General features: G+C 47.8%; 3 protein-coding genes across 3 annotated transcripts; 2 read left to right on the plus strand and 1 right to left on the minus strand.

Moving 5' to 3' along the window:
* Positions 1 to 35681: 35681 nt before the first annotated feature.
* Positions 35682 to 93475, plus strand: LOC125519045 (uncharacterized). Its single transcript, XM_087536847.1, has 6 exons — positions 35682 to 35810; positions 37127 to 37210; positions 38035 to 38148; positions 92668 to 92838; positions 92920 to 92999; positions 93427 to 93475. The coding sequence occupies exons 1-6, from the start codon at positions 35682 to 35684 to the stop codon at positions 93473 to 93475; spliced, it is 627 nt and encodes a 208-aa protein (XP_087392973.1).
* A 1889-nt stretch (positions 93476 to 95364) lies between these two features.
* On the minus strand, positions 95365 to 102371 carry SOS2 (Protein kinase superfamily protein). The gene is made up of 14 exons (XM_048685043.2): positions 101990 to 102371; positions 101555 to 101617; positions 101355 to 101426; positions 99403 to 99510; positions 99233 to 99307; positions 99101 to 99148; positions 98494 to 98619; positions 98276 to 98365; positions 97853 to 97975; positions 97632 to 97751; positions 96719 to 96835; positions 96562 to 96618; positions 96400 to 96474; positions 95365 to 95958 (listed from the first exon to the last, which is right to left on the minus strand). Exons 1-14 carry the CDS (start codon positions 102158 to 102160, stop codon positions 95863 to 95865), a joined length of 1341 nt encoding a protein of 446 aa, XP_048541000.1. The 5' UTR covers positions 102161 to 102371; the 3' UTR covers positions 95365 to 95862.
* LOC147960458 (uncharacterized) lies at positions 99519 to 101172 on the plus strand. The gene has a single exon (XM_087537991.1). It carries the CDS (start codon positions 99843 to 99845, stop codon positions 100764 to 100766), a length of 924 nt encoding a protein of 307 aa, XP_087394117.1. The 5' UTR covers positions 99519 to 99842; the 3' UTR covers positions 100767 to 101172.
* Positions 102372 to 144179: the final 41808 nt, after the last annotated feature.

The following is a 144179-nucleotide window of genomic DNA, read 5'->3' on the forward strand; positions in this document are numbered from 1 at the left end:
TCTTTTCCTATTCCATATGGGAGGTGGAATCCTACTAGGACTAGGAAGTCCTAGTAGGACTCCACACCTGGCGCGCCCCCTCCTAGGGCCGGCCTCCTCCTCCCTTGCTCCTTTATATACGGGGGCAGGGGGCTCCTCTAGACACAAGTTGATCCACGTGATCATATTCTTAGCCGTGTGCGATGCCCCTTCCACCATAATCCTCGATAATATTGTAGCGGTGCTTAGGCGAAGCCCTGCGACGGTAGTACATCAAGATCGTCACCACGCCATCGTGCTAACGGAACTCTTCCCCGACACTTTGCTGGATCGGAGTCCGGGGATCGTCATCGAGCTGAACGTGTGCTAGAACTCGGAGGTGCCGTAGTTTCGGTGCTTAATCGGTCGGGCCGTGAAGACGTACGACTACATCAACCGCGTTGTGCTAACGCTTCCGCTGTCGGTCTACAAGGGTACGTAGATCACACTCTCCCTTCTCGTTGCTATGCATCACCATGATCTTGCGTGTGCGTAGGAATTTTTTTTAAATTACTACGTTCCCCAACAGTGGCATCCGAGCCTAGGTTTTATGTGTTGATGTTATATGCACGAGTAGAACACAAGTGAGTTGTGGGCGATATAAGTCATACTGCTTACCAGCATGTCATACTTTGGTTCGGCGGTATTGTTGTACAAAGCGGCCCGGACCGACATTACGCGTACGCTTACGCGAGACCGGTTCTCCCGACGTGCTTTGCACAAAGGTGGCTAGCGGGTGACAGTTTCTCCAACTTTAGTTGAACCGAGTGTGGCTACGCCCGGTCCTTGCGAAGGTTAAAACAGCACCAACTTGACAAACTATCGTTGTGGTTTTGATGCGCAGCTAAGATTGGTTCTTGCTTAAGCCCGTAGCAGCCACGTAAAACTTGCAACAACAAAGTAGAGGACGTCTAACTTATTTTTGCAGGGCATGTTGTGATGTGATATGGTCAAGACATGATGCTAAATTTTATTGTATGAGATGATCATGTTTTGTAACCGAGTTATCAGCAACTGGCAGGAGCCATATGGTTGTCGCTTTATTGTATGCAATGCAATCGCGCTGTAATGCTTTACTTTATCACTAAGCGGTAGCGATAGTCGTGGAAGCATAAGATTGGCGAGACGACAACGATGCTACGATGGAGATCAAGGTGTCGCGCCGGTGACGATGGTGATCATGACGGTGCTTCGAAGATGGAGATCACAAGCACAAGATGATGGTGGCCATATCATATCACTTATATTGATTGCATGTGATGTTTATCTATTATGCATCTTATCTTGCTTTGATTGACGGTAGCATTATAAGATGATCTCTCACTAATTATCAAGAAGTGTTCTCCCTGAGTATGCACCATTGCGAAAGTTCTTTGTGCTGAGACACCACGTGATGATCGGGTGTGATAGGCTCTACGTTCAAATACAACGGGTGCAAAATAGTTGCACATGTAGAATACTCAGGTTATACTTGACGAGCCAAGCATATACAGATATGGCCTCGGAACACGGAGACCGAAAGGTCGAGCGTGAATCAAATAGCAGATATGATCAGCATAGCGATGTTCACCAATGAAACTACTCCATCTCACGTGATGATCGGACATGGTTTAGTTGATTTGGATCACGTAATCACTTAGAGGATTAGAGGGATGTCTATCTAAGTGGGAGTTCTTAAGTAATATGATTAATTGAACTTAAATTTATCATGAACTTAGTCCTGGTAGTATTTTGCGAATTATGTTGTAGATCAATAGCTCGCGTTGTTGCTTCCCTGTGTTTATTTTGATATGTTCCTAGAGAAAATTGTGTTGAAAGATGTTAGTAGCAATGATGCGGATTGGATCCGTGATCTGAGGTTTATCCTCATTGCTGCACAGAAGAATTATGTCCTTGATGCACCGCTAGGTGACGGACCTATTGCAGGAGCAGATGCAGACGTTATGAACGTTTGGCTAGCTCAATATGATGACTACTTGATAGTTTAGTGCACCATGCTTAATGGCTTAGAATCGGGACTTCAAAGACGTTTTGAACGTCATGGAGCATATGAGATGTTCCAGGAGTTGAAGTTAATATTTCAAGCAAATACCCGAGTTGAGAGATATGAAGTCTCCAACAAGTTCTATAGCTAAAAGATGGAGGAGAATCTCTCAACTAGTGAGCATGTGCTCAGATTGTCTGAGTACTACAATCGCTTGAATCAAGTGGGAGTTAATCTTCCAGATAAGATAGTGATTGACAGAATTCTCTAGTCACCATCACCAAGTTAGTAGAACTTCGTGATGAACTATGATATGCAAGGGATAACGGAAACGATTCCCAAGCTCTTCGTAATGCGGAAATTGACGAAGGTAGAAATCGAGAAAAACATCAAGTGTTGATGGTAGACAAGACCACTAGTTTCAAGAAAAGGGTAGAGGGAAGAAGGGGAACTTCAAGAAGAACAGCAAGCAAGTTGTTGCTCAAGTGAAGAAGCCCAAGTCTGGTCCTAAGCCTGAGACTAAGTGTTTCTACTGCAAAGGGACTGGTCACTGGAAGCGGAACTACCCCAAGTGATTGGCAGATAAGAAGGATGGCAAAGTGAACATAAGTATATTTGATATACATGTTATTGATGTGTACTTTACTAGTGTTTATAGCAACCCCTCAGTATTTGATACTAGTTCAGTTGCTAAGATTAGTAACTCGAAACGGGAGTTGCAGAATAAACAGAGACTAGTTAAGGGTGAAGTGACGATGTGTGTTGGAAGTGGTTCCAAGATTGATATGATCATCATCGCACACTCCCTATACTTTCGGGATTAGTGTTGAACCTGAATAAGTGTTATTTGGTGTTTGCGTTGAGCATGAATATGACTGGATCATGTTTATTGTAATACGGTTATTCATTTAAGTAAGAGAATAAATTGTTGTTCTGTTTACATGAATAAAACCTTATATGGTTACACACCCAATGAAAATAGTTCGTTGGATCTCGATCGTAGTGATACACATAATCATAATATTGAAACCAAAAGATGCAAAGTTAATAATGATAGTGCAACTTATTTGTGGCACTGCCGTTTAGGTCATATTGGTGTAAAGTGCATGAAGAAACTCCATGCTAATGGGTTTTTGGAATCACTTGATTATGAATCAGTTGATGCTTGCGAACCATGCCTCATGGGCAAGATGACTAAAACGCCGTTCTCCGGAACTATGGAGCGAGCAACTGACTTATTGGAAATAATACATACTGATGTATGAGATCCGATGAGTGTTAAGGCTCGTGGCGGGTATCATTATTTTCTGACCTTCACAGATGATTTGAGCAGATATGGGTATATCTACTTAATGAAACACAAGTCTGAAATATTTGAAAAGTTCAAAGAATTTCAGAGTGAAGTGGAGAATCATCGTAACAAGAAAATAAAAGTTTCTACGATATGATTGCAGAGGTAAAATATTTGAGTTACGAGTCTGGCCTTCAGTTAAAACAATGTGAAATAGTTTCACTACTCACGCCACCTGGAACACCACAGCATAATGGTGTGTCCGAACATCATAACCGTACTTTATTAGATATGGTGCGATCTATGATGTCTCTTACCGATCTACCACTATCATTTTGGGGTTATGCATTAAAGACAGCTGCATTCACGTTTAAAAGGGCACCATCTAAGTCCGTTGAGACGACACAATCTGAACTGTGGTTTGGCAAGAAACCAAAGTTGTCATTTCTTAAAGTTTGGGATTGTGATGCTTATATGAAAAAGTTTCATCCTGATAAGCTCAAACCCAAATCGGAGAAATATGTCTTCATAGGATACCCAAAGGAGACTATTGGGTACACCTTCTATCACAGATCCGAAGGCAAGACATTCGTTGCTAAGAATGGATCCTTTCTAGAGAAGGAGTTTCTCTTGAAAGAACTGAGTGGGAGGAAAGTAGAACTTGATAAGGTAATTGTACCTTCTCCCTTATTGAAAAGTAGTTCATCACAAGAAATCTGTTCCTGTGACTACTACACCAATTAGTGAGGAAGTCTAATGATGATGATCATGTAACTTCAGATCAAGTTAATACCGAATCTCGTAGGTAAACCAGAGTGAGATCCGCACCAAAGTGGTATGGTAATCCTGTTCTGGAAGTCATGTTACTAGACCATGACGAACTTGCGAACTATGAGGAAGCAATGATGAGCCTTGATTCCGCGAAATGGCTTGAGGCCATGAAATCTGAGATGAGATCCATGTATGAGAACAAAGTATGGACTTTGATTGACTTGCCCAATGATCGGCGAGCCATTGAGATTAAATGGATCTTCAAGAGGAAGACGGACGCTGATAGTAGTATTACTATCTACAAAGCTAGAATTGTCGCAAAAAGGTTTTCGACAAGTTCAAGGTGTTGACTATGATGAGAGTTTCTCACTCGTATCTATGCTTAAGTCTGTCCGAATCATGTTAGCAATTGCCGCATTTTATGAAATCCAGCAAATGGATGTCAAAACTGCATTCCTGAATGGATTTCTGGAAGAAGAGTTGTATATGATGCAGCCGGAAGGTTTTGTCGATCCAAAAGGAGCTAACAAAGTGTGCAAGCTCCAGCGATCCATTTATGGACTGGTGCAAGCCTCTCGGAGTTGGAATAAACGCTTTGATAGTATGATCAAAGCATATAGTTTTATACGGACTTGTGGTGAAGCCTGTATTTACAAGAAAGTGAGTGGGAGCACTACAGCATTTCTGATAAGTATATGTGAATGACATATTGTTGATCGGAAATAATGTAGAATTATTCTGCAAAGCATAAAGGAGTGTTTTTAAAGAAGTTTTTCAAAGAAAGACCTCGGTGAAGCTGCTTACATATTAAGCATCAAAATCTATAGAGATAGATCAAGACGCTTGATAAGTTTTTTCAATGAGTACATACCATGACAATATTTTGAAGTAGTTCAAAAATGGAACAGTCAAAGAAAGAGTTCTTGGCTGTGTTACAAGGTATGAAATTGAGTAAGACTCAAAGCCCGACCACGGCAGAAGATAGAAAGAGAATGAAAGTCATTCCCTATGCCTCAGCCATAGGTTCTATAAAGTATGCCATGATATGTACCAGATCTATTGTATACCCTACACTGTGTTAAGCAAGGGAGTACAATAGTGATCTAAGAGTAGATCACTGGACATTGGTCAAAATTATCCTTAGTGGAATAAGGAAATATTTCTCGATTATGGAGGTGACAAAAGGTTCGTCGTAAAAAGTTACGTTGATGCAAGTTTTGACACAGATCTGGATGACTCTAAGTCTCGATCTAGACACATATTGAAAGTGGGAGCAATTAGCTAGAGTAGCTCCGTGCAGAGCATTGTAGACATAGAATTCGCAAAATACTTATGGATCTGTATGTGACAGACCCGTTGACTAAAATTATCTCACAAGCAAAACATGATCACACCTTAGTACTCTTTGGGTGTTAATCACATAAATGATGTGAACTAGATTATTGACTCTAGTAGACCCTTTGGGTATAGGTCACATGATGATGTGAACTATGGGTGTTAATCACATGGTGATGTGAACTCTTAGTGTTGAATCACATGGCGATGTGAACTAGATTATTGACTCTAGTGCAAGTGGGAGACTGAAGGAAATATGCCCTAGAGGCAATAATAAAGTTATTATTTATTTCCTTATATCATGATAAATGTTTATTATTCATGCTAGAATTGTATTAACCGGAAACATAATACATGTGTGAATACATAGACAAACAGAGTGTCACTAGTATGCCTCTACTTGACTAGCTCGTTAATCGAAGATGGTTATGTTTCCTAACCATAAACAAAAGAGTTGTTATTTGATTAACGGGATCACATCATTAGGAGAATGATGTGATTGACATGACCCATTCCATTAGCTTAGCACCCGATCATTTAGTATGTTGCTATTGCTTTCTTCATGACTTATACATGTTCCTATGACTATGAGATTATGCAACTCCCGTTTGCCAGAGGAACACTTTGTGTGCTACCAAATGTCACAACGTAACTGGGTGATTATAAAGGAGCTCTACAGGTGTCTCCAAAGGTACATGTTGGGTTGGCGTATTTCGAGATTAGGATTTGTCACTCCGATTGTCGGAGAGGTATCTCTGGGCCCTCTCGGTAATGCACATCACATAAGCCTTGCAAGCATTGCAACTAATGAGTTACTTGTGAGATGATGTATTACAGAACGAGTAAAGAGACTTGCCGGTAACGAGATTGAACTAGGTATTAAGATACCGACGATCGAATCTCGGGCAAGTAACATACCGATGACAAAGGGAATAACGTATGTTGTTATGCGGTCTGACCGATAAAGATCTTCATAGAATATGTGGGAGGAAATATGAGCATCCAGGTTCCACTATTGGTTATTGACTTGAGACGTGTCTCGGTCATGTCTACATTGTTCTCGAACCCGTAGGGTCCGCACGCTTAAGGTTTCAATGACAGTTATATTATGAGTTTACGAGTTTTGATGTACCGAAGGAGTTCGGAGTCCCGGATGAGATCGGGGACATGATGAGGAGTCTCGAAATGGTCGAGACGTAAAGATCGATATATTGGACGACTATATTCGGACATCGGAAAGGTTCCGAGTGATTCGGGTATTTTTCGGAGTACCGGAGAGTTACGGAATACGTATTGGGCCTTATTGGGCCATACAGGAAAGAAGAAAAAGGGCCTCAAGGGTGGCCGCACCCCTCCCCTTGGTCTGGTCCGAATTGGACAAGGGAAGGGGGTGCCCCCTTCCTTCCTTCTCCTTTTCCCTTCCTCTTTTCCTATTCCATATGGGAGGTGGAATCCTACTAGGACTAGGGAGTCCTAGTAGGACTCCACACTTGGCGCACACCCTCCTAGGGCCGGCCTCCTCCTCCCTTGCTCCTTTATATACGGGGGCAGGGGGGCACCTCTAGACACAAGTTGATCCACGTGATCATATTCTTAGCCGTGTGCGGTGCCCCCTACCACCATAATCCTCGATAATATTGTAGCGGTGCTTAGGCGAAGCCCTGCGACGGTAGTACATCAAGATCATCACCACGCCGTCGTGCTAACGGAATTCTTCCCCGACACTTTGCTGGATCGGAATCCGGGGATCGTCATCAAGCTAAACGTGTGCTAGAACTCGGAGGTGCCGTAGTTTCGGTGCTTGATCGGTCGGGTCGTGAAGACGTACGACTACATCAACCGCGTTGTGCTAACGCTTCCTCTGTCGGTCTACAAGGGTATGTAGATCACACTCTCCCTTCTCGTTGCTATGAATCACCATGATCTTGCGTGTGCGTAGGAATTTTTTTTAAAATTACTACGTTCCCCAACATAAAGTTGCTACAGTGCACATACTTATCCCTGACGTCTTAGGACAAACGCATTTAATGCGCCATTTATGTGTCCCTAACTTCCTTGGGGACGGAAATAGGGATCGTCCCATCCGTCGCCGCCTCACCCCATCTCGACACGCATCCAGGATGACGAGGTTCGTGGGGCCAGGCTGGCAAGCTAGTCACTGCGCTGGAGCGGTGGTAGGGCGGTGGGATCTTTGTCGTGGCCTCGCAAATGTCCCCGGCAAGAATTTTGCCAGGGGCCTCGCAAACGTTCCCGACAAGAATCTAGCTGGGAACTTTGCCTTTTGGTCTTCACAAAGATCTACATGCCACCACGTAGACGCCCCTGGATCTTGGTCTTGACATTGTCAATGGTGTCATAGCTCTCAACCTCAAGGGGGATGGTCTTGCCGGGGCTTCGCTTCGCAAACCATCCCGGCAAGAATCTTGCCGGGAGCCCAGCTTGTGGTCTTCTTTGGTCGTTGAAAGTGCAACTATCCCTGGGTGGTTTTGGTAATTCCTAACAACATATAGCTCATTGAACTAATTTTATTTCAAGATGATCGTTTCAGAAAGTTCAATGATTGGCATGGCATGGATTAGGAATGTGAACCCCTCAAAATGCTAAGGAAACATATTGGCTCAAGCTCAAGACTCTACATTTTCATTTTAGTGATCCAAGATCACATTGAGTCCATAGGAAAAGCCAATACTATTAAAAGGGGATGAGGTGTTGCTTAATGGCTTGCTTGCTCAAAATGCTTAGTGATATGCTCCAAAAGCCCTCAACCACTTTTTCATATCCACATATGTCCCAAACCAAAATTCAAACTCGGCCCTACCGATTTGATCTATCCGGCACCGCCGAGTTTAGTTGACATAGCCATTGCCAGAAACCCTAGTCACTTTTGTCTCACCGATAGGGATCTCGGTCTCACCGAGATGGGATTGCAAACTCTCGGTTCCCCTTCGTAACGTTTCGGTCCAACCGAGATGAGCGATCGGTCCACCGAGTTCGTAATGCAAACTCTCTGTTTCCCTTTCATAACATTTCGGTCTCACCAAAATGAGAGAATCGGTCCCACTGAGTTTGCCTGACCAACTCTCTGTTTGGATATTACAGAAATCAGTCCTACCGAGTTTATGTGATCGGTCTCACCGAGATTACGTTATGCCCTGACCCTAATAAAATCGGTCCCACCGAGTTGACATGTCGGTCCCACCGAAAATCCTAACGTTCACATTTCGAACTAAATCGGTCTGAACGAGTTTCATGATTCGGTCCCACTGAGTTTGGCGATTTGTGTGTAACGGTTAGATTTTGTGTTGAGGCTATATATACCCCTCCACCCTTCCTTCATTAGTAAGGAGAGCCATCAGAATGTGCCTACACTTGCAACATACATTTTCTGAGAGAGAACCAACTACTCATGTGTTGACACCAAGATATTCCATTCCAACGACAAGAATCTTGATCTCTATCCTTCCCCAAATTGCTTTCCACTCAAATCATCTTTCCACCAAATCCAAATCTGTGCGAGAGAGTTGAGTGTTGGGGAGACTATCATTTGAAGCACAAGAGCAAGGAGTTCATCATCAACACACCATCTATTACCTTTTGGAGAGTGGTGTCTCCTAGACTGGTTAGGTGTCACTTGGGAGCCTCCGACAAGATGGTAGAATTGAACCAAGGAGTTTGTAAGGGCAAGGAGATCGCCTACTTCGTGAAGACCTACCCTAGTGAGGCAAGTACTTCATGGGCGATGGCCATGGTGGAATAGACAAGGTTGCTTCTTCGTGGACCCTTCGTGGGTGGAGCCCTCTATGGACTCGCGCGAGCCCTCTTTGGACTCGCGCAACCGTTACCTTTCGTGGGTTGAAGTCTCCATCAACGTGGATGTACGATAGCACCACCTATCGGAACCACGCCAAAAATCTCCGTGTCTACATTGCGTTTGCTCCCTCCAATCTCCTCCCTTTACCTTCATATGCAACATTTCACATTCCGCTGCTATACTCTTAGACTTGCATGTGTAGGTTGATTGCTTGACTTGTGCTAAGTTGTTAAAATCTGCCAAAACATAAAATTGGGAAAAGGCTAGACTTTTATTTGGTCAAGTAGTCTAATCACCCCCCCCTCTAGACATACTTTCGATCCTACAAGTGGTATCAGAGCTTTGGTCTCCATTTGCCTTGATTGCCATAGCTTTTGGTGATCATAGCCTTGGTTTCACAACCTAGGAGAGTATGGCGTCTAGCGAGGGAAATTACCACCGTAGAGGTCCTTACTTTGATGGTACTAATTTTGCTAGTTGGAAACATAAGATGAAAATGCATATTCTTGGACATAACCCCGATGTTTGGGCTATTATGTGTATTGGATTGCAAGGTGAATTCTTTGATGGGAGAGAACTGAACCATGAAGCTACCGCGGAAGAATTGAAGATGCTGCAATATAATGCTCAAGCTTGCGATATCCTCTTCAATGGATTGTGCCCCGAAGAATTCAACAAAATCAGACGTCTTGAGAATGCAAAGGAAATTTGGGATACTTTGATTGATATGCATGAGGGTACCAACTCCATCAAGGAATCCAAATTGGATGTGCTTCAAAGTCAACTTGACAAGTTCAAAATGAAGGATAGTAAAGGTGTCACTGAAATGTACTCTAGTCTTGCTCTCGTCACAAATGAGATTGCTGGCTTAGGAAGTGAGGAGATGACCGATAGATTCATCATCAAGAAGATCCTAAGAGCCTTCGATGGAAAATATGATACCGTGTGCACATTGATCCAAATGATGCCCAATTACAAAGATCTCAAGCCAACGGAAGTAATTGGAAGAATTGTTGCTTATGAGATGTCACTCAAGGATACGGAAGAGCTTCACAACAAGTCAAGTGATGCTTACAAAGCCTCGTGTGATTCTCCTACATCATCAAGTGAGAAACAAACCTTCAATGAGGAATTGAGCCTAATGGTGAAGAACTTCAACAAGTTCTACATGAGTAGAAGCAAGGAAAGAAGTTCCAAGTCAAGGTCCTACAATGACAAAAGATCTTCAAGTAGTGAGCATAATTGCTACAATTGTGGAAGACCCGGACACTACTCCAATGAGTGTACGGCCCCCTACAAAAGAAGAGAAGATTCGCCCAAAAGGAGAAGTAGAAGAGAAGAATCACCACCTAGAGAGAGGAGGAGTAGAGATGATCGTTATGAATGAAGAACCTCTCGGAGAAGCAAGGATTCTGAAAGGAAGGACAAGTCATCAAGGAGATACATAAAACGAAGACATCAAGCTCATGTTGGTGAATGGGTATCCGGCTCTGACTCCGCCCATCACTCTGAAAGAAGTTATCACTCCGACTCCGAATATACTCAAGATGAAGGTGTTGCCGGTCCAGCACTTGTGTCAACCAACTCCTACGACATATTTGACTCACCAAATGAAGGAATTGGGAGATGCTTTGTGGCTAAAGGCCCAAAGTTATCACACCCCGAGTATGTTGATTTCAATAGTGATGAAGATGACTTGCTAGGTGATGATGATTTACTTGTTGACAATTCTAGTGATGAAAATTATGATGAACTTGCTATTAATCATGCTAATCAAGATAAAACGAATGATGATGATAAGAAGGAGATTGAGCGTCTAACTAAAGAACTAAACACTCTTAAGTTAGCACATGAAACTACCTTGGAAGATCATCGAGAACTTTTAAAGACTCATGAGAAGTTACGCTTTGAAAAGATCAACCTTGAGCAAGAGCATGGGTTCTTAAAAGCAATCAATGATGATCTTCGCAAGAAAAGTTCTTCTTACATTGCCAAGCATTTACTCTTGTCTACTTATATGTCACAAGTTAAATCTAGCAACAAGAGTAAGAAAGATTCTTCTTCTAGTAGTAACAACAACAATCATGATAAATCCAATATTGTTACTTCTTGTAGTTCTCTTGATTCCACTAACGATTCTCTTAGCCAAGTTACACTTGAGCAAAAAAATAGCTTATTGAAGGGAATTATAGAGAAAAGTGTTTGCAAGAGCCTTGCCGGGAATAAGCAATTTGAGGAAATTGTACGCAAGCAAGGAAGGCACCGGAAGAATCAAGGTATTGGTTTTGAACGGAAGTTCAATGCCAATGGAGTCGAGTGGGATGAATATCAATACTCCAAGACGAAGTTTGTTCCTCAACAAGAGAAGTATGATCCAACTTCTTTCCAAGGGACACAAGCTCAAGATGATCTTCCACCACAAGACCACAAGCAAAAGGGCAAGGAGAAGCTTCAAGAGGAGATTGCTACATTTGAAGAAGCTCCTAAGGCCTTGGTCAAGTGGGTTCCCAAGACTACATCAAGTACGACTACAACTCCAAGGATTCCCATCAAGATTATGTGGATCCCGAAGAAGAAGGACTAGAGAGTTCTTGAGGGTGACTCCGCCAACATACTTCACTCATATTATTTTGGCGAGGACAAGTGCAAACAACTTCCACAACTTGCACTAGTTCAATGAGTCACAAACCCTCTTGTTGGTAAGACAAGGGACAAGGCAACCTAATGCTTTCATGGACATCATCTTGTGTGTACGTCACTCTATGTCTATGGATATCGTTGTTTGTTCCTTGTGGGACTAACTTGTGTAGGTATTGAAAGTGCAACTCACTCCAATGGATTGCTCCAAATGATCTACATCAACATTGAGCATCCACATCTTCAACATCTACATGAAGTCATCATCGACAAAACCCAAGGTTAGTTCATCCCTCATAGGGGAGATATCACATCTAGGGGGAGCTTTACTCTAATCAATTGAGCTAAAGCAACTCTAATGGTGTGAACACAACAATGCTTTATGTAAAAGTGGTAACCCCACTTGTGCTTAAACGATGAGTAGACCTATGATCAAGTGTTCTCATTTGACTCCTAAGTCAATATACTCATATATAGATGACCTAGTCATCGCCAATTGCTTGATAGATGCTAGAGTGTTTATGCATGCTTTGTCACATATTTCATTTGCCATTTTATTGTGTGAGCATGTTGATTGCATATTTTACTCATTCGAGGACATCCATTTGTTGCTTTGATTGTTTGGCTTTTTATCTTTTTCCAAATGGATGGACAAGAATGCCTAAGAACTTCTTCTAGCTATCTATGCTTTTCTCGTCTCAAACTCTATTCATGCTACATCACAAAGTTTGATCAAGTCAGATTCGAACCACTCTGTGTGAGGAGCACTCGGAGTCCCCGATTCGTCATAGACTTAAACTTCCAAAACCTCTCTATGCATTTCGGTCTGACCGATCCATCCACTTCGGTCACATCGAGCTCACTGAGTTGATCTAGGTTTTCAATCTCGGTGAAACCGATTTGAACTTTTCGGTCACACCGAGTTGCAGTAACCGATTGCGATTCTGCATCTCGATGCCACCGGGTTGTTCCACTCGGTCACACCGACAGGGTCGGGATATATAAACCTACGGGTGAGATTTTGGAAATTTCTTCAAAACTCCTCAGCCCGCGCGTGTCCTGCTCTGCCGTATCGGGTCTCCGGATTGTCTTCTCATCGTCAGCAACCTCCCGCCGCTGGTTTCCATCGCCTTCAACGGGGTTCGACCCCTCCGTTGCCGCCGTAGCAAACTCACCGCCGAACTAGGGTATGAGTTTGATATTTTGTGCTAATTCCTTACTCCCATTCTTAGCACAACGCAATGCCATGTTCTTTACCACGTATGAAATCAATCTATCCATAGAAAACATTCCTTGGATTAGGTTTGATTCGAAAATTTAGGGTTAGGTTTCCGCCGAACTCATCTCGGACCAACCGAGTTGTAGAAATCGGTCTCACCGATTTGGCTTAGGCCATTGCACTTGCACTTTTCGGTCTGAACGAAAGTTGCAAATCGGTGCGACCGAGTTCGACTCTCTGTGAAACCCTAGCAATCTCGGAGCCACCAAACTATGACTCGGTCTGACCGAGTTCACTAGTTTAGACTCCAAAAGTTTCTTCGGTGTCACCGAGTTTAACAAATCGGTTGCTCCAAAATGCTTTCTATGGAGAACTAAAACTAAGTTTTTGACTCATCTGTTTTGCAAAAACTTTGCACTTTGTGATGCTCATACACTCTACCTCATCTATATCTATTCACGCGGTCTGCTGTCAGTTTGCTTGCCAGAATGTCTGACCAGAGTGATAGCCAGAACAAATTAGAAGAGCAAGTGCACATGAGTGAGGGCACTAGTCCCTCAAGCAGCTATGATGAGGGCAGCAGGAGCACTCCAAGCAATCTGCCCAAGGCAGCCACCAGATCAAGCAAGAAGAGAACCTCAAACTCTGAGGATGAGGACTATGTGGCTGTTGAGGAAGAAGTGAGCTCCAAAAAGAAAGTGCTGAAGAAAGAATATAGTACTACTGCTACAACAAAGCCTCGATCACATAAGAAGGCCCCTGTCAAGAGGGTGCCAACCTTAAAGGCCAAGGTCTCAACCGTTGAAACGTCTAAGCCAACTAAAGAGGCTGCTGGAGAGAGTAAGAAAAGGAAAGAGAGGGTCAAGAAGACCACTGCCAGAGTCATTGGTAGATCCTCTATAATGAGAGATCAAGCTGAAGAAGATTAAGAGGAAGAGGATGCTGCACCAGCACCCAAGTCCCAAAAGCTTATGGAGGATGCTATTAAGTCAGGGGCTGCTACTTCAAAGCCCAAGACTGCCCCCAAAGCTGCTGCTCAAGCTCAAAAGACTTCTAAGCCCAAGAGAAGCACTAGGAACATTCCAGCTGAAGAGAAGAACAAGGCCCCAGTGCCTGAAATGGAAGAAGAAGATGTTGAAGTCCAAGTGCTCAGGAAACTTAAACCAAAGATTCTAGATCATAATGACAGTCATCCAGTGGCAGAGGATATGAGCATCAGGAAGGATGCAGGTCTGAGACTTTGGAGACAGTCTGATCCATATGTTGTGAGGAGGAAGACTGCTTTGGACTACAGGTTCCACACCAAAGAACAATAAGATTTCTATGAAACCATTCTGCTGGACAAGAAGCCTATAGTTTGTGACATGAAGTGGGCTAACTAGGAGTACATTGATGAGAATGAAGATCATTTTCCAGGTGTACATGAGAGCTTGAGATCATGTGGTGTTGACGAGTTTGTGGGTCAAGAACTGACAAAATGGAATGATGAACTCATCATGCAATTCTACTCCACTGCTCATTTTTATCCAGATGGTAGGATTGTATGGATGTCTGAGGGTACAAGGTACCAGTCAACTGTTGATGAGTGGGCCAAGTTGATAAATGCCCCTGAAGAGCATGAAGATGACGTGGATGTCTATGCCAAGAAGAAGAAAGACCACAACTCTATGGCCAACATGTACAAAGAGATCCCAGACAAAGCTTTGGAAACACATAAGCTTGGATTTGTACATTACTTGTTGTCTGGTCTAGTTACAATCAACACTATATTGAGGCATACATTGTTTCCCAAATCTAAAGATCACAAGATGATCAGAGGCCATTCAATCAACTTGCTGCAGATATTTGATGTTCCTCAAAAATTCAAGGTCATGAGTCTGATTGTTGTGACAATCAAGAGGACAGCTGCTGATCAAAAGAGATCTTGTGGGTATGCTCCACACATTCAGGTGCTCATCAACTCCAAGATGGGCACATGCACTTATTTGTTGGACAAGGAGCATTTACCTTTGAGACCAGAATTTGAACATAACACAGTTGTGATGAATGAGGATGATCCCACATCTATGCAAGCACACGAGAAGAGAGCAAAGGCAAAGGCTGAGAAGGCTGCAAAGATGCCAAGTGTTGAGGAGGTATCTCAAGTTTTTCTGAAGTCAAAACAAGATCAGCTTGCATATCTAATTCAAGCAACTTTGAGGATTGAGAAGGGCTTGGACAACTTTGAGGATTGAGAAGGGCTCGGCCACCCTTAACAAGAATTAGGAGAGCTTGGAGAGGATCATAGAGACCAAATTTTATGATCTTGATCTTAAAGTAACTGAGATGCAGACAACTGTTGAGCAGCTCCAAGAGGAAGCAGAGGAGAAGAAAGGGAAGGCTACTACCGATGCTTTTCAGAGAGTGCCCAAAGGTCAGAGATCTGCTACAGTGCCAGCGCCTGACACTAGAGCAACTAATTCAGCACCAGCAGCAATAGCTTCAGTGCCATCTCCAATTGCCACTCCACCAGCTCCAACAACATCTACTGATGCCTTTGTCCTTGGAGTCCTTTCTACACCACCTCCCGAAGATCAAGCCTAGAGAGACACATAGAACTATGCATTTTCAAACTTTTTGGTAACTTGTTGCCAAAGGGGGGAAAATGTATAGATCTTAGGCTTCGAGAGAGAGTGCTTTGCTTCTTTGTCTTTCTTGCTATTTGCTTGATACTTTTGTGTGTGCTCGTCTGTTACTTTATGTCTGTGTGTGAGATACTTGTATGATCATGTGTTTGATCATATCCTACCTTAATTCTTATGCTTGGATGATATTATCTTTTATATCTCATATATGATCATTCACTTTGCTTGGTGATGAGTGCATGTTTTAATTCCTATCATTTTGAGTGCTCCACCAAGATGTATGTGACATGGAAGAGTGGCCCATGATACTAATCGATTGTGCATTTGCATTCAAAAGAAAATCTTAAATAATGCACAAATTTAGGGGAAGCTCTTGCTTATCACATACTTCGCAAAGCGACGATGTACTTTAAATCTTATTATCATTTGTTGAAGGTTTGATCTATATGTTGTCATCAATTACCAAAAAGGGGGAGATTGAAAGTGCAACTATCCCTGGGTGGTTTTGGTAATTCCTAACAACATATAGCTCATTAAACTAATGCTATTTTAAGATGATCATTTCAGAAAGTTCAACGTTTGGCATGGCATGGATTAGGAATGTGGACCCCTCAAAATGCTAAGGACACATATTGGCTCAAGCTCAAGACTCTACATTTTCATTTTAGTGATCCAAGATCACATTGAGTCCATAGGAAAAGCCAATACTATTAAAAGAGGATGAGGTGTTGTTTAATGGCTTGCTTGCTCAAAATGCTTAGTGATATGCTCCAAAAGCCCTCAACCACTTTCTCATATCCACATATGTCCCAAACCAAAAGTCAAACTCGGTCCTACCGATTTGATCTATCCGGCGTCGCCGAGTTCACTTGACATAGCCACTGCCAGAAACCCTAGTCACTTCGATCTCACCGATAGGGATCGCGGTCTCACCAAGATGGGATTGCAAACTCTCTGTTTCCCTTCGTAACGTTTCAGTCCAACCGAGATGAGCGATTGGTCCCACCGAGTTCGCAATGCAAACTCTCTGTTTCCCTTTCGTAACATTTCGGTCTCACCGAAATGAGCGAATCGGTCCCACCGAGTTTGCCTAACCAACTCTCTGTTTGCCTATTACAGAAATCAGTCCTACTGAGTTTATGTGACTGGTCTCACCGAGATTACGTTATGCCCTAACCCTAATCAAATCGGTCCCACCGAGTTGACATATCGGTCCCACCGAAAATCCTAACATTAACATTTTGAACTAAATCGGTCTGACCGAGTTTCATGATTCGGTCCCACCGAGTTTGGCGATTTGTGTGTAACGATTAGATTTTGTGTGGAGGCTATATATACCCCTCTACCCTTCCTTCATTAGTAAGGAGAGCCATCAGAACGTGCCTACACTTCCAACATACATTTTCTAAGAGAGAACCACCTACTCATGTGTTGAGACCAAGAAATTCCATTCCAACCACAAGAATCTTGATCTCTAGCCTTCCCCAAATTGCTTTCCACTCAAATCATCTTTCCACCAAATCCAAATCTGTGAGAGAGAGTTGAGTGTTGAGGGACTATCATTTGAAGCACAAGAGCAAGGAGTTCATCATCAACACACCATCTATTACCTTTTGGAGAGTGGTGTCTCCTAGATTGGTTAGGTGTCACCTGGGAGCCTCCGACAAGATTGTGGAGTTGAACCAAGGAGTTTGTAAGGGCAAGGAGATCGCCTACTTTGTGAAGATCTACCCTAGTGAGGCAAGTCCTTCGTGGGCGATGGCCATGGTGGGATAGACAAGGTTGCTTCTTCGTGGACCCTTCGTGGGTGGAGCCCTCCGTGGACTCGCGCAACTGTTACCCTTCGTGGGTTGAAGTGTCCATCAACGTGGATGTACGATAGCACCACCTATCGGAACCACGCCAAAAATCTCCGTGTCTACATTGCGTTTGCTCCCTCCAATCTCCTCCCTTTACCTTCATATGCAACGTTTTACATTCCGCTGCTATACTCTTAGACTTGCATGTGTAGGTTGATTGCTTGACTTGTGCTAAGTTGTTAAAATCTGCCAAAACTTAAAATTGGGAAAAGGCTAGATTTTTATTTGGTCAAGTAGTCTAATTACCCACCCCCCCTCTAGACATACTTTCGATCCTAGAGTCGTCTCGCTTTTGCTTCTAATTGTCCCCGTCAGGCCTTGCCGCTGGTACGGCCGCAACTGCCCATGCACAAGTATGGGGTACTAGAGGGCCCAAACTTTAGTACACCTACAGCCGGAGTCAGCTTGAATGGCCCAGCGAAGTATGTCGACTGACATAGCGCCCTTCGCTGGGTTGGGAATCAGTGTCTTCAACTCCTCCGGTGTGGCCTTCTTCACCACAGCGTCTACCTCGTAGTATAGATCTTCCATGCCGCTGAAGTTTGAGCACACTTCCATGGTGTTCCCAGACTTGGTGTGGTCACCCAGTGAGCACCCTAGAATGAAAGCCCTCCATCCGATGCTCCAAGGGAAGGGGTTGGGGTTGGGGTTGCGGTTTGACTTGTTGTTGGGGTTCGTGGCGTTGGGTTGGAGGAAGAGTGGGAGATAGAGAGCTGGTGGGTAAGTGGTGACCTTCATGATGGGTAAATAAAGGGGAGCGCGAGCATAGGTTTTAATGGCGATGTTGCAAGGTTCATAATGCACTTCTTGACCCAGCCTCTGAACCTCTCCATAATGCAGACCGACACAGAGAACAAGGCAAAGGAGGCGGTGCCATCGAAGGAGCAGGACAAGGGCAAGGACGCGGTGCCGCCCTCAGAGGTGTCGCCCGTCCAAAGCCCAGCCATGGATGACAACATGCGGGAGGAGCTTCCGAGCGGCAAGGGTCGCAACTACAGCCACTACCATGATGTGGGAGGCCAACCACCTTCTGCAAGGTGATCATGGCCCCCCAGCTCGAGGCCATACCTATGTCGTGGCCTTCACGAAGTAGTTCCCGTTCGTGCCACAGGAGTTCATACTGAAGACAAACACTGGCTGCTCCTGAAGGGTCACTATCCGACTGTTGGACGACATGGTCACCCTCGATCAGGGTTGGTCCACCTTTGCTGCCGTCCATCAGATCAAGATAGGCTTCATGGTGACCTTCAAGCTGCCGACTGACATGCTGAAGGCCATCATCTTCAATGACGATGGAATTGAAGTGGTGACCAGATGCGGCAGGCGCGACAACGCCTTCGCCGTGAACGCCTAGGACAGGCTATCATATGCTCAAGCTGCTTTAGTTTAATATCGAATTTCTTAGTACTATGTTTGAACTTATGTGCTTATGTGTGGCACAATATTTATGCTTGCTACTATGTTTTGTTGTGTGTGTTCTTCCTGACACCACTGTGTGCTGGTAATCTCACCATAGTGCTGAAGAGGTTATCAGACAACAATGATTGCATGCAACCAAATAGTGTGCTTATGTGTGAGTTCAGACAATGCGGGGCAACCAAACGTGTGCGCCTATCTATCCCCTAATATAATACTCCCTCTGTCTCATAATGTAGGACATTTTTTGACAATATTGTAGTGTCAAAAAACGTCTTACATTATGAGATGGAGGGAGTACATGAGAAGTAATTTTTTTGAGACAAATACATGAGAAGTAAATGTGGGCAACCGATTGCAGATGATGCCTCATGTGAGCCAGGCTTAGCTAGCCGGGCCGGCTGCCACGGCCCGCCAAACACGCCCTATTTCAGTGGTTGAAATGGGAGTGGGTGAAACAACACTGTTGTGACGAGGGCGCCTCGCCCATTCCAGGCGGCCTCCAACGACAACCTCCCCCACTTCAAGGGTATGCTGCCCACTCCCCCGTCCCGCATTCCGACCCTGACCCAGTTTGGTTGCTCGATTGCTAACATTTTGGAGGCCCAATCCACTGCAGCTCTGGTCATGATGCTGGATATGGGCAGGGGCCGTCCCAAGGAGGCGATTGAGGAGTTGAGGGTGGAAGATGATGTGAAGCTTGAAGCTAGGTTTCAGCGCGCTGCACATCGCGGCTAGTAGATGTAGTCTGCAGGTGTGCAAGTACCTCGTCGAGGAGCTGCTGATAGATGTGGATCTGGTCGACAAGGAAGGTCCATCTATCTTCCAAACCCTATTCTTTTGGTTTGGGACCCTGCACGCACATTCAATGTAGGTTTTGTCGAATTGTATGAAGTGTTATTTCACATGCTAGATTTGTTCTTCACAAGGGTTGCTTGATCTGTAGGTTAGGTGTCATGATATCTGATTGTTTTGTGCTTTCTCTGGGTTTGGCATAGAGGTGCATTATGATAATCCAGCTTTTAGAACCAGATTTTGCCATGGCTCCAAGCTCAGCACAACACAGTCCAGCAACCATAAACAAAGCCTAAGATTATTTACGCCAGTATGAACCAATGTACCATAAGCACCAATATTTATCTTGCAAAATAAAATTATGATTTATCATATTCTGTTGTGCTAACTCATGATCATGCAGCATTATATGAAATAAGATGGTCTTTTCAAGGGAAGAAATTGTCGGCGTTCTGGGAAGGGGGGTCCCCATACTTGCCTGCCTGCGGCGTGGCTCAAGTGGGGGCCCAGCGCGGCCCATCTTCATCAGCTCAAGCTCAAGACCGTCGTGAGGGGCCAAGCCTCGCGGGGCGGACGACAGGAAACTTCCTTAGAGGCAGCCTCATCAGGCAGGCTCGCGAGGAGGCGGAGAGATCAAGGTAGGGGTACCTCACAAGGAACCTGTGACGCAAGCCATGACGATCGAGACCAGGTGGGCGCCAGGCGGGCGCCGGCCTGTGTAGTGTCCTTGTTTCCCCTTTGGTGCAAAGAGGGCAAGCACAGGCCAAGGCATCAGGCAAAGGTTGCCATTCCGGTGCAACGAGACCAAGACCAGCAGAGCGGCAGGATGGAGGTCACCGTGGAGCCCAAGACGGCGTCATCACCAGTACTTTTGGCAGCCGAAGACCACCTTTGGCCAGGATAACTTATACTACCTGTTCCCCTTCAAAATGGCCAATTGTTGGCGCCCTTCCCGCTCATTATTTGGGGAGAGGCCCAGGGCCTCTATAAATAGAGCTAGCCACCACAGAGTAGGGGGACAGCGGGAAATCTGGTAGAACCCTAGCAGAGAGAAAGTGAGGCAACTGAACCCACCCCAGCAGTTCATCGCCCCAGCTCAAGAACACCTCTCGCAAGGTTGTTCTTCCTTTGTACTGATCCTCATCAGCCCCTAAGGCAATCCACCACACCACACACTGGAGTAGGGTATTACACCACAACGGTGGCCCGAACCAGTATAAACCTTGTGTCCCTTGTGTTGTTCGTTGTTTCCAGCTCAAATCACGCGAGGAGATTGGACGCAGATCGGTAGGGGAGAGATCTCCGCGCGCACCCCACTGTTTGAACCTCAAGGGTCTGCCGGAACCCGAAATCCGACATTTGGCGCGCTAGGTAGGGGTGCGCCGGAATCCTTCTTCATCCGCATCGTGTTCCGTCGCTTCGCCGTTCAGATGTCAACCGACCCGGCAGCCAACACCGACCGCTGGGCAGCGTGGCCCGCCCACGCCGTAGCACCAGCCCAGGGCGACCTCAACCTTGCGCCTCAGGCAGCTCTGCAAGGCACTGCGGGGCACGGGCGACGCGGCCAGACGCCGCCTGCCCTCACACCACGGCAGGTGCGGGCCGCAGCAAGGGCCTCAGACCACGCCGCGGCCATGGCGCCGTACACCCGGCGGGAGCAAGCGAATTCCAAGGCCGCGCTCATGGTGGCCCGAGAGCTGCTACAGTGCCGACTGCTGGAGGGCAGCCGCGACGTGTTGTTGGAGCGAGTAGCTGAGCTCCTGGACGCCGCCGTTTCAGGAACACCTCCTTTCTGCGTCCAGCTGCCACCCCAGACCCAAGGCGGGCCGCATGGCGGTACCGTGCGCACGCACGTGACTTCTAGTGGACTCCAGGACCCGTCCGGCGCCAACACCTCCGCCGGCACCAGGCGACAAGTCACCCCAGCCCCCTCTCAGGCTGGCGAGGGGGTGCATGCCGCGGCCTTCGGCCTCGGCGGACCGCCGCGCCATCACCCTCAAGACGACGCTCCAAGCCAGGCTGCATGGCATGCGGGGCGCTACGGCGGGCGCACGGGGCGGTGACCCCGGAAGTTTATGTGCCCCGCATGGTGAATCAGGGGTGCACACTGGAGGAAGATCATGGCTCGTTCCTCGGGCCAAGCTAGGATGAGGAGACACCAGAAGCTGAGCTCTTTCGGGAACCTCAAGAGGGCCTCGACAACCGCACCGGCGGCGGCAATTATCGGGTACCACTCATCCCTCAGGAGCAAGCTTATGCTAACCATGGGTCGCAGGAGATACAGGTCACTGCAGTAGGTGGTTGCCCCAATCCTGCAGCCTCATACCCCTCAGGAGGAGGGCGCAGGGGGCTACAGGAGAGGGGCCAAGATTCGGGTTCGTCACTGCGGCGGTTGGAGCAAGGCGTTCTCAGGAGGTAGGCCCCTATCGGGGAGGTGCCCCAAGGCCTGCCCCCGGCAGGGGACCCATGGTCGTCGGGGGAACCGCTGGCGACCGCTCTGCCTCATTGGCGTTGTCCTGGTTTCCGGTCGCCGTCGATGGCGGCAGAGTGTGGTGCAAGGTGGGGCCCTCGTCTGGCGATATGAAGCAAGGACAATACCTGTGAAGAAGGCCTAGTGCCTGTGAAGCTCGCTGCCCCGTGACACTCTCACGTAATAATGAGTGGGGTTGTACATGCCCCGGAGTCTCCGGAGAGCCGCCCTCGGGCCTCAGGGGCTCCTGCCCACGCCCAGTGGCAGCACTTAGCTCCGCGCTGGTGAGAAAACGTCGAAGAGTAGACTAGGTGCCGGACGCGGCCTTTTTCTTTTGCCTTTTCTTGTTGACGAAGTTCTTCGATTTGGATTTAAGCTGGATTTGAGCTCGGTGCTTGCGTGTGTTTGGGGGAAGGGGTGTTTAGTCTCGTTCATGCAATCTCTCGCGTTCTAGTTTTGGCTTTGCATCCAAGGTTAACATCAGCTGCCCCCCCCTCGCGAGCCTCTCGCGAGCCGGGCCGGGCCAGCGGCTAATTTCACACACAACATTATGCTTACCAGAGTACTAATTGCAAACCTTTACATGAGGGGCTTCCCCTCCCAAAATGCTCTTACATCCTTCAGGGCCAAGCCCGAACTTTCTTCGTGCAGGCTAAACGGCAGTAACACGCAGTCAGTCGGACATATCACTCACCGCGTCTTGGGCATCCTCGGAGGCATCACTAGCATCGTCAGCATTGTCACCACCGCCGCCAGCATCTCCATCAGCGCCAGGCTCGTCCATAACGTCGCCTTTATTGGCGCCCACGACCACGCCATCGTCATCAGACACAAAGGCTCTGACGAGGGCGTCCACGTTGTCCTCCACCCACCGTGCCAGGTCGCCCCGGACGGAAATGGGCACGGGTGCGATGGCAGCGTCGAAGTCGAAGTGGGGGTCCCTGTCCTGCAGATGGCTGAAGACGCGGGAGAAGGCATGCCCAAGCAAGGCTCGGCTCCTCTCTTCAACAAGCCAACGGGACCTCTCGGACCAGTTCTCCAGAAGCATCACCACATCGGTGAAAAATTGGAGGTTTCCGGCGTAGTTGACCTCGTACGGCTCCCTAGTGGCAGCCTCGCAGACATAGCCCAAAGCTGTGTTGCCCCTCTCTCGGAGAGTTTGAAGCATGGGGGCATGCACATGCTCCAGAACCCGCCGCCGACAGAGCTCGTCTTCACTCCGCTGCATGACGGCCTCGGCGTCATCGACCCTCTGCTGAAGAAGAAGCTGCTCGGCCCGGGAAGAGGACAGCTCCGCCTGCGCCGTGCTAAGGGCGGCTGCGGAGGAGTCCGCACTCCGCGTCACTTTGGTCAGTTTGGCCCTGAGGGCTGCGGTCCTGCCCTCGGCCTCGACCTTGATCAGCCCCAACCTCGTCTCGTATTCGCGCTCGAAGGCCGAGCGAGCTTCCGCCACGCGGCGATCGACTTCTTCCTGGGCTCGGGCTTCGTGCTCGGCAACGTCATCCTCCGCCCGGGCCACCAGGCGCTCCCTCGTCTCCAACCGCTCAAGGCCAAGGTTGCGCTCGGTGGCCTCCAGCGTCAGCACCTCCTCGCTCTTCAGAAGTTCCGCCCGGTCAACAGAGGCCACCCCCATCGACTCAAGGGCCGCCTAGCGCAATTCCACTTGCTGCTCCAGGGAGTTGCTCCAGGCTTGGAGCTCTCGTGCGCGCTCCTCCGCATCCTTGCGCCGTCGGTCTGCCTCCCGAGCCTCCTGAACAGCCAGGGAGCAGACCTCCCGCGAAGCTGCCAGCGACGCTTCAGCCTTCGCATTGTCAAGATCACGTTGATGACACGCGAGGGCGACGGCTACCTTTAGTTTGCGCCTCTCCTCAGCAAGGCGCAAACCTTCGGCCTCGAGGCGCACGTCCTTGTCAGCAAGATCTACCCTGATCCGGCTCACCGCATCCGCCGCCCCCTGGAGGAACTCTTCGCGAAGGGCGCGCCGCTCCCGAGCGCGCCTGAGCACGTCTTCTACATCACCCTCTTCCACCGGAGCATGCGGAGGGCCCCAGGGCGGCTGGCCTCCTCTCGACGCGGGGCTGGGGGCTGGCGCCCTAGCCATCGCCGAACTGACCTCTTTGGGAATCCGGCCCGGCGTCGGCCCGCCCACGGAGGAGGAGCCGAAGACGGACTTCAACCATTCACCATCAATGATCAGAGGAGGAACACGGGGCAAGCCAGATGTGCCCCAGGAGGATTCATGAAGAAAGGACAGCGGGCGCGCAGGCTCGAGGTGCCCTATGGAACGGACCACTCCACCAACTGGTCCGGTGGTAGGGATGCCGCTCGAGCTCGGCGAGCCCAGGGCCAGTGGAGAAGGCGAAGCTTGGGGTGGCTCCCGGGCTGGCTCGGCAGGTTTCACAGGGCAGGACCTGAAATGGCCACAATCAGTCGCAGGGATAGCAAAGCGAACAGGCAAGGGAAGAAGAAGACTTACTCGTCCATGGCAAAGTACTTCCTGCGCTTCAACAAGCGGCAAGGGCGATCGTTGCTACCCAAGGCCTCCTTCCCCTTGCGGAGGGCCTCGAAGTCTACGCGGAACCGACCCAAGCGCTCGGCGCACGGGTCGGCCCCTGGTGCGGAAGAAGCGTCGAGGTGATCAGCGCTGGAGGAGTCAGCCTGGGGGGCGCCGTCAGGCGTCGCCTCCCGAGGAACGGCTGGGGGCTCGGGAGCCCCGGCCTCAGGAACCACAGGCCGCAATTCCGCACCTGCCGCCGCTCCAGGGCGGGCCTCGGGAGACGCCGCCTTCAAGACTTCTTGCGGCGTCGGCGCCTCGACATCGGACGCCTCAACTCTCGCCAGTTCTCGTCTCCCCGCCCTGTCGCCCAAGGAAGGACCGCTGTGGGCGGCAGGAGAAGCAACCACGGCGGCTGGGTTCTCGCGGGGCCCCATGAAGCCAGCATGGCGCAGTCCCCACTCGTCGAAGCTGGGAATCTACCTCACAAAATCGGCCCTGCCGGAGCAAAGATACAAGAGGATGCCATTACTCCAAAGGCTGCCTGGGGAAGGATCGCCAGTCAAGACCTTGAGCATCATCTGCAGCACTTCAGGCGCCAAGTGCTCCTCCTGAAGCCGCATGCGGTCTCTATGCCCCGCGAAGTCCCACATCCGGCGAGAGTGGCGCTGGAGAGGAGCAATGCGACATTGGAGGAACTCCTTCACTACCTTGGGCGTTGTCACATTGAGCGCCCTCAAACTCTGGAGGCGACGCCAGACGAAGGCGAGCCGGGGGCTCGCGAGCACCTCGTGGTCCCAACCCGCGTGAGGAACAGCAGGCGAGGTCGGGTGCGAGAGCAGAGGGTTGGGCACTCCAACGTCCACGTATAGCCACCGCTCTCTGAACCCGGCCTCATGAGGAGGAAGGGCGAGGTCGATCTCTGAAGCGGCCGTCTCTGGCACGGCGAAGAAGCTCACGCACCCTGAGCACAGAGTGGGGTCGCTCATGCGCAAGGAAAAGAAGTGGCGCAGCAGGGCAACGGAAGGAGGTATGCCTATCATCGCCTCGCAAACAAAAGCAAAGATAGCCAGAAGGGTAATGGACTCCTGCCCGAGGTGCATCATATGGATCTGATAATGGGAGAGCACGGCATTGTAGAAGGCGGAAAAGGGGGGAACCAGACCCGCCCATAGAGCATCGGCGAAGAATCGGACCTCCGTGAAGATCCTATCAAGGGAGAGCATGGGACGCGGGCCAGGCCGTGGTCCTGCCGCACTCATTGAAGATAGTTGCAAGGGCGGAGCGGACCTTGTCCAAAGCTTCTGGATTGAGTATGATCGACCGGGCGACGGCGGGGGTCGAGGCTGGAGGTGTGAGGGGCGAAGGCGCGGGCTTCTTTCCCCTTCCCTTCTTCGTCGGCGCCATGGCGGTGAAGGGGAGGAAGAACTTAGGCCGGATTGGCGGCGGAGGCTGGAGCTCAAAGAAGAAGGAAATATAGGAGGCGGGCGAGCAGCGGAAAGGAGGAACGACTGTGGGCAACTGCGGGTCCGCTTAGCCGGGCGCGCAACAAGGCGTCGTGGGGAAGCGCAGACGCCCATGTCCAATCAATCGCCATGCGGCGCCCAAGGCCGCAGGCTTTTGGGGCCCACGGCGCTTCGCGCTCGCCCCTTTGCTTTCCTACCAGGCCAAGCCGGGCGCGCCATGGGCCCGGGGAATACTGTCGGCGTTCTGAGAACGGGGGTCCCCATACTTGCCTGCCTGTGGCCTGCGGCGTGGCTCAAGTGGGGGCCCAGCGCGGCCCATCTTCATCAGCTCAAGCTCAAGACCCTCGCGAGGGGCCAAGCCTCGCGGGGTGGACGACAGGAAGCTTCCTCAGAGGCAGCCTCATCAGGCAGGCTCGCGAGGAGGCGGAGAGATCAAGGCAGGGGTACCTCGCGAGGAACCCGTGACGCAAGCCATGACGATCGAGACCATGCGGGTACCAGGCGGGCGCCGGCCTGCGCAGTGTCCTTGTGTCCCCTTTGGTGCAAAGGGGGCAAGCACAGGCCAAGGTATCAGGCAAAGGTTGCCATTCTGGTGCAACGAGACCAAGACCAGCAGAGCGGCAGGACGGAGGTCACCGTGGAGCCCAAGACGGCGTCATCACCAGTACTTTTGGTAGCCGAAGACCACCTTTGGTCAGGATAACTTGTACTACCTGTTCCCCTTTAAAATGGCCAATTGTTGGCGCCCTTCCCGCTCATTATTTGGGGAGAGGCCCAGGGCCTCTATAAATAGAGCTAGCCACCACAGAGTAGGGGGGCGGCGGGAAATCTAGTACAACCCTAGCAGAGAGAAAGAGAGGCGACTGAACCCACCCTAGCATTTCATCACCCCAGCTCAAGAACACCTCTCGCGAGGCTATTCTTCCTTTGTACTGATCCTCATCAGCCCCTGAGGCAATCCACCACACCACACACTGGAGTAGGGTATTACACCACAACGGTGGCCCGAACCAGTATAAACCTTGTGTCCCTTGTGTTGTTCGTTGTTTCCAGCTCAAATCACGCGAGGAGATTGGACGCAGATCGGTAGGGGAGAGATCTCCGCACGCACCCCAGTGTTCGAACCTCAAGGGTCTGCCGGAACCCGAAATCCGACAGAAATAAGTCGGGCATAATTATGATACCGAATGTGAATACCCTACATAAGCACTGTTCATATACATAATTAAATAGGCTACTCTTTGAGTGCAAATTAACCTTTATTTTAGGATAGTTTGGTTGTTTAGTTATTGCACATATGTGTGCACTCCAACTCTGAGGATGCATTTGATTCTTCTATTCAGGTAGTCTAATGTCTAATGTTTATGTGTCAGTTCCATTTAACCAATACTCTCTCGAGCATTATGAAAATCCTGCTTCATATCATACCTAATTTGATGGGTCTACTATGTGTGTCTTGGGGATCCATATCTAAATTCTATACTCCCAGAGAAGACAGAGCGGTGTTAGGAAACTTCTGTGGCGGTATGCTTTTGGAGACAAGACATGCTTTGATACAAAAAAGATCTCATTTCTTGCTATGTCGAGAAGTGCTTTGATATAATTTCATTTTTGCGTGTTTGTCTGCTTTGTAGGTAGAACACCTCCGTTGTTTGCCAAATACCACAATGGGGGTACTGCCGAGTATCTTCTTGATCATGGTGCTAATCCAGACAAAGCAAATAACGACGGGGCTTTCCTGTTACATTATGCCGCTGAATTAGGTCCACCTCTATATCTCTGTTTTGCATCTCTAAGTTGCAAATTGTTTTGTGTTATCTTATTCAGAGCTATTTGCCTTTGTTTCATACAGTAATTTACCAATATTGTTCTTTGCTAATAAATTATCTTAAAACACGATGGTTAAGTTCTTCTAATGGGTCTCTCTGTTTGGAAGTACTGTTAGGATGATCTCCATCGTGTGGGCCCAACGGCCCACCGGGCCCTTAGATCCGCTCCCTGATCGGGGGCGCTCAACCCACTATGGTTGATGGGCCCCTGTCACCTGCACTATATAAAGAGGTGGGGGCCGGCGGCTCGGATAACGAGGTTCGTCGTGATGCCGTACAGCCCACCTACATCCCCTACCGATCTAGGGTTAGTGCAGTACTGACGGGAAGCACCGCCACCACCCCGCTACTCTCTGCCATCACCGGCACCATGCCCGGCACCGGGAGCTCCTCGAGCCACAAGGAAAAGGTAATACCTATCACCACTACCGGAATCCCATGCCCACTGGATCAATAGATTCTATCAATGGTATCAGCCCAGGTTGGCGTTTGGATTTTCGGTAGCAAAAAAAATTCCCCCCTCCCCAAAGAACCCTAGAACAGGGCAGAGTAAAGAAAACAAAAGTACATCGGAGAAGGCCTTGGGCCGCCGGCAAAGAGCGCCGCCGTCATGGTTGCGCCTGTTCCTCTTGATCCCGTCGCGCATCGACAAGCCGAGGCGACAGGGACGAAGAACCACCCCACACGGGGCAAAGAGCACCGCAGCCAAACCGCTCGACGGCGGCGCGCTCACCACAAAGGGAACGCGCAACCGGCGAGGGGGATGGCAACGGCGCCGCTGCAGGACAGCACCACAACTCTGCCGTAGGCGCAGCTGGGATCTAGGGGCGCGGCGAGCTCGTGTTCTCTCCCTCTAGCTCGGGCGGTTGTTGGAGGAAAGGCAGGGGAAAGAGTGGCGCGGCGCGGTCGCGTCTCGACGCCGTCGCCGGCGACCGGCGTGGCCGGACTCGCTGTTGCGCCATCTGTGGAGAGCACAGAGGAGGGCTCGACCTCGCGTCTCTGCCACTGGAAACGGAGAAAGAGGGAGGAAACGAGGTGAAAGGGAAGGAGAAGGAGGGGGGAGGGGAACAGCCACGCGCGCCGCGGCGGTTCATCGCCGTCGCCGGCGACCGCCGAGCCCCGACACCCCATGAGGGACAGAGGCGAGCGGCGCGTGCGGGAGGGGGGGAATGAGCGCTAGGGTTTTTTTCCCCGATGCCTGGAGCCTTGTTTGGTTCGGCCGATCCGCGCGCCGGACCGTCGGATGAAATCCGACGGCCAGGCCACAAACCCTAACCCGGCTGGGCCTTTGGGCCGAAAGGGGGCGCCGCCTGGGCCCAAGCCACCAGCAGCCGCGCGCGTTGGACGAGGCCGTAGCCGCGTGCTGAGCCGAGGCCGCAGCAACGCGCGCTGGGCTCTGCTGCAGCTATTTTCTCCTCTCTTTTTTTTCAGAAAATAGAGAAGTTACTGTTGTTAACAAAAAATTTATACAGTTTTAGTTCTTTTTTCTATTCCGATTTGTCTAACGAAAAATCTGTTTAGAGAATAGAAAAGTAAAAGAAATGAATCTGAAAAGTAAAAAAATCATGAATTTTTATTTGTTCAAAGAAAAGTTTCTGTAAAGAATAAAAAGTTCATGAATTTTTTATTCATGTTTTTTCGTTACAAATAAAAATAAAAGTGCTCTTTTAAAAGTGAATAGAACTAAAGTAAAAAAAATTTGTTGCTTCTCAAATGCATTTTTGAACCAACCGATTAAAATTGCTTAGAGAGTAAAAGAGTACAGGATTGTTTCTGAATTGAATATTGTAAAATTTTCGCTGCAAAGTAAAAGTTTTATCCTCCAATTAAATTGGAACCAACGGGAAAATTTAATTGGAAGAACTATTCTTAGCAATGTTTTTCCCCTGTGGGCGAAATAAGATGCAGATAGTTTTCACTATGACAAAAGAAAGATATTTGTTTTAAAGTTAACATACGGTATTGTTATTTTCTGACCAACGTTGATGATAACAGTACTATAATTCTATGAGCCTTATGTTCAAAGATTAAATCTCTGATAAATTTTGTATCAAAGTGATCAATTTTCAGAGAACAGATAAAGTTCAAAAAATGCTCTTGAGCTAGAGAAATGTATATTTCTTGTTTCCGCTGCAATAAAGTTGATGATGATGATTATTTCTTAGAAAAGTTGTTTAATAGACATACACATTGTTTATGAGCTATATGCATTATTTCCATTTCCGCCAACCGGTGATATGGAATTAATGTAGAAGGATGATGTTTTATTCTAATTCTGCCCAACGGTGATTTAGAATATAAAAGAAATTTTTTAAAAGTTTAATGTGCATATTTTTTAACCAGACCGACATGGGGTTATTTTTTATGCTCGTTATTGTTGATTATTGGCTAAGTTTTCTCAGATTAAAAGTTTTCCATGCTTTCATTCGTGAAAGTGAATGTCTTGGTACTTGTGACCCGAAAGATGACCAAGAAAGGTCATAACGTGAGAGAGTATGTTCTCTCTAAAGAATGGCTTCAAAAGAAAAGAGATAGATCATTGAGAGTCTTGGTTGATGAATGTCTTTCATGTACTCTCTATGAAGAAGGTTTTTCAGTCAACATGATTTGAAATGAAACAAGCAACATGCGTGTTTAATTTGACCAACGTCGGATCAAGCATGTGTGTCAAAGAGCATTTGGGTTTATTTCTGAATTTGATGATTGAATATGCAGTCAAAAGAGCCAATTCTGGCATTTATGTCCCTTACAGGGAATTACCCGCATAGCGGGAAAAGATGATTATGATAAAACCCGCATGGCTGGAAAAGTCTGGGAAAATACCTGTGTAACTGGGTAAAGTTGACATAGTATTATGTCAAAAATCCTGTATGGCGGGAGAAATGTAGGCAAAGGACTTATCATGTATGGCAGAAGAAAGATATGATGACTCATGTGTGTTTAATGTATCCCACTCTCAGAGAAAAGTATGAAGTAGCTATTATGCTTTCCTAGTATCGACCGTACACCTTATGTGTAACGGTCATTAAGCACTCAATAAATCCAAAAAGAATAAAAGTTACAGACGAACCTAAAGATAAGAATGATATGCAAGTGTGACTTGCAAAAGTACTAATGATAAAGAACTATTTTGAGTTTCCAAAATGGAATGAGGAATAAGGAAAAAGTACTCCCATACCAGTTAACAGATAACTTCATTACATATGAAGTAATCAGATAAATGAGGTAGATACTCAAAGTTTCCTCAATTCACAAGAGTTGTGAATGGTTTTTCGAAATTGTGGCAGAAAAGTTCTTACCACATTTCAAGGGGGAGAAAGAAATATGAGATATCCATTAATGAAGAATGTGATCGTCTGGGGGAGTACGACGATCATAATAATACCCCTAAAGAAAAGAAATAGTTGTATTCCTGAATCTTTTACAGTTCCAAAAACAGACTAAGGAATACTAAGACGGTGCTTAAAGTGCCATAAAGAAGAAAGTTTTACCAGAATAAACACAAACAATAAAGTTTAAAGATACGCCATTTTTAGTGAAGATGGAGTAATCTGGGGGAGCATGTTGTATGATCTATACAACACCTAATGTTAACTCTATAAAGGATGAATGAGTACACATGGATCTTGTGACACAGGTCCCTGTAAAACCTATTGCCTCTTGGAAATAAAAGACTAGAATTAATTTGCCTCTTGGCAATGACAGAGCAACAACAGCCCCATATGAAAGATGTGCCAGTACCTGAGACACAGATGGTCTCAAGGAATGAGAAAATCAGATACTTCTGATTACTATAAAGTCTATGTTAGTGAAATTCAAATCGAGGTTGATCCCACCTCATTTAAAGCGCTCAATCGAGCTTAGAGAAGTGTCGGTTTGTCTAAATGATAAGAGACTATGTGAGATGAAATAAAATTGGTGAATCCCGACAATGTTTGGGACTCATAAGTAATTTCCAATGGATCATAAACAGTAGGCTGTAAAAGGTCTACAAGGTTAATGTGACTCCAAAGGAAATATGTAAAGGTGTAAAGCGTGACTTGAATTGAAATTTTTTTTTGCAAAGAGAATGAACAAATTACAATGAGTGTTAGTGGTACATCATGTCCGACATCATGATCTGAGTTACATCAGATGAATGTAAAGAACACAAGGGATACTTCTTCAAGAAGTTTTTTATGGACTAGAGCAAGTCTGTAGACAGTTGCATTTAAAGTTTAAAGAATCAGATGATATTTTGGGTTAAAGAAAATGGAAGGACAATTGTATTCATGGAAAGTTATAGAATGGGAAATTCATTTCCCAATCTTGTGCATGTGGATGACGTCCTACTTGCTAGTGGTGATGTCAATCTACTTCAGGAGGAGAAAAGAAGTTCTTGTCCTCAAAGTTCAAAATTGCATTTCTCGGAGCGTCTCTCGTTATAAATATCGAGATTCACCAAGAAAATAATAAAATGGGGTATTAGGAATGTCGCATGGACATGCTAACACAGATCTCTAAAGTATGCATGCGAGAAAACCTACGCATGTTCTTATAGTTAAGGGTAATGGAACTGGAAACTATGGTGTTCCAAAAGTTGATGAGAAAAGATTGAAAACGGATATGGTACCATATGCTTCAGCTGTTGGAAGCTCAATATATTACCCTGACACAATTCATGGAACCGGGTTGTTTTGGCAATATCCAGTTCATATATAGATCACTGGAATGGAGTCAAAGATATCGGCCTCATGCTGAAAGAAATAAGTTCTCTCAAAAGATTGTGAGTACAAAGACAGGACTTGTGAAATGTATAGCGAAATCCACAATTGTCGCTAACTTTTATACTTGGAGGTTTTATGTGGAAAAGCTCCAAAGAATGAAACAATTATCATCAATGTGATGCAAAGATATTTTATAGCTTGATATGAGGCTGAGGGACAGGCAAAATGGTTAAGGAGACCTGTACCCGGAGTTACTAATGATTGACAACAGCGATAACCATTTTAAGTTGTTCGCTCATATGACAACGAGTCAAGTGTTGATGCCAAACACACTGACACAGAGTTATGCGTTGTAAAGGAGAAAGTCCGGAATTATGTAGAAATGCTTGAAGCATAAGAGCAACAGACAAGTGTTTGCAGATCTGCTTATTAAAGGCTTACCGCTCAGTGTGTTCGGAGAACACACGGTCGACATGGGTTTTATGGTATAGTCTAAGATTTCCGGACAATAAAGGGCCCAAGGTTAAAGAATTTGTTTCAAAACAGAGAGGTACGTTGTGCCTGTCTGATTCTATCGGCAATTGAGCTGTGACGATGAAACATGTTCTATGTATTGATCTGTTATGAAACGAGTAAAGTAAAAGTATAAGGTCAAAAGTAAAAGGTGAGATCAAGGGGGAGAATGTTAGGATGATCTCCACCGTGTGGGCCCAACGGCCCACCGGGCCCTTAGATCCGCGCCATGATCGGGGGCGCTCAACCTACTATGGTTGACGGGCCCCTGTCACCTGCACTACATAAAGAGGTGGGGGCCGGCGGCTCGGATAACGAGGTTCATCGCGATGCCGTACACCCCACCTACATCCCCTACCGATCTAGGGTTAGTGCAGTGCTGACGGGAAGCACCGCCACCACCCCGCTACTCTCTGCCATCACCGGCACGATGCCCGGCACCGGGAGCTCCTCGAGCCACAAGGAAAAGGTAATACCTATCACCACTACCGGAATCCCATGCCCACTGGATCAACAGATTCTATCAAGTACATGTTGTTTTAGACTCATTAGGCTGTTTGAGAATGCGCGGCATATTAGGTTTCTAAGTAGAGGTTTGGTGGTATTTCCTGATATACTCTTAGCTGTACTAAATAATAATCTTGCACACGCTTCTAGTCAAAGTCATCTATATATTTATGTTTAGCCATTAGCCGAAGTTCTACCGTGTGCATGCATGTATTGCATCAAATCAGGGCTCTTTGTGTAGCATAATTACTACTATTTTAAATACTTCAACATGGATATAGTGGCTTAGCTGTTGTGCATGTGCAATATCCTAAAATGTCACCTCATTGGGAAGTCAAATAACCTAATACATGTCACTATCATTCCAGTCTTACATGGTTGTGGAGTGGCAATAATCTGGTAGCTGACTTAATAACCTGGTTACCAAGTGGCTCTAACCTGGCAATTACTAACGAAAAGAAGTTATCGAAACATATGTACGTGAGATCTAGTTTCGACGGTATCATCACAGCAAAGCCAACAATGAGCAGAGAACGTCAATCAGACACACGATTTCGGAGATAGAAGTTCTTGAAAATTCAAAAAAAATGTGTCTTTCTGGTTTCATCTTTGCATGCATTGGTCTTTTGGTATTGTGCATGTGGCAGCGAGTAACCATGCTGTACATCATGGTCTTATCTTATTGAATATCCCCTTTGATGGGAATTAGGCCCCATCCCTAAATACTCCTATTAAAAGTTTGGGTTTTTATCATTTATGCCACCGGTTGTGTTTCGCTACTCAGTTTAACTATGAAAATTTTGGCTTTGATTCCTTCCAATCCGAACAAATCCTCATTGGGCTTTTTTGTAGCACCTGATCAAGGCAAACACAGGTACAGGATACATCAGAAAAAAAAAATTGTCACGAAAAAATACCTATCATCTTACTTGGTTTCTCATCTTACATTCTTACATAGAGATAAAAATACGTTGCATACTAACTAGATCCATAAAACCAGAATTGTTGTGTTTGTGAACCCATCTCCTGTTACTAAATTGGAGAGGTCCATGCTGCACTTTGGGAAGTAGGACGTAGCGAACTGTGAACCTGATGAATCATGAATCGAGTAGCCATGCTGTAGATCATGGTTTATCTTACTGAATACCCCCCTTGATGGGAATTAGGCCCCATCCCTTAATACTCCTATTAAAGGTTAACTTAACTATGAAAATTTTGGCTTTGATTCCTTCCAATTCAAACAAGTCCTCATTGGGCTTTTTTGTAGCACATGATCAAGGCAAACACAGGCCCAGGATACTTTTTTTTTCTTTCGAGAAAACGCAAAAGCTTTGCGTTTCTTTGCATTGAAAAGTGAGAAGTTCAGTTACAGACGTCTGTGGACGCGTGAGTTACAGCGTGATTAGTGTACATCCCATGTTTGTGGCAGTACAAGCCGGAGGCCGGGTGCCCCAGCAGCCGCCCAAGGGGAGGCCTCGTCCTTGATCCTATCGAGTAGCGTGTTCATGGATGGTGTTGCGTTGTCGAAGACGCAGCTGTTCCTGTGTTTCCAAACCATCCAAGGCACGAGCAGCGCAACGGACTACACCAGAAACGAAAGAAATTGTCACAAAAAAATACCTACCATCATACCTTATAAGCTCATGGATTCTTTTTAGAAGAGATTACCGGAAAACCAAAGAGATCTGTAAAGACTAGAATATCACCAAAGAACTAGCCATGGACAGGGGTGCGTGGAAGCTAGCTATCCATGTGCCAGAACCATGAGTTGGTTGCGAGATCTTATGGGTTTCAGCTCTAGCCTACCCCAACTTGTTTGGGACTAAAGGCTTTGTTGTTGTTGTTGTTGTTGTTGTTGTTGTTGTTGTTGTTGTATTGCCAGAAAACACCTCTCCTGTTTGTAATAAGTTCCGTGTTTCTCCCAGGCATTTGTGAAATGATAGAGCTTTTGCTTGCAAAAGGAGCTTATGTTGACCCAGTATCTGCTCGTGGAACACCACTTCATGTTGCTGCTGCTGAAGGGCATTATGATGCTATGAAGATTTTATTGGACCACAATGCAGATGTAAGTTTAAGTACATACCATTTCTGCCTCAAGTTAACCTACATGTTTTGAACTTTAATTACTTGTGTTTTGCAATTTTTCCCTCGGCTGTCTTGTCATGTTCTGTTTAATTGATTGTGTATGGTTGCTTGATGCTGCTATGGTGTTTGTGCTGCATAGTTAACACCTTGAAATCCTCAGTACATCTTTCTTCTCTTCTGCATGCCCCTCGTTGTGTAGTAGTTGTAATGCTACATCTCATCATAGTGTCTTGGTAATAAGTATGCTTCATCCACTTCCCTTTCAAATTTATAGCACTATACTATCAAATGTACAGTGCATTTCGAATATAATTGTATTTTTGGAATGCGAGCACATAATACTGAACATCTTCTCATTTTTGGTCCCTCCAATGCCAATTTCCATGCATAAAACTACTTAATATGATTGCTTTCTTTGTACATATTGGCCACAATAGATTAGTCTCTAACTCTCTATCATGTATTGCCATTTGTTTTTGAGTGCTACCTGGAATTTTATGAAGTTTACTTGACCAATATGATAGTAAGCTACAAGGTTCCACAACATATTCACACCGTTGTTGACTTCTTGTGTATTTTGTTAATTCCATGGGAGCTGTTTAATTTCCACTGAAGAGGCTTGCTTCGGTTCACGCACCCAATTCTACCTGCATCTGCAAATTCTTCTGCGTGGCTATCCCTCACATAATCTTTCCCTGTCGGCTCATCCATCTTCCCATATAAGCTATGGGTGTGACCGTGTGAGGGTGATGTTGCCTCCCAAATCGTTCTCACTGCTGGCCTGATGCATCATCTTCTTCGTTTTCTAGTTGTGGTTCCATATTCAGGTTTTAGTACCTTCTCTTCTTGATGGCTGCATTGCTTTTGTTGGGGTTTGAGATCCTAATGACTGGCCGGTGATGATTAAAAGATCGAATCTTTCTTTAAACAAAACAGTCTGGATCTGTAAACTAGATTGGCTTATGCTCCATTAATACCGTGTGGCTGTGAAATTCACATCAGATTGATATGAGCGGAAAGGCAGTATACCATGCAATTCTGCTTGCAGATTCCATGTAAACAATCATAAATAAATGATATGCGGTGGTAATCATGGCATTATCTTTGTACTATATATAGGAGCACGTACGTCGGTTCAATGGCATTAGGGCCTGATTACCAATATAATCTTGACAAAATAACCTTCTCACTGATTTTACTGTGGGCGTACGAATCAATTTTCTTTGCTGAAAGCTTGCCTCATCAATTTAGTTCTATTTATTGACCATTGGAGCTGATATCTTAATATTTCTCCAGTACAACAAGATGGTAAATGGTGTGACACCTCTTATGGCTGCTACAGATGCCAACTCAACGGAATGTATCAAGCTCCTAGTTAAGGTGTTGTACATTCATCTGAGCTTTGTCAAGTCCATGAATTTAATTTTGTTGGGTACCCATTTTCTATGTTTATTTTCCATACTGAATTTGTTCTTTTTTACTTCCTTTTCTGGCATTTGTTTTTCGTACTGGCTGCAGTTGTGCATGCTGCAATTTGTGACCCCTTGTACCGGACACTTCCGTAACCATTTTTTTGCTGAAAAAACTAGTGGCGCGTTGAGGCTGGGGAGGACATCTGCATATGTGCCATGTTGATATTAATAGTTACCTAAACATGGTACCAGTTTATGACAATTTTGGTGGTAATTTTTATACTCCCTCCATTTTTATATACAAGGTCACTATGGGATACATATTTTGCATCTATACAAGGCCATCAACAGTAATCGAGGCAAAGTGAATGATATTTTCTGGTACTAACAACCTGTTTAATACTTGCATGCATGAAGTCATAATGACAATCAGCTACTTCCTCCACTCAGTTTCTTTGCATGCATGCGGAGTATTAATGATCCCAGTAAACAAGAAGAAAAGTTAACTTGTAAAGTAGGCATTAAATTTTACATTGGTACCTGTAATCCGAATTTGTGGCCTTGTATACAAAAATGGAGGGAGTACTTACAATACTGAGCATGGACGTTAGGAGATTATCATGAGTAGTCGAAATATTATGCTTGTGCAGTCATAGAAATTTGAGAAAAGATACGCTTATGTAATCAAATCCTTTTTCCTCCTTATATTTGCAGCAAAAATTCAGGTAGTTCGTTAAGATATCATGTATCACATGCATCCTGCATAGAATTGATTTAATTGATGTCCTGTAGGTTCAGGAGGAGCCTATGCTTAAACGGGAAATCACGGCATCAGAGCTTATATCACTAGGGAGTATCTCTTTAAAGAAAAAAGATTATGTTGTCGCAGCAAAATTGTACAGTCAGGTATATTAAAGCACCATATATTTCTTGCTTTTTTTAGCTTTCCAGCATTTCAGTTTACATTGCATGCATTATAATTTATAGTTTCTTGCATAGCTCTCAGTCTGAAAATATTTAAGGTTCCTGGTTTCGCATTAATTGTTGAATGCATAGTCTGAAGTAATATTTTTGGGCAAAAATATACCAGAATACCTGGAGCTCCACATGGACCTGGGTGTCGTTTATCAAAAACTTTAGTCATGGAAAGGTTCCTACTAAAAGGGTCCGGGGCGTAGACTCCAACTGGCTTTGTTATTTCTAATAACTTGGGATTTGTTCAGAAAAGGGTTCAGCTGACAGGTGACACTATGCTGTGTCTTTCTTTTCGTTGCTTTGGTCATGTATCCTCTAAATTTCGTGGTGCAAAGTACTCATTTTGTGATAATGGATATGGACCATGAGATATTGTTGGTACTTCTGCTCAGGTATAAACAGGAAAAAAATAGTGTTACCTTGAGACTAATGCAATATGTTTGAGGATGTGATTAGGATTTCTGTGTCTTGACCACTTTTTTGACAGGGATGACTAGAATGACCGAGTGGGCTAATGAAAAAGCAAGCTGTTTAGAGCCTGTTTGGATCCCCTCCACTCCCTTAAATTCTTTACTCCGCTCCCTGCTCCTATACTGTTGGCTCCACGTGCAAAAGCAGGAGTAGATTTCATGTTTGGCTGTTGACTGTAGAAATTATGAGATGATTGAATATTTGTGTTGTATTGATCTGACCCTCGTAGGGGTATATATAGAGTATAATATAGGATGAGACTTGGAGTACAAGACAAGTTGTAGTTTGCTTGAACTATCATATCTCTCTATGTATCTCTACACAATTATACTTCTAACATTCTCCCTCAGTCGTAGCAAGAGTGGAGCGGATAATTACGACTGAATTTGAAGTCTTGTGCTTCCGTCGTCTTCTCCGCTGCGCCATCATCACCGCATCTTTGATGGGTCGACACCTAGGCGGTGACTGCGTCCCCTTCTGGTGCCTCCCTTGTCTCTCCTCTATTCCCTCCCGCAGTCACTGCGGGAGTGGCGTGCACGCTGGTGACAACACGGACACTATTGACTAGAGTTGTTGCCGATGAGTTGTTGTAGACGTAGCCATTAATGTCAATGTCGAGGTAGCCGATCATGGACAGGTAGCCATGGTCGATGGTGTAGTCGTCGTGGATGATGAAGCCGCACAAAGCCGGAGGCGCAAAAAAATGCGCTATGTTGTAGATGACGAAGCTGCAGTCATGGACGATCCATCTTGCCAATGTCAAAGGGTGTCGTCGGTGATGAGTCCATCGGTTTTGCCGGAACCGGAGGAAACCCATCGAGCACACATCGGTTTTGCCAGAACCGTGTAGCCATGTAGGGGTAGTCACTGGAGTGACGCCGTGTCGATGCAGTCGTGTTGTCATGGATGACGCGGTCGATGCCGTCGTCGTGACATGGTCTCTGCCATCGTCGAGGTCGCGTTTTGCAGAAAAGTCTGTCAAACAACGCTAGATGTCCATTTTGTGGACGAGGTGCCGGCGATGTGTTGACGATGATGATGATGAAGACCTTGACGATGAAATGTCGGCGATACGTTGCAGCGGCGTGTTGATGATGATGAGTTGCTTGAAGACGTCCCTCCGGGCAACGAAGTATCGATGCCGTGTCTTGCTGGAGAAGTCAAGAAGGACACCGGCCTGGCGTGTCGATGGTGCAAATCGTGGTCGCTTCTTGTAGATGTGCTCGACGAAGAATTTTTTTTGTTGGACGCGATGTACCCGTAGATGTATAGCTAGCTTGGTGTCGCGGCATGAGGTTTAGTGTAGATCGCTTGACGGAGATAGCTTGGTGCAGCGGTTCATGGACGTGGCTCGAAGATTGCGTGGGCGACAGTACGGTCGGTGCAGGTCAGCCGGCTCGATGCAGAAGTAGCAGGTCAATGTCGATGTAGACGAGTTCGGCCGGTGCGTCCTAGTCACGTACGCGTACACCGTAGTCGCGTAGACGGAAAACTGACTGGAGCTGCACCATCAATCGTGGAGTCCGTGACGAGGCTGGTGAACCTGCATGGAGACTTGAACATGGATGATCGTTAATTGTATTTGCACTTGGCTCGTCTTTGCTCACGTACTGCCAACACGCATGGACGGCAGGTTCCTCTTGCTTGGGTGGATCGGGAAGCGGCCGCCCTCCCGGTGTCGGTGCATGGTCCCTCCTGATGCCCGGAGACAGCCCCTGAAGTAGCTCGGGCGTCGTCGGCGTGCAGATCGCCTGCATGCGCAAGACGCTGATCGGATCGTACGTGTGGCTGGGCAGTTTAACGATGTAGAGCCCTGAGCCTGCCCCGCCGCATGAGTGTGCCACCTCCTGGTTTATTGGCGACGGCTTCAGATCGGATAAAGAAGTCGATGAAGATGCAGCTGCCGGGAGATCCGGTATGCGAACAGGGATGGATCGCCTACGCCGGACGTACGCACACGGATTTCCTTTTCACCAAATTGCATCTAAGGATCGTCGGATTCTTTTGGTGGCTAATGAAAAAACTAATCTAATGAGAATTTCTAAAACTGAAATTGATCTAATGATGGGGAATTCGAAAATTGAATCTAAACTACGACACCGATCTAATCTTTGATTGATCGGGTGCCGCGTCCCTGGGAGAGGAGATTGATCTCCCTGGGGGCGGCGTGCTGCGGAAGTGGTGGAAGGTATCTAGGATCGGCGTCGTGAGACTAACCGCTCTAATACCATGTAGAAATTATGAGATGATTGAATATTTGTGGGGAGTGCTACACGTCCGCCGACGGATCTTTTTAAAAAATCCGCCGCCTCGCAAGCCGTCCGATATAAGTTACTCAACATACCATCCCACTTCGCAAAAAAAAAATATCCCACTTTACAACAAGAGTGTTGTTTTATAAACAACGGTGACTATTCCAACAAAGAGCTTTGTTTCATAAACATTAGTGGCTATTGAAAAAAAAGGGCTTTGTTTCAGAAACATTGATGACGTTGCTAAAAGTATCTCTGCGTATGGTATCTCTTTGCAACAAGAGTATTGTTTCAGAAACACAACTTACTATCGCAACAAGAGCTTCCTTCAGAAAACATGCTCCGTTGAAGGAGCACCGTGCGCCGCAGGAGCACCGTGAGCCGCTGCCGTCGCAGGTCCTTGCTATGATGCTCGCCGAGACGAGCCCCCGCCGCTCCCGGATGTCTCCACCTCCTGCCCCCGCGGGTATTCCTCGTCGAATCTGGCGAGATCCGGCTGGAATCCTCACCGTTGTCGCCCTCCTAATTGCACGAGTAGCCGTCCCTCATGGCTCCTGGACGTCCCCGCCTCCTGCCCGTGCCCCATCCTCGTCGGATCTGGTGAGATTCCTCGCCTCCATGGCTCCATTGCCCTCCAGCTGTAAGAGTCACTGCCGCTGCAAAAAAGGGCCAGGAAGTTGCAAATTTTCCCTTCCGAAACAATTGCTCGGTTGCAGAACGGTGTGTACACAGAGGTGGGGGTGGGGTTGCTCTCGTCCATCTGATCAGCTGACGATCTGACGGACATGGAGCCGACGGATGGACTGTGCGATCGGCCGGTTGAAGATAAGCTTTCCCCATATTTGTGTTGTATGTTGTGTTGTATTGGTCTGACCCTCGTAGGGGTATATATAGAGTACAATATAGGATGAGACTTGGAGTACAAGACAAGTGGTAGTTTGCTTGAACTATCCTATCACTCTCTCTTTATCTCTACACAATTATACTTCTAACACCACTCCATATGGTCGCGGGAGGGGTTTGCTATTCACGGGAGAAGAATTATTTTATCAGCCAACCTATCAACTGCGGGAGTCGCACGCGGAGCTCAGCTTTTGGCACTTCGCCAGATTGCACTACGACCGGCTCCGCTCCACTCCTCTGACTCCACGGAGCTGTGGCGTTCGGCGCTGCTCCGGCAGCTCCGGGAGCGGAGTTGCGGAGTGGAGCAGGTCCGAACAGGCCATTAGTATAAGTTATTTAGTTCAAAAGTTACTCTGCAGCTATGTGCAGATTTCTTGTTAGGACTAGAATAGGATGAACGAGTGTACTTTAACATTGTGCTATATATATTTAGTAAATGTATGTTAGGCTGGCTTTTGTAGACTTGCTAATTTGTATTTTATGTAGGCTAGTATGAATTTCTCTGCAGCTATGTGTAGATTTCTCTGCAGCCTAACGATCCGAGTTCAATTCTTAGAATTGACAAGTGATGCATATGGGTTTTCCCCCATTTATTGAGGATCAAGTTTGATGCGTGGTGAAACCACTCATCAAAAAATATCTTGATACTCAATTAAAAAATTCTGAAGACCATGTTTATCTTGGTACTCATACTAAAATGGTCATATGCATCCCATTTTTCATCTAGATTTCGGGGGAGAATTCCAACCGACATTGCATAAACTCTTCCAAAGCGATGGCGCGTGAGGGGGAAGGAGAGGGGGTGCCGGCCGAGCCACCGCCGCTGGAACCACCTCCGCTAATCAAGCAGGCGCGTGGGGGTGAGGTTGTGGCTGCCTTGCCATCGTCACCGGCGCCGCTGCGGCCGTCGGATTGTGCTGATTCCGAGTCAGACTCAGATCTGGATCAGAATCCGTCCGCCAGACCATTGGATTCAGTGCGTTGGAGTATCCGTTTCAAAGATGACCGGATGGTTGAGATCTGGCGGGATGGTTTCGTGTACGAGCACCCGTTGTCAAGATGGACGACGGTGAGGGATGAGGAGCACAACATTCTGGCTGGACAGTACCTGCGAGATGGCGAAAGGATTCAAACAGGTGCGCGTTTGCATATTGATTTCTTCGAAATTCTTGTGTTGGATCACTTGCAGGTTTCTTCTAGCGGGAAGGAGCAGATCAAGATCGTTGATCTAACCACTTCAAAGCATCAAATCACGAGACCGGATCCAGGGGTTGGAGGAAGGTTCTGGGTGCTTGTTGATGACGAAGAAGAGGAGTCTGACGATCGTCACTCGGCTGCAGCCAAAGAGCCAATGAAGAATGGGTTTTTGTCGTCGTTGGCGGCAGATGCTGTTGCGCCTTCACTCAAGATCCTGTCGGGAGAGAGGTTCAAGGACAAGAGGAGCTCCGCGCCAAGACCGGCGGCGGGCTGCAAACCTGCGGCGCTAGCAATCAAGCCGTGGATAGGACCCCTCCCCAAGGTAAGTTTGCCACATGCCACCTTATAGGAATTCTTTCCGGCAGATGGGTGGACGAAGGTCACCCGAAAAAAGAAAAAGAAAGTGATTCCGGCGAAGGTTCACACGCCGCCGCCGGCCATCGGTCCAGGCGAGATCCGGGCGGCGCGCTGCGTGTTGGGGAACGTAGTAATTTCAAAATTTTCCTACGCACACGCAAGATCATGGTGATGCATAGCAACAAGAGGGGAGAGTGTTGTCTACGTACCCTCGTAGACTATAAGCGGAAGCGTTATGACAACGCGGTTGATGTAGTCGTACGTCTTCATGATCGACCGATCCTAGTACCGAAAGTACGGCACCTCCGCGATCTGCACATGTTTAGCTCAGTGACGTCCCATGAACTCTCGATCCAGCTGAGTGTCGAGGGAGAGCTTCGTCAACACGACGGCGTGATGATGGTGATGCTGATGCTACCATCGCAGGGCTTCGCCTAAGCACTACGATGATATGACCGAGGTGGATTATGGTGGAGGGGGGCACCGCACATGGCTAAGGGATCAATGATCAACTTGTGTGTCTATGGGTGCCCCTGGCCACGTATATAAAGGATGGAGGAAGGAGGAGGCCGGTCCTCATAGGGCGCGCCCAAAGTGTGGAGTCCTACTAGGACTCCCTAGTCCTAGTAGGATTCCACCTCACATATCGAATAGGAAAAAAGGAAGGGGGAAGGAGAAGGGAGGAAGGGGGCGCCCCCTTTCCCTAGTCCAATTCGGACCAGTCCATGGGGAAGGGGCGCGGCCACCCTTGAGGCCTTTCTCTCCTTTCCCGTATGGCTCATTAAGGCCCAATACGAATTCATGTAACTCTCGGTACTCCGAAAAATACCTGAATCACTCAGAACCTTTCCGATGTCCGAATATAGCCTTCCAATATATCGATCTTTATGCCTCGACCATTTCAAGACTCCTCGTCATGTCCCCGATCTCATCCGGGACTCCGAACTACCTTCGGTACATCAAAACACATAAACTCATAATACCGATCATCACTGAACGTTAAGCGTGCAGACCCTACGGGTTCGAGAACTATGTATACAAAACCGAGACACGTCTCCGATCAATAACCAATAGCAGAACCTGGATGACCATATTGGCTCCCACATATTCTATGAAGATCTTTATCGGTCAAACCGCATAACGATATACGTTGTTCCCTTTGTCATCGATATGTTACTTGCCCGAGATTCGATCGTCGGTATCTCAATACCTAGTTCAATCTCGTTACCGGCAAGTCTCTTTACTCATTCCGTAATGCATCATCCTGCAACTAATTCATTAGTCACATTGCTTGCAAGGCTTATATTGATGTGCATTACCGAGAGGGCCCAGAGATACCTCTCCGACAATCGGAGTGACAAATCCTAATCTCGATCTATGCCAATTCAACAAACACCATCGGAGACACCTGTAGAGCACCTTTATAATCACCCAATTACGTTGTGATGTTTGGTAGCACACAAAGTGTTCCTCTGGTATTCGGGAGTTGCATAATCTCATAGTCTGAGGAACATGTATAAGTCATGAAGAAAGCAGTAGCAATGAAACTGTAACGATCATAATGCTAAGCTAATGAATGGGTCTTGTCCATCACATCATTCTTCTAATGTTGTGATCCCGTTCCTCAAATGACAACACATGTCTATGGTTATGAAACATAACCATCTTTGATAAACGAACTAGTCAAGTAGAGGCATACTAGGGACACTTTATTTGTCTATGTATTCACACATGTACTGAGTTTCTGGTTAATACAATTCTAGCATGAATAATAAATATTTATCATGATATAAGGAAATACAAATAACAACTTTATTATTGCCTCTAGGGCATATTTCCTTCAGTCTCCCACTTGCACTAGAGTCAATAATCTAGTTCACATATTCATGTGATTTAACACCAAGAGTTCACATCTTTATTTGATTAGTTCACATCTCCATGTGACTAACACCCAAAGGGTTTACTAGAGTCAATAATCTAGTTCACATCACTATGTGATTAACACCCAAAGAGTGATCATGTTTTGCTTGTGAGAGAAAATTTAGTCAACAGCTCTGCCACATTCAGAGCCGTATGTATTTTGCAAATTTTCTATGCCTACAATGCTTTGCACGGAGCTACTCTAGGTAATTGCTCGCACTTTCAATATGTATTTAGATCGAGACTTAGAGTCATCCAGATTGGTGTCAAAGCTTGCATCGACGTAACTCTTTACGACGAACTCTTTGTCACCTCCATAACCGAGAAACGTTTCCTTATTCCACTAAGGATATTTTTGACTGTTGTCCAGTGATCCACTCCTGGATCACTATTGTATCCTATTGCCAAACTTATGGTGAGGTACACAATAGGTCTGGTACACAGCATAGCATACTTTATAAAACCTATGACTGAGGCATAGGGAATGACTTTTCATTCTTTCTATTTTCTGTCGTGACCGGGTTTTGAGTCTTTACTCAACTTCACACCTTGCAACACAGGCAAGAACTCCTTATTTGACTATTCCATTTTGAACTACTTCAAAATCTTGTCAAGGTATGCACTCATTGAAAATATATCAAGCGTCTTGATCTATCTCTATAGATCTTGATGCTCAATATGTAAGTAGCTTCACCGAGGTCTTTCTTTGAAAAACTCCTTTCAAACACTCCTTTATACTTTTCAGAAAATTCTATATTATTTTCGATCAACAATATGTCATTCACATATACTCATTAGAAATTTTGTAGTGATCCCACTCACTTTCTTGTAAATATAGGCTTCACCGCAAGTCTGTATAAAACCATGTGCTTTGATCACTTTATCAAAGCATATATTCTAACTCTGAGATGCTTGCACCAGTCCATAGATGGTTCGATGGAGCTTGCTCACTTTGTTAGCATCTTTAGGATCGACAAAACCTTCTCGTTGCATCATATACAACTCTTCTTTAAGAAATCTATTAAGGAATGCAGTTTTGACATCCATTTACCATATTTCATAAAATGCGGCAACTGCTAACATGATTCGGACAGACTTTTAAGCATATATGAGTGAGAAAATCTCATCGTAGTCAACACCTTAAACTTGTCGAAAACATTTTGCGACAATTCAAGCTTTGTAGATAGTAACACTACTATCAGTGTCCGTCTTCCTCTTGAAGATCCATTTATTCTCAATGACTCACCAATCATCGGGCAAGTCAATCAAAGTCCATACTTTGTTCTCATACATGGATCCTATCTCAGATTTCATGGCCTCAAGCCATTTTGCGGAATCTGGGCTCATCATCGCTTCCTCATAGTTTGTAGGTTCGTCATGGTCTAGTAACATGACTTCCAGAACAGGATTATGTTGGGTTTCGTAGTAATTTCAAAAAAAATTCCTATGCACACGCAAGATCATGGTGATGCATAGCAACGAGAGGGGGGAGAGTGTGATCTACGTACCCTTGTAGATCGACAACGGAAGCGTTTGGTTGATGTAGTCGTACGTCTCCACGGCTCGACCGATCAAGCACCGAAACTACGGCACCTCCGAGTTCTAGCACACGTTCAGCTCGATGACGATCCCCGGACTCCGATCCAGCAAAGTGTCGGGGAAGAGTTCCGTCAGCGCGACGGCGTGGTGACAATCTTGATGTACTACCGTCGCAGGGCTTCGCCTGAGCACCGCTACAATATTATCGAGGACTATGGTGGAAGGGGGCACCGCACACGGCTAAGAATATGATCACGTGGATCAACTTGTGTCTCTAGGGTGCCCCCCTACCCCCATATATAAAGGAGCAAGGGAGGAGGAGGCCGGCCATAGGAGGAGGGCGCGCCAAGGGGAGTCCTACTCCCACCGGGAGTAGGACTCCTTCTTTCCTAGTCCAACTAGGAGAAGGGGGAAAGGAGGGAAGTGGAGAAGGAAGGGAGAGGGGGCCGTGCCTCAAACCCCTTGTCTAATTCGGACTGGGCTTGGGAGGGGCGCGCGCCACCTCCTGGCTCCTTCCCACTAAAGCCCAATAATGCCCAATACTCTTCCCCGTATTCCCGTAATTCCCCGGTACTCCGAAAAATACCCGAATCACTCGGAACCTTTCCGATGTCCGAATATAGTCGTCCAATATATCGATCTTTACGTCTCGACCATTTCGAGACTCCTCATCATGTCCCCGATCTCATCCGGGACTCCGAACTCCTTCGGTACATCAAAAATCATAAACTCATAATATAACTGTCATCAAAACCTTAAGCGTGCGGACCCTACGGGTTCGAGAACAATGTAGACATGACCGAGACACGTCTCTGGTCAATAACCAATAGCGGGACCTGGATGCCCATATTGGCTCCTACATATTCTACGAAGATCTTTATCGGTCAGACCGCATAACAACATACGTTGTTCCCTTTGTCATCGGTATGTTACTTGCCCGAGATTCGATCGTCGGTATCTCAATACCTAGTTCAATCTCGTTACCGGCAAGTCTCTTTACTCGTTTCGTAATACATCATCTCACAACTAACTCATTAGTTGCAATGCTTGCAAGGCTTATGTGATGTGTATTACCGAGAGGGCCCAGAGATACCTCTCCGACAATCGGAGTGACAAACCCTAATCTCGAAATACGCCAACCCAACATGTACCTTTGGAGACACCTGCAGAGCTCCTTTATAATCACCCATTTACATTGTGACGTTTGGTAGCACACAAAGTGTTCCTCCGGCAAATGGGAGTTGCATAATCTCATAGTCATAGGAACATGTATAAGTCATGAAGAAAGCAATAGCAACATACTAAACGATCGGGTGCTAAGCTAATGGAATGGGTCATGTCAATCACATCATTCTCCTAATGATGTGATCCCATTAATCAAATAACAACTCTTTTGTTTATGGTTAGGAAACATAACCATCTTCGATTAACGAGCTAGTCAAGTAGAGGCATACTAGTGACACTTTGTTTGTCTATGTATTCACACAAGTATTATGTTTCCGGTTAATACAATTCTAGCATGAATAATAAACATTTATCATGATGTAAGGAAATAAATAATAACTTTATTATTGCCTCTAGGGCATATTTCCTTCAGTCTCCCACTTGCACTAGAGTCAATAATCTCGTTCACATCGTCATGTGATTTAACAGCAATAGTTCACATCACCATGTGATTAACACCCATAGTTCACATCGATATGTGATCAACACCCAAAGGGTTTACTAGAGTCAGTAATCTAGTTCACATCGCTATGTGATTAACACCCAAAGAGTACTAAGGTGTGATCATGTTTTGCTTGTGAGATAATTTTAGTCAACGGGTCTGTCATATTCAGATCCGTAAGTATTTTGTGAATTTCTATGTCAACAATGCTCTCCACGGAGCTACTCCAGCTTATTGCTCCCACTTTCAATATGTATGTAGATCGAGACTTAGAGTCATCCAGATCTGTGTCAAAACTTGCATCGACGTAACTTTTTACAACGAACCTTTTTGTCACCTCCATAATTGAGAAATATTTCCTTATTCCACTAAGGATAATTTTGACCGTTGACTAGTGATCTACTCGTAGATCACTATTGTACTCCCTTGCTGAACACAGTGTAGGGTATACAATAGATCTGGTACACAGCATGGCATACTTTATAGAACATATGGCTGAGGCATAGGGAATGACTTTCATTCTATTTCTATCTTCTGCCGTGGTCGGGCTTTGAGTCTTACTCAATTTCACACCTTGCAACACAGGCAAGAACTCTTTCTTTGACTATTCCATTTTGAACTACTTCAAAATCTTGTCAAGATATGTACTCATTGAAAAAACTTATCAAGCGTCTTAATCTATCTCTATAGATCTTGATGCTCAATATGTAAGCAGCTTTACCGAGGTCTTTCTTTGAAAAACTCCTTTCAATTATTCCTTTATGCTTTCCAGAAAATTATACATTATTTCCGATCAACAATATGTTGTTCACATATACTTATCAGAAATGTTGTAGTGCTCCCACTCACTTTCTTGTAAATACAGACTTCACCGTAAGTCTGTATAAAACTATATGCTTTGATCAACTTATCAAAGCGTATATTCCAACTCCGAGATGCTTGCACCAGTCCATAGATGGATCGTTGGAGCTTGCATATTTTGTTAACACCTTTAGGATTGACAAAACCTTCTGGTTGCATAATATACAACTCTTCTTTAAGAAATCCATTAAGGAATGCAGTTTTGTTATCCATTTGCCTGATTTCATAAAATGTGGCAATTGCTAACATGATTCGGACAGACTTAAGCATATATACGAGTGAGAAAATCTCATCATAGTCAACACCTTGAACTTGTCGAAAACCTTTTTCACAATTCTAGCTTTGTAGATAGTAACACTACTATCAGCGTCCGTCTTCCTCTTGAAGATCCATTTATTTTCTATGGCTTGCCGATCATCGGGCAAATCCATCAAAGTCCATACTTTGTTCTCATACATAGATCATATCTCAGATTTTATGGCCTCAAACCATTTCGCGGAATCTGGGCTCATCATTGCTTCCTCATAGTTCGCAAGTTCGTCATGGTCTAGTAACATGACTTCCAGAACAGGATTTCCGTACCACTCTGGTGCGGATCTCACTCTGGTTTACCTACGAGATTCGGTAGTAACTTGATCTGAAGTTACATGATCATCATCATTAGCTTCCTCACTAATTGGTGTAGTAGTCACAGGAACAGATTTCTGTAATGAACTACTTTCCAATAAGGGAGCAGGTACAGTTACCTCATCAAGTTCTACTTTCCTCCCACTCACTTCTTTCGAGAGAAACTCCTTCTGTAGAAAAACCCCGAATTTAGCAACAAAAGTCTTGCCTTCGGATTTGTGATAGAAGGTGTACCCAACAGTCTCCTTTGGGTATCCTATGAAGACATACTTCTCCGATTTGGGTTTGAGCTTATCAGGATGAAACTTTTTCATATAAGCATCACAATCCCAAACTTTAAGAAACGACAACTTTGGTTTCTTGCCAAACCATAGTTCAGATTGTGTCGTCTCAACGGACTTAGATGGTGCCCTTTTAAACGTGAATGCAGCTATCTTTAATGCATAACCCCAAAACGATAGTGGTAGATCGGTAAGAGACATCATAGGTCGCACCATATCTAATAAAGTACGGTTATGACGTTCGGACACACCATTATGCTGTGGTGTTCCAGGTGGCGTGAGTAGTGAAACTATTTCACATTGTTTTAACTGAAGACCAAACTCATAACTCAAATACTCTTCTCCACGATCAGATCGTAGAAACTTTATTTTCTTGTTATGATGATTTTCCACTTCACTCTGAAATTCTTTGGACTTTTCAAATGTTTCAGACTTATGTTTCATCAAGTAGATATACTCATATCTGCTCAAATCATCTGTGAAGATCAGAAAATAATGATACCTGTCGCGAGTCTCAATATTCATCGGACCACATACATCAGTATGTATGATTTCCAACAAATTTGTTGCTCGCTCCATTGTTCCGATGAACGGAGTCTTAGTCATCTTGCTCATGAGGCATGGTTCGCAAGCATCAACTGATTCATAATCAAGTGATTCCAAAAGCCCATCAGCATGGAGTTTCTTCATGCGCTTTACACCAATATAACCTAAACAGCAGTGCCACAAATAAGTTGCACTATCATTATTAACTTTGCATCTTTTGGTTTCAATATTATGATTATGTGTATTACTACGATCGAGATCCAACGAACTATTTTCATTGGGTGTGTAACCATATAATGTTTTATTCATGTAAACAGAACAACAATTTATTCTCTTACTTAAATGAATAATCGTATTACAATAAACATGATCAAATCATATTCATGCTTAACGCAAACACCAAATAACACTTATTTAGGTTCAACACTAATCCCAAAAGTATAGGGAGTGTGCGATGATGATCATATCAATCTTGGAACCACTTCCAACACACATCGTCACTTCACCCTTAACTAGTCGTTGTTTATTCTGCAACTCCCGTTTCGAGTTACTAATCTTAGCAACTGAACTAGTATCTATTACTGAGGGGTTGCTATAAACACTAGTAAAGTACACATCAATAACATGTATATGAAATATACTTATGTTCACTTTGCCATCCTTCTTATCCGCCAATCACTTGGGGTAGTTCTGCTTCCAGTGACCAGTCCTTTTGCAGTAGAAGCACTTAGTCTCAGGCTTAGGATCAGACTTGGGCTTCTTCACTTGAGCAGCAACTTGCTTGCCGTTCTTCTTGAAGTTCCCCTTCTACCCTTTGCCCTTTTCTTGAAACTAGTGGTCTTGTCAACCATCAACACTTGATGTTTTTCTTGATTTCTAACTTCGTTGATTTCAGCATCACGAAGAGCTTGGGAGTTGTTTCTGTTATCCCTTGCATATTATAGTTCATCACGAAGTTCTACTAACTTGGTGATGGTGACTAGAGAATTCTGTCAATCACTATCTTATCTGGAAGATTAACTCCCACTTGATTCAAGCGATTATAGTACCCAGACAATCTGAGCACATGCTCACTAGTTGAGCGATTCTCCTCCATCTTTTAGCTATAGAACTTGTTGGAGACTTCATATCTCTCAACTCGGGTATTTGCTTGAAATATTAACTTCAACTCCTGGAACATCTCATATGGTCCATGATGTTCAAAACGACTTTGAAGTCCCGATTCTAAGCCATTTAAGTATGGTGCACTAAACTATCAAGTAGTCATCATATTGAGCTAGCCAAACGTTCATAACGTCTGCATCTGCTCCTGCAATAGGTCTGTCACCTAGTGGTGCATCAAGGACATAATTCTTCTATGCAGCAATGAGGATAAACCTCAGATCACGGATCCAATCCGCATCATTGCTACTAACATCTTTCAACACAATTTTCTCTAGGAACATATCAAAATAAACACAGGGAAGCAACAACGCGAGCTATTGATCTATAACATAATTTGCAAAATACTACCAGGACTAAGTTCATGATAAATTTAAGTTCAATTTAATCATATTACTTAAGAACTCCCACTTAGATAGACATCCCTCTAATCCTCTAAGTGATTACGTGATCCAAATCAACTAAACCATGTTCGATCACGTGAGATGGAGTAGTTTCATTGCTGAACATCGCTATGTTGATCATATCTATTATATGATTCACGCTCGACCTTTCGGTCTCCGTGTTCCGAGGCCATATCTGTATATGCTTGGCTCGTCAAGTATAACCTGAGTATTCCGCGTGTGCAACTGTTTTGCACCCATTGTATTTGAACGTAGAGCCTATCACACCCAATCACGTGGTGTCTCAGCACGAAGAACTTTCGCAACGGTGCATACTCAGGGAGAACACTTCTTGATAATTAGTGAGAGATCATCTTAAAATGCTACCGTCAATCAAAGCAAGATAAGATGCATAAAAGATAAACATCACATGCAATCAATATAAGTGATATGATATGGCCATCATCATCTTGTGCTTGTGATCTCCATCTTCGAAGCACCGTTGTGATCACCATCGTCACCGGTGCGACACCTTGATCTCCATCGTAGCATCGTTGTCGTCTCGCCAATCTTATGCTTCCACGACTATCACTACCGCTTAGTGATAAAGTAAAGCATTACAGCATGATTGCATTGCATACAATAAAGCGACAACCATATGGCTCCTGCCAGTTGCCGATAACTCGGTTACAAAACATGATCATCTCATACAATAAAATTTAGCATCATGTCTTGACCATATCACATCACAACATGCCCTGCAAAAACAAGTTAGACATCCTCTACTTTGTTGTTGCAAGTTTTATGTGGCTGCTACGGGCTTAAGCAAGAACCAATCTTACCTACGCATCAAAACCACAACGATAGTTTGTCAAGTTGGTGCTGTTTTAACCTTCGCAAGGACCGCGCGTAGCCACACTCGGTTCAACTAAAGTTGGAGAAACTGTCACCCGCTAGCCACCTTTGTGCAAAGCACGTCGGGAGAACCGGTCTCGCGTAAGCGTACGCGTAATGTCGGTCTGGGCCGCTTCGTCCAACAATACCGCCGAACCAAAGTATGACATGCTGGTAAGCAGTATGACTTATATCGCCCACAACTCACTTGTGTTCTACTCGTGCATATAACATCAACACATAAAACCTAGGCTCGGACGCCACTGTTGGGTTTCGTAGTAATTTCAAAAAAATTCCTACGCACACGCAAGATCATGGTGATGCATAGCAACGAGAGGGGGGAGAGTGTGATCTACGTACCCTTGTAGATCGACAACGGAAGCGTTTGGTTGATGTAGTCGTACGTCTCCACGGCTCGACCGATCAAGCACTGAAACTACGACACCTCTGAGTTCTAGAACACGTTCAGCTCGATGACGATCCCCGGACTCCGATCCAGCAAAGTGTCGGGGAAGAGTTCCGTCAGCACGACGGCGTGGTGACGGTCTTGATGTACTACCATCGCAGGGCTTCGCCTAAGCACTGCTACAATATTATCGAGGACTATGGTGGAAGGGGGCACCGCACACGGCTAAGAATATGATCACGTGGATCAACTTGTGTCTGTAGGGTGCCCCCCTGCCCCCGTATATAAAGGAACAAGGGAGGAGGAGGGCGCGCCAAGGGGAGTCCTACTCCCACCGGGAGTAGGACTCCTTCTTTCCTAGTCCAACTAGGAGAAGGGGGGAAAGGAGGGAAGTGGAGAAGGAAGGGAGAGGGGGGTCGCGCCCCAAACCCCTTGTCCAATTCGGACTGGGCTTGGGAGGGGTGCGCGCCATCTCCTGGCTCCTTTCCGATGTCTGAATATAGTCGTCCAATATATCAATCTTTATGTCTCGACCATTTCAAGACTCGATCTCATCCGGGACTCCGAACTCGTTCGGTACATCAAAACTCATGAACTCATAATATAACTGTCATCGAAACCTTAAGCGTGCGGACCCTACAGGTTTGAGAACAATGTAGACATGACCGAGACACGTCTCCGGTCAATAACCAATAGCGGGACCTGGATGCCCATATTGGCTCCTACATATTCTACGAAGATCTTTATCGGTCAGACCGCATAACAACATATGTTGTTCCCTTTGTCATCGGTATATTACTTGCCCGAGATTCGATCGTCGGTATCTCAATACCTAGTTCAATATCGTTACTGGCAAGTCTCTTTACTCGTTCCGTAATACATCATCTCACAACTAACTCATTAGTTGCAATGCTTGCAAGGCTTATGTGATGTGTATTACCGAGAGGGCCCAGAGATACCTCTCTGACAATCGGAGTGACAAATCCTAATCTCGAAATACGCCAACCCAACATGTACCTTTGGAGACACCTGTAGAGCTCCTTTATAATCACCCAGTTACGTTGTGACGTTTGGTAGTACACAAAGTGTTCCTCCGGCAAACGGGAGTTGCATAATCTCATAGTCATAGGAACATGTATAAGTCATGAAGAAAGCAATAGCAACATACTAAACGATTGGGTGCTAAGCTAATGGAATGGGTCATGTCAATCACATCATTCTCCTAATGATGTGATCCCGTTAATCAAATAACAACTCTTTTGTTTATGGTTAGGAAACATAACCATCTTTGATTAACGAGCTAGTCAAGTAGAGGCATACTAGTGACACTTTGTTTGTCTATGTATTCACACAAGTATTATGTTTCCGGTTAATACAATTCTAGCATGAATAATAAACATTTATCATGATATAAGGAAATAAATAATAACTTTATTATTGCCTCTAGGGCATATTTCCTTCAGATTACCGTACCACTCTGGTGCGAACCGTACTCTGGTTGACCTATGAGGTTCGGTAAGAACAGGATTACTGTATCATCATTAGCTTCCTCACTAATTGGTGTAGGAATCACTGGAACTGATTTTTGTGATGAACTACTTTTCAATTCGGGAGAAGGTACAATTACCTCATCAAGTGCTACTTCCCTCCCACTCACTTCTTTTGAGAGAAACTCCTTCTCTAGAAAGGATCCATTCTTAGTAACAAAATATCTTTCCTTCAGATCTGTGATAGAAGGTGTACCCAACAGTTTATTTTTTGGGTATCCTATGAAGACGCACTACTCCGATTAGGGTTCGAGCTTATCAGTTTGAAACTTTTTCACATAAGCATCGCAACCCCAAACTTTAAGAAACGACAGTTTTGGTTTCTTGCCAAACCATAGTTCATACGGTGTTATCTCAACGGATTTAGATGGTGCCCTATTTAACGTGAATGCAACTATCTCTAATGCATAACCCCAAAACGATAGTGGTAAATCGATAAGAGACATCATAGATCGCACCATATCCACTAAAGTACGATTACAACGTTCAAACACACCATTACATTGTGGTGTTCCAGGTGGCGTGAGTTGCGAAACTATTCCACATTGTTTCAAATGAAGACCAAACTCGTAACTCAAATATTTGCCTTCGTGATCAGATCGTAGAAACTTTATTTTTTTGTTATGATGATTTTCCACTTCACTCTGAAATTCTTTGAACTTTTCAAATGTTTCAGACTTATGTTTCATTAAGTAGATATACCCATATCTGCTCAAATCATCTGTGAAGGTTAGAAAATAACGATACCTGCCGCGAGCCTCAACACTTATCGGATCGCATACATCAGTATGTATTATTTTCAATAAGTCAGTTGCTCGCTCCATTGTTCCAGAGAACGGAGTCTTAGTCATCTTGCCCATGAGGCATGGTTCGCAAGCATCAAGTGATTCCAAAAGTCCATCAGCATGGAGTTTCTTCATGCGCTTTACACCAATATGACCTAAATGGCAGTGCCACAAATAGGTTGCGCTATCATTATTAACTTTGCATCTTTTGGCTTTAATATTATGAATATGTGTATCACTACGATCGAGATTCAATAAACCATTCACTTTGGGTGTATGACCACAAAAGGTTTTATTCATGTAAACAGAATAATAATTATTCTTTGACTTAAATGAATAATCGTATTGCAATAAACATGATCCAATCATATTATGCTCAACGCAAACACCAAATAACAATTATTTTAGGTTCAACACTAATCCCGAAGGTAAAGGGAGTGTGCAATGGTGATCTTATCAACCTTGGAATCATTTCCAACACACATCGTCAATGTAGCAATAATTCAAAAAAATTCCTACGTGTCACCAAGATCAATCTAGGAGATACTAGCAACGAGAGAGAGGGAGTGCGTCTTCATACCCTTGAAGATCTCTAAGCGGAAGCGTTACAAGAATGCGGTTGGTGGAGTCGTACACGCAGCGATTCAGACCGCGGTCGATTCCGATCTAAGCGCCGAACAACGGTGCCTCCGTGTTCAACACACGTACAGCCCGGGGATGTATCCTCCTTCTTGATCCAGCAAGGGGAGAGGAGAATTTGAGGGAGAACTCCGGCAGCACGACGGCGTGGTGGTGATGGAGCTCGTGGTTCTCAAGCAGGGCTTCACCAAGCGCTACGGAGGAGGAGGAGGTGTAGGAGAAGGGAAGGGGCTGCGCCAGGGGAAGGGTGCGGCTGTCCTCTCTCTCCCTCACTATATATAGGGGGAAGGGGTGGAGGAGGCGCCCTAGGGTTCCCTAGGGGAGGGGCGGCGGCCACAGGGGAAACCCTAGATGGGTTTGGGCGCCCCCACCCCTAGGAAACTTGCCCCCCAAGCCGGGAGGGGTGGCTGCCCTAGGGGAGGCGCCCCCACCTCTCCAAGTTACATGAGATGGGGTGGGAGGGGCGCTCGGCCCCTTAGTGGGCTGATGTGCCCCCTCCCCTTGGCCCATAAGGCCCCCCAACACTTGTCGGGGCCTCCGAAACCCCTTTCGGACACGCTGGTCGTCACCCGGTACTCCCGGAACAATTCCGGACTCCAATACCATTCATCCAATATATCGATCTTCACCTCCGGACCATTCCGGAACTCCTCGTCATGTCCGGGACTCCAAAAAACCTTCAGTAACCACATACTATTTCCCATAACAACTCTAGCGTCATCGAACCTTAAGTGTGTAGACCCTACGGGTTCGGGAACCATGCAGACATGACCGAGACATCTCTCTGGCCAATAACCAATAGCGGGATTTGGATACCCATATTGGCTCCCACATGTTCCACGATGATCTCATCGGATGAACCACGATGTCGGGGATTCAATCAATCCCGTATACAATTCCCTTTGTCTATCGGTATGTTACTTGCCCGAGATTCGATCATCGGTATCCCCATACCTCGTTCAATCTCGTTACTGGCAAGTCTCTTTACTCGTTCCATAACACATGATCCCGTGGCTAACTCCTTGGTCACATTGAGCTCATTATGATGATGCATTACCGAGTGGACCCAGAGATACCTCTCCGTCATACGGAGTGACAAATCCCAGTCTCGATTCGTGCCAACCCAACAGACACTTTCGGAGATACCTGTAGTGCACCTTCATAGCCACCCAGTTACGTTGTGACGTTTGGTACACCCAAAGCATTCCTATGGTATCCGGGAGTTGGACAATCTCATGGTCTAAGGAAATGATAACTGACATTAGGAAAGCTTTACCAAACGAACTACATGATCTTGTGATACGCTTAAGATTGGGTCTTGTCCATCACATCATTCTCCTAATGATGTGATCCCGTTATCAATGACATCCAATGTCCATGGTCAGGAAACCATGACCATCTATTGATCAACGAGCTAGTCAACTAGAGGCTTACTAGGGACATATTACGATCTATGTATTCACACATGTATTATGGTTTCCGGTTAATACAATTATAGCATGAACAATAGACAATTATCATGAATGAGGAAATATAATAATAACCATTTTATTATTGCCTCTAGGGCATATTTCCAACAGTCTCCCACTTGCACTAGAGTCAATAATCTAGTTCACATCATTATGTGATTAACACTCATAGTTCACATCGCCATGTGACTAACACCCGAAGAGTTTACTAGAGTCAATACTCTAGTTCACATCGCCATGTGATTAACACCCAAGAGTTTACTAGAGTCAATAATATAGTTCACATCACCATGTGATTAACACTCAATGAGTTCTAGGGTTTGATCATGTTATGCTTACAGAGAAGTGTCAGTCAACGGGTCTGCAACATTCAGATCCGTGTGTTCTTCGCAAATCTCGATTTCATATTGTAGATGTTGCTACTATGCTCCACTTGGAGCTATTCCAAATGATTGCTCCACTATATGTATCCGATTTGCTACTCAGAGTCATCTGGATAGGTGTTAAAGCTTGCATCGACGTAACCCTTTACGCCGAACTCTTTATCACCTCCATAACCGAGAAACATTTCCTTATTCCTAAGGACAATTTTGACCGATGTCCAATGATCGACTCCTGGATCACTCTTGTACCCCCTTGCTAGACACGTGGCAAGGCACATCGCGGTACACAACATGGCATATCGTATAGAGCCTATGGCTAAGGCATAGGGGATGACTTTCGTCCTTTTTCTTTCTTCTGCCGTGGTCGAGCTTCAAGTCTTAACTTCACACCAACTCAGGCAAGAACTCCTTCTTTGACTGATCCATCTTGAACTCCTTCAAGATCATGTCAAGGTATATGCTCTCTGAAAGTCTTATCAGGCGTCTTGATCTATCTCTATAGATCTTGATACCCAACATGTAAGCAGTTTTACACAGGTCTTCCTTTGAAAAACTCCATTCAAACAACCCTTTATGCTTTCTAGAAATTCTACATCATTTCCGATCAACAATATGTCATCCATATATACCTATCAGAAATGTTGTAGTGCTCCCACTCACTTTCTTGCAAATACAAGTTTCTTGCAAACTTTGTATAAACCCAAATGCTTTGATCGCCTCATCAAAGCGTATGTTCCAACTCCTAGATGCTTGCTCCTGTCCATAGAAGGATCGCTGGAGTTTGCATACCTTTCAGCATCCTTAGGATTGACAAAAACCTTTTGGTTGCATCACATACAACCTTTCCTCATGGAAACCATCAAGGAAACTTTGTTTTGACATACATCTGCCTAATTTCGTAAATGAAAATGCAGCAACTGCTAACATAGTTATAACAGACTTTAGCATCGCTATGATTGAGAGAGTCTCACCATAGTCAACTCCTTGAACTTGTCAGAAACTTCTTTGAGACAAGTCGAGCTTCACAAATAGTGACATTACCATCAGTGTCTGTCTTCTTCTTAAAGATCCATTTATTCTCAATGGCTTGCCATTCATCGGGCAAGTCCACCAAAGTCCATACTTTGTTCTCATACATGGATCCTATCTCGGATTTCATGGCTTCTAGACATTTGTTGGAATTCGGGCCCACCATCGCTTCTTCATAGCTCATAGGTTCATCATTGTCCAACAACATGACCTTTAAGATAGGGTTACCACTGAGAAGTTGTACACACCCTTGTCGACCTACAATGTTTGATAATAATTTGATCTGAAGCTTCATGATCATCATCATTAGCTTTAACCTCAACTGACGTAAGTGCCACAGAAACATCTTTCTGTGTTGCGCTACTCTCTAGTTGAAGTGAAGGTTCAACAACCTCATCAAGTTCTATCTTCCTCCCACTCAATTCTTTCGAGAGAAACTCTTTCTCGAGAAATAACCTGTTCTCAGCGACAAACACTTTGCCCTCAGATCTGAGATAGAAGGTATACCCAATCGTCTTGTTTGGGTATTCTATGAAGATACAATTTTCCGCTTTGGGTTCGAGCTTTTCCGACCGAAGCCTATCGACATAAGCATCGTAGCCCCAAACCTTAAGAAACAACAACTTTGGTTTCTTGCCAAACCATAGCTCATACGGTGTCGTCTCCACGGACTTAGATGTTGCCCTATTTAAAGTGAATGTAATTGTATTTAATGCATAACCCCCCAAAATAGCGGTAGATTGGTAAGAGACATCATACAATATCCAATAAGGTTCAATTACGACATTCGGACACACCATCATGCTATGGTGTTCCAGGCGGTGTCAACTGTGAAACGATTCCACCTTGTCTTTAGTGATTGCCAAACTCATAACTCAGATACTTTCCCTTTGATCAGATCGAAGGAACTTGATCTTCTTGTTACGATGATTCTCAACTTAGCTCTGAAATTGCTTGAACTTTTCAAACATTTCATACTTATGCTTCATTAAGTAAATATACCCATATCTACTCAATTCATCGGTGAAGGTGAGAAAATAACGATATCCACCACGCGCGTCAACACTCATCGGACCGCACACATTAGCATGTATGATTTCCAACAAGTCACTTGCCCGTTCCATTGTTCCAAAGAATGGGGTTTTAGTCATCTTGCCAAAGAGGCATGGATCGCATGTGTCAAGTGATTCAAAATCAAGTGACTTCAAAAGTCCATTAGCATGGAGGTTCTTTCATGCGCTTTACACCAATATGACCTAAGCGGCAGTGCCACATGAAAGTGGTACTATCATTATCAACTCTACATCTTTTGGCATCAATGTTATGAACATGTGTATAACTACGACTAGGATTCAATAAACCATTCACATTGGATGCATGACCATAGAAGGTATTATTCATGTAAACAAAATAACCATTATTCTCTGACTTAAATGAATAACCGTATTGCAATAAACATGATCTAATCATGTTCATGCTCAACGTAGACACCAATGCAAACAACATTTATCTAGGTTCAACACTAATCCCTAAGGTAGAGGGAGCGTGAGATGGTGATCACATCAACCTTGGAAACACTTCCAACACACATCGTCACCTCGCCCTTAGCTAGTCTCCGTTAATTCCGTAGCTTTTGTTTTGAGTTACCAATATTAGCAACTGAACCGGTATCTAATACCCAGGTGCTACTAGGAGTACTAGTAAGGTACACATCAATGACACACATATATCAAATATACTTTTGTTGAGGTTGACAGCCTTCTTATCTACCAAGTATTTGAGGCAGTTCCGCTACCAGTGACCGTTCCCCTAATTGAAGCACTTTGTCTCCGGTTTGGGTTCTTGGGTTTCTTCACTGGAGCGGCAACTGGCTTGCCATTCAAGAAGTTTCCCTTCTTGCCCTTGCCCTTCTTTGAAACCAGTGCTCTTGTTAACCATCAACACTTGATGCTCCTTCTTGATTTCTACCTTTACGGCCTTAAGCATGATGAACAACTCCAAAATTATCTTCCCTTGCATGTTATAGTTCATCACGAAACTCTAGTAGCTTGGTGATAGCGACTGGAGAACTTTTGTCAATCACTCTCTTATCTGGAAGATTAACAACCACTTGATTCAAGTGATTGAAGTACCCAGACATTCTGAGCACATGCTCACTGGCTGAGCTATTCTCCTCCATCTTGTAGGCAAAGGTCTTGTCAGAGGTCTCAAACCTCTCAACACGGGCATGAGCCTGAAACACCAATTTCAGCTCTTGGAACATCTTATATGTTCCATGGCGTTCAAAACACTTTTGGAGCCCTGACTCTAAGCCGTAAAGCATGGCGCACTAAACTATCAGGTAGTCATCAGAACGTGTCTGCCAGATGTTCACAACATCCACAGACGACGCCAGAGGGGTTGGCACATCGAGCGGTGCATCAAGGACAGAAGCCTTCTGTGTAGCAGTGAGGACAATCCTCAGACTACGACCCTAGTCCGCACAATTGCTTACAATATCTTTCAACTTAGTATTTCTCTAGGAACGTGTTAAAACAGGGAGCTAACACGCGAGCTATTAATCCACAACATAATTTACAAAGACAATTTAGACTATGTTCATGATAATTAAGTTCATCTAATCAAATTATTCAATGAACTCCCACTCAGATAGACATCCCCATATAAGTGATACATGATCCGAATCGACTAGTCCGTGTCCGATCATCACGTGAGACGGACTAGTCATCAACAGTGAACATCTCCATGTTGATCGCATCTACTATACGACTCATGTTCGACCTTTCGGTCTCTTGTGTTCCGAGGCCATGTCTGTACATGCTAGGCTCGTCAAGTCAACCTAAGTGTTTCGCATGTGTAAATCTGGCTTACACCCATTGTATGCGAACGTTAGAATCTATCACACCCGATCATCACGTGGTGCTTCGAAACAACGAACCTTCGCAATGGTGCATAGTTAGGGGGAACACTTTCTTGAAATTTTGTGAGGGATCATCTTATTTATGCTACCGTCGTTCTAAGCAAATAAGATGCAAACATGATAAACATCACATGCAAATTATAAAGTGACATGATATGGCCAATATCATCTTGCGCCTTTGATCTCCATCTTCAAGGCGCGGCATGAACACCATCGTCACCGGCATGACACCATGATCTCCATCATCGTGTCTTCATGAAGTTGCCTCGTCAACTATTACTTCTACTACTATGGCTAACGGTACGGTGAGCAATAAAGTAAAGTTATTACATGGCGTTTTCATTGACACGCAGGTCATAAATAAATTAAGACAACTCCTATGGCTCCTGCCGGTTGTCATACTCATCGACATGCAAGTCGTGATTCCTATTACAAGAACATGATCAATCTCATACATCACATATATCATTCATCGCATCCTTTTGGCCATATCACATCACATAGCATACCCTGCAAAAACAAGTTAGACGTCCTCTAATTGTTGTTGCATGTTTTACGTGGCTGCTATGGGTTAGCAAGAACGTTTCTTACCTACGCAAAACCACAACGGTGATATGCCAATTGCTATTTACCCTTCATAAGGACCCTCCTCATCGAATCTAATCCGACTAAAGTGGGAGAGACAGACACCCGCTAGCCACCTTATGCATCAAGTGCATGTCAGCCGGTGGAACCAGTCTCACATAAGAGTACGTGTAAGGTCGGTCCGGGCCGCTTCATCCCACAATGCCGCCGAATCAAGATAAGACTAGTAACGGTAAGCAAATTGAACAAATCATCACCCATAACTACTTGTGTTCTACTCGTGCATAGAATCTATGCATAAACCTGGCTCTGATGCCACTGTTGGGGAACGTAGGAATAATTCAAAAAAAATTCCTACATGTCACCAAGATCTATCTAGTAGATACTAGCAACGAGAGAGAGGGAGTGCATCTTCATACCCTTGAAGATCTCTAAGCGGAAGCGTTACAAGAACGCGGTTGGTGGAGTCGTACACGCAGCGATTCGGATCGCGGTTGATTCCAATCTAAGCGTCGAACAACGGTGCCTCCGTGTTCAACACACGTAGAGCCCGGGGATGTATCCTACTTCTTGATCCAGCAAGGGGAGAGGAGAAGTTGAGGGAGAACTCCGACAGCACGACGGCGTGGTGGTGATGGAGCTCGTGGTTCTCCGGCAGGGCTTCGCCAAGCGCTACGGAGGAGGAGGAGGTGTAGGAGAGGGGAAGGGGCTGCGCCAGGGGAAGGGTGCAGCTGCCCTCTCTCTCCCTCACTATATATAGGGGGAAGGGGGTGGAGGAGGCGCCCTAGGGTTCCCTAGGGGAGGGGCGGCGGCCACAGGGGAAAACCTAGATGGGTTTGGGCGCCCCCACCCCTAGGAAACTTGCCCCCCAAGCCAGGAGGGGTGGCTGCCCTAGGGGAGGCGCCCCCACCTCTCCAAGTTACATGATATGGGGTGGGAGGGGCGCTCGGCCCCTTAGTGGGCTGATGTGCCCCCTCCACTTGGCCCATAAGGCCCCCCAACACTTGTCGGGGCCTCCGAAACCCCTTTCGGACACGCTGGTCGTCACCCGGTACTCCCGGAACAATTCCGGACTCCAATACCCTTCGTCCAATATATCGATCTTCACCTCCGGACCATTCCGGAACTCCTCTTCACGTCCGGGATCTCATCCGGGACTCCGAACAACCTTCGGTAACCACATACTATTTCCCATAACAACTCTAGTGTCATCGAACCTTAAGTGTGTAGACCCTACGAGTTCGGGAACCATGCAGACATGACCGAGACATCTCTCCGGCCAATAACCAATAGCGGCATCTGGATACCCATATTGGCTCCCACATGTTCCATGATGATCTCATCGGATGAACCACGATGTCGGGGATTCAATCAATCCCGTATACAATTCCCTTTGTCTATCGGTATGTTACTTGCCTGAGATTCGATCGTCGGTATCCCCATACCTCCAATCTCGTTACTGGCAAGTCTCTTTACTCGTTCCATAACGCATGATCCCGTGGCTAACTCCTTGGTCACATTGAGCTCATTATGATGATGCATTACCGAGTGGGCCCAGAGATACCTCTCCGTCATACGGAGTGACAAATCCCAGTCTCGATTCATGCCACCCAACAGACACTTTCGGAGATACCTGTAGTGCACCTTTATAGACACCCAGTTACGTTGTGACGTTTGGTACACCCAAAGCATTCCTATGGTATCTGGGAGTTGCACAATCTCATGGTCTAAGGAAATGATAATTGACATCAGGAAAGCTTTAGCAAACGAACTGCACGATCTTGTGCTACACTTAAGATTGGGTCTTGTCCGTCACATCATTCTCCTAATGATGTGATCCCGTTATCAATGACATCCAATGTCCATGGTCAGGAAACCACGACCATCTATTGATCAACGAGCTAGTCAACTAGAGGCTTACTAGGGACATATTACGATCTATGTATTCACACATGTATTATGGTTTCCGGTTAATACAATTATAGCATGAACAATAGACAATTATCATGAATGAGGAAATATAATAATAACCATTTTATTATTGCCTCTAGGGCATATTTCCAACAGTCCTCAACTAGTCTTTGTTTATTTTGCAACTCCCGTTTCGAGTTACCACTCTTAGCAACTAAACTAGTATCAAATACCGAGGGGTTTGCTATAAACACTAGTAAAGTACACATCAATAACATGTGTATCAAATATACCTTTGTTCACTTTGCCATCCTTCTTATCCGCCAAGTATCTAGGGCAGTTCCACTTTCAGTGACCATTTCCTTTGCAGTAGAAGCACTCAGTTTCAGGCTTGGGTCTAGCTTTGGGCTTCTTCATGGGAGTGGCAACTTGCTTGCCATTCTTCTTGAAGTTCCCTTTCTTTCCCTTGCCCTTTTACTTGAAACTAGTGGTCTTGTCAACCATCAACACTTGATGCTTTTTCTTGATTTCTACCTTTGCCGATTTCAGCATCGCGAAGAGCTTGGGAATTGTTTCCGTTATCCCTTGCATATTATAGTTCATCACAAGTTCTAGTAACTTGGTGATAGTGACTAGAGAGCTTTGTCAATTACTATCTCATCTGCAAGATTAACTCCCACTTGATTCAAGCAATTGTAGTATCCAGACAATCTGAGCACATGCTGACTGGTTGAGCTATTCTCCTCCATCTTGTAGGCAAAGTACTGTCAGAGGTCTCATACCTCTTGACACGGGCATGAGTATGAAATACCAATTTCAACTCATGGAACATCTTAATGGGGAACATAGTAATTTCAAAAGAATTCCTACGCACGAGCAGGATCATGGTGATGCATAGCAACGACAGGGGAGAGTGTTGTCTACGTACCCTCGTAGACCGTTTGCGGAAGCGTTATATCAACGCGGTTGATGTAGTCGTACGTCTTCACGATCCGACCGATCCAAGTACCGAAAGCACGGCACCACCGAGTTCTGCACATGTTTGGCTCGGTGACGTCCTCGCCTTCTCGATCCAGCAAGAGGGGCGAAGTAGTAAATGATTTTCAGCAGCACGACGGCGTGGTGACGGTGTTGGTGAAGAACAATCTTCACAGGGATTCACCTAAGCACTACGAAAACTATGACGGAGGATAAACTAGAGGGGACGGGGTTGCCGGCACATGGCTTGGTGTTTCTTGATGTGTCTTTGGTGCTAGCCCTGCCCCTCTATTTATATGTTGAGCCCTGGGGTCGAAACTTGGAGCAAAAGCCTCCTCAAAGTCGGTTTTGCCCGAAAGGCAAGAGTCCCACTCGGACTCCAGGACCAAACGCCACAATCCTTGGCGTCTGGCACAGATGCCATGGGCCTCGGCGTCTGGCCCAGGGCCAGACGCCAGGGTCTCCGGCGTTTGGCCCCTGGCCTCCGTGAAACTCCTTTTGCACCGATTTATAGCCCCATGGGCCTGACCCCTTGGCCAAACCATATCATCCAATATATGAATCTTTACCTCCGGACCATTCCGGAGCTCCTCGTCATGTCCGTGATCTCATCCTGTACTCCGAACAACATTTGGTCACCAACATACATAACTCATATAATACTATATCCTCAACGAACGTTAAGCGTGCGGACCCTACAGGTTCGAGAACTATGTAGATATGACCGAGACACCTCTCTGGTTAATAACCAATAGCGGGACCTGGATGCCCATATTGGCTCCTACATATTCTACGAAGATCTTTATCGGTCAGACCGCATAACAACATACGGTGTTCCCTTTGTCATCGGTATGTTACTTGCCCGAGATTCGATCGTCGGTATCTCAATACCTAGTTCAATCTCGTTACCGGCAAATCTCTTTACTCGTTCCATAATACATCATATGCAACTAACTCATTAGTTGCAATGCTTGCAAGGATTATAGTGATGTGCATTACCGAGTGGGCCCAGAGATACCTCTCCGACAACCGGAGTGACAAATCCTAATCTCGAAATACGCCAACCCAACAAGTACCTTCGGAGACACCTGTAGAGCACCTTTATAATCACCCAGTTACGTTGTGACGTTTGGTGGCACACAAAGTGTTCCTCCGGTAAACGGGAGTTGCATAATCTCATAGTCATAGGAACATGTATAAGTAAGGAAGAAAGCAATAGCAACAAACTAAACGATCAAGTGCTAAGCTAACGGAATGGGTCGAGTCAATCACATCATTCTCCTAATGATGTGATCCCGTTAATCAAATGACAACTCATGTCTATGGTTAGGAAACATAACCATCTTTGATCAACGAGCTAGTCAAGTAGAGGCATACTAGTGACACTCTGTTTGTCTATGTATTCACACATGTATTATGTTTCTGGTTAATACAATTCTAGCATGAATAATAAAAATTTATCATGATATAAGGAAATAAATAATGACTTTATTATTGCCTCTAGGGCATATTTCCTTTAGTCTCCCACTTGCACTACAGTCAATAATCTAGATTACATCGCCATGTGATTTAACACTAATAGTTCACATTACCATGTGATTAACACCCATAGTTCACATCGCCATGTGACCAACACTCAAAGGGTTTACTAGAGTCAGTAATCTAGTTCACATCGCCATGTGATTAACACCCAAAGAGTACTAAGGTGTGATCATGTTTTGCTTGTGAGAGAAGTTTAGTCAACGGGCCTGCCACATTCAGATCCGTATGTATTTTGCAAATGTCTATGTCCACAATGCTCTGCACGGAGCTACTCTAGCTAATTGCTCCCACTATGAATATGTATCTAGATCGAGACTTAGAGTCATCCAGATCGGTGTCAAAGCTTGAATCGACGTAACTCTTTACGACGAACCTTTTCTCACCTCCATAATCGAGAAACATATCTTTATTCCACTAAGGATAATTTTGACCGATGTCCAGTGATCTACTCCTAGATCACTATTGTACTCCCTTGCCAAAAACAGTGTAGGGTATACAATAGATCTGGTACACAGCATGGCATACTTTATAGAACCTATGGCTGAGGCATAGGGAATGACTTTCATTCTCTTTCTATCTTCTGCCGTGGTCGGGCTTTGATTCTTACTCAATTTCACACCTTGTAACACAGGCAAGAACTCTTTGTTTGACTGTTCCATTTTGAACTACTTCAAAATCTTGTCAAGGTATGTACTCATTGGAAAAACTTATCAAACGTCTTGATCTATCTCTATAGATCTTGATGCTTAATATGTAAGCAGCTTCACCGAGGTCTTTCTTTGAAAAACTCGTTTCAAACACTCCTTTATGCTTTGCAGAATAATTCTACATTATTTCCGATCAACAATATGTCATTCACATATACTTATCAGAAATGTTGTAGTGCTCCCACTCACTTTCTTGTAAATGCAGGCTTCACCGCAAGTCTGTATAAAACTATATTCTTTGACCAACTTATCAAAGTGTATATTCCAACTCCGAGATGCTTGCACCAGTCCATAGATGGATCGCTGGAGCTTGCATATTTTGTTAGCACTTTTAGGATTGACAAAACCTTCTGGTTGCATCATATACAACTCTTCTTTAATAAATCCATTAAAGAATGCAGTTTTGTTTATCCATTTGCCAGATTTCATAAAATGCGGCAATTGCTAACATGATTCGGACAGACTTAAGCATAGATACGAGTGAGAAACTCTCATCGTAGTCAACACCTTGAACTTGTCGAAAACCTTTTACGACAATTCTAGCTTTGTAGATAGTAACACTACTATCAGCGCCCGTATTTCTCTTGAAGATCCATTTAATCTCAATGGCTCGCCGATCACTGGGCAAGTCAATCAAAGTCCATACTTTGTTCTCATACATGGATCTCATCTCAGATTTCATGGCCTCAAGCCATTTTGTTACGATGATTCTCCACTTCACTCTCAAATTCTTTGAACTTTTCAAATGTTTCAGACTTGTGTTTCATCAAGTAGATATACTCATATCTGCTCAAATCATCTGTGAAGATCAGAAAATAATGATACCTGCCGCGAGCCTCAATATTCATCGGACCACATACATCAGTATGTATGATTTCCAACAAATCTTTTGCTCGCTCCATTGTTCCGGAGAACGGAGTCTTAGTCATCTTGCCCATGAGGCATGGTTCGCAAGCATTAACTGATTCATAATCAAGTGATTCCAAAAGCCCATCAGCATGGATTTTCTTCATGTGCTTTACACCAATATGACCTAAATGGCAGTGCCACAAATAAGTTGCACTATCATTATTAACTTTGCATCTTTTGGCTTCAATATTATAAAAATGTGTATCACCATGATCGAGATCCAACAAACCATTTTTATTGGGTGTATGACCATAGAAGGTTTTATTCATGTAAACAGAACAACAGTTATTCTCTAACTTACATGAATAACCGTATTGCAATAAACATGATCCAATCATATTCATGCTCAATGTAAACACTAAATAACATTTATTTTAGGTTTAACACTAATCCCGAAAGTATAGGGAGTGTGCGATGATGATCATATCAATCTTGGAACCATTTCCAATACACATCGTCACTTCACCCTTAACTAGTCTCTGTTCATTCTGCAACTCCTGTTTCGAGTTACTATTCTTAGCAACTGAACTAGTATCAAATACTGAGGGGTTGCTATAAACACTAGTAAAGTACACATTAATAACATGTATATCAAATATACCTATGTTCACTTTGCCATCCTTCTTATCCGCCAATTACTTGGGGTAGTTCCGCTTCCAGTGACCAGTCCCTTTGCAGTAGAAGCACTCAATTTCAGGCTTAGGTCCAGACTTGGGTTTTTCACTTGAGCAGCAACTTGCTTGTCGTTCTTCTTGAAGTTCTCCTTTCTTCCCTTTGTCCCTTTACTTGAAACTAGTGGTTTTGTTTACCATCAACACTTGATGCTTTTCTTGATTTCTACCTTCGTCGATTTCAGCATCACAAAGAGCTTGGGAATCGTTTCCGTTATCCCTTGCATATTATAGTTCATCACGAAGTTCTACTAACTTGGTGATGGTGACTAGAGAATTCTGTCAATCACTATTTTATCTGGAAGATTAACTCCCACTTGATTCAAGCGATTGTAGTACCCAGACAATCTGAGCACATGCTCACTGCTTGAGCTATTCTCCTCCATATTTTATCTATAGAACTTGTTGGAGACTTCATATCTCTCAACTCGGGTATTTGCTTGAAATATAAACTTCAACTTCTGGAACATCTCATATGGTCCATGATGTTCAAAACGTCTTTGAAGTCCCGATTCTAAGCCGTTTAAGCATGGTGCACTAAACTATCAAGTAGTCATCATATTGAGCTAGCCAAGCGTTCATAACATCTGCATCTGCTCCTGCAATAGGTTTGTCACCTAGCGGTGCATCAAGGACATAATTCTTCTATGCAGCAATGAGGATAAACCTCAGATCACGGATCCAATCCGCATCATTGCTACTAACATCTTTCAACTTAGTTTTCTCTAGGAACATATCAAAAATAAAACATGGGAGCTAAACGCGAGCTATTGATCTACAACATAGATATGCTAATACTACCAGGACTAAGTTCATGATAAATTTAAGTTCAATTAATCATATTACTTAAGAACTCCCACTTAGATAGACATCCCTCTAATCCTCTAAGTGATCACGTGATCCATATCAACTAAACCATGTCCGATCATCACGTGAGATGGAGTAGTTTCAATGGTGAACATCACTATGTTGATCATATCTACTATATGATTCATGCTCGACCTTTCGGTCTCAGTGTTCCGAGGCCATATCTGTTATATGCTAGGCTCATCAAGTTTAACCTGAGTATTCCGCGTGTGTAACTGTTTTGCACCCGTTGTATTTGAACGTAGAGCCTATCACACCCGATCATCACGTGGTGTCTCAGCACGAAGAACTTTCGCAATAGTGCATACTCAGGGAGAACACTTGTACCTTGATAATTAGTGAGAGATCATCTTATAAAGCTACCGTCTAACTAAGCAAAATAAGATGTATAAAAGATAAACATCACATGCAATCAAAATATGTGACATGATACGGCCATCATCATCTTGTGCCTTTGATCTCCATCTCCAAAGCATCGTCATGATTTCCATCGTCACCGGCATGACACCATGATCTCCATCATCTTGATCTATATCAATGTGTTGTCACATGGTCGTCTCACCAACAATTGCTCTTGCAACTATTGCTATCGCATAGCGATAAAGTAAAGCAATTATTTGGCACTTGCATCTTATGCAATAGAGAGACAATCATAATGCTTTTGCCAGTTGCCGATAACTTCACAAAACATGATCATCTTATACAACAACTTATATCTCATCACGTCTTGACCATATCACATCACAACATGCCCTACAAAAACAAGTTAGACGTCCTCTACTTTGTTGTTGCAAGTTTTACGTGGCTGCTACGGGCTGAGCAAGAACCGTTCTTACCTACGCATCAAAACCACAACGATAGTTTGTCAAGTTGGTGTTGTTTTAACCTTCGCAAGGACCAGGCGTAGACACACTCGGTTCAACTAAAGTTGGAGAAACTGACACCCGCTAGTCACCTGTGTGCATAGCACGGCGGTAAAACCAGTCTCGCGTAAGCGTACGCGTAATGTCGGTCCGGGCCACTTCATCCAACAATACCGCGGAACCAAAGTATGACATGCTGGTAAGCAGTATGACTTATATCGCCCACAACTCACTTGTGTTCTACTCGTGCATATGACATCTACACATAAAACCAGGCACGGATGCCACTAATGGGGAACGTAGTAATTTCAAAAAAATTCCTACGCACAAGCAGGATCATGGTGATGCATAGCAACGAGAGGGGAGAGTGTTGTCTACGTACCCCCGTAGACTGTTCGCGGAAGCGTTATATCAACACGGTTGATTTAGTCGTACGTCTTCACGATCCGACCGATCCAAGTACCGAAAGCACGGCACCTCCGAGTTCTGCACACGTTCGGCTCGGTGACGTCCTCGCCTTCTCGATCCAGCAAGAGGGGCGAAGTAGTAAATGAGTTCCGGAAGCACGACGGCGTGGTGACGGTGTTGGTGAAGAACAATTTTCACAGGGCTTCGCCTAAGCACTACGAAAATTATGACGGAGGATAAACTAGAGGGGACGGGGTTTCCGGCACATGGCTTGGTGTTTCTTGATGTGTCTTTGGTGCTAGCCCTGCCCCTCTATTTATATGTTGAGCCCTGGGGTCGAAACTTGGAGCAAAAGCCTCCTCAAAGTCGATTTTGCCCGAAAGGCAAGAGTCCCACTCGGACTCCAGGACCAAACACCACAATCCTAGGCGTCTGGCACAGATGCCATGGGCCTCGGCGTCTGGCCCAGGGCCAGACGCCAGGGTCTCCGGCGTTTGGCCCCCCGGCCTCCGTGAAACTCCTTTTGCACCGACTTATAGCCCCATGGGCCTGACCCCTTGGCCAAACCATATCATCCAATATATGAATCTTTACCTCCGGACCATTCTGGAGGTCCTCGTCATGTCCGTGATCTCATCCGGTACTCCGAACAACATTCAGTCACCAACATACATAACTCATATAATACTATATCGTCAACGAACGTTAAGCGTGCGAACCCTACAGGTTCGAGAACTATGTAGACATGACCGAGACACCTCTCTGGTTAATAACCAATAGCAGGACCTGGATGCCCATATTGGATCCTACATATTCTACGAAGATCTTTATCGGTCAGACCGCATAACAACATACGTTGTTCCCTTTGTCATCGGTATGTTACTTGCCCGAGATTCGATCGTCGGTATCTCAATACCTAGTTCAATCTTGTTACCGGCAAATCTCTTTACTCGTTCCGTAATACATCATCTGCAACTAACTCATTAGTTGCAATGCTTGCAAGGCTTATAGTGATGTGCATTACCGAGTGGGCCCAGAGATACCTCTCCGACAACCGGAGTGACAAATCCTAATCTCGAAATATGCCAACCCAACAAGTACCTTCGGAGACACCTGTAGAGCACCTTTATAATCACCCAGTTACGTTGTGACGTTTGGTGGCACACAAAGTGTTCCTCCGGTAAACGGGAGTTGCATAATCTCATAGTCATAGGAACATGTATAAGTCATGAAGAAAGCAATAGCAACAAACTAAACGATCAAGTGATAAGCTAACGGAATGGGTCAAGTCAATCACATCATTCTCCTAATGATGTGATACCGTTAATCAAATGACAACTCATGTCTATGGTTAGGAAACATAACCATCTTTGATCAACGAGCTAGTCAAGTAGAGGCATACTAGTGACACTCTGTTTGTCTATGTATTCACACATGTATTATGTTTCCGGTTAATACAATTCTAGCATGAATAATAAACATTTATCATGATATAAGGAAATAAATAATAACTTTATTATTGCCTCTAGGGAATATTTCCTTCACATCTTATATGCTCCATGGCATTCAAAACGTTTTTGAAGTCCCGTTTCTAAGCGGTAAAGCATGGTGCACTAAACTATCAAGTAGTCATCATACCGAGCTTGTCAAACGTTCATAACGTCTACATCTTCTCCTGCAATAGGTCTGTCACCTAGCGATGCATCAAGGACATAATTCTTCTATGCAAGAATGAGGATAATCCTCAGATCACGGACCTAGTCCGCATCATTGCTACTATCATCTTTCAACATAGTTTTTCTCTAGGAACATATCAAAAATAGACGGGGAGCTACATCGCGAGCTGTTGATCTACAACATAGTTATGCAAATACTACCAGGACTAAGTTCATGATAAATTAAAGTTCAATTGATCATATTACTTAAGAACTCCCACTTAGATAGACATCCCTCTAGTCATCTAAATGATCGTGTGATCCAAATCAACTAAACCATGTCCGATCATCACGTGAGATGGAGTAGTTTTCAATGGTGAACATCACTATGTTGATCATATCTACTATATGATTCACGCTCGACCTCTCGGTCTCCAGTGTTCCAAGGCCATATCTGCATATGCTAGGCTCGTCAAGTTTAACCCGAGTATTCTGCGTGTGCAAAACTAGCTTGCACCTGTTGTATGTGAACGTAGAGTTTATCACACCCGATCATCACATGGTGTCTCGGCATGAAGAACTGTCGCAATGGTGCATCTCAGGGAGAACACTTATACCTTGAAATTTAGTGAGGGATCATCTTATAATGCTACCGACGTACTAAGCAAAATAAGATGAATAAAAGATAAACATCACATGCAATCAAAATATGTGACATGATATGGCCATCATCATCTTGTGCATTTGATCTTCATCTCCAAAGTACTGTCATGATCTCCATCATCACCGGCATGACACCATGATCTCCATCATCTTGATCTCTATCAACGTGTCGTCACATGGTCGTCTCGCCAACTATTTCTTTTGCAACTATTGCTATGTATAGTGATAAAGTAAAGCAATTATATCGCGCTTGCATCTTATGCAATAAAGAGACAACCATAAGGCTCCTGCCAGTTGCCGGTAACTTCAACAAAACATGATCATCTCATACAACAAATTATATCTCATCACGTCTTGACCATATCATATCACAACATGCCCTGCAAAAGCAAGTTAGACGTCCTCTACTTTGTTGTTGCAAGTTTTACGTGGCTGCTACGAGCTGAGCAAGAACCGTTCTTACCTACGCATCAGAAAACCACAACGCGGTATGGTGATTGCTTTTTGATCTTCAGAAAGAACCCTGTTCATTGAATCCGATTCAACTAAAGTTGGAGAAACTGTCACCCACCAGCCACCTGTGTGCGAAGCACGTTGGTAGAACCAGTCTCGCGTAAGCGTACGCGTAATGTCGATCTGAGCCGCTTCATCCAACAATACTGTTGAATCAAGAATCAACTAGTGATAGCAAGCAATATTTATATACCCACGCTCACAACTCCTTTGTGTTCTACTTGTGCATATAACATCTATGCATAGAACTGGCTCAGATGCCACTGTTGGGGAACGTAGTAATTTCAAAAATTTCCTACGCACACGCAAGATCATGGTGATGCATAGGTACAAGAGGGGAGAGTGTTGTCTACGAACCCTCGTAGACCGTAAGCGGAAGCATTATGACAACGCGGTTGATGTAGTCGTACGTCTTCACGATCGACCGATCCTAGTACCGAAAGTATGGCACCTCCGCGATCTGCACACGTTCGGCTCGATGACATCCCATGAACTCTCGATCCAGCTGAGTGTCGAGGGAGAGCTTTGTCAGCACGACAGTGTGATGACGGTGATGATGGTGCTACCATCACAGGGCCGTCGCCTAAGCACTACGATGATATGACTGAGGTGGATTATGGTGGAGGGGGCACCGCACACGGCTAAGGGATCAATGATCAACTTGTGTGTCTATGGGTGCCCCCTGGCCACGTATATAAATGATGGAGGGAGGAGGAGGCCGGCCCTCATAATGCACGCCCAAAGTGTGGAGTCCTACTAGGACTCCCTAGTCCTAGTAGGATTCCACCTCCCATATGGAATAGGAAAAAGGGAAGGGAGAAGGAGAGGGAAGGAAGGGGACGCCCCCTTTCCCTAGTCCAATTCGGACCAGTCCGTGGGGAAGGGGCGCGGCCACCCTTGAGGCCTTTCTCTCCTTTCCTGTATGGCCCATTAAGGCCCAATACGAATTCCCGTAACCCTCTGGTACTCCGAAAAATAACCGAATCACTCAAAACCTTTCCGATGTCCGAATATAGCCTTCCAATATATCGATCCTTATGTCTCGACCATTTCGAGACTCCTCGTTATGTCCCCGATCTCATCCGGGACTCCAAACTACCTTCGGTACATCAAAACACATAAACTCATAATACCGATCGTCATCAAACGTTAAGCGTGCGGACCCTACAGGTTCGAGAACTATGTAGACATGACCGAGACATGTCTCCGGTCAATTGCCAATAGCGGAACCTGGCTGTTTATATTGGCTCCCACATATTCTACGAAGATCTTTATCGATCAAACTGCATAACGATATACGTTGTTCCCTTTGTCATCGGTATGTTACTTGCCCAAGATTCGATCGTCTGTATCTCAATACCTAGTTCAATCTCGTTACCGGCAAGTCTCTTTACTCGTTCCGTAATGCATCATCCTGCAACTAACTCATTAATCACATTGCTTGCAAGGCTTATATTGATGTGCAATACCGAGAGGGCCCAGAGATACCTCTCCGACAATCGGAGTGACAAATCCTAATCTCGATCTATGCCAACTCAACAAACACCATCGGAGACACCTGTAGAGCACCTTTATAATCACCCAGTTACATTGTGACGTTTGGTAGCACACAAAGTGTTCCTCCGGTATTCAGGAGTTGCATAATCTCATAGTCTGAGGAACATGTATAAGTCATGAAGAAAGCAGTAGCATTGAAACTGTAACGATCATAATGCTAAGCTAACGAATGGGTCTTGTCCATCACATCATTCTCCTAATGATGTGATCCCGCTCGTCAAATGACAACACATGTCTATGGTTAGGAAACATAACCATCTTTGATAAATGAACTAGTCAAGTAGAGGCATACTAGGGACACTTTGTTTGTCTATGTATTCACACATGTACTAAGTTTCCGGTTAATACAATTCTAGCATGAATAATAAACATTTATCATGATATAAGAAAATATAAATAACAACTTTATTATTGCCTCTAGGGCATATTTCCTTCACTGCGTGCGTTTGAACCAGATGTGTGCCGACGCTGGGCTGGAGCTCGTTGCGCCGAGTTTGAGGCCGGGGCGGACTGGGTATGAGGCCCAATTCGTTACCCAGAGGCCATACGCGAGCACCATGGCCCATGGGCCTTTGCATGTGCCGGTGTTGGACTCTGTGTCCTCCCATGCACGTACTACAATCGCGATCAACAAGATCGCTAGGCCGGGGTTTCCTAAACTGCTTCAGGGTCGCGCTAAGAGGATCCCTCTGCTTTGATCGATCGCATCGGTGATCATGGCGAGTCGTGGGAGGGGATTGCCGCCGCCGCACAAACCTGCGCCCCCATCGCAAAAGCCGCCGCCTCCGACGTCGAAGCCTGCCCCGCCACCGCCGGCCAGGGCCGCGCCTCCGCCCAAGGCTGCACCGCCCCTGGCCAAGGCCGCGCCGGTCAAGGCCGCGCCACCGCCCGCTAGGACTGGCCCGTCTCCGTCCGGGCTTCCTTAGCACCGGTCGCCTCAGCCTCCGCAGCATGTCCAGCAACAGCAGCATCAAGTGCAACAGCAGCAGGTGGTGCGGGACGGCCGACCAAGGGCACCGGACGCGGCTTGTCCTATGAGAGGTCGAGGGGCCGACCCTGCCATAGTTGCTGGTGGCGGGTATGCTGGCCGGGATCCTCAGCGTGGGCGTTGGGGCGATGATGGGTACGATGTCTACGGGGAAGGCCAACATCGTGGTTCCTCGTCGACGGGAGGCGGACGTGGGTATGCTTGGCAGAGTGATGGGACCGCAGAAAAACCTTTTTACGGTCCCTCTGGAGGCTTTGTTGAGGGAGTATCTGGCCCAGATTACCGGTAGAAAGGCGGCTATAGAGGTCATCGTGGTGGTCGCGATGGTCGGAACCATTATCGCCAACCTCCACCGCCTGTCGTTGTGGAGCCGACGGTGTCCTCGGAGGTGGTTGTTTCTGGACAGACGCCAGATTTGTTTGGACAGGTTATGGAGGCGGTGACGGCACTGGCTAACGCTGACGTACTTGTGACTGAGCCTGTGCCTATAGGAGCAGCCGGTGCCGCCGACAAGTCTGATGCGGATAAAGCTTCCAAGTGGGCACAAAAAAAGGAAAAGATGTTGTGCTACCGTTGTGGAGAGGGGGCACTTTATTGCTGAGTGCGTGACTGAGTTATGTGATACATGTCTCAAGCCAGCGCATGACACGGGGGAGTGCCCAATTCTACGTGATCAGTTGCCGAGTATTACCATCTATGGAGTCTATTGTGCTGAGCTAATGTTCTTTGAGTCTTCTAGCGCGAGGGAGATACCAGAGGATCCCCTGAGCACAACCACGGGGATTGTAAAGGTCACGAAGGGTGATGTGTCTGAGGCGCAGATTATCACAGGCTCAGTGAGTTAGCTCCAGGTGATTTTCAGTGGGAGCTCTCTCCTCTCGAGGCCAACTCGTATAAGGTTGATTTCCCTACAACAGAGGACTTGGAGCGTCTTCTGAGCGTTGGGTTGTGTAGAGTTCCTGGCACACAGTGCATCCTCGGGTTCCATGAGTGGAAGAGAGTTGAGCCGCAGGGCAAGCCCCTCACTCAGGTTTGGTTGCAATTCTCAGGTGCTCCATCCAAGCCGCTTCAGGATGCTCGGGTTGCTGCTAGCTTGGGGATTCTGGTCGAGAAAACTGAGAAGGTGGACATGGCCTTCACCCGAGCTAATGGGGTGGCCTGATTGTTGGTGAGTGTTCTCGATATCGAGTTCATGCCTAACGTGGTTAAGTGGACTTATAGGGGTCAGGTATTTAACCTTGAGATCGAGTTTGAGGATACAGATCTTTTTGCTGAGGCTTTGGCTGGGACGGATGTGAATATGCATGATAGGAATGATGGATCAGGTCACACGGAAGCGCGAGGGGATGATGTTGGGCATGAGTCATCCAACGGCCCGAGTGCTACATCGCAGACGCCTGGGACTGGGGCTGCTTCTTCGGCTACGGTGCCGATGAACACTCTGAGATTCGGTTCATTCAAGCCAGCTTCTACTCCTCCTAGGTTATGGAGCGGTCGAGTGGAGTCTGATAGCATGCTAGAGTGCACGCTTCCTCCCTTGGATTTTCTTGTGGCTGATGGTCCTGTTGATGGGAGCATGGAGACGTCTGCTCCTCTGATGACGTCGGTCGAGGGGGGGAGGACCGTGGGCAGGTGGCCCCTCGCTCCCCTTCTCCATTGACATCGATCGAGGGGGGAGGATCATGGGTAGGTGGCCCCTCGTCCCCCTTCTCATTCCGATGATTTGCCACAGATGAGGACTACGTCGAAGGTGTCTATGGTGTCGATCGGCGACATGAATGCTTTGGGTGGGGGCCTGGGCAGGAGGCCTCGACCCCCTCCTCTCCTGCAGTGGTAGGGCGAGGGACGCGGCAGGAGGCCTCGGTTCCTTTCTCTCCTGCAGTTATCAGGGCGGCCGCGCCTGCGGTGTCTGCTGGGGGGCGTGGGCAGGTGGCCCAGAGCTCTCCTCCCCCGCAGTTGCTGGTGCCGGTTCCTGCGTCTCTTAGCGCCTCTCTGGGTGATATAGCCTGGCCACGCGTTGGGGGTGGGGCTGGAGGCCTCGTCCCTAACAGGGCCACTCGGGAGGAGGTCATCGTGTTGGGGAACGTTGCAGAAAACAAAAAATTTCCTACGGTTTCACCAAGATCCATCTATGAGTTCATCTATCAATGAGTGATCGGATGCATCTACATACCTTTGTAGATCGCGAGCGGAAGCGTTCAAAGAACGGGGATGAGGTAGTCGAACACGACGTGATCCAAATCACCGGAGATCCTAGCACCGAACGGACGGCACCTCCGCGTTCAACACACGTACGGTCAGCGTAACGTCTCCTTCTTGATCCAGCAAGAGGGAAGGAGAGGTTGAGGAATATGGCTCCAGCAGCAGCACGACGGCGTGGTGGTGATGGAGCTGCAGTACTCCGTCAGGGCTTCGCCAAGCACTATGGAGGAGGAGGAGGTGTTGGAGAGGGAGAGGGAGGCACCAAAGGCGTGGATGAAAAGCCCTCCTTCCCCCACTATATATAGGAGGGCCAAGGGGGGCGCCGGCCCTAGGAGATCCAATCTCCTAGGGGGCGGCGGCCAAGGGAGGTTTCCCTCCCCCCCCCAAGGCACCTAGGAGGTGCCTTCCACTAGTGGGACTCTTCCCTTTTGTGAACCCTAGGCGCATGGGCCTCTTGGGGCTGGTGCCCTTGGCCCATGTAGGCCAAGGCGCACCCCCTACAGCCATGTGGCCCCCCGGGGCAGGTGGCCCCACCCGGTGGACCCCCGGGACCCTTCCGGTGGTCCCGGTACAATATCGATGACCCCAAAACTTGTCCCGATGGCCGAAACAGGACTTCCCATATATAAATCTTTACCTCCGGACCATTCCGGAACTCCTCGTGACGTCCGGGATCTCATCCGGGACTCCGAACAACATTCGGGTTACTGCATATACATATCCCTACAACCCTAGCGTCACCGAACCTTAAGTGTGTAGACCCTACGGGTTCGGGACACATGTAGACATGACCGAGATCGCTCTCCGGTCAATAACCAACAGCGGGATCTGGATACCCATGTTGGCTCCCACATGCTCCTCGATGATCTCATCGGATGAACCACGATGTCGAGGATTCAAGCAACCCCGTATACAATTCCCTTTGTCAATCGGTATGTTACTTGCCCGAGATTCGATCGTCGGTATCCCAATACCTCGTTCAATCTCGTTACCGGCAAGTCACTTTACTCGTACCGTAATGCATGATCCCGTGACCAGACACTTGGTCACTTTGAGCTCATTGTGATGATGCATTACCGAGTGGGCCCAGTGATACCTCTCCGTCATACGGAGTGACAAATCCCAGTCTTGATCCGTGTCAAACCAACAGACACTTTCGGAGATACCCGTAGTATACCTTTATAGTCACCCAGTTACATTGTGACGTTTGGTATACCCAAAGCACTCCTACGGTATCCGGGAGTTACACGATCTCATGGTCTAAGGAAAAGATACTTGACATTGGAAAACTCTAGCAAACGAACTATACGATCTTATGCTATGTTTAGGATTGGGTCTTGTCCATCACATCATTCTCCTAATGATGTGATCCCGTTATCAATGACATCCAATGTCCATAGTCAGGAAACCATGACTATCTGTTGATCAACGAGCTAGTCAACTAGAGGCTTACTAGGGACGTGTTGGTGTCTATTATTCACACATGTATTACGATTTCCGGATAACACAATTATAGCATGAATAAAGACAATTATCATGAACAAGGAAATATAATAATAATGCTTTTATTATTGCCTCTAGGGCATATTTCCAACAGTCTCCCACTTGCACTAGAGTCAATAATCTAGTTACATTGTGATGAATCGAACACCCATGGAATTCTAGTGTTGATCATGTTTTGCTCTAGGGAGAGGTTTAGTCAACGGATCCGCTACATTCAGGTCCGTATGTACTTTACAAATCTCTATGTCTCCATCTTGAACATTTTCACAAATGGAGTTGAAGCGACGCTTGATGTGCCTTGTCTTCTTGTGAAACCTGGGCTCCTTGTCAAGAGCAATAGCTCCAGTGTTGTCACAGAAGAGCTTGATCGGCCCCGACGCATTGGGTATGACTCCTAGGTCGGTGATGAACTCCTTCACCCAAACTGCTTCATGCGCTGCCTCTGAGGCTGCCATGTACTCCGCTTCACATGTATATCCCGCCGCGACGCTCTGCTTGCAACTGCACCAGCTTACTGCCCCACCATTCAAAATATACACGTATCCGGTTTGTGACTTTGAGTCATCCAGATCTGTGTCGAAGCTAGCGTCGACGTAACCCTTTACGACGAGCTCTTCGTCACCTCCATAAACGAGAAACATTTCCTTAGTCCTTTTCAGGTACTTCAGGATATTCTTGACCGCTGTCCAGTGTTCCTTGCCGGGATTACTTTGGTACCTTCCTGCCAAACTTACGGCAAGGTTTACATCAGGTCTGGTACACAGCATGGCATACATAATAGAACCTATGGCTGAGGCATAGGGGATGACGCTCATCTCTTCTATATCTTCTGCCGTGGTCGGACATTGAGCTGAGCTCAATTTCACACCTTGCAACACAGGCAAGAACCCCTTCTTAGACTGATTCATATTGAACTTCTTCAATATCTTATCAAGGTATGTGCTTTGTGAAAGACCTATGAGGCGTCTTGATCTATCTCTATAGATCTTGATGCCTAATATATAAGCAGCTTCTCCAAGGTCCTTCATTGAAAAACTCTTATTCAAGTAGGCCTTGATGTTGTCCAAGAGTTCTATATCATTTCCCATCAAAAGTATGTCATCTACATATAGTATGAGAAATGCTACAGAGCTCCCACTCACTTTCTTGTAAACGCGGGCTTCTCCATAAGTCTGCGTAAACCCAAACGCTTTGATCATCTCATCAAAGTGAATGTTCCAACTCCGAGATGCTTGCACCAGCCCATAAATCGAGCGTTGGAGCTTGCACACCTTGTTAGCATTCTTAGGATCGACAAAACCTTCCGGCTGCATCATATACAATTCTTCCTTAAGGAAACCATTAAGGAATGCCGTTTTGACGTCCATTTGCCATATTTCATAATCGTAGAATGCGGCAATTGCTAACATGATTCGGACGGACTTTAGCTTCGCTACCGGTGAGAAAGTCTCATCGTAGTCTTGTCGATAACCCTTAGCGACAAGCCTAGCTTTATAGATGGTCACATTACCATCCGCGTCTGTCTTCTTCTTAAAGATCCATTTATTTTCTATGGCTCGCCGTTCAATGGGCAAGTCAGTCAAAGTCCATACTTCGTTTTCATACATGGATCCTATCTCGGATTTCATGGCTTCTAGCCATTTGTCGAAATCCGGTTCCGCCATCGCTTCTTCATAGTTCGAAGGTTCACCATTGTCTAACAACATGATTTCCAAGACAGGGTTGCCGTACCACTCTGGTGCGGAACGTGTCCTTGTGGACCTTCGAATTTCAGTAGGAGCTTGATCAGAAGCATCTTGATCATCATCAATAACTTCCTCTCTAATTGGTGCAGGCACCTCAGGAACATTTTCTTGAGTTGTGCCATTTTCCGGTTCAAGAGGTAACACTTCATCAAGTTCTACTTTCCTCCCACTTACTTATTTTGAGAGAAACTCCTTCTCTAGAAAGGATCCATTCTTGGCAACAAAGATCTTGCCTTCGGATCTGAGGTAGAAGGTATACCCAACAGTTTCTTTAGGGTATCCTATGAAGACGCATTTTTCCGACTTGGGTTCGAGCTTTTCAGGTTGAAGTTTCTTGACATAAGCATCGCATCCCCAAACTTTTAGAAACGACAGCTTAGGTTTCTTCCCAAACCATAATTCAAATGGTGTCGTCTCAACGGATTTCGACGGAGCCCTATTTAAAGTGAATGCGGCAATCTCTAAAGCATAGCCCCAAAAAGATAGCGGTAAATCGGTAAGAGACATCATAGCTCGTACCATATCTAATAGAGTGCGATTACGATGTTCGGACACACCATTACGCTGAGGTGTTCCAGGCGGCGTGAGTTGTGAAACTATTCCACATTTTCTTAAGTGTGTGCCAAATTCTTGACTCAAGTATTCTCCTCCACGATCTGATCGTAGAAACTTGATTTTCATGTCACGTTGATTCTCAACCTCACTCTGAAATTCCATGAACTTTTCAAAGGTTTCAGACTTGTGTTTCATTAAGTAGATATACCCATATCTACTCAAATCATCAGTGAGGGTGAGAACATAACGATAGCCACCACGAGCCTCAACACTCATTGGACCGCACACATCAGTATGTATGATTTCCAATAAGTTGGTTGCTCGCTCCATTGTTCCTGAGAACGGAGTCTTGGTCATCTTACCCATGAGGCATGGTTCGCACGTGTCAAATGATTTGTAATCAAGAGACTCTAAAAGTCCATCTGCATGGAGCTTCTTCATGCGTTTGACACCTATGTGACCAAGGCGGCAGTGCCACAAGTATGTGGGACTATCATTATCAACCTTACATCTTTTGGTACTCACACTATGAATATGTGTAGCATTACGCTCGAGATTAATTAAGAATAAACCATTCACCATAGGAGCATGACCATAAAACATATCTCTCATATAAATAGAACAACCATTATTCTCGGATTTAAATGAGTAGCCATCTCGAATTAAACGAGATCCCGATACAATGTTCATGCTCAAAGCTGGCACTAAATAACAATTATTAAGGTTTAAAACTAATCCCGAAGGTAAATGTAGAGGTAGCGTACCGACGACGATCACATTGACCTTGGAACCATTCCCGACGCGCATCGTCACCTCGTCCTTTGCCAGTCTCCGCTTATTCCGCAGCCCCTGCTTTGAGTTACAAATGTGAGCAACTGCACCGGTATCAAATACCCAGGAGCTACTACGGGTACTAGTAAGGTACACATCAATTACATGTATATCATATATACCTTTTGTTTTGCCGGCCTTCTTGTCCGCTAAGTATTTGGGGCAGTTCCGCTTCCAGTGGCCACTTCCCTTGCAATAAAAGCACTCAGTCTCGGGCTTGGGTCCATTCTTTGGCTTCTTCCCGGCAGCTTGCTTGCCGGGCGCGGCAACTCCCTTGCCGTCCTTCTTGAAGGCTTTCTTACCCTTGCCCTTCTTGAACTTAGTGGTTTTATTCACCATCAACACTTGATGTTCCTTTTTGACTTCTACCTCTGCTGATTTCAGCATTGCAAATACCTCAGGAATGGTCTTTTCCATCCCCTGCATATTGAAGTTCATCACAAAGCTCTTGTAGCTCGGTGGAAGCGACTGGAGGATTCTGTCAATGACCGCATCATCCGGGAGATTAACTCCCAGCTGAGTCAAGCGGTTATGTAACCCAGACATAGTGAGTATGTGCTCACTGACAGAACTATTTTCCTCCATCTTACAGCTAAAGAATTTGTCGGAGACTTCATATCTCTCGACCCGGGCATGAGCTTGGAAAACCATTTTCAGCTCTTCGAACATCTCATATGCTCCATGTCTCTCAAAACGCTTTTGGAGCCCCGGCTCTAGGCTGTAAAGCATGCCGCACTGAACGAGGGAGTAGTCATCGGTACGTGCCTGCCAAGCGTTCATAACGTCTTGTTCTGCAGGGAGAACAGGTGCGTCACCCAGTGGTGCTTGTAGGACATAATCTTTCTTGGCAGCTATGAGGATGATCCTCAGGTTCCGGACCCAGTCCGTATAGTTGCTGCCATCGTCTTTCAGCTTGGTTTTCTCTAGGAACGCGTTGAAGTTGAGGACTACGTTGGCCATTTGATCTACAAGACATATTGTAAAGATTTTAGACTAAGTTCATGATAATTAAGTTCATCTAATCAAATTATTCAATGAACTCCCACTTAGATAGACATCCCTCTTCTAGTCATCTAAGTATAACATGATCCGAGTCAACTAGGCCGTGTCCGATCATCACGTGAGACGGACTAGTCAACGTCGGTGAACATCTTCATGTTGATCGTATCTTCTATACGACTCATGCTCGACCTTTCGGTCTTCTGTGTTCCGAGGCCATGTCTATACACATGCTAGGCTCGTCAAGTCAACCTAAGTGTTTGCATGTGTAAATCTGTCTTACACCCGTTGTATGTGAACGTTTGAATCAAACACCCGATCATCACGTGGTGCATTGAAACAACGAACTGTTGCAACGGTGCACAGTTAGGGGGAACACTTTCTTGAAATTATTATGAGGGATCATCTTATTTACTACCGTCGTTCTAAGTAAACAAGATGCAAAACATGATAAACATCAAATGCAATCAAATAATAATAGTGACATGATATGGCCAATATCACATAGCTCCTTTGATCTCCATCTTGGGGCTCCATGATCATCTTGTCACCGGCATGACACCATGATCTCCATCATCATGATCTCCATCATTGTGTCTCCATGAAGTTGCTCGCCAACTATTACTTCTACTACTATGGCTAACGCGTTTAGCAATAAAGTAAAGTAATTTACATGGCGTTTCTCAATGACACGCGGGTCATACAAAAAATAAAGACAACTCCTATGGCTCCTGCCGGTTGTCATACTCATCGACATGCAAGTCGTGATTCCTATTACAATAGCATGAACAACTCATACATCACATATATATCATTCATCATTCATCACAACTTTGGCCATATCATATCACAAAGCACTTGCTGCAAAAACAAGTTAGACGTCCTCTAATTGTTGTTGCAAGTTTTACGTGGCTGAAGTAGGGTTCTAGCAAGAACGTTTTCTTACCTACGTGAAAGCCACAACGTGATTTGTCAACTTCTATTTACCCTTCATAAGGACCCTTTTCATCGAATCCGCTCCAACTAAAGTAGGAGAGACAGACACCCGCCAGCCACCTTATGCAACTAGTGCATGTTAGTCGGTGGAACCGGTCTCACGTAAGCGTACGTGTAAGGTTGGTCCGGGCCGCTTCATCCCACAATACCACTGAAGCAAGATAAGACTAGTAACGGCAAGAAAGTTGACAACATCTACGCCCACAACAAATTGTGTTCTACTCGCGCAAGAGAACTACGCATAGACCTAGCTCATGATGCCACTGTTGGGGAACGTTGCAGAAAACAAAAAAATTCCTACGGTTTCACCAAGATCCATCTATGAGTTCATCTAGCAACGAGTGATCGGATGCATCTACATACCTTTGTAGATCGCGAGCGGAAGCGTTCAAAGAACGGGGATGAGGTAGTCGAACACGACGTGATCCAAATCACCGGAGATCCTAGCACCGAACGGACGGCACCTCCACGTTCAACACACGTACGGTCAGCGTAACGTCTCCTTCTTCTTGATCCAGCAAGAGGGAAGGAGAGGTTGAGGAAGATGGCTCCAGCAGCAGCACGACGGCGTGGTGGTGATGGAGCTGCAGTACTCCGTCAGGGCTTCGCCAAGCACTATGGAGGAGGAGGTGTTGGAGAGGGAGAGGGAGGCACCAAAGGCGTGGATGAAAAGCCCTCCTTCCCCCACTATATATAGGAGGGCCAGGGGGGCGCCGGCCCTAGGAGATCCAATCTCCTAGGGGGCGGCGGCCAAGGGAGGTTTCCCTCCCCCCCAAGGCACCTAGGAGGTGCCTTCCACTAGTGGGACTCTTCCCTTTTGTGAACCCTAGGCACATGGGCCTCTTGGGGCTGGTGCCCTTGGCCCATGTAGGCCAAGGCGCACCCCCTACAGCCCATGTGGCCCCCCGGGGCAGGTGGCCCCACCCGGTGGACCCCCGGGACCCTTCCAGTGGTCCCGGTACAATACCGATGACCCCAAAACTTGTCCCGATGGCCGAAACAGGACTTCCCATATATAAATCTTTACCTCCGGACCATTCCGGAACTCCTCATGACGTCCGGGATCTCATCCGGGACTCCAAACAACATTCGGGTTACTGCATATACATATCCCTACAACCCTAGCGTCATCGAACCTTAAGTGTGTAGACCCTACGGGTTCGGGAGACATGTAGACATGACCGAGATCGCTCTCCGGTCAATAACCAACAACGGGATCTGGATACCCATGTTGGCTCCCACATGCTCCTCGATGATCTCATCGGATGAACCACGATGTCGAGGATTCAAGCAACCCCGTATACAATTCCCTTTGTCAATCGGTATGTTACTTGCCCGAGATTCGATCGTCGGTATCCCAATACCTCGTTCAATCTCGTTACCGGCAAGTCACTTTACTCGTACCGTAATGCATGATCCCGTGACCAGACACTTGGTCACTTTGAGCTCATTGTGATGATGCATTACCGAGTGGGCCCAGTGATACCTCTCCGTCATACGGAGTGACAAATCCCAGTCTTGATCCGTGTCAAACCAACAGACACTTTCGGAGATACCCGTAGTATACCTTTATAGTCACCCAGTTACATTGTGACGTTTGGTATACCCAAAGCACTCCTACGGTATCCGGGAGTTACACGATCTCATGGTCTAAGGAAAAGATACTTGACATTGGAAAACTCTAGCAAACGAACTATACGATCTTATGCTATGTTTAGGATTGGGTCTTGTCCATCACATCATTCTCCTAATGATGTGATCCCGTTATCAATGACATCCAATGTCCATAGTCAGGAAACCATGACTATCTGTTGATCAACGAGCTAGTCAACTAGAGGCTTACTAGGGACGTGTTGGTGTCTATTATTCACACATGTATTACGATTTCCGGATAACACAATTATAGCATGAATAAAGACAATTATCATGAACAAGGAAATATAATAATAATGCTTTTATTATTGCCTCTAGGGCATATTTCCAACACATCGCGTTTGGAGGCATCCCGGATCCTGTTTCTGAGGGGCGGCGGATGAGCTCCCGTCTCCAGGACCAGCCGGATGTTGATGACATGCAGTTGAGGTGCACCAAGAGGGCGGCCAAGCTTCGCGATATTGAGGTCACTATTGGTATGTCGGTCAACACTTCCAACTCCATTCTACATTTTTCTAATGATGAAATTATCTATAATGCAAATCAGTTAGGAGTTTCACTAGGTAGTAATGATAGTGAAATATCTAATTCTGTTAATGATCTCCTGGATCTTGAAGCGGATCGCGCTTTAGATATGATTTGCAACTTAGCAGCTGTTAAACCTATGAATGATTCCGATATTGATGCGTTGGGAGTCAGGGTGTTAGATACTCTGTGTGCAGATATTGACCCATCCCTTCCTGAGACTGAAGAGGATGAGGACTCTATACCTCTTGGAGATGGTGAACCCATCGAGGATCAGAGTGTTAGGTCCATGGAACCTGGTTATGAGGATCGGGTGGAGGATCATGACAGACCTAAGCGTAAGTGGAAGCGCAAGATTTATCCAGCTTTGGCTGTGCGTAGAAGTGCTAGGATCCGTACGACCAAAAAATTCATGATGAGTTATGAGAGGATTTTTTTGGAATAGTAGAGGTCGGAGAGACTTGGCTAAAAGAAGATTTCTAGCAGATGCTTCTATTGACCATAGGTTGGATTGTATCGCCCTGTCTGAAACAGGCAGGGGTAATTTTTCCGCACAATTCCTAAATACGTTATCGGGAGGTGTCGAGTTTGATTGGCACTGCCTACCCTCGAGAGGAAGATCGGGCGGCATTTTACTTGGGGTTAGATGCGAGACTTTGGAAGTCCGTAGTGTGGTTATGGGAGATTTCGCCATCAAGTTTCGGGTCAGATCGAAGACCGATGGGTCCAATTGGGCATTGGTGGCGGTATATGGGGCCGCACAGCCAGAACTCAAACCAGATTTTTTTGGCAGATCTGGTTCGTATTTGCGGGTCTGAGCAGCTTCCAATCTTAGTTGGGGTGACTTCAATATTATTAGACGGAGAGACGAAAAGAACAATGATAATTTTGACGGCAGGTGGTCGTTCATGTTTAATACCATTATTGAAAGCTTGGATCTGAGAGAGATAGAGCTTTCTGGTAGAAAATTCACATGGGCTAATACCTTGCCAACCTCTACGTTTGAGAAGCTAGATCGTGTCCTCGCGAGTGTTGACTGGGAACCGAAGTTTCCTCTGGTAACAGTCCAGGCGTTACCACGCGGAATCTCGGACCACACCCCTTTACTGATTGACTCTGGTGAGGCAACGCATGTGGGGAATAAAAATACTTTCTCTTTCGAATTAGCGTGGTTTGAGAGAGAAGGTTTCTTCGACCTAATAGACCGGGAATGGGCTAAAGAGATAGGAGGGAGGACCTCTATTGAGAGATGGCAGAATAAGATAAGACATTTGAGAAGTTTCTTGCATGGATGGGCTAAGCATCTTAGTGGGATTTATAAGGTTGAAAAGGAAAGACTCCTTACTCTTATTCAGGCCTTAGATGTAAAAGCCGAGTCCACAATCCTAGAATCCACAGAACTTCATGCTAAAGTAGATGCGAAGATGAGATTGAAAGAACTCCTGCGAGAAGAGGAATTGAAGTGGGCATTGCGGGCTAAGGTTCGCAAAGTTGTCCAAGGGGACACCAATACTCAATTCTTTCATATGATAGCTAACGGCAAGCATAGAAAGAAAAAGAATATTTCAGCTTGAGCAAGATGAGGGGATGATCTTAGGGCAGGAAAACCTAAAATTATACATTACCAACTACTATAAGCAGTTTTTTGGGCCGCCGGAGGATAATTTTGTGTCCCTGTATGAGTCAAGGATTGAGGATGTCCCTCAACTAGCTGCGGATGAGAATGAAATTTTGACTGCACCGTTCTCGGAGAAAGAGGTGTTTGAAGCTATTTCTCAGATAAAGAACAATGAAGCTCCGGGGCCAGATGGATTCCGAGCGGAGTTTTATAAAAAATATGCTGGCATATTATTAAGGGGGATTTTCTGCTGATGTTCCATGATTTATTCTCTGGACAGCTTCAGTTGTTTCATCTAAATTTTAGAACTATTACTTTGCTTCCTAAGAAAACAGAGGCCGTGCGAATTGAGCAGTTCAGGCCGATATGCCTTCTTAATGTAAGTTTCAAAATCTTCACCAAGGTTGGGACAAATAGACTCACGCAGATTGCGCACTTTGTGGTGCAGCCGTCCCAAATTGCTTTCATGCCGGACAGAAACATCCTAGAAGGGGTTGTGGTCCTTCATGAAACACTCCATAAAATTCATATGAAAAAACTAGACGGGGTTGTTTTCAAAGTGGATTTCGAAAAGGCGTATGACAAAGTCAAATGGCCATTTCTTCAATAGGCCTTGCGTATGAAAGGTTTTGATCAAGCCTGGAGACAATAGGTAGAGTCTTTCACGCAAAAAGGGAGTGTTGGAATTAGAGTAAATGATGACATTGGTCACTATTTTCGAACACATAAAGGCATGAGACAAGGAGATTCGATGTCACCTATTATGTTCAACATTGTGGTTGACATGTTGACGATTCTAATAGGAAGGGCCAAGGATGTTGGTCAAGTAGGGAGGCTAGTACCTCATCTAGTTGATGGAGGTGTATCTGTCCTACAGTATGCCGATGATACTATCATCTTTATGGAGCATGACTTGGCTAAAGCGAGAAACATGAAGCTGGTGTTATGCTTATTTGAACAATTGATCGGATTAAAGATTAATTTCCACAAGAGCGAATTGTTCTGTTTTGGAAGAGCCAATGAGGAACAAGAGGCATATAAGCAATTGTTCGGATGTGAATTGAGGGCTTTACCTTTCACTTATTTGGGTATACCAATTCACCATCGTAAGCTAACAAACAGAGAATGGAAGAGCATTGAGGATCGTTTTGAGAAGAAACTGGGATGCTGGCAGGGCAAACTGATGTCATATGGAGGCCGTTTAATTCTCATTAATTTGGTTCTCACAAGCATGCCCATGTTTCTTCCGTCTTTTTTCGAGGTTCCAGTTGGAGTTCGGAAAAGACTTGATTTCTATCACTCCCGCTTCTTCTGGCAAAGTGATGACCTCAAGAGGAAGTATAGACTCACTAAATGGGAAATTATTTGTCGACCGAAGGACCAAGGGGGTCTCGGTATCGAAAATCTTGAGGTGAAGAACAAATGTCTTCTCAGCAAGTGGGTGTATAAGCTATCTAGTGAGACCGGGGCTACATGGGCACAGATTCTGCGTAATAAGTACCTTCATTCCAAAACTTTATTCCAGGTGACAGTGAGGCCGATGGATTCGCCTTTCTAGAAAGGACTGATGAGAGTTAAATCAGTCTTTTTTAATCGGACGAAGTTTGTTATTGGGAACGATACTTCTACGAGATTCTGGGAGGATACATGGCTAGGGGATACGCCCCTCGCGCTTCAATATCCTTCTCTCTATAGCATTGTTCAACGGAGAGATGCAACCATTGAGACAGTATGTCAGTCCACGCCTCTTAATATTCACTTCAGGAGAGCGCTAGCCGGAAACCGTTGGAAAGCTTGGCTCCATCTTGTGAGAAGATTGATGGATGTTTAACTAACTCAACGACCCGATCAGTTGTGTTGGAAGCTAACTAGGAATGGAGAGTTTACGGTTAAATCCATGTCTTTGGATGTTATTAATTCTAGCTCTATTCCTAATTCGAAACATGTTTGGCATGTCAAAATTCCCTTGAAAATTAAAGTGTTTATGTGGTTTGTACACAAACAAGTCATTTTAACTAAGGATAACTTGATAAAACGCAACTGGAATGGATCCACTAGATGTAGCTTTTGTGATCGGGATGAATTCATCAAACACCTCTTTCTTGATTGCCCCTTGCAAAAATTCTTTGGCAGTCTGTGCACATAGCCTTTAATATTACTCCTCCGAATAATATCAACATGTTATTTGGGACGTGGCTTGATGGGATTGAGCTCCAAACAGCGAGACACATTCGCGTAGGAGTATGTGCTTTACTATGGGCTATCTGGAATTGCAGAAATGATTTGGTCTTTAACAGAACAACAAATACTCATTTTTTGCAGGTTATCTTCCGAGCCACTGCGTTGATCCGTATGTGGTCGCTACTCACTCCGACGGAGGCCAGGGAGCGTTTGGTTACTGGATCTATCCAATGGGAGATGATAGCACGGGATTTTTTCAACCAGTTTGGATGGCAGTCATGTAATAGGATAGGCAATTAGTTTTCCTATCTTTATCTTGCTAGCCGGTTGTGGTTTTATTTTTGTTCTTTTGCTCTTTGTGAGCATTTTTTGTACTTTATTGAGACTTTAAGACTATCGTCGAACTATTTTGCTTGGTAATAAAGGTGGCCGTATGCATCGTTCTGATGCAGAGGCCGGGGATACCCCCTTTTCGAAAAATGTATAGATTTCTTGTTCGAGTGTTCACTTTTTTTATTCAGTTAACTAATTCAATGTGAGTTAAAAGAAACTTAGTAGCTCAATTGTCGATTTGTCTTGTGTGATGTAGGCAATGCAGCTTGATCCTGATGATGCAGTCTTGTTCTCAGACAGGAGCCTTTGTTGGCTTAACATGGGGAATGGAAGAAAGGCTTTGCTAGATGCTAATAAATGCAGAAAAATGCGGCCTCACTGGCCAAAAGCTTGTCAACGGCAGGGTGAAGCTCTGATGCTACTGAAGGTTACATAGAGGATGTGGCTGGCTGCTTTCTCTTGGTATTGCAAATTGTTTATGATTGCTCCCTTGGTCTTTTATCATCAGGACTATGAGGGTGCAAGTGAACGGCTCTTGGATGGACTCAAATTGGACCCAGTGGACAGTGATATCGAGGATGCATTACGGTAAAACCCATCTGCCTCTTTGGTTACACTAATGCCTTTTAACGACTGGCTGCCCGTGTTTCAGCACATCTCAAGCACAGTATTAGTTAAATGTTGAACACTTACGTATGCTGTAAGTACATGCATGTGACCTTGTCATGAGACTGTTGGGAACTTGTGAAGATATCGACTATAGCTACGTTCTATTTTGTGCTTGTTAGGATTTCGGAATGCCACTTTATACTGTTATCAATGCCAATGCCATCTCTTGCCATACACCAACCTACCCTGACGTATAGTAACTCCGTAATCTGCCCTTGAGTAGTATTTGACTGATATTTAGAAAGAGGCATGCATGTCATATTCACTATCAATATATACTGTCGTGCAATGGCCAGACGTAACTATGCAATTTCAAATATCTGATACTTCTCCTTGGAATATCCAGGGAAGCTATGAAGTCGTTGAGGACGTCTCGGAGCACGAAAGCCAAGTGACTATTTGGGTGTTGCAGGGAAATCAGTTGAAGACTTGAAACGGCTCAGGAGTTTCTTCATTTGCGCAGAGACTGAATTCCTTTATTAGAAAGTAAAAGTAAAGCGACGTGTCTGATGGGAGTATTGTCTACCCCTTTGCAACAGCCGTGAGTCCAGATTGAAAGAAAGAAACGCAGGTGCGACAAGCACCTGTTGCCATCAACTCTCGAGTCTTCGTATCGTCTCATGTAGGTGTGTTTCGTGGCTCTGGCCGGTACTAGTATGCTTCCTCTGACGGACTTCGTCCCTTCATTGTAGTGACGAAATTATCAGCCGTTTCTGAACTTCCAAGGATTTCCGCCTCCAGATTTTACTGAATGCTGATCAGCTGAAACTGTACAGTCCAGGCCGGCAACCGGAACCGAACAACTACAAAGTTTCGCTCTCGATTTTTTTCACTATCACGTTTCTTCTCTTTCAGTTACCGCTTGTACTTGTAGTACGCCATTTGAGTGGATGAAGAAATTAACGTACCAGCTCACTCTATTGATGTAGTGATCTAAAAGGTCTTGTATTTGTTTACAGAGGGAGTTACATAAAGAGTAGGCCGCAAGGTGTGTGCACACGCCATGACCAATAGATAATTGGAGATGTTGCAAAACACGTTGCCCATTTTGATTATAGGAAAGTCGTCGTCACATGGATGCCTCACTCCTTTTGTTGCTGTACCCGTTAAAATAATGACACTCGTTAAGAAAAACTTAGACGTAAAACAGGATATAAACATGTTTTTTTTTAGAAAATGAGGAATACCCCCGGCATCTGCATCTGGACGATGCATACGGCCAATTTATTAATTATTAACACAAGACCTTACAAAATCGTACAACAGTAAGACCAAAGCCACCATCTTCGCAACCTCTGTCGCTACTCCTATCTAACTGATGAAGGGACGTTGATGGTCTGGGCCTAATACCAAACAGACCTCGTAACCAAACCTAACATCTAAGACTTGAGGTCCCACCCATGACGCCTGCCGGGTATGGGCACCCACCAGTCCGGCGTGCTCCTCAACCAGGACGCTTGCCGGGTATGAGGCCGCCACAGCCACCTGCCACATATCCAACTTCAGAGCTGTACTGTTGCATCGGCCTTGCCCGGTCTCGCTGCCGCCGACGCCAGACAGCGTCGACCTCCTGCGTGTGTCTGTCACCACATATCTGACGCCAAGCCTCCGCTGCTCCATGCCGCCAAGAGCCGCCACCAAGAATATGTAGAACGAAACACCGCTCCACCGAAAGGGAGGCAGCACACCCCCACCCCTCACCGGCAGACCCTTCCATCCGATCCCAATGTCCTCGCCTCCAGGAAGGTTACGGTGCACGAGGCGCCGCCGACGCCCAATCTGCATCGGATCTTGGGCTTTCACCCGAACATGGGTCGGAGTGGAGAGATGATGCCCTCAGCAGCGCCCCCAAGGAGGAAAGCGGCGCCAAAAAACGGCGTCGCCACTGCCGGCCAGCCAAGGCGGCCAAGGTTTCTCCCGAACACCGATTTGCTCCACCAGAACACACCGAAGTTGGATCCGGCAAGATCCAAACCGAACCGGGGACTGGGAAGGGATGCATGGAAGGGAAGGGGGGCAATACCTCCAGATCTGGCACGCCTGCGGCTCACCGTCCTCACGGCCGAACCCTCATGCATGTGTTTGTAAGAGGTATGGAAAACACCGGCTAGTTAGGCTGCTACCAAATCAAATCAAATCGAGGTACTGGCCTTTTTACAGCCATAATGAAATATGCCTCTTTGACAAAAAAAATAAAAAAATAAAAACATTTGAGATATGCCTCTTCAGCCATAGATGTTTTCTTTTTCGCCTAACCCTTGTAAAAGAATGAACTGAGCCCGGGTAAATGGTATGCAATTTCCAGCATCAGGTAGATTCTTTTTCTTTACAGATCGTTCGCACGTCACCGGTTTTTCGGCGGCAGAATGATCAAACCTTCAGAAAACTCGGATCATGCTGCAGCCTTACAAGCATTTACAGGGTTTGGCATAAACACTCACAACCAGCTTTATTGGCTATATACTACACAATAATCTAATGGAAGTTCTATGTACCTGCTGCATACGGAGTGTACCCGCAGTTTGGCACGATGCAAACTATCTACACTAGTGATACTGTCAAACAAGTACGATGCAGCAGACTGCATTCTCTGATCTACTAGGGTTGACTCAAGTCACTCAGCTATGGTACATACAGTTACACTCACCGCAAAAGCAACTGGGATAAATGAAGAGCGTGTGGATCAGCAAGCGGTTCGCAAGAGATGCCGGATGCAGCAGTGAAGCTCCAGCCTGACACTTGGAAATCCTACTGGTGAAGGTGTACCCGCGGTAGCGCCGGGCTAGCAAGTAGTTGTCCTCAGAAATGCAGATTTTGCAGAAACCTCTATCGGTCTCCAGATTATGCTCTCAAGCTTGCTGCATAAGTTCTTGTAGAACTGCCATGAGTATAGCATAAAGTTAGCACGCACTGAGGACAGATAAGATGGCAGAGTGAAAAAATAACTCCCTTAAATTATTAGTAATTTGATTAAAAAAATAGCTCAAATTTTCCGAACTTTTCTACGATATCAAGAAGCTCTAACTCATAGCGATGGTTTTGATTTTGGACAAACTTAAAGCCTATGTTCCAACCACTAATGAGCATCCAACTTCGCATAGCATGAAATTTACAAGTGACTTATATTTTTCGTGGCAAATTTATGTTTGGTGAGTAATTAAAAACATCAAGTTTAGTGTATTTTACAACTAAAGACATTTTCCCTAACTATGACAGCTATCTGCTGATACTCATCAAGTTTCAAAATCTTATGTTCCAACCACAACAGTGCCCCAAAAAATTCCAACAGGATACATGATGTGATGTGAAAATAACAAACCCTGTGGTATTCCAGAGAGTCACCAGCAACCTTTCGAACATCCACCATAAATAGAGAAGGAGCGACTTCAAATATCTGAAAATAATGCACTCGAAATCATGAGAATACATGTGAGATGTTGTTGCTGAACAAATTACAAAACTGAAGCGCTTGATAAATCACCTCTAGAACAACAGCAAATGGGCTCATTTTGTTTGATGATACTCCTTCAAGACGCAACTACGGTCCAGTTAACAATATGTGTCAATACATTATCAAGATTAACAAAAGATAAATATTTTCCTAGAGTTGTTCACTGAAGCAGTTTTCCCACAATTACCTTGTAATTCTGGGAATGCACCTTGAGACCCATGGAATCAGCAACAACTTCAATTGTAGCAGCTATAGTCTTTGCTGGTTTCCTTGAGACGAAGCGAGTTTGGCGTTTGACATACTCCTGTAAACAGAAAATCCATCATTGCGGCTTCTACAGCTACATGAATTGATGAATAGTTTACGCCACAAAAGATAGAAAAAGAGATGATATAAAATAATATGTCACTTATCCATGAGCATTGCAGTTATGCATAATTGTACATAGCAAACATTAAAGGAAGATAATAGAGAAATCCAAACAAAGGGTTCTCAAAAAAAATTCCAAACAAAGAGCAGTTTTAACATGGAGGTAAGAAGGCAAGAGTTACTTAGACCCGCTACTTAATGAAATCAATGGCTCAGATCTATTATATACTCTTAACTCTCATGTGAAAAGAGGAGGTAAGAGGGACAATGTTAAAATTTGCCATTCTGAATATATGGTTGAAGTGTTCAAATACTTTGGCAGTAAACAGCCGCGACATAAATACTATGGAAATTAGTATGAAATGTGGGACCAACAAGTGCTTAAATCTACATATACCATGCAGGTCCCAAATAACTGATAATACCAAGACCAATTGAAAACACAGAGCGGGTTCTTCCTTAAAGTATGTATAAAACAGCAATGCTAAATACTGACAATGCTCTTCCTGTCAACTCTCAAGCCTAACATCACAGGAGTTGGGGGAACATTACAAGTTACCACCTGAGACCAAATGGCATAAGAAAGTGCTGCTAAAAACATTAATGAGGAAAAAAACTGAACAGATCAAATCTCTACATAATCTTTACCCAGCAAAGCATTGAACTTATTGTGCTAATCATACTGCAAATAAACATTCAACCATGCTGACTCAAGAAACTAACGAAATTACCTGTTGTCTATCAAATAATGATGAAAGATTTAAACCTTGAGATAGGGTAATCATCTCAAAGGCATTCATCATAAGAGGACCACCGTCATTACGAGTAACTTGCTCAGATACATACTTGTCCTGAAGCAAGAAATATTAAAAGTTAACTTAGACCCTGAACAAGGAGAAAAATAAATATATAAAACATCACTATGCACCAAAACAATACTTTATCCACAAACCTCGATATTATCAAAAGCAGCCTGTACATCATCCAGACTGACGTTTTCATCTTCACCATGTCTAACGCCTACATAATTCTTGCTAAACCATGTGTCTGCCTTCATTTCTTTAATAGTCATACGCTGCAAAATAGTGTGAAAGCCTAAGAAACCATAGGCAGCAATTTAAAAATCTAGATAGATGAAATACTCCATGCTGCTGAACTAGATTTACAGGTTAGGTTCTAGTTAACAAATTTCTCACATATATGTATATGACATTTACTTAACATATGATAACACTGATATGAAAAATGGAGATAGTGACACTAACATAACTAATTGATGACCACAACTCTGGCAGCTTCAACTCAAATGATACTTCGTCGTAACTGCTAAATGTTGCTAGATGATGCAATGCCACAACCTCATGCCTGCACTTACAGTTTTTGGATTTGGATCAAGTATTCTCTGGATCAATGACTTGGCTCCTTGAGAGAACCAATCTGGGCATGAAAAGTGAGCTGCAGTTATCTTCGAATTTGACAAACAAACATGTTAGCTTGAAAATATGAGCAAAATCATCTTGTATCTATTAAATGTCAACAATTTGGGGAGAATAAGATCCATGAGGACCATCACACTGTTAAAGAAGCCAGTACCTTATCATACAAGGTTGGAAGATCATTTTCTTCAAAGGGAAGGTACCCAGCCATTAAAACGTAAAGAATGACACCACATGACCAAATATCTGCTGCAGATCCATCATAGCCACCATCGCTAAGCACCTAAACAGTGATCCAAGTTTAAGTCCAGAACATATATGTACTTAAAGCTCTAATTTCATATGCACAAATGGTCCAAGATGCCGACGCTGACATCTCCATAGACTACTTTAAAGTTTAGATAATTACAATAATTAATTATAGTATGAACATGGTAAACACGATGGATAATGGCCATAAGTTAACTTCTGAAATACAGCTAAAAGTGAGGATTTGATCACCGAAAAGAACTAATAGACAAACTGACTGCAAGATAGGCAGAAGTGCAAATGATAGATACAAAAAATAACAGATGATGTTTCTTACAGTCTTATAGGCATCTTGTAATCTTAAATGATTTATATTAAAAACATAAAAAGGGAGAAGGACAGGAGTCATATTTCTGTACAAAATTTACAGGAAAAGGGAGGACATTCAGTAGAACGGAATTCAAAAGTCAGTTTGTGTATAGGTTGTTTAGTTTTTGAAAAAAAACATTGCATACCTCAGGAGCAACATAATTCGGCGTGCCACATGTTGTGTGAAGAAAGCCCTAGAACCCCTCCAAAAATAGTAATCTTAATCAGCACACTGAAGTATAAGTATGGATTGTTAGAAAAGAAATCACTGAACTCACGTTTTTGGACAGTGAGCTAAGTCCGAAATCAGAAACTTTTAAGTTCCCGCGTGAATCAAGAAGCAGGTTTTCAGGCTACAGAACGAGATTCAAATTGTCAAACATGAGAAAATGCAATTAGTCAATAACAGAACAGCAAGTGACACATGCACCTCTTATTTAGAACAGACCTTCAGATCTCTATGATAGACACCTTTACTATGGCAATAGTTAATGGCATCAATAAGCTGCTGGAAATACTTCCTAGCCTCATTTTCACGAAGCTTCCCTTGGCGGGCCTACAGATATTTGATATTGACAAAGGTTAATATTTGGATAAAAGACACAATAGTAATCAAGAAATACGTCTACACTCAGCACATAAACCGCAGAGATCCTGAAACATTTATATTATATTGATCCTATAACATTACTGTTTGGCAATGAATTTGTCACAACTCTCCAATAAATTGCATATAACCTCTGCATTTTTACTTGCTGTATTGTACAAGCATCTTCCACATACACAAATACATATGCAGGAAAGTTTCCTTCTATTGGCTGTTGGGAGCATATAAGGGCTTTATCCAGCATTTAAGTTAACGCTTACTAAGCAGCAAGTTTCTGATATATGTGGCACCATCAGGATCAACATATGGTTTGCCTCGGTTTAAGCAGGGCCGGGGATCTTCATAACTCTAAGAGCATCTCCAACAGGTGCGGCAAAAGGCGCGCCCGCGCGGTAAAATTTGGATTTAGCGCGCGCCGGCTGGTTCCGCGCGCTCCAGTGGTGGCGGGAACTTACCGCGCGCGGGAGAAAGCAGCACGCGGCGCGGTAGATTTGGCGCGCCGCTTCGCGCGCGCCTATAAAATGCCGCGCTCGCCACGCGCACAGACACAGCCACGCGCCCTCCCCTCGCAACCTCGCCGCTTCGCCCCCTCGCCGCTTCGCCGCTTTCCGCGTCACCATCGCGCCACCATGCCGCCGCGCCGCCGGGGTTCTTCGGGCTACCGTGGCGTCCGCGAGCGCCCCAACGGCTGGTACTCCGCCGAGATCCGGTCCGGCGACGTCCGGCTCGGCCTCAGGTTGTTCCGGAGCGCGTACGAGGCGGCCCGCGCGTACGACGCGGCGGCGTGGCGCTTGGATAGGCCCCGGTCGCAGATGAACTTCCGGGGCGTCTTCACGCGCGAGCAGGCGCAGCGCGTCGCCCCTCCGCCGCGTCTCATCACTGACATGGACCGTGCCGACCACGCTCGGCGCTGCCGCCGCCTCCTCATCGCCGAGGAGGACGAGCGAGCCATGGCGGAGTGGCGCCGTCGCCACCCGGAGGACGTCGCCGACGAGCGTGCCTACTGGGGGGAGAGGACGGCAAGGCGCCACGCGGAGCGGGCGGACCGGCGTCGGTGGAAGGCATTGGCGAATGCGCAGTGCGATATCGTTGAAGCAGGTGGGAGGTCGATCTTCACGTCAGACGATGAACGTTGGGACGACATATGGCTCGATACCTCGGACAACACCGACGAGGATGGTGATGATGGTAGCGACTTGGAGTAGTTTCTATCTATGTATGCCGTAGTAGTTTCTATCTAGTTGCACCGTAGTTCTATCTATCTATGCTTTCGAACTATCTATCTAGTTGCACTGATGTAAAATACCTTTGTATCGTTTTTTATCTATGCAATTTATCGTTTTTTATTATCTTAATATTTATCTATGCTTCCGAAAATGTTGTAAAAATGAGCGCGCGTGCTGCATTTTTGCGCGCTGCTAGAGCGGCGCGCGCGCTGCATCTTAGCGCGGCTGCTGGAGTCAGCGCTGCTCGCCGCGCCAAATCAGGCGATGGGCGCGCAGCAAAGCTGTTTTTTGCGCGCGGCGCGTTCGGCGCCTGTTGGAGATGCTCTAAGAACATAAACGTAAATGAATTGTGTGTACATGGTTTGCAATAAAGCTGAAGTTGGTCAACTAGTAATCACAAAATATGATCACCATATAGATCTGTTAAAAGTGCACTATGAGTAATTAAGTACGATGTAATTTTTATTATTTCTGGTATTCATTGTACTGCCATGATTGAAAATGAATAGATAGTCAGTTTTCTCGCAAAAAGAAAAGTACTCAACATGTAGACCACAGGTTTCGTACTATTTTATCGAACAGCTCGCCTCCGGTGATAAGCTCCATGATTATGTATATCTTTGTCTGTCCAGCTAGAACCTACAACATGGTCAAAATGCTAGTAATGAAAATCTAAACTGGTAAGACAGAAGGATAAAATAAGTAACAGAGCAATTTTAGCAAGGCAAATTTGTATAGAGAAAATAGAAAGCAGACGCCCGTATTACCTCGTTTAGCCTGATGATGTTGGGGTGTCTTACAATCTTCATTATTGATATCTCCTTTTTTATCTGTCAAGAAGCATGAGACGTAAGCTCACATTGAAATGAAGGTGTAAACTTTCCTGAAGCAGATCCTTGATGCAAATCTAGTAAAGAAGACTGTTTCTTCGGAGAGAAATTTGAAGTGGTCGCTGTTAGCTACTCCTATTTATTAACTCTGATGACAGCTACTGCGCACAACTTGTTCGTGCTACTCTGTGATACGTGCTGTTCTGCTTCTGCGGGCATATTCCACCCGCACCGGAACTCCCGACCTTTTTCCTCGCCCAAAAGCGCACGGAATATACAACGAATCATCCAAATTGGTACTAAATTGCTTGCTTGGATCAAAGCTGAGACGGGGAGGGGAAGGGGGGAGCAGGAGGAGTTTGATCTGGATACCTGTTGCAGCATCCGGTTGTTGAGGATGGTGGCCTTGTCGAGCACCTTCATGGCGACGGGGGCGCCCGTGTCGGCGTCGACCGCGAACTTCACCTTGGCGAACGACCCCTGCCCGATGGTCCGCCCCACCTCGTACCGCCCAACAAGCTTCTTCCTGGCCGCGCCCGCCATTTCCCTGGAGCCCCTCAAAGCTCCCGGCCTCGCGCCACGCTGCCGGGCTCGGCCCCCCTCGGCCGTCGGTCGGGTTTGGAGAGAGCGCGCGCTCCGCTACGCTGCGCCGGCCGTGCGTGCGAGGGAGTGAGTGTGATTCGGGTTCGGTGGTGCGCGCGCGCCGCAACCGCGATGCGATGGTTTTTATGGGAGGACGCGAGCGCGGGGATGGATAAAACGTCGGAGTGCCGCCGTCCGTGGTTCAGCTTTTTAACCTTTTCTTTTGCCAGATCTCAGTGGACTGAGTCACTGAGATTTAATCAAATCTCAGCAAGTGACATAACATGAAAAAGAGAAAAAGAAAAGACTGAAAAGAAAATTTTTGCATGGATCTAAAATGTAAGATTTCATGAATATAGTATTGACTGAGACTTAAGAAGTTCCAGTTGACTGAGACTTCGCAAGACTTTTTTTTAAAAAAAAAGAGGATAACCTGGCCTCTGCATCAGAGTGATGCATGCAGCCATGTTCATCTTTTTAACTGTGAGGAGAACTCCTTTTTAAAGCATTTTATTTATTACTACTTCCCATAATTAAAGAAAAATACAGTTTTTTTTTGAAACGTCAAGAAAAATACCACAGTTTAGTTCACCTTTCCTCTCTGTCTTGGAATTTAGCGACGTGTAGAGTTGTATATTTACCTATTTTTTTGCCTTTAGCGGTTGCGTAAGGCTAGAATGGAAAGCACAAAAGTTGATATTTGTGATTCTATTTATGTTTATCAATAAGATACATGGTGAAGAAGAACCTTCACCTCATCCTGGCCTCCGCGTTGTTCTCTAGGCGACCAAATGAGAACCGAAAACCCTAGTTTTTATTGTCTTTCCTCATCTCCTATTCGTCCTTTTTTTGTTGTCGTCAAGGCGAAGCACATGTTAGATGGCGGTAATCGGGCTGATTTGGCCAACTTGAGAGCCAATGGCGGGTTGTGGTCAGTGGCGGTGCCAGGAATCATATCATGTGTAGTCAATTGGGTGTTGTGTAGTCAAATGTATGAATTTATAAAATTTTGTTACCTGATTTCTACTTACTGTATGATGTATTTACAAAAATACGTGTAGTCAATTGACCTCACAGATCAAGTGTGGCTTCGCCACTGGTTGTGGTGGCTAGTTAAGAGCAAACAGTAAGATCTGTGGCAACTCAAAAGCCTATGGCGGTAGTGGCGACCCTGCTTTCCTGACCTAGCATCTTTGGGGGTGGATCAGGGGTGCATGGGTCTTCCACAACCGGATGTGACACATGGGACCTTGTTGCTTCTCATCCTTCGGGTGGTTGAGTATGGTTGTTGAGTCCTTTAAGCGAGCTGGTCATTTGCCTTCGTCTTTGGAGTCAACGGGTTCCCCATATGGTGCCTGGGCAATGAGTTTCCATCTCTCATTATGGCTTATATCATCGCCTCCATGTTGACTATTTTTTTAAATAATACATTTTTTATATTAAATTTCAGAAATATTACGTCGTAATTATATATTTTTTTAAAATATTACCCAATCGGCCTACTGCTGACCGATTGGATCCAGTCGGCCTGCTGCTGGCCGATTGGCCCCCAGTCGGCCCACTGCCGGCTGATTGGATCCAGTCGGTCCACTGCTGGCCGATTGGCCTCAGTCGGCCCACTGCTGACCGATTGACACCCAGTCTGCTTTCTCTAAGCCGACACCCATTTATCTGTTAAATAGGTGTTTGAAAAATGTTGAAGAAGTATTTGAAAAAATGTTGATCATGCATATAAAAATGTTAATGAAGTATTTAAAAATATTTTGAACAGGTATTTTAAAGATGTTGAACAAATATTTAAAAAATGTTGAATAGGTATTTGAAAAATATTAAAGAAGCATTTAAAAAAATGTTGATCATGTATATAAAAATGTTAATCAAGCATTTGCAAAAAATGTTGAACAAGTATTTCAAAAAATGTTGAAAAAGTATTTGAAAAAATATTAATCATATGTATAAAAATGTTGAATAAGTATTTGAAAAAATATTAATCATGTATATAAAAATGTTCAACAAGTATTTCTAAAAATGTTGATCATGTATATAAAAATGTTGAACAAGTATTTAAAAAACGTTAAACAAGTATTTTAAAAAAAGTTTAACATCTGGAAGTTGGTGGGGTACTTATTAGCTGCGTTGGGGATCGATGCATGGTCTCCATGGCAATCACCAGAGCAGCTAACCACCCCATTAGTTTCCAATTGCTGGTTAGAAAAGGGATCGCGACCAACTAGAGGTGACTGAGCCGGTCTTCTCCATTATTTCATTCTTTTTTTCTATATTATTTTTTCAAATACTTGTTCAAAAAAAATTAAATACTTGTTCAACATTTTTATATACATGATCAATATTTTTTAAAATACTTTTTCAATATTTTTTTCAAATACTTGTTCAACATTTTTTTAAATACTTCTTCAACATTTGTTGCAAATGCTTGATTAACATTTTTATATATACATGATCAACATTTTTTAAAATACTTCTTCAACATTATTCAAATACCTATTCAACGGTTTTCAAATATTTGTTCAACATTTTCAAATACCTATTCAACAGTTTTCAAATATTTGTTCAACATTTTCAAATACCTATTCAACAGTTTTAAAATACTTCTTCAACATTATTCAAATACCTATTGTATTATTTAAAAAAAATAGCTCCATGTTGTAGGTCGTTGACCCCCCCCCCCCCCCCCCCCTAGATCTCCCATTCCCTACCCTCCTTTCGGGGTAGGAGTGGTTGTTGGCCTGACATTGCATGATGGTGCCTCTCCCTCTCTCGGATGGCAGTATTTCTTACCATGCTCCCTTGCTCCTCTATAACAAACATAATCTTGTGCAAGTAGTGATGCTTTAGGATGGTCGTGTTGGTAGTTGATGTCCCTCTTGGTGTTGGTATTGTTGTGTCATGTCATGGTAAGGGTGAGGTGTCATTGCAACCTCAAACTATGGAGAATACTCTCATGACTTTGTGGGCTATTCGTTGGGTGCGTTGGGTCTTAGCTTGTTACTCATTCAATTGTAGATAGTGTGGATGGGTACTGTTCTCAGGTCCTGAGGTGTTGCTGGTACTCTTATGTCTTTGTGATCGCGATGTTTAAATCGTTTAGTATTGTTTAGAATGTGTTTGTTTCTTATGGGTCATGTCATCTTTTGGTTTCATAAGATTCTTCTTTCTTAATGCATGTACATACATGCGGCTCTTCTGCATGGCCTCGAAAAAGCATGAAATCTACACAAATGAAAATTCAACACAAATAAAGTGTTAAACATAGATAGTTTGAATGAGTAGTTATTCAGTGGGACAAAGAATAAAGGTGAAGAAATTTTGGTCAACATTTTGGACAAATGAGTAGGTAGAAAAGGAGGTTCTAGTGATTCTAAATCTAAGAGTGGTGGAATATGGAGATGGCCGAAATAGCCCTTTAACCCGATGTAATAACGAGCAATTTTTGAATTGATTTAATCGAGAATCATGCCAGGAATACTAGCAATATCAACCATATGCGTGAATTGGACCTGGAAAAAAGTTTGCACGAAGTATTGGACCGACACATCTACCAAATATGCATAACAAGCAAGGGCAAGAAGCAACAACAAGATCAATCAAAATATCGTTAATCGTGTTCTTAGTTCCCAAATGTTTTCTGGCATGTGGGCCCAGTCAACAGGTAAAAGAAGCACGCGATTCGGACCAGGCAAGGGCGATTTTGATGACTTTGAACCCGAATGACAAGTTTAAGCGCTAGTCTATTTCATTTCACAAATTCACGGGCTAGAATGTTCTTCCTACTAACGCAGCAGTAGCTTGCATCGCCCGCGTTCGTCATATTTTAAAAGGTTGCGTAGCTGTCCATCTAAAGAAAGTGAGGTTAATTAGCTGTAAGCATCAGGCCTTAAAATAACACGAGCAGCGCACAAGGAAGCCGACGACGGGAGAATACTCTAATAGCTAGCTCTACTCTTCTGGAAAGCAATCTATCCACAGATTGGTTTAGTATAAGCAAGTGTGGTAATCGTGCGTGCCCACTGCCGTTGGAATCAAGCCATAGCACGCACTATTTTTTGTCCGCCGTGGCCCTGAGTGGCGACGTACTCCATCCAGCTCGCTCACGACGCTTTCGATCCTGGCCCACGCACGATCACGTCCGGATCAAACGTGTGACGACGCTACATTTGTGCAGTCTGAGCACTACTATATTCTCGTATTGTCGCGCGTGGTTTTGTCAACGAGGCGTGCCAACCATTAGATCGGGTCAGCCAGGACCTCCGTGCACACACAGTGCCGGTCTTCTTGCTGCGAGCTATCCTATCCATACACGTGGAAGGAAGCGTCACGCTGGTAACGATGGTACTTATAAATTAGTTGGGTTGGGTTACCTTAGCTTAATTTAGATTTTGGGCAGATTGTGTGAGCTCAGAGAGCACGTTGCTTTCTTTCTTTCTTGAAAGAAATGGTATTGCCTCCTAAGGCCCTGTTTGTTTCTGCTTTAGTTAGTTTCATTCAAATCATCCGTGGATTGCTTCACTGGTAAAACCTGATTTGTAGAATCAGATTTGCCATCGAAATACATCTGGTGTGCTTCAGACAATTACACTGAAAATGACTAGAATCCATGCTCAACTTCATTGGTAAAGCTGATTCCAAATAGTTGTTTATTGAAGTTTTTGTTTTCTTTCCTACGAGAATTTGTTGCCTAAAGTTGAAACAAACAAGGTCTCAGTACAACCAGTAGTTCAGTTACGACAAATAATTCACCGGTAATATTTCACTAAATAATTCATGAAGCCATTTCAACAAGATGAGAAGCCGTCCGACAGATTTTATGGATATCATGTTAAAAAAAAGACAGATTTTATGGATATGTTAAAAAAAATTGGTAATAAGAAATGTTCCTTGTTAGGTGCAGGGCAGAAAACCTAATAACACATTTTTTTTGTGAATACCTAATAACCCACTTTGTTAATAAGCCTAGGTTATATTGACAATCCTAGACGTTTTATTTTTGAGCTATCAAATCAAATGTTGTAGCCAGCACATGTTCCATAAAACAAGTTGGCCTGCATCCTCCGAGCTAAATACTTGCTTCATCTGAGTTAACGATCGAGTACTCGAAAAAAAATCATCAAGGCCTCTTGACTTCCTATTCCCCCTAATCCTAGGCGGCTCGAGCAAACTCTCCTCTCCAGACTACATTGGCGAGCCCGTGGATTCTCCTCCCCTCTGCCTATCGTTCAGGTGGCCGGTGGTGGGGAGGGAAATCCTGGTGCCTTCGCTTTGGTTAGTAGTTCATGTTAGGGTTTTTTAGTCCTTGCAGATGCAGCGGTCGGGCGGATGGTGGTGCTTCTTTAGTTTGTCTTTCAGGCTCCGATCCTCCTTGAGTTCGTCCGTTTGAACATAGTCGACGGAGCTCCAAGCAGGTTCTTGCCTTCTCCTTGAGGCGGTGTGGTTAGTGTTCCTCGTCATGTGACGAAATTTGGTGTCAGGTGCTTCAAATCTATGTAAGGGTTCAACGGCGACGATTACATCTCCAGGGCACTGGTCCTTAGGGGCACGTGCACAAAGACTTCCCAGCTGTCATCGACAAGGTCAAGCCGGCTCCGGTAGGGGAGCGACGACAACGGTGCGTCGACGGCTCGTTCTGGCGGCTGTAGCAGTTGTCCAGTGGTCTCAGAATCTCGATGTAGCTTTTATTATGTTTGAGATGTTTTGTACTTCCGTTGAACTTTTATAATAGACTGATCCTTCTCGCGAAGAAGACTTGGCTAAATTCAGTAGGCTTGACTCATGACAGGATTAAAAAGACATATATACTCGGAAGGAGTAATTAAGACAATAAATAATGCACCCACTATTTACCCATTACAAGATTCTTTTATATGGAAAGTGTTCTTCTTCAAATATGTTCATATATATAGACCTAGTTTCACAAATACTCAAAAGGCAACAAATAAAAAAATGACAACCTAATCAGACTATGGACGAAACTCTTACAACGGGAATGTTGAGCCAGTTGAGGAAGATATCGCGGTAAACATGAATAAATGTGAATGAGCATGTGGCATACACATAGCATAACTTTCTCTTGTCCCCTTATATCTAAGTAGACATTAGAGATCTCTTCATATATTGGTCTACATCGTTATCCATGAAATTACAAATTTGTGACTAAACTCCCATGTGCCTTCCATCTCTAAACTTCTCTTTGCATTTTCTGGAATTAACTACACCGAGGCCCTTTATTTCAACAAAAGCTACTATGCATGAATGGCACCAAGTGATGTCTACATTAGGGTGTCGTGAGAGAACTGAATGTAGCTCAAATGGTTAGGTTCCTTATGGAACCAACCCACCAGGATTTAAGTCGTCGACTTGACATTTGACACTGGTGCTCGTAATTTTTAGATTAATTTCTGTCTTTCTGATGATGTTTGTTTTGTGGAGGAGATATTTCTGTTGACTTGAGACGCCTATGGTGACTATGTCAATCTCAAGATGTTGTGACGTCTTAATACCTCGAATGTGCTCATAGAGATAGGGCGTGCGGGCGTGTATTTATATGGATGGGTGTACGTGCATGTATGCGAGCATCTATGACTTTACTGTGTTCAAAGAAAAAAGATCTGTGTTTTAATCATGCCAACACCTATGCATCTTTCTTCTCAGGAGGGCGACAGTACAGGGTGACATTGGTTTGATGGTGCTCTTAAGGATAGGGATTTGAGTTCCGGAGTGAATACTCTTCGGTTTGATTTGGACTAGCTGTACCTAGCAATGGTGGTGTTTTTACATCATTTCCTTGTTGAAGGCATTGTTTGAAGCTTGCTCGGATTTCCTCTTCAGGGTGAAAACCCAAGATTTAACCCTTCGTGGATGGATCTAGCGATGACGGCGCTCATGTGTTGCTCCCTTTTTGAAGGCGTCGTTGTTGAAGCACTTTTTCAATGTCTGGTGCTGCCATCGATCGTGGTTGATGATGTTGGTTATTGCTGCATGTTATAGCTCACTACAGGATTTTGGAGTTCGCATTTTCTTCTTCTTTTGTGTGTGTGGGTGTGTTTATGTGTGTTAGTGTTGACTGTGTGTATCCTAATTATGCAGAGGTCAGATGTGAGTTTCATGATTTATATTCTCTTAATGCAACATTGCGAGTTAATAAAATACATCCTATATCGAAGAATGCATCTTTCTTCTCAGTTTGGTGTTTTAATCATGCCAATGCCTATACATCTTTCTTCTCAAACAGGTAGTAGTACACGGCGGCGCCGGATCAACTGTGTGCACAGCGCACCACTATGCTCGACGAGAAGATGTAGCGCGCACATACGAGAAAATGATAGGTTTGCATTGCACGAATGCACCTCGATCGTCCCGCGGCCGCAGAAAGTCCTCGCGCTCCGCATCATGCGCAGTGATCCTCCACACCATCTGATGCACGGGCATCCAATCAAGTTTAGGACATTATTTTGTACGCCACTTCACTGATGCATGTCACCTCGGTTTCTATCGACAGATCAGCCGCACCACCACGCACGGAACAACCCCACCCGCAATTTCTCGTGAACAGGTGCATCTCATTCTCTTTGTCGAGGATATCATTTGTGCATGTATATTGTCTTTTTATACATTAGGCACATCTTTTTAGTTTATTGTATAGATTGAGATAGAGATCCCACATTATACTTATATATCATGCATGCACCGAATCAATACTTCGTGCAATTCATACATCTTCATGGTATCCGTTTTTAGGTTTAGGTTTTTACCCTAGCTTCCGCTACCGCCGCCGCGTCTTCTCCCCCGCCGCCGCCGCCGCGCCTTCTCGCGCGATCGCTACCCCGCCCGCTCGCGCCTCCTCCCAGACACAGCGCCCGCGCGACCCCGCCTGCTCGCGCCTCCTCCCAGTCAAGGCGCTCGCTGGCCCGCGCGATTCCTTCTACCGCTCGCGCCTCTCCCAGCCAACTCGCTCGCCTGCCCGTGCGATCGCACGCGCCTCTTCCTAGTCGCTCGCTCGCCTGCAAGCGATCCGCCGCTGCACCGCATCTGTACCGCCACCAAGTCGCTAGTCTCGTCTAAAGCCGCTGTTGTCGCCGAGCATCACTGCATCGCCACCGCCAAGTCGCTAGCCTCGTCTGAAGCCGCTGCTGCTGCCGAGCATCATGTCGTCCGTCACCTCCTCCGCGTCCACCAACTCCAACCCGTTCACCGACGCTAATCCTCCCGACATCAACGACATCCACAAGCTCAACATCTTCAAGCGGGTGCCGATTCGTCTTTCCCAGGCGGACTCCTCCTACGATTCGTGGAAGACGTATTTCTCCCTCATGTTCCGGGAGTGCCATCTCATGGACCACGTGGACGGCATCGTCGACTCCAGCCTCGTTGTCGAAGTAATGGGCCACGGGTAGGCTAACCCGAGGCCCAGAACCTTTCAAGACATCAGGGCTGGATGCGCCCCTCAAGGCGCCCAGATGAAGTGCAGCCTTCTGGAGGCCGGCTGGAGGAATAGCCGGCTGCCTGTAGACGGCCGAGTCCCGGAGGCGACGTCAAGACAAGCCGACTCCTAGCTGGCGGCTTCCAGAGAAACCAGCCCCTAACAGTCGGCCTGTGGTGTCAACGAAGCCTGTGCCCTCGTCAAGAAGGACAAGACAGAGAATGGCTACAGTGTAGCCCACCCCCCCCATCTAGGGACAGGCGTGGCCACAGTGCATCGTATCGGCGGAGATCTCCGCCCGGTGCGGCACTGTTGCCACGTCATCCCTGACATCACCACAAGCAGGCGGAGTCCTGCTCCCACGACGGCCTGTCGGTATGGCCCAAGGACGACGGGCCCCACCAATCAGCGAGAACCTGGAAGACGGCAAGAGCCCCACCAGTCAGACCCGATGGAGGTCGGCCCGCCCTTTCCCCGGAACCCACGCACCATTAACCATACGAGACACGGAGTGGCTACAGTAATCGCCCACCAAGCGGCTGAGTTGTAGCCACGATCCCCTGACCAAGCCTGCCTCATTAGGGTCACGGCTACAGCGATTAGCAGCCGACAAGACCCGAGAGTGGCGGGGGCGGCCTGTCAGCCCCGTACCCAACCAGTCGGCAGGGCTCACCAGGCGGCGGGCCCCAGAAGTCGACGGAGAAGCCGGCGGCCGAAGAGACTGACGGCCGGGCCCTACGCCCGGCCAAATTACCATTGTACCCCTGGGGAGTAGGCCTATATAAACCCCCCAGGGCACCCATGCAAAGGGTTCCGAACCTGTTACAACTAGACCAGCCCGTAGAGGAAGGAGAGAGCTAGCCTTGCCTTCTCCTACCTCTAGCATACAGCTCGAGGAGCACCATTGTACTCACTTGCGCCTTAGTGATCATGCGGAGACCCCGCAGAGCAGGACTAGGGGTGTTATCTCCTAGGAGAGCCCCGAACCTGGGTAAAGTACGCCGGCGTTCATGTCTACGCCTCATCCCGCTTCCGGGCACCGGCGACGTTCTACTCGCTCCCACCATGATAAGCCATCCATTGGCATATGTCGCACCCAACCCCCGACATTTGGCGCCCACCATGGGGCGAGGTGCACCGTCGTCCGGAGACCTGTTCTGGACAGGAACCCTTTTCCTCCCTGGCGAGCGTAGCCAGCCCGGCACACCAGACGGAGTCTGTGCCGACGCGCTGCGTGGTGCGAAGATCGCCTGCGCGGCGAGCTGCCTCGCCGACCTTGTTGGCGAGGTTCGCCTCTCCGACGAGCCGACGTTCGATGCGGGCAATGATGGCCCTGAGAGCCGCCTCGTCAGCCTCCTCGATCAACTCCACGTAGCCAGCGAGCCCGCTGCGGACTTGGAATCCGTTGGCTCCACCGACCCGATGCTTGTTGATTCCGACACTGCGTCCCTTGACGCGTTCCCCACCAACGTGGTGGTCTACGACGAGCCGCCTCCTTGCGCGGAGACCGGCAAAAGCGCTGTCACGGAAGTGCTTGTCATCGGCCACAGCGAGCACTCCGGCGGAGGTGCTCACGATCAGCTCAACGCGGCAGTACAAGACCTGACGGCGCCAATCCCAGAAGACGCCGACGTCGAGATGCTGGAAGCACGCCGCATCCAGCTCGTCGAGGGCGCCAAGAAGCTGGCTAGCATGAGACGCCTGTCGGAAGCCTACCAGCGCGAGATGGACCGTGCTGTGGGCAGCACGCCGGCTCCCGCTGGGCCCAGCCGCCTTGGCACGGTCCAGCAGCGCGGCGTGGCCATCACCAACCTGTTCGGGGCAGATCGCCCCATCTACGCCACGCCCGCGGAAAATATCCGAGCTGCCCAGGCGGCAGCAGAAGAGCTAGACAAGTTCGAGGGCGAAGAACGTCGCCAAATGGCGGAGCGCGTCCAGCGGCTCCTCGACGCGGCTGCTGAGTAGCACGAGGCCGGTTGCCGCACTGAGGCGCCCCACCGGCAAAATGACGATCTGCCTCCCCGCCGAGATCAAGGCGCGACATCTCGGACGCCGACTGGTGGCGTCCGCGGAAGAAGAGACAAGGAGCCGGCTGCCAGCCGCAGCCGGACTCGCAGCACCATCGAGCGCGACCAAGACGGCCGCCCGAGAGCAGTGGAACGACGGGATGACTGTCCGCCTCCTCCCCCTCGCAGGGAAAGGCGCGTCTCCCGCCACCTGTTGATCACCCGACACGCGGCAACCGCCTTGGCCGCCGAGAGGGAGTCGGAGAGAACGATGCCCGCCACCGGATCGACCGTCTCCACCGGTCCCTGGCGCTAGAAGAGGAAGATGAGTTGGGTTCGCCTGTTTCGGCCCCCGCATTCGAGACGAGCCCTTCCTCAAAGGGTTCACACTCCCAAGAGACACGCCCAAATACACCGGCTCCGTGAAGCCGGAGGACTGGCTAGTCGACTACTCCACAACCGTCAGCATAGCAAATGGCAACAAGCGCGTTGCTGTGAAGTACGTTCCGCTCATGCTCCAGGGCACATCCCGGACATGGCTGAACAGTCTGAAGCCCCGCAGCATCAACAACTGGGTCGACTTCACCGAAGCCTTCATCCGCAACTTCACCAGCATGTACAAGGGGCCGCCCAAATCTTGCCAGCTCTCCTTGTGCGTACAAGGCCCCAACGAGTCGACTCACGACTACCTCACGCGCTGGGCCGAGCTCCGCAACTCTTGCGAAGGCGTGCACGAGGTGCAGACTATCGATTACTTCACCACTGGGTGCCGAGAGGGCACCCTCAAGCACCGACTCCTCTGCAACGAGCCGGCGACCCTCGACGAGCTGCTGATCATAGCAGATAAATATGCCACGGCCGACTCCTCCGTGAAGGTAGAAATCCAAGTTGATGCGTCCGGCAAAGTAGCCCCTCAAGCTCCTCGAACCCCGGCTGGTGACACCAGTCGGCGCCAGCAACCAAGCGAAAACAAGCGCAAGGCCATGCAGCCGGCTTCCACAAGCCGGCAGGTGGCGACAGTCGAAGACCAGCAGCCGGAGGGGCAGCCTCCGTCCAAGCACCAGAAGGGCGGCAAGCCCAATTGGCTGCCGGCTTTCTCATATGAGCAGACTCTTGACGCACCCTGTAAATTCCACAGTGGTGTGAAGCCGTCCAACCACACCACTCAGAAATGCCGTTGGCTCACCAGGATCGCCAAGGGAGACGGCCTTCTGCCTCCTCCGCCTGCTGGGCAGCCGCCTCCTCCTCCCCCCCAGCAGCCGGCGGTTCAACCAGTCGGAGCCATACAAGACGAGTACCCTGAAGAGCACAGAGCTTATGTCGTGTTCACCAGCATGGCCGACGTTAAGCACAGCAGACGAAAACGACAGCAAGAAGTGAATGCAGTGGCATCGGAGACCCCCGAGTTCATGCATTGGTCCGAGAAGCCCATCAGCTGGAGCAGAGCTGACCACCCAGAAGTAATGCCCAACCCCGGCTCCTACGCCCTGGTCCTGGATGCCACCTTTGCCACTAATAGGCGAGCTGCTCGGTTTTCCCGAGTTCTGATAGATGGCGGCAGCAACATCAACCTTCTGTACAAAGATACCATGGAGAAGTTAGGAATCAAACAAAGACAGCTTTAGCTCAGTCGGACTGTATTCCATGGCATAGTTCCTAGCCTTTCCTGCTCACCAATCGGCAAGATCCAAATAGACGTCCTCTTTGGAGACAAGGATCACTTTCGACAAGAGCCAGTCTGGTTTGAGGTGGTGGACCTTGAGAGCCCATACCATGCACTACTTGGCCGGCCTGCACTGGCCAAGTTCATGGAGGTCCCCCACTACGCTTACCTCAAGATGAAGATGCCGAGTTCTAAGGGAATTCTGACCATAGCCGGGGACTACAAGAAGTCGTCCGCTTGTGCGGAAGATAGCAGTCGGCTAGCCGAGTCCCTCGTGATCGCGGCCGAGAAGCGGCTCCTTGACCGAGTTGTGGCGATGGCAGGCAAGCAGCCGGAGATGTCACCCAACCCCAAGGAGTCGGAAGCCGAGGGTTCGTTCAAGCCGGCCAAAGAGACAAAGAAGATACCCTTGGACCCGGAGCACCCGGAGAGGTACGCTGTCATAGGTGCAAACCTTGACAGCAAATAGGAAGGCGAGCTCGTCGATTTCCTATGTGAGAATCGTGACATCTTTGCATGGTCACCTAAAGACATGCCGGGTGTTCCGACGGATTTCGCCGAGCACAAGTTACATGTCCGGTCTGATGCCAAGCCAGTCAGGCAGCCCTTCCGCCGCCTGTCAGAAGAGAAGAGTCGTTGGAGAAGAGATAGCCCGGCTGCTGGCAACCGGCTTCATCATGGAAGTGTTCTTTCCAGAGTGGCTTGCCAACCCAGTCCTTGTGTTGAAGAAAAACAAGCAGTGGCGCATGTGTATTGATTACACCAGCCTCAACAAAGCCTGCCCCAAGGACCCGTTTGCTTTGCCGAGAATCGATCAAGTGATAGACTCTACAGCCGGATGCGAGCTGTTGAGTTTCTTGGATGCATATTCAGGGTATCACCAGATCAAGCTGAACCCGGCCTACAGACTGAAGACCGCCTTCATCACACCATTTAGAGCCTTCTACTACTTGACCATGACATTCGGCTTGAGGAATGCCGGCGCCACATTTCAACGTTGCATGCAGAAGTGCCTCCTCAAACAACTCGACAGAAACACCCACATTTATGTGGACGATGTCGTGGTGAAGACGGAGAAGCGTGGAACACTGCTAGAGGACCTCAAAGAGACCTTTGAGAACCTACGTCGGTTTCAAATCAAGCTCAACCCAGAGAAATGCGTCTTCGGAGTACCAGCCGACCAGCTTCTTGGATTCCTGGTCTCAGAGCGCGGCATAGAGTGCAACCCTGTGAAGATCCAAGGCCATCGAGAGGATGGAAGTACCCACCCGACTGCTGGATGTGCAGAAGTTCACCGGCTGTTTGGCGTCCATCAGCCGTTTCATCAGTCGGCTGGGAGAGAAGGCTCTTCCCCTGTACCAGCTCATGAAGAAGACCACTTTTTTCGAGTGGAACGACAAGGCGGATGAAGCTTTTCTCCAGCTCAAGAAGATGCTGACTACTCCGCCTGTCCTGGCAGCTCCGACTCCTGAGGAGCCCATGCTCCTCTACATCGCCGCCACCAGCTGAGTGGTCAGCATAGTCATAGTGATAGAATGCAAGGAGGAAGGAAAGGCGCTACCAGTCTAGAGACTGGTGTATTACCTAAGTGAAGTGTTGTCAGCCTCCAAGCAAAACTACCCCCACTATCAGAAGATGTGCTACGGCGTGCACTTTGCCGCCAAGAAATTGAAGCCGTACTTTCAAGAGCACCCAATCACTGTCGTTTGCACTGCTCCTCTTGCCGAGATCATTGGAAGCCGAGATGCCTCCGGCCGAGTGGCCAAATGGGCCATAGATCTGGCCCCTTACACCATCTACTACTAGCCTCGCACCGCCATCAAGTCACAGGCGCTGGCCGACTTCCTCGTCAACTGGGCCGAAACCCAGTACCTGCCACCGGCGCCAAACTCCACCCATTGGCGGATGCACTCTGATGGTTCCAAGATGCGCACCGGTTTGGGAGCCAGCATCGTCCTCACCTCTCCCAAAGGCGACAGGCTCAGATATGTGCTGCAAATTCATTTTGCCGCCTCCAACAATGTCGCTGAATACGAGGCACTTATTCATGGGCTCCAGCTTGCCAAAGAGCTCGGCATTCGCCGGATCCTGTGCTATGGTGACTCTGACTTGGTGGCCCAGCAGTCGTGAGGCGACTGGGACGCCAAGGATGCAAACATGGCGAGTTATCACTTCCTCGTACAGCAACTCAGTGGATATTTTGAAGGGTGCGAGTTTCTCCATGTGCCAAGAAATGACAATGAGCAAGCAGACGCCTTGTCACGAATCGGCTCCACCCGTCAAGCAATACCGACCGGCGTCGCCCTACAACGCCTCCTCAAGCCGTCTGTCAAGCCATCGCCAGAGTCGGATTCTATCTTCGTCCCGGCTCCTCCTGAAGCAGTCGAATCCGACTTGAGAGTTCCAGCAGCCGCCACAGGAATTCCGGCAGACGGCCTGGGGGCCGCGGCAGTCGCACTCGGCCCGGGGACTTCAGAACCCGGCCCCGGGACTGAAGCGGCCAGCCTGGAGACTTCAGAGCCCGGCCCGGGGACTGCGGCAGTCGGCCCGGGGACTTCATCGACCCAGCAAGCGGCAGCCGACTCCAACCCGCCGCCTCCCGGCCCAACCGCCCTCATCCAAGTTGTAGTCCTGGCAGTCGAAGAAATCGCAACACCTTCATGGGCCCAGCCCATCCTCAACTTCCTGGTAAACAAAGAGCTGCCGACTAATGAGATCTCAGCCCGGCAAGTGCAACGCTGGGCAGCAGCATACACCATAGTCAACAGAGAGCTTGTGAGGCGCAGTGTCACCGGTGTCTACCAGCGCTGCATCGAGCCGGAGCAAGGCCAAGCAATCCTCAAAGACATCCATCAAGGCGAATGTGGCCACCATGCGGCTTCAAGAGCACTTGTCGCCAAAGCTTTCCGCCATGGTTTTTTCTGGCCGACTGCTCTAGAAGACGCCAAAGACTTGGTCCAGAAATGCAAAGGGTGCCAGAAGTTCCGTTCCAAGCCACATCAGCCGGCTTCTGCACTCAAGACTATTCCCATTGCCTGGCCCTTTGCTGTCCGGGGCCTGGACATGGTGGGACCATTCAAAACAGCGCGAGGTGGCATGACTCATCTGCTTGTCACGGTGGACAAGTTCACCAAGTGGATAGAAGCAAAACCAATCAAGAAGCTGAATGGTCCGACAGCTGTGACTTTCATCTCTGACATCATCGTCCGGTATGGCATACTGCACAACATCATCACCGACAATGGCACAAACTTCGCCAAAGGCGCCTTGGCCCGTTTCTGCGCGACGCAGGGCATCCGACTGGACTTAGCGTCCGTTGCCCATCCGCAGTGAAACGACCAGGTGGAGCGAGCAAACGGCCTCATTTTGTCCGGCATCAAGCCCAGACTGGTCGAGCCTCTGGAGCGTTCGGCCGGCTGCTGGCTCGACGAGCTGCCAGCCGTCCTCTGGAGCCTGCGCACAACACCGAACAAGTCAACCGGCTTCACGCCTTTCTTCCTCGTCTACGGTCCGAAGCCGTCATCCCAACGGACATAGAATTCGACTCCCCTCAAGTCACCATGTACACCGAAGAGGAGGCAGAAGAAGCACGTCAAGACGGGGTCGATCTGCTGGAAGAGGGCCGGTTGTTGACACTCAGCCGGTCCAGCATCTACCAGCAGAGCCTGCACTGATACTACAACCGGAAGGTCAAGCCTAGATCTTTCCAAGAAGGAGACCTTGTGCTCTGGCTGATCCAGCGAACAGCCGGCCAGCACAAGCTCTCAGCGCCTTGGGAAGACCCCTTCATCATCAGCAAAGTGTTGGGCAACGACTCCTACTACCTGATTGACGCTCAGAAGCCACGAGCACGCAAGAGGGACGACTCCGGCAAGAAGACAGAGCGGCCATGGAATGCAAATCTCCTCTGAAGATTTTACAGTTGATACAGTATGTACCACGCTACCTTTTGTATTAAAGTACGAAGACTCCGGGTCCCCTGAGAAGAGCTCGGGGATTGCCCTCTTTTATCTATATGATAAGAATTATGCCTATGAGTATGTCATTTTCTTTATGCCGCTTGGCACCGGGTCCGACTAGTTGGCCCCGGGACTTGCCGCCTTGTACTATGAAATGCTTCCTGCAGCCAGACAAGTAATGTGTTGGCACTTAAGCCGTCTCCTGCCAAAAGCCGCAGCTCGCAGAGCGACTGTCCGGTGGGCAGGAGCAAGGCAGAAAGGGTGTCCACATGAAAAATGGCTAAGGACACAAAGCACGTGCATAATTTAAGCCGACTTCCCGCCTTCTACGACCGACTGTTGAGCAGCCGGCCTGCCAGTTTCTACTTAACTCGCTAGAATGTTCTAAAAACACCTAAGTACTTGCCTTCCCAGAAGTAGCTAAGTACTTGACCCAGCCACAATCGGCAGAGCGGCTGTTCGGCTGGCAAGATGGCAACCAAGGGAAGGCGGCAAAGGAAAAAGCCAAAGAGCAGCAAGCAAGAAAAGATAGAACTCGGAAAAATATTTACATAACAAAGGCCCTTGGCCGATTTTCAAAACACAAGTTTAAGATACACCCCGCGGGTGGAATTGTGCAAAATTAACAAGTTCGTCGAGACTGATAGACAGGTAAAGCAAAAGATAAACTGGCGGCCTAGGAAGCTGCAGACGGGTTTGGTGGATCGGAGGAATCGACGGTGCCAGTTGGTGGAGCGGTCGTCTGGTCAGTCTCCGCTTGGTCGCCTCCAGCGGTAGCTGGCTCGGTTGGGCGTGGCTCGTTGCTGGAGGCGCGGTCGAGCTGGGGCTGGCCGTCCGCTCCGACCTCTGGCGCCTCCTCTTCGCCTTCCTCCTCCGCCTCGCCTTCTTCCTTGCCGCTGGAGTCGATCACCTCCGCCGAGTCCTCGCCGTCTTCCGGTTTTAGCCCGAACCATTCCAGCGGCGCCTCGGCGCTATTCTCAACCCGCTCCGGGACGAAGATGCTGGTGTCGGTGTATTGGGCGATTGACGCCGCGCACTTGACGAGGTCATCTTCCATGACCACCAATTCCTCCTGAGCCTCCAGCCGGAATGTGTCTAGCTAGGCTAGAGTCGGCCCAGTGTACCACGCCTTGACGAACTCCAAGGCCCGGCACGCTCCAGCCCGGGCCGAGGAGCCCTTCCAGGCCTCAAGACGGCCGGCCGCCACCTCCAGCCAGTCGGCAGTCCGACTAGGAGTGCGCCGTGCCGGCATGTCAGGCCACAGGTCGGCGATCGCCTGGGTGCTGACACGCTGAAGCCGACGCAGCATCGGGTGAGCCAGCCGAAGACGGGCCTCGATGCTCATGATCTACTTGTTAAGGGTTCGGGGGGCGTCGGCGGCGATCTGCGCACCATCCGCCCTCCGTCCTTCGCGATCAGCTTCAATGGCCTGGTTGGCGGTGTCCGAGTGACCAGGGAAGAAGTCTGCCAAGACAGAAAGCAAAGAGCCGAAGGTAAAGACGAGAAGCCGGCTCGACCAACAGCCGGCAGCTCAAAGAAGGAAAAAGAGGGAAGCCCACCATCGACTATGTCCTCGATCTCGTGAAAGCCAGAAGTCAGCATCGCCTCCTTGTCGGTCCAGGTGGATCATTCGATCGCAAACTCAGCAAGGAGGCTGGTCTCCTTGTCCTCCGTCTCCTTCTAGGCCTTCCTGAGGAGCTCCTTCTGTTCCGCCAGTTGCGACAAGCCGGTCGCACTCTTCAGCCAGCTTGCTGTGCTCCTCCTCCTTAGCGTGCATCGCAGTGTTGGCTTCGCCCAGCTGCTGCTGCAAGGTGGCGTTGGCCTCTGTGGAAGAAAAGAAGAAAGGAAGGCGTCAGTTGCCAACAAAGAAGAGCAGTCGCCAGGGAGATCCGGCCCGACTGCTCGGCAGTCGGCCCGAATCTCAGGGACTACAGCCCGCGGGTGCGCCAGCACGCCCCCGCGGAGAAAGGAGACATCAACAGGAAGAATAGTCCCTGAATCTCGAGGACTACAGCCCGCGGGTGCGCTAGCGCGCCCCCGCGGAAAGGGAAGAAGACTTACCCCGGCTCTCCAACAAGTCGGCGGCATGTTGGTCCAACTCCAGGACCTTGGAGTTGAAGGCGGTAGCATGAAGGTTATGATAATCCTGCAGCAAGGATATCAGCACTTAGAGCCTGCTAATTAAAGTTCCGAGCCGCCTACTCAGGAGCCGGCCCGAAACTCAGGGACTACACCGAGTGGGTGCGCTGGCAAGCCCCCACGAAGCAATACAAGAGTTAAAAATGAAAAAGTAAGAAGCATACCCGGATGGCCTCTCACGATGCTAGATACACCTTGTTGCAGTTCTTGATGGCGTCGGCTTCGGCGCGGAGTTTGGTTTGAACATCCAACATCGCCTTGTTCAGAGGGCCTGTCCCGCCGACCCGCACCCACCCAGTGGGTGCGGCGCTGGTCGCCTCGGTGTCCAGGATCGAGGAGCTTGCGGCGCCAGTCTCCAACGGGCGTGGCGCCGAGGCCGCCTTCACAAGTCGGCGACGCGTCGGTGTGCCGACCTCAAGAGTCAGGCCCGTCGCCACCTTGTTTGCAGTTGGTGGCACCGGCGGGTCCACCGGCTACTCGCCTTGCGCGCTCCCAGACGGCGGCGGTGGAGGCACAATCACGTCCGCCATAGCGACGTCGCCGCTGTCCCTCTCCATGACCGGATGCTCGTCGCCGGCCTCCCCAGTCTGCGCCACGAACTCCGGAGGTGGCGGCATGGAGTTCAGGGGAGTGATGAAAATCACCGAGTGGCGGTGCGCGGCTTCTTTAGCCTGCTTCTTTGCCGCGTCGGCGGCCTCGGCCTCCGCTAGTTTCTTCAGGGTGGCGGCCTCTGCCTTCTCTGCCTCCGCCTTCTCCAGGCGGGCGGTTTCCGCCTCCTCGCGTGCTTCCCGCGCGTTCCGCTCCCTCGCCTCCCGGAGGTCGGCGGCCGGATCGATCCGCCGAGTGGTGGCGGAGGTCTCTACCAACCCCACGATGGAAGCGGCGGCCGATTTCTCGAGAGAGAGAGCGGGGCCCTAGATCAAGAGAAACAAAGTGAAGAAACTCAAACAAGATTAATAAGAAAAAATGAAGGTACGAGATAAAGGCAGTACTTACATGGAAACCAGCTGCGGCTTCTTCACCTCCTTGTGGAAACGGATGGTCTTCGCGGCCGCTTCGTCCCGCTTGGTCGCCGCGGCCGAGCCCTTGGGTTTTTTCGGCCGACTGCCGAACAAGCTCGGCACGGCCCGGCGTTTCTTCGCGCTGCCTTGGGCATCCGGCGCGGTGGACGAGCTCGCGGCCGGCTGGCCGGCTCCTGGCTGGTGGCGCGGGGCGACTTCCCCCACGTCATCATCAGGCCAGTCCTCGAGGCTGGCTTCGAGCCTCAGGCCACCTGCTTCGCCGCCTCCTCCCTCGACGTCGTCCTCCAAGGCCGCAACCCCCAGATCGGGGTCATCGACGTCGCTCTCCGCTCGGTCGGGGAGGAATTGGCGCTCTGGCCCCGCGGCGCCGGCTGCCGGCTGGAGGAGGGGACTCTGTTCAAAGGCCGATTGGTCACGCTGGATAGCAGGAACTCGGCAACAAAGAGACAGAGAAAAAAGACATACGACTTACAATAGGCAGGGGGTTGGCGCGTGAATACGGCTCCTTGCCAAACCGCCACTCATCCGTGAGCTCGCAGTACGCAAGGTAGTTCACCATGTGAGCTACCTCTGTGTGAGGCATCTCCTTGGTGCACAGCCGACTCGGGTCCCGATGTCTGCTCATCTGGCAGATCATGTGAGGGCGGCTCTGGAGAGGAAGCACTCGGTGTGCCACGAAGGTTGATAGCAAGTCGGGCCCGGTCAGGCCCTCCGACTATGTCAGCACTCGGAGCCGCGCGATAGCGGCGGCTCCGGAGGGCGACAACGTCTTGGCCCGGTACGACTAGTTGGGCCGCCTCCCAGCCAGCGGGCCGGCTTCGTAAGCCGGCAAGTTGACCCAGTCGCCCTCCGCGAAGATGCTCTTCACGTAGAAATACGACCGCTGCCACATCTTCACTGACTTTATCAGCGGGATGGCAGGAAACGAGTTTTCGGCCGCTGGCCTCTGCACCGCGATGAACACGCCGCATTGAGCCGGCACGCCCGCAACAAGGGTGCCGAGCTTGATGTAGAAGAACTCCCCCCAGAGCTCGATGGTGGGGAGGACGCCGAGGAAGCCTTCGCACAAGGTGACGAAGGCGGACAACAGCACCACCGTGTTCGGGGTAAGGTGGTGCGGCTGGAGACCGTGGAACTCGAGGAAGGATCGAAAGAAGCTGCTCACCAGCAGGCCGAGGCCGCGCAGGCAGTGCGAGCAGAAGACGACCCGCTCGCCCTCCTCCGGAGCCGGCGAAGTTTCCCTCCTCGGCGCGAGGCGGACCCTCACATGGTCCTCACTGGGGAGCCGCCGTGTCTGGCGGAGGAAGTTGATGTGGTCATCATGAACCTCAGAGCCATCCCATGCACCGGAGCGCGCCATCGGGGGCGTGGGGTTGGAGGATGAGCTCATCGGAGACGAACCACCGCGGCGTTCAACGTGGCATGGGGGCGCTTCGGCGAGACGAAGAAGGAGGAAAGAATAGGGAGGAGGGACGCACGTGCTCCGTTGCTCCCCCTCCTCCCCCTACTTATAGGCCTACGGGCTGCGAAGCCGAGGGGGCGATCGTAGGATTTACTGCGCCCATGACCCCACGCCCCCATGTTTATCGCGCAAGATACTACGTGCAGTAACTCCGCGGGAACCCCAACTACCCACCTCGGCCGCAGTGGATCCGCTCGCGCGCCGAGGCGTGGTAGTGGCGGGCCCCGCCTGCAGGCCTGTCCCATCGCGGACGCGGGTTGGCAGACTGGCCCGGCCGCTCGGCGCCACGTGACATGACCACAACGGGCGGCGGCCTAGAGGCTTAGCTAGCACGCCACTTGGTTCCCGCCGACGCGTTCGAAGTTTGGATAAGTCAGACTGGGCGCGGCCGACTCCCGCTAGTCGGCCCGGCAGAAGTCAGGCGAACCTCCACCTCAGGCACTCGGAGAAGAAAACTGCTGAGGCTCCTCGGCTGCTCAGCCGCGGCACCTCACCAGCTTCGGGGACTACTGTCGGAGTAATGGGCCACGGGTAGGCTAACCCGAGGCCCAGAACCTTTCAAGACATCAGGGCTGGCTGCGCCCCTCAAGGCGCCAAGATGAAGTGCCGCCTTCTGGAGGCCGGCTGGAGGAATAGCCGGCTGCCCGTAGACGGCCGAGTCCCGGAGGCGACGTCAAGACAAGCCGACTCCTAGCTGGCGGCTTCCAGAGAAGCCGGCCCCTAGCAGTTGGCCCGTGGCGCCAACGAAGCCTGTGCCCTCATTAAGAAGGACAAGACAGAGAATGGCTACAGTGTAGCCCACCCGCCCCCCATCTAGGGACAGGCGTGGCCACAGTGCACCGTACCGGCAGAGATCTCCGCCCAGAGCGGCACTGTTGCCACGCCATCCCTGACATCACCACAAGCAGGCGGAGTCCTGCTCCCACGACGGCCTGTCGGTACGGCCCAAGGATGACAGGTCCCACCAATTAGCGAGAGCCTGGAAGACGGCAAGAGCCCCACCAGTCGGACCCGATGGAGGTTGGCCCCCGGCAGCCGGCCCGCCCTTTCCCCGGGACCCACACGCCATTAACCATACGAGACACATAGTGGCTACAGGAATCGCCCACCAGGCGGTGGAGCTGTAGCCACGATCCCCTGACCAAGCCTGCGTCATTAGAGTCACGGATACAACGATCAGCAGCCGACAAGACCCGAGAGCGGCGGGGGCAGCCTGTCAGCCCCGTACCCAACCAGGCGGCGGGCCCCAGCATTCGGCGGAGAAGTCGGCGGCCGAAGAGACTGACGGCCGGGCCCTACGCCCGGCCAGATTACCATTGTACCCCTGGGTAGTAGGCCTATATAAACCCCCCAGGGCACCCATGCAAAGGGTTCCGAACCTGTTAGAACTAGACCAGCCCATAGAGGAAGGAGAGAGCTAGCCTTGCCTTCTCCTACCTCTAGCATACAGCTCGAGGAGCACCATTGTACTCACTTGCGCCTTAGTGATCATGCGGAGACCCCGTAGAGCAGGACTAGGGGTGTTATCTCCTAGGAGAGCCCCGAACCTGGGTAAAGTACGCCGGCGTTCGTGTCTACGCCTCATCCCGCTTCCGGGCACCGGCGACGTTCTACTCGCTCCCACCATGATAAGCCATCCATTGGCATATGTCGCACCCAACCCCCGACACTCGTCCCCGAGTTTCATGACTGGTCCACCATCGACACCACGATCATCCGCTGGTTTTTCCTCACCATCACGCCCGACCTCTTTCAGACGGTCGTGACGGACGGTGATGATGCCTGTGCCGTGTGGACCAAGCTGAACGGGCTCTTCACCGACAACAAGCTCCAGCGTCGTGTTTTTCTGCAGCAAGAGTTTTTTGGGTGTCATCAGGATAACACCTCCATTGACGACTATTGTCGCCGCCTTAAGACTCTCGCTGACGAGCTTCGCGACATCGGCGCCAAGGTCGATGATAACCTCCTCCTCAGCACGCTCACTGCCGGGCTCAACGAGGACTTCGGCAACGCCGCGGGGAACCTCAGTCTCATTCCCAACCCGTCCTTCGCCAAGTTCGTTGCGTTCCTCCGCTTGGAGGAAAAGCGGATGAAGCAGGTGAAGACGCGCGCCATCCACACCGCCCTCGTCGCCGGCACCACCCGCGGCGGGCCTCCAGCGCCTTCCGCTGCCCCGGCAGCGTCATCAGGCGCCTTTCCCGGTGCCCCAGCAACCGGGGCTCCTGCCACTACCGTACAGCTTGCCCCCCCGCGCTGAAAAGCGCCACAAGGGCCGGCGCGGTGGCCGCCACGGCGGTCAGCAGCAGCCGCAGCACGCTGGCCAGCAGTAGTAGTTTCAAGCGCCGCAGCAGCTCCAGGTGCCACCCCCATGGGCCTCCGGGTACAACCCCTGGACCAGTGTCGTCCATGCGTACACCATGCCGGTTCCATGGTCTCCTGCATCGACGCTTCCCGTGTCGCGCCCACCGGCGTACCAGGCGTACTACGCGGCTCCATAGCCGTATGAAGGATACCCACCACCGCAGATGAGCGGCGCCTACGGTCTCCCTGCGACCCCGTCGCCGCCCTCGCCGGCCCTGTTGCCGGCACCTTGAGATCCGGCGCTCCTCGCCGCGCTACACGTTGCGCCTACACCGAACAACTACACTGGAGGCGGTGATTGGTACATGGACACCGGGGCTACGGCTCACATGTTTGCTCATCCTGATAATCTTGCCTCCTTCACTCCCGTCACCACCGACCGCCGCATCATTGTCGGTGATGGTTCCACACTACCTATCACACATGTCGGACACACTTTTTTTCCTTCTACTTATATGCCTATTACTTTGTCTAACATTCTTGTGTCACCTCATCTTATTAAGAATCTTGTTTCCGTTCGTTGCTTAACTTGTGAAAATCCTGTTCCTGTTGAATTTGACGAGTTTGATTTTTGTGTCAAGGACGCTCGAACCAGGATGGTACTTCACCGCTGTGACAGCCTCGACGAGCTCTATCCGGTGCATCCGCCGTCCACCTCCACCCCAGCACCGGTTGCTCTCTCTACTGGCGTTGATCCCTGGCATGCTCGTTTGGGTCATCCCAACCCCGTCACACTTTGTCATATTCTTAGGAGTTTCAGTTTCAGTTGTAATAAGATAGAGGATCACACCTGTCATGCCTGTCGTGTCGGAAAACATGTTCACCTTCCGTTTAATAACTCCACCACCATAGCTTCTTTTCCTTTTCAGTTGATTCATAGCGATGTGTGGACCTCTCCGGTTCCTAGTAATTCGGGCTATTTATATTATCTGGTTATTCTTGATGATTATTCTCACTATGTGTGGACGTTCCCTTTACGACTAAAGTCGGATGCACTCTCCACTTTGTCGGTCTTTTACTCCTATGTCAGCATGTAGTTTGGGCGTCCCATCCTTACTCTTCAGACTGACAATGGAAAAGAGTTTGACAATCTTGCTTTCCACACTTTCTGTCGCACCACAGGCACAATTTTTCATCTCACATGCCCGTATACCTCACAGCAGAACGGTCGAGCCGAACGCGTCCTTCGCACTCTGAACGACTGTGTTCGGACGCTCATGTTTCACGCTAATGTGCCACCTCGTTTCTGGCCGGATGCACTTGCTACTTCTTCACTTCTCCTTAACCTTCGCCCTTGCCACTCACGGTGGAACTATGCACCTCACCATCTTCTCTTCGGTACGCTCCAATCTTATGATTACTTGCGTATTTTCGGGTGCCTTTGCTATCCTAGCACTTCGGACTCCGCTCCTCACAAACTTGCACCTCGTTCTGTCGCTTGCATCTTCATCGTCTACCCTTCCAACTCCAAGGGATATCGGTGCTACGATCCCGTCTCCCCCCATGTGTTCACTTCCCAACACGTTTACTTTGATGAGCATGTGTTTCCGTTTCAGCAGGTACCTCTGGCTGTTCCTCCCGCCATCAGTGACGCGGGCTCCTCGTCACCGCTCCCAGGGCGCTCGCGCGCCTCTCTTGGCCCGCCCCTAGCTTTGAGGCGCGCCCCCTACATGTGGCACCTCCTACAGCCGCGACCCTGGCCCCCACAGCCCCCGCGGCCCCCTCGGCGCCTGTCGTGGGGTTGTCACGGCAGATGTCCTCGTGAAAGGACTTAGTCGTGGAGCCATCGCTACAGGTTAGCTTAAAGGGGTTGAACCGGACAAGGGACACGGGGGATTTTATACTAGTTCGGCCCCTTCGATGAAGGTAAAGCCTACGTCTAGTTGTGATTGGTATTGCTAGGGTTTCGATGACCAGGGAGCAAATCCGCTTTGCCTGGCTCTCGAGTTATTGTCTGTCGTCCCTAAACCACTGACGGGTCGTCCCTTTATATACATAGGTTGATGCCCGCCGGTCTACAGGGTCCCGAGGCCGGATCATAAACGTGTCCGGCTCGGTCTCTATTCCTCTAACTTTCAATACAAGTTACATGAAAGAGTCGGTTTACATCTATAGGCCTTTAACCCGCTTTTGGGCCTTGGGCCTTCGTAAAGCGCCTCCATCCTCACGTCTTCATGGGCTTCTATCTTCATGGAGCTAACCCGGCCACTCCTAGCTGGTTTACCTCCAGTAATCATATCCCCAACATTAGGCCCCAGATTGATTTGAACCTGTTCATGTCAATCTTCAATACTTAGAAAAATTCTTGCCCTGGAACCTTCGTATAAATCTGGTAAATCGCTGTGACGTCATCCTTTAGATCCGTAGTAAATTGTTATGACGTCATCTACCCGTTGAAGCCGAAGATACCCTTCATTAATGAATATCCAACCCTCGAGGCGACATCCTTATTAACTATCCATTTCCAGCTCCTCGATTTACACACCTGTCGCTTATCTGTTAACCTTATAAATAGGCCCAAAGGCCATTCTCTTTTTCCCCCTTCGCCTCTTTCGCTCCTTCTTCCTCTTTGCGACGTATCTGCACCCGAGCGTCACCGCTGTTGGATTTCGGGTTCCGGCAGACCCTTGAGGTTCGAACACTGGGGTGCGCGCGGAGATTTCGCCTTCTACCTACCTGCACCCCTCCGCCTCGCTAAGATCTAAGCTATGGAAAGAACAGCACAAGAGACACAGGGTTTATACTGGTTCGGGCCACCGTTGTGGTGTAATACCCTACTCCAGTGTGTGGTGTGGTGGATTTCCTCTTGGGCTGATGATGATGAGCAATACAAGGAAGAATAGCCTCGCGAGGGTCTGTTCTTGGCTGGGGGATGAACTGCTAGGAGGAGTTCAGTCACCCTTCTCTCTCTCTCTCTCTCTTCTTGATTCTCTCTCTGATTTCGATCCGATCTCCGATCTCTCCTACCCTGTGGGTGGTTAGTCCTATTTATAGGCAAAGGCCCTGGGCCTCTTCCCAAATATTGAGCGGGAAGGGCGCCAACAATTGGCCATTTTGAAGGGGAACATCTGGTACACTTATCCTGACTAAAGTTGGTCCTCGCCTACCAAAGGCTCTGGCGATGACGCTGGCTTGGGCTCCACAATGACTTCCTTCCTGCCGTTGGGCCGGTCTTGGTCTCGTTGCACCGAAATGGGTGCCTTTGCCTGATGCTCTCGTCTGCGCTTGCTCCCTTTGCACCAAAGAGGAAAGGAGGACACTGCGCGGGCTGGCGCCCACCTGGCACCCTTGGTCGTCATGGCTTGCGTCATGGGCACCTCATGAGGTACCCCGCCTTGATCTCTCCGCCTCCTCGCGAGCCAGCCTGATGAGGACGTGCCTGAGGAAGCTCCGTGTCGTCCGCCCCGCGAGGCTTGACCCCTCGCGAGGGTCTTGGGTCTGTGTTGATGAAGATGGGCCGTGCTGGGCCCCTCCTCGAGCCACGCCGCAGGCCGCAGGCAAGCAAGTCTGGGGACCCCCGTTCCCAAAACGCCGACAGTAGCCCCCGGGCCCAAGGCGCGCCTGGACTTGGCCGTGCAGGGAGGCGAAAGGGCAAGAGCGAAGCGCCGCGGGCCCTAAAAGCATGCGGCCTTGGGCACCGCGTGGCGGTTGATTGGACGTGGGCGTCTCCACTTCCCCACGGCGCCTCGGCAACTGCGCGGGTTGGACAAGTCCCTGCATGCAAAGCGGGTCATGATTACCTGTGATCATGGGGGTTGACGGTTGGCCCTCGCCGGCTATAAGTATGGATCGGCGCGCGCCCTTCCAGTTCATCCCCCCTCGCTTCTCCTTCTTCTTCATGGCCCCGTCGAGGAGGTTCTCGGCCGTAGAGAAGGGGAAGGCTCGCCAGGTTGAGCCTGCCTCTCCCCCGCCCAAGCGCGGCCGAGGGCGCCCTCGCAAACATCCTGTGGCCACCACGGCAGCTCCCCGCGGCCGTGGAGACGATTTCCAGCTTGGTGACGGGCGGACTGCTGCGGCCAGGGGGCGCGCTTCGGTTGCGCGTTCCCCTAGGCTGCGCTTTCGCGCTGCAGAGGTGCTGCCGGAGTTCGTTGTGTGGTCGGCGGAGCCGACTAGCACCCGTCTTCAACTTCCTCGCTTCCTCCTCGGTGAGCTCCCGGCCGGCGCCCCGGGCGGCCTCTGGCTTCAGGCAGACGGCTGCTGCAGCCGGGCCTCATGGGCTTCACTGGAGGTCTCCGCAGCCGGGAGCCTGGCCTTGACCCGCGGTTGGCAGACATTTGCCCGCGCGCGTGGCATGAGCCGTTGGTGCACCCTGCACTTCAAGTTTGACGGCGATGCCACCCTCTATGTGAGGGTGTTTGGGGAAGATGGTCGCCGCGCAGGGTGCTGCCCTGAGGATGACGACCGCGGCCGGGAACCCAGCCCCGGCGATGATGGAGAGGACAGCGCTCGCGTGATTGGCGGCGCTCAGGGTTCCCCAAGCTTCACCGGTTCTTCTTCAGGCGGCGACTCTTCTAGCGGTGGCCACGGTCAGCCTCCACGCCGTCGTACCTGCTTGGGAGGTGGTAGCGTGTCTGCCCGCCGTCGTGCCTTGGTGAAGCGCGAGAGGGAGTCTGCCTGAGCCCCGGAGGCAGCTCGAGTCTTCCCTGTAGGCCGGTGTGAGGCGAGCTGCTCCTGATTTGCTCTTTCTTTTCCTTTTTCCTGCGTAAAAAGACAGTAGCGTGGAGCCCCGCGGGGCGTGTTTGGGTTATTGCTGTTAATCATCGCTTTGCTTCCGTTATCGTGCCTTCCGGCTACGTGCCCGCGCGTGGATAGTTCCCGGCCCTAGCCGTGGGGGGGCGACCGACCCAGGCCCTGTGTTTGTGTCGCGGTGCCCGTGGGGCACGGACTGGAGGGGTGCTCCTGTAATGGACCCAGGTCACGAAACCTTTGAACGACTAGGACAGGAACACTCGCGAGGGCGCTCGGCTGCCCCCTCGCGAGGCCTTGCATAAGAGAAATCGAGGCAGGAGAGTGAAAAGTTGAAGAACCACAAGCCAAAGATGGCAACAGCTTCAATAAAACTTCGAATGAGAATGAACAAGCCAACTGCGGAAAGCAAATGAAAAAGCCGCGTTCGGCACCTAATCTAGTCTTCGACGTCTTCTCACCAGCGCGGAGCTAAGTTCTGCCACTGGGCGTGGGAGGGAGCCCCAGGGCCTAAGGCCGGCGCTCCTGAGACTCCGGGGCGTGTACAGCCCCAACTCATTATTACGTGAGAGTGTCATGGGCGGCGAGCTTCACAGGCGTTGGCCTTCTTCACAGGCTCCGGGCCTTTCTTGGGGGAAGCAGGCTTCACGGGCATTTGCCCTCTTCACAGGCTCCGGGCCTTTTCCAAAACGCGACAGCTTCACAGGCATTCGCCTTCTTCACAGGCTCTGGGCCTTTTCCAAAACGCGACAGCTTCACAGGCATTCGCCTTCTTCACAGGCTCTGGGCCTTTTCCAAAAAGGATAATCTTCACAGGCATTCGCCTTCTTCACAGGCTCTGGGCCTTTTTAGGGGTAGAACCTCCGGAGGTGCTGGATGTTCCATGCGTTTTGGACCGGCACCCCCTCCTGAGTCTCCAGGCGCGCGGAGCCGGGCCTGGAAACATGAACAACCTTGAACGGGCCCTCCCACATGGGAGAGAGCTTGTGCAGTCCCTCCCCGGAGAGAACCCGCCTGAGCACGAGGTCTCCTACCTCGAGAGTCCCGGGGAGGATGTTGCGGCAATGATATCGTCGCAGCGCTTGTTGGTACCTCGCCGCTCGCAGCGCGGCTTCTCGGCGACGTTCCTCCCCCAGCACGAGGTCCATCCCCCGCATGGCGTCCTGCTGCGCCTCGTCGAACGCCAGGACCCGCGCGGAGCGACATCTGACCTCGTGAGGGAGGACCGCTTCGGCTCCGTAGACCAGGAAGAACGGGGTCTCTCCAGTCGGCTTGGTCGCGGTTGTGCGGATGGACCACAACACGAACTGAAGCTCGTCGTACCAACCTCTGCCGCAGGCCTCCAGCTTCTTCTTGAACGTCCTGGTCTTGAGGTCCCTCAGGACCTCTGCGTTGGCTCGCTCGGCCTGGCCGTTGCTTCGGGGGTGCGCCACCGAAGCGTAGCATATCTGCGTTCCAAGGTTAGCATAGTATGTTTTGAAGAGGTTACTGGTGAACTGCGAACCATTGTCTGTGATGATGCGGTTCGGCACCCCGAACCGGCTCACGATGCCCCTGATGAACTTGACCGCGGAACCCGCAGGGATGGTGCGGACGGCCTCTACTTCAGCCCACTTGGTGAACTTGTCCACGACGACGTAGAGGTAGCGGTAGCCCCCTGGCGCCCGAGGAAACGGGCCCAGGATGTCCAGCCCCCAGACTGCGAATGGCCACGAAAGGGGTATAGTCTGCAGGCCTTCTGCCGGCTGATGGATCTGCTTGGCATGGAACTAGCAGGCCTCACAAGCTTTCACCAGTTCGACGGCGTCATTGAGTGCGGTGGGCCAATAAAACCCACTGCGGAACGCCTTGCCGATGAGGGTCCGTGATGATGAATGATGTCCACAGTCTCCGCCGTGTATATCTTCCAGCAGTTCCTTTCCTTGCTCCCTGGAGATGCAGCGCAGGGATACATTGTTTGGTCGCTTCCGCTAGAGCTCTTCATCCTTGATGCAGTATGTCGTGGCCTGCCGTGCCACACGCTCTGCTTCCTCCTCCTTCTCCGGCAGGGTCCCTTGTGTTAAGTAACTCCGGAGCTCCGTGATCCAGCACCCCTCCTGAGGTTCCATCGTCAGGAGCAGGCGTGCTCCTGAGGCCGGGCCACAGACCGGGGCTCCTGAGGCAGGTGGCTGGGGGAGCTCCTCCCGAGGCTGAGCCGTGTTTGACAATGACGGCAGGGCTGAGGGCTTGAAGAGCCGCTCCTCGAAGACGCCAGGCTCCTGAGGTAACCGCCTGGACGCCCGTTTGGCGATGTCGTCGGCCTCCTGATTGGTGCCACAAGGCACATGCTGCAACTCCAACCCCCAGAACTGCTTCTCCATCCTGCGGACCTCCGCAAGGTAGGCTTCCATGTGCTCATCTTTCGGCTCGTACACCTTGTTGGAGAAATTGACAAGGAGCTGCGAATCGCCCTTGATGGTGAGGCGTTTCACCCCCAGGGCAGCTGCGGCCTTCAAGCCCGCTATTAAACCTTCATACTCCGCTATGTTGTTGGAGACCTTTTCACCTTGCTGGAAACAGAGCTGTACAGCGTAGTAGAGCTTGTCCTGAGTGGGCGATATAAGCACCGCCCCAGCCCCAGCGCCATGCTTGGAGAACGCCCCATCAAAGTACATGACCCAGCCTTCTGGCGCCTCTCTTCCCGGGGAGAGGGACCGATCCTCGTCGGCCTTGAGGCCTGGTGCCTCCGTCCATTCTGCCACAAAATCCGCTAATGCTGCTCCCTTGATGACTCTGGTCGTGCTGAATTCGAGCTGAAACGCTTGCAGTTCTATGTTCCACTCAGCGACCCTTCCATCTAAGTTAGGGCTCCTGAGCACCCTCTCCAGGGGGTATGACGAGACGACCTTGATGGGATGACCCTGAAAATAGTGCCGCAGCTTGCGCGAGGCCACCAGTAGCACGAGGAGGAGCTTCTGAGGCATGGGGTACCATGCCCTCGCGTCCCGCAACACCGTGCTGACGAAGTACACTGGGTGCTCAACGAGGTTGGGTGCGTCAGTGCTGGTGGCGCCCTCCGGAGACCATGGCGCCTCCTGAGGTGATGAGGCCTCCTGAGGCTGGCCATTTGAGAGAGAGGCCTCTTCCGCCTTTGGTGCACTCCTCTGCCGCGGCTGATCCTCCTCAGCCGCGGTGGCGGTTTCTGTGGGCCTTCCTTGTTCCTGTTTTGCCTTGTCCCGGGCTGCTGCTGTGGTTTTGATTCGACGCTCCTCCCTAACCGCCACCAGGGCTGCGCTGGCCGAGTAGGGAGTGGCGGCGAGGTAAAGCACCAGGGGATCTTGAGGGCACGGAGCCACCATGACCGGAGGGCTGGTCAGGTATCTCTTGAGATCCTGGAACGCCTTGTCGGCCTCTTCAGTCCATTCAAAGGGCCCCTTTTTCTTCATTAGCTGGAAGAAGGGCAGCGCTCGCTCCCCCAACTTGGAGATGAAGCGCCCTAGCGCGGTCACGCATCCAGTGAGCTTCTGCATTTCTCTAAGGGTCTTTGGCGGGCTCATGTCCTCGACCACCTTGACCTTTTTCGGGTTAGCCTCGATGCCTCGGTGGGACACGAGGAAACCCAAGAGCTTGCCCGAGGGGACTCCGAACACACACTTCTCTGGGTTGAGCCACAGGTTCACTGCGTTGAGGCTCGCGAAGGTTTCCTCTAGGTCTTGTATCAGGGTCCTGGCCTCCCGAGACTTCAGCACAATGTCATCGACGTAAGCCTCAACATTCTTCCCGAGCTGCGGGCCCAAGGTGATGTGCATCAGCCGCTGAAAGGTCGCCCTGTGTTACGCAGCCCGAATGGCATGCATGTGTAGCAGTACACCCCACACAGGGTTAGGAAGGCTTTCTTTTCGACGTCTTCTACCGCCATCTTGATCTGGTGATACCCAGAGAAGGCATCCAAGAAGCATAGCAGGTCGCATTCTGCGGTGGAATCGACGATCTGGTCGATGCGGGGAAGCGGGAACGGATCTTGCGGGCATGCCTTGTTGAGGTTGGTGAAGTCGACACACATGCACTCCTTCCCTCCCTTCTTTGGCACAACGACAGGGTTGGCCAACCAATCCGGGTATCGGACCTTGCGAATGACCCCAGCGGCTTCTAGTTTGCGGGTCTCTTGGACGATGAAGGCCTGCTTTTCTGTGGGCTGCCGCCTTGCCTTCTGCTTCTTGTTTGCACGCAGGAACCTGACCAGGGCCTCCTCCTGCTCGGGCTCGAGGTTGGCGCCTATGGTGAAAGTGGCGTTGGTGGACCCGTCCTCATCGACGCGTATCTACTTGGTTTCTGCCTTGTCTTGGGTGAACAACTGTTTCTTCTTGGTGGGTGCAGCTCCCTTGGGCTCGGGGGTCTCCGAGTCGGCGGGCTGTGCCGACGCCGCCGTCTTGAAGGCGAGCTTGAGCACTCGCAGCGCGTCTCCGGTGTCCCCGTGCACGGTGAGGACACCGCTGCTCCCGGGCATCTTCATGAGGTTGTACGTCGGGTGCGTCGCGACCATGAACTGGGCCAGCGCTGGGTAGCCGAGGATGGCGTTGTAGGGGAGGCCGATGGGGGCGATGTCGAAGTCGACCAGCTCCGTGCGGAAGTTGTTGTAGGTGCCGAAGGTTACTGGGAGCCGGATCTGTCCCAAGGAGCTGGATGATCTGCCCCCAACGCCTGAGAAGGGCCGGCTGGGTTGCAGCCGTTCCAGGGGTATGCAGAGGAGGTTGAAGGCCTCAACTGAGAGCACGCTGAGGCCCGCACCGCCATTGATGAGAGTTTTGGTGACGGCCACCTAGCAGATGGTGGGGGTGCATAGCATGGGGAGCGCACCCGAGCAGGCCGAGTTGGAGGGGTGGTCCTCCAAGCTGAAGGTCAGGCCGGCCTTGGGCGCCGCCCGGTCCGGGAGAGCCCCTTGCCGCGTGGAAGCGGCGCTGACCCGGTGGATGAACGGCTTGACGTGGTGACTTGTAGGCAGCGCCTGCGAGCCGCCCAGGAGGGCCGCGACGACCGGGGGTGTTGGTGTAGCATGGTGGGCGGGGAAGAGGCTGCGGAGCTCTTCCCAAGAGGCCACGGAGGCTGCCGGCAGGTGGAGCAGCCATGCGCGTGGAGCGCCGGTGAGGGCCATGGGGAGCCAGTTGGCCATGACCCTATCGTCACCTCTAGCTTCGAGGATGGCCTCCTCGTACGCCAGCAAGAAGGCCAGCGGATCAGTCGCGCCGCCGTAGCACGGCGGCGTCGTTGGCTTGAACTTGTCCGGCCACCGTACCCGTTGCAGGGCTGGGGCCAGGGCTCGGAGCCCCCTGGCCCCGTGCTGGCGCCGGCGGCTGAAGCAGGCGACGCGCTACTCATCGCGAGGCAGGTCGTGGCGGTGGCGGAAGGGAAAACTCCGGTGCACCCCTACTTGGCGCGCCAAATGTCGGATTTCGGGTTCCGGCAGACCCTTGAGGTTCGAACACTGGGGTGCGCGCGGAGATTTCGCCTTCTACCTATCTGCACCCGTCCCCCTCGCTAAGATCTAAGCTATGGAAAGAACAGCACAAGAGACACAGGGTTTATACTGGTTCGGGCCACCGTTGTGGTGTAATACCCTACTCCAGTGTGTGGTGTGGTGGATTGCCTCTTGGGCTGATGATGATGAGCAATACAAGAAAGAACAGCCTCGCGAGGGTCTGTTCTTGGCTGGGGGGATGAACTGCTAGGAGGAGTTCAGTCACCCTTCTCTCTCTCTCTTCTCGATTCTCTCTCTGATTTCGATCCGATCTCCGATCTCTCCTACCCTGTGGGTGGCTAGTCCTATTTATAGGCAAAGGCCCTGGGCCTCTTCCCAAATATTGAGCGGGAAGGGCGCCAACAATTGGCCATTTTGAAGGGGAACATCTGGTACACTTATCCTGACTAAAGTTGGTCCTCGCCTACCAAAGGCTCTGGCGGTGACGCTGGCTTGGGCTCCACAATGACTTCCTTCCTGCCGTTGGGCCGGTCTTTGGTGTCGTTGCACCGAAACGGGTGCCTTTGCTTGATGCTCTCACCTGCGCTTGCTCCCTTTGCACCAAAGAGGAAAGGAGGACACTGCGCGGGCTGGCACCCACCTGGCACCCTTGGTCGTCATGGCTTGCGTCACGGGCACCTCGTGAGGTACCCCGCCTTGATCTCTCCGCCTCCTCGCGAGCCAGCCTGATGAGGCCGTGCCTGAGGAAGCTCCGTGTCGTCCACCCCGCGAGGCTTGACCCCTCGCGAGGGTCTTGGGTCTGTGTTGATGAAGATGGGCCGTGCTGGGCCCCTCCTCGAGCCACGTCGCAGGCCGCAGGCAGGCAAGTCTGGGGACCCCCGTTCCCAGAACGTCGACAACCGCCGTCGCCGAGCCTCGCTTCCGCCTCTCCATTGGCCGCTGCATCAACCTGGTTGCACCAGAGAGCTGTGGCGTTCCTCCGTTGCTTCAATCAGTCGCTGTAAGTCCTTTCCTTCCCCCTTTGTAGATCTGTCTAGGGTTTCCTCGTTCTTCGAAGTTCATCGAAGTTCATCAGGGCTCCGGTGCTGCTCTTCCCTGTTCCTCCTTAGTCCATGGATAGAAAACCTCAAGCTTGATATATTTTGCATAATGGTTTATCTTCCGCTACCAAAACAAACCCTTTGTGCGCATAAAACTGATCTGAACCTTTATGAACTGCTTTGGGTCCAACCCTTTTAGGTCAAAATATTTTTGCTTTCCTGTCTTTCGGTAGATCCAAAATTTCCATGTCCCCTTGTGGAACCTGTTTTACCTTACTTAGTCATTTTTACCTTAGATCTGTATCATCTTTACCACATAGGCGGTTTACCTTTATAAAAGCAATATATCACATACCATTAGTCCCCTGGTGAACCGGCAAGCCTTTTTACCTCCGTTGTTATACTCCTGTTTAACAGCATGTGTATACCTTTGTTCTGATATTGCCTTGTCATTCATTATTGTATCAGCCTCCGGTTTACGCAATTTTTTCATACCTGTATATCTTTATTCCGTCGCATCTTATGTATCACCATGAATGATTGGTAAATTGGTATTTCCTTTCATCTTTTCGCTTGCAATGGCCAAACAGTTTTACGCTTGTAACTGGGCTCCTTCCCGGGCTACCGAAGAGAAGCTTAATGGAATGGTCAGAATTGGTACTTTGCCAAAAAAGAATGAGATCCGGTGCCGAGTTCCTGGACCGGAGAACCCTCCTACCCCTAAGCAGGGTGAGGTAGTGGTATTTGTTGACCACATAGGCCGTGGTTTCAAACCGCCCAGTCAAAGTTTTTCTGGGATGTGCTTGCCAGTTTCCAACTCCACCCTCAAGATATTGGACCTAACTCAGTCTCCAATATATGCAACTTCCAAGTCTTCTGTGAAGTGTACTTACAAGAAGAACCAACTGCTGAGCTGTTCTGGGATTTCTTCCATCTAAACCGGCGCACTGAATTTGTAGACGGACCCAACACTGAACTTGGTGGCGTCTCTATTCAAAAAAGAAAAGAAGTTGAATTCCCTCATGCCAAGCTGCACAGTCACCCCAAAGAGTGGAACCAAACCTGGTTCTACTGTAAAGACACCTCCCCTGAAGACGAGAACCCTCTGCCGGGTTACCGTGCCCACCATCTTTCCAACACTCATCCACTGCCGCAACGTCTAAGTGCCCAGGAACGGGCCTCTTATGCCCCTCAACTCGCTAAGCTCCGAGACTTTATGGCCAATGGTTTATCAGGTGTCGACTTTGTCCGTTGTTGGATATCCTGGAGCATCTTGCCATTAAGTCGCCACTCCGGTTTAATGTGTGAGTACACTGGTGAAGTAGAAGACTCCCAACGTCGCATCAACATTCAGTTAACTGATGAAGAAGTCACTGAGGGTGTCAAGAAGATTTTGAATGAATCAGAATCTGTCTGCCGCCAAACTGGCTTAAACCCCTTTTACGCAAAAAAACAAACCGCCAGCTGTAAGTACTGTCCTTCCTTTCTACCCTTGATATCTTTTTAGACTGTTCAACCTGTGAATATCCTTCTGCTCATTTATAAACAGGGTGATGATCCATTCTGGAAGAGGAAACCTGCAGAAAAAACGGCAAAGCCTCCCCACCCCAAAACCAAAACCGTCAAGAAAACCTCAAAGCGGAAGGCAGCTGAACGTATCAGCATGGAACTGGATGATGACACGGATGAACCAGAAGTTGAGGTAGAACTTGATTCACTTGGTTCCCCTTTTATGCATCTCATTAACAATGATATTTATCAGGAGGGTGCGGAAGACAGCCAAGCCGACGATGTAGAGGTAATTGCCCTTTCCTCCGGTTCAGACTCTCTGCCAACACAAAAAATCCGTCAAGCGATCCAAAAAGTAAGCTTTTCACATCCTCTTGCTCACTTGGATCCAACATTTATTTTGAAGAAGCAGCAGCACGAGGCTCGCCGCACAACCCGGCACAGCGGCCAAAAGGTCACCTCGGCCGGTTTACCTGACACCCCGGTCCGAGGTCTCACCTCCTTCTGACAATTCTTATCCCAAGGCAGGCTATTTCCGACAACCTCTTAATCCGTTCGATTCAAATTATCAGGTCACACCTCCCTCATCTTCTGGCGAGTCAACAGCAACCCAACTTCCACCCCTCAAAACTGTAGCTGGGTAAGTACTTAAACCCCTTCTTTGATTGTTTCCATACTTTGTATACTATGCTTAACTTTCACATATTTTTCTGTTTTAAGAGCCAAGGCCAGACCCAGCAAAAAGGCTCGGGTGAATAATCCATCTGAAGACTAGGCGGCTCATGAACCGGAGCAAGCAGTTGAACCGGAACAAGCTATGGAACCGGAGGGTCCCAATCCTGAAGCTACCTTTGATGAGCCACCCCCTTAGGATCACAATATCGATGAAGCACCAGAAGTTGATACTGCTGTGCCTGATGCTGAACCGGCAGATCCAATCCGGGCTAGTCCGGCGAGAGCTACTGAAACTCCATCAACTCCAGAAAAAGCTGCTGGAGATAAAGAAGGCGAGGTTACCATTACTGGTATTGGTCACACTTCGCCTGGCCGTCCTGTAATCTTGGCCCAACATAGTGCCAAGGAAGAGCGTGCTGCCATGGAAAAAGGCAAATGGAGCACTGACTTGTCAAGCTATGTCCATCTCAGCGCTCAAGAACTCCACTCTGGTTTTCTAAACCGTGTGCACTCAAACCGAGATTATGAAGCCGGTTTGGTGAACTTGACGAAAGAGCGCTACGAGGTACTTTCATCACTTTCCTTTCTTAAATACAAAGTACAAGCATCAACCCAAGTAGCCCCCAAGGGCCGGTTTATGATGACAATCATAAACCGGGACTTTATAAGACGTGAACTGTTACAAAGTTGTCCTACATATACCAACTGATCATTTGAAGCAAATCAGACGTGATCATTATATTCCTGTAGTTTTTCGCCTGTGTAGCCCCCAAGGGCCGGTTTAGCTTTGCGAGGTAAATCGGGTCTTCCATCAATGTGTCAACTTTGAACAGATGTACATTAGCCCCCAAGTGTTAAGCATAATGCTTGCATTGTACTTGAGACTTGTGAGAAATATGTTGGTGAAAGAACAAATAGGCATTAGCCCCCAAGTACGAAGTGCATAACTTGTTATATGCTTGGTACTGCATAACCTATCTTAATGATATATCTCATCTTTGTAGGCTGATCTGAATAAGAAGGATGCTCAAACCGCAGACCTTCAAGAGAATGTAAAGTATCAACAAGCAGAGGCTTCCAAAGTCAAAGAAGAGTTGACCAATGCCTTGGCAGCTATGGAGAAGTTGAAAGAGACCTTCAACAAGGAGCGTGCTGACTGGGAAACAGAAAAGGCCGGTTTGATAAAAAAGGCTGAGGACGCAGAGGCAGCCCTGAAACCGATGGTGGAAGAACTGACCGGATTAAAGCGGCAGATTGACGCCATGACTTCTGCTGTGTTTGGTAAGTGCTCTCACATGCCGTTTGTCTAATTCCTAAAATCTTTATCAATAGCCGGTTTACTGATGTTGAACCATGACAGGGACTTGCATTGCTCATCTGGGCTCTGATATGCGGATGAAACTTAAAGCGACTTACACCTTAATAGAACAGCTGTTCTCTGGATCCCAGCGTGCCATTTGCACTGCAGCCTATAACAAGTCGGCACCATCGTTGATAAAGGAAACACTTGAGAAGCTGGCCATGCTACCTGCCCGGATCACCGAACTGAAGAGATCAGCCGCAAGATCAGGAGCGCTGACCGCACTAATCCGGGCCAAGGCATGGATTCCGGATCTTGAACCGGTAGATATCATCAAAGGATATCCTGGCGTGAAATAAGACGGCTCAGACTTCAATAATGACAATCTGCGAAGGCTGACAAAGGAGATGCGGCCAATAGCAAGCAAACTGGCGGAGGACACAGATTTATCTCACTTCCAACCGGTGTACGATGCTGAGGGAAAGAGACAGCCCGCTGTGATCCATGATGTTGAAGAGCTTGTGCCTCCAATCCGTAAGCATACTTACGCTCCTGACATTGACCCCTCCAGCCTTATCCGTGAAGAAGCCGTGTTTCAAGCTTTAACCGGAATCGATTGGTGAATGGTTGATTTCCAGCGTCTGGGGAGGGATGAAGAGGATGTGACTGCACAAGATGACCCTCAATCGTCAAGTCGTCCCGATGAAGAATCCTAAACCAGCGTCCGGTTTATCAGCTACAGTCTGCCACTGCTTGAGAACAATTATTCAATTTGGGCCGTTTTGAAGGTCCTTGTAATAGGATAGCAAAAACACCTTTATCTGCCATGCCATCGAGCATGCTTGTGATGCTTGATACTTTGAAAATTTGTTCCACTTTTGGGACCTATTTATGCATAGTCCATTATACTTTGTGTTCCTGCATATAAGAACTTGAAAGCGTCCTAGTGGTTTACCACTGGACGGGTCAGGATGCCCAAAAATATATACATAACTTGGATGGATAACCAAGATTTATATTAATCAGATAAAATGAATAATATCTATGACATACCTCGTTGGCTGACCAACTGCTTGTATGGTAAAGGTGAAGAAACACCAATCCAGAGTGTTGATAACTCCTTGCCCTCTTGCCGGTTCATATAAAAACCATATTGGGCTATAATAGCCGCATAATGCTGATAACATATAGTCAAAACTAGACCGGAAGAATATACTATCGGTTTAAAACTGATCATGTACTGACAACTAAGCATTGAAAGTCATGCCGGGTGATACGTCTCCGTCGTATCTATAATTTTTGATTGTTCCATGCCAATATTCTACAACTTTCATATACTTTTGGCAACTTTTTATACTATTTTTGGGACTAACATATTGATCCAGTGCCTAGTGCTAGTTCCTGTTTATTGCATGTTTTTTGTTTCGCAGAATATCCATATCAAATGGAGTCCAAACGGGATAAAAACTGAAGGAGATTTTTTTGGAATATATATGATTTTTGGGAAGAAAAATCCACGCGAGACGATGCCCGAGGGGGCCATGAGGCAGGGGGGCGCACCCCTGACCCTCGTGGCCACCCCGTAAGGTGGTTGATGCCCTTCTTTCGCCGCAAGAAAGCTAATATCTGGATAGAGATCATTTAAAATTTCAGCCCAATCGGAGTTACGGATCTCCAGGAATATAAGAAACGGTGAAAGGGAAGAATCTGAGAACGCAGAAACAGAGAGAGATAGAGAGACAGATCCAATCTCGGAGGGGCTCTCGCCCCTCCCACGCCATGGAGGCCATGGAACAGAGGGGAAACCCTTCTCCCATCTAGGGAGGAGGTCAAGGAAGAAGAAGAAGGAGGGGGGCTCTCTCCCCCTCGCTTCTGGTGGCACCGGAGTCACTACAAAAAAATACACTTCCGTGATGATACGTGTTTGTCACAGTAGGTCGCGTTTTTTGTCATGCATGTACATCCATGAAGATTTTATGATAGAATAAAGATAGTCATACCTGTGCTGTCGTAGAAGTGTTCCATGACATTACCAAAATTATCATCACGGAAGTGTCCACTTCCATGACGATAAACCGCGCGTCACAGAAGTGCTTTCGTCAAGGGTGACCGACACGTGACATCCACCGTAACGGAACACCGTTAAGCTATCGGGTCGGGTTTTGGATCCGATAACCCGTTAACAGCCCCGACCAATGGGAAATTTCCACGTGTAAAATTCTTATTGGCCGGACGAAACACGTGTCAGCTCGTCAGTGGGTCAGATAGGCGCCTATGATATGTCGGCACATGCCACGGCCCACCACTGGCCCATTTAGTTTACAAAGCCGGCCCGTTTGACTTGGTCAAAAGTTAACGGGCTGGCCCATGAAAAGCCTATTAATGGTCTCTTCGCAAATAGCCCATTTTACGGCCCGTTAGGCCCTAAAGGAAATCGGCCCAACAACGTCATGTGGGCCGTCGAATATAACACCAGCCCATTTCACTTTCGGCCCATGTGGGCCTTCGTATCTTTTGGCCCTTTACAGGCCCACGGTCACTCTAGCCCATAATGAACAGTAATTTTCTTTATACCCGTTAACGGCTCGTGATTTACATGGGTCGTTTCTAGCCCGTGTTAGCTTTCGGCCTATTGACGACCCATACGTTCTTGGGCTCCTTTTTGGCCCTCGATTACTTCCGGCCCGTTACTGGCCTGTTCCCCTAATGGGCCAAATTCCGACCATGGCAAGAGTCGGCCCGTTACTGGCCTGTTACCCTAATGGGCCAAATTCGGCCCATGGCAAGAGTCGGCCCGTTTCTGGCATGTTAACCCGTTGCGCCGTTTCCAGCCCGTCCTATATTCTGGCCCATTAACGACCCGTTATGCCTGTGACAGAATTAAGCCTTTGATGTCCTACGGCTTGCTAACAACCTGTTACCGTGCTGGGCCGGTACCAATTACGCCCGATTACGGCCCATGTACACCCATTTATCCGACGGCCTGAGGCCCACCGATTACAGGCCCATTTATCGACGGCCCGTAGGAGACCCATGGACCCTACGGCCCGTATATGGCCCATGGTAGTTGTGGCCACTAGCAAACCAGGGAAAAAGAAGACTAGTAAATAAATAAGGCCGAAACTAATGCTAGGCTATTAAGGTGATTGCACAGATTACATCCACTCGGCATCAAAGATCGCCACCAGTGCAAATATAGGGAACACCCTACACTATACAAAAATGGCTTGCTGTTTTCTTCAGCCGGTGGCTGCACGTTAAGAATAAATTTTGTATCGCACCAAAACAAATTACAACTATATAACAAAAGGAAGGTTGGCATAAAACCTAACAGTCTAGCAGATAAATGCACCACCAGAAGTTCAGAAGCTCAGTTCATTTGACCTGACTATTACGTTTTCATGCTGTATTGTCCGATGGAGCACCATAACCCTCGCCTTCATTTCCCTGAGGCTCCTGAACAACATAGCAAATGTCTGATTGTCTGGTTTCAAAACCATGCATATCTTGACGACATTGAGCAATATTTCTCCTTGTTTCACAAAGGGTCTCTGTTAGGGAATGGACTTGTGTCTCGAGCGCAGATACAACATTGCTTTGAGCTTGCATATCTTGATCATGAGGCAGTTTGGATGATATTGCCTTAACAACCAACCCAGTATTACACAGGAACGTGCTTTTGGCACTGTTAGTGGACAGGTACTGACCCACTGCAGCAAGAGCTGACATTGCGGTTATAGTTGCCTCGCCACCTTCAGAAGGTGGCGGTTCCACCATTTTTTCCATAGCTCATTGAAAAGTTGAGGTTTTGCATTAGTAGTACCAGAACAGAAGATATTAAGGAGGCAGCAAAACCAAACAAAATAGCTTTGGTCTATATACAGAACTTATTCTGGTGAACCCATGTAAAATACTAGTTGTATTTTATTGCAAAGTACATAATAAAACCAGGTTCCAAACATATGACCATGTACCATCGCTAATGTATTGTCTATTTCTTCACATTGTATTGAGGGCTAAGGATAAAGAGATGAAGTTTATAATACGGTATGCATAGTATGATGTCATTCATATCACAAAACAACTAAGAACAGACAAACAGGCAATTGTAACGTTGTGTGGGCAAGTCCAACACAGAACTAGATTACGGGTCAAGATCAAAGGAACATCACTCCTCTCTTTTAAACCTTGTAAGGTGCAATGATACGCTAAGACAATTGTGTATAAAATTGAAAAGAGTAATAGACATTGGCTGCAAACCATGCAGTT

This window comes from Triticum urartu, chromosome 7A (assembly GCF_056163025.1).
Source record: "Triticum urartu cultivar PI428250 chromosome 7A, HENAU_Tu73, whole genome shotgun sequence".
Taxonomy (NCBI): Eukaryota; Viridiplantae; Streptophyta; class Magnoliopsida; order Poales; family Poaceae; genus Triticum; species Triticum urartu.

Bases quoted from the DNA above. Each gene is read 5' to 3' on its own strand.
- LOC125519045 (XM_087536847.1), top strand. From the start codon at position 35,682: ATGATAGAGCTTTTGCTTGCAAAAGGAGCTTATGTTGACCCAGTATCT. The intron at 35,811-37,126 runs GTAAGTTTAAGT...ATATTTCTCCAG, and splicing joins TATTGGACCACAATGCAGAT to TACAACAAGATGGTAAATGG. The intron at 93,000-93,426 runs GTAAAACCCATC...TGGAATATCCAG, and splicing joins GATATCGAGGATGCATTACG to GGAAGCTATGAAGTCGTTGA.
- SOS2 (XM_048685043.2), bottom strand. From the start codon at position 102,160: ATGGCGGGCGCGGCCAGGAAGAAGCTTGTTGGGCGGTACGAGGTGGGG. The intron at 98,366-98,493 runs GTACTGGCTTCT...TCAAATTCGAAG, and splicing joins TTCCAACCTTGTATGATAAG to ATAACTGCAGCTCACTTTTC. The intron at 96,475-96,561 runs GTGATTTATCAA...CATTATTTTCAG, and splicing joins CATTTGCTGTTGTTCTAGAG to ATATTTGAAGTCGCTCCTTC.
- LOC147960458 (XM_087537991.1), top strand. From the start codon at position 99,843: ATGTGGCACCATCAGGATCAACATATGGTTTGCCTCGGTTTAAGCAGG.